Source organism: Phodopus roborovskii, unplaced genomic scaffold, assembly GCF_943737965.1.
Source record: "Phodopus roborovskii unplaced genomic scaffold, PHOROB, whole genome shotgun sequence".
NCBI lineage: Eukaryota > Metazoa > Chordata > Mammalia > Rodentia > Cricetidae > Phodopus > Phodopus roborovskii.
Window position 1 is genome coordinate 48,980,340 of NW_026126480.1, and position 138,519 is coordinate 49,118,858.

Genomic DNA, 138,519 nt, shown 5'->3' on the forward strand with positions numbered 1-138,519 from the left:
TGGGTGTGGAGAGGTTGTACTCCACATAGCAGTCACCTCGGCAAGGGTGGTCAGTCTATCCTCAAGCCTCTTTTCCCTATTTGTAAAGGGAGTGGGGTCCTGGAGCAGTGCGTCCTTTTGTCCCAGCTTAGAAGCTCGCAAGCGTCTCCGGCTAGGGCTCCACGCGGGTGGCTTGGGGAAGGAGAAGGAGGTCAGTCCTACCGCAAGGGAGCAAGGCTGGGGCTGGTTTGACTGGAGAAGGTTGACCACTGCAGGTGGTAGCGCAGCAACCTCCCCCCTCCCGCTCCCGTCTTCAGTTTGACGCAGGGTTGGTCCAGCTTTGATGTCGGTATCCCTGTGTACGCGAAGTGAGATCTGGGGGGCTAGTCAGGTTTACATTAGAAGGATTCTTCTCTTGGCAATGATAACAGGAGGCGCGGCGCCTGCGCGCTCCGCATAGCTTGGGTTCTCCTGGCTGCGATCCCGCCCCATCCAGCGCCACGCCCCCCTCCCCCCGCCCAACACCGCGAGAATGCGCACGCGCTCTCGCACCGCCCATCGCCGGGCGCGAGGCTCAGCGTGCGCGTCGGCGCGTGCGTCGTGCGTGCTCGCGCGCGCGGCCCAGCGAGCGGCGCTCGGGGGCCCGAGTCGGCTGTGGCTAGGCGGCTCCGCGCTCCAGGGCTCCTCGGCGTGACGGCCGCGCCCGCGCTGTTCCAGCCCGCCGCCGAGGCCGCTCCCGGGGCGCGAAGATGCCGGCCGTATCCAAGGGGGACGGGATGCGGGGCCTAGCGGTCTTCATCTCCGACATCCGCAACTGTGAGTACCAGGCGCCGGGCGGGCCTGAGCGGGGGCGCGGCTGGGGGTCCGCAGGTGCGGCCGGGGGCCTGGGGGTGCGGCCCGGACGGGGAGGGGTATGTGGTCGGGCGCGCGGGTCGGCGCAGGTCTGGGAAGGAGGGCTGCGGGGTGCAGATCGCGTGGTGGGGCGGGGGTCCCGCGCGGTCACTTAGGGTGCAGAGCGCGCGTCCTGGCTGCACATCTGGAGGGAGTTGGTTGCTTGCTGTGGGGGCCCAGACTGGGGCGGGGGTGGTGGTGTCCCTGGTACTGCACAGACGGTGGGGTGTGGAGTGGAGATTCAGGCCAGTGTGTGGGGCAGGGTCCTGGACGTGCTATCTGGCAGTGGGGGGTAGGAAGCAGAGTTGCCAGGCAGAGATCAGGGGGTGCGGACTCCTGGTAGAGTGGGTGCATGTATCGGCTTGGATGACTGGGGATTGCCTGTGGGTGTTCGGACTGAGGTGCGGGGTTTAGGTTTCTCTAGGGTAGCGATGGGTTTGTGGGGCGGGGTGGGGTGTCTGTGAGGTTTGTGGCACTGTCGAGGGGCTTCCGGCCCAAGACGCCCCTCCCCAGCATGATGTCATCTTGGTCTTTCTAGTAATGGAGCTTTTAACCCAGCCTTTTCCAAAACAGCGTGGATTTTCTCTTTGGGCGGGGATCGGGACACCGTACGTCTCGGACCTGATTCAGGCGGCTTGTTGGGCGATGATTAGATCTCACCCACTGCGATTAAAGTGACTCATTCCCCCAGGGAACCGGCAGCAGCCGGGTGTGGATGCTGGAAGCTGCTCCCGCTTCTCTGTTGAGCCGTTCTGTAGCCAATGTCCCCTGGGTTGGGAAAAAAAAAAATCGGCCTAAAGTGAAATGGGTCAGAAGGTTAAAGGTCAGGCAGGGCGGGTGCCCAGGACTTTGACTTACAGAAACTTCTGAGGGTTATCAGACATTCCCTTACTGAGGAGAAGAAAAGCCATTTTCCTGTCAGTTGGTTTTTTTTTTTTTTTTTTTTTTTTCCTGGTATCCAGCAAATAGCTGACTCCATGACTTTTGTTACTTTAGAGATTACTGTCCTGAGGAATTTTGCTCAGTGCTGTTGTCACACTTCATTTTATACTGTGTTCTATAAGACTGGGTGCAGGACCCCAGCTTGCCTGGTTCTGTAGAATTCTGGAAGAGTAGACTTCTGCTCTGCAAATATACAGGCATCCTTGGATTAGGGCTTACAAACATTGTAGACAATAACGTTCATAGTCATGATGCATTTTTCTTTTCTTAAAATTTTTGTAAAAAGCTACATTTACAGGTGTGTGTGTGTGTGTGTGTGTGTGTGTTTATCTATAAACCATGGTGCCTGTGTTGTGGTCAGAGGACAGTTTTCTGAGAAATCCCTTTTCCCCTTCGATCATGTGGGTCTTAGGAGTGGCAGAAAGTACCTTTACCCATGCCCCCATCTCCTCCCCAGCCCCATCCCTGTTTTTTGAAGATGGTTACACTGAGCAGGACATTAAAAGTGAAAGCCAGTTTCTTTTTCTTTTTTTGGTTTTTCAAGACAAGGTTTCTTTGTAGGTTTGGAGGCTGGCCTCGAACTCACAGTGATCTGTCCGCCTCTGCCTCCTGAGTGCTGGGGCTAACTAGTTACCATTTGTTAGACAGGCGTCCTGTGTTTCATTAGAGGTGGCACATGGTGAGAACTTGGTAAATAACTTATTGGCTGACTATAGATCAAGCTTTCCCTGCACAGCTGATCGTTGGGGGTGATTGGCATTTGTTGTGTGTGTGGGGGTATTGTTCTGTGTCTTGGACTATGTTCAGCAGCACTAGGTGCCTCAGTTGTAATAGTGGTAAATTGTTCCCCAAAGGTGTGGGAAATGTGTAACACCATCCCTAGAGGAACCATTGAAAGAGGGGGTACCTGGGCCTCTCTGGGAGCCAGGTCTCTGCGTGACCCAGCCATTCTCTCAGAAGTAACTTCCAAACTGTCAGGCCTCTTCTAAGGAGTAGTGTCCTCTGTTGTGATGTTTTTTCCAGTGGAGTCTATGTCCGGCTGTATAGGAAGCACCAAAGTAAGGGCCCTCTGTGCTGTGCTCTTCATTTCACCCCTTCCGTGCCCCTCAGTGTCTGGCACACAATATGTGCTCTGTGAGTGAGTCAGCTCCAAGCAAGACACAGAAGCTCTCACTAGGGAGCAGGGACCAGACCTAGTGCAAACTTAGTCCCTAGCCCTTGGGGGGGGGGTGTCACTGTCCTGAGTTTGTGTTTATTGTTTTCTCATGAAGAGAGGGAGTGGTGGCTCTGTGGAGAGGGGGTCCCAGGTCAGCCCCCAAAGTGCAGTGTGGGATCCTGGTTCCTCTGCCAGTCCCGTAGGTAGAAGCCACCAGCCAGTGAGCCTTGGTTCTCAAGACTTGCTTACAGGCTGAACTGTCATCAGAGTCTGTTCCACCTCTGTTTCAGCAGCATTTTTAACCTGATGTTTCTCTTTGGAGGCCTTGGTTGAACATTGAGAGGAAGGGAAAGGTCCATGGGAACAAAGGGATGTGAGCTGGGAGGTTCTGTATCTGTTTGCATTTGGGTTACTAGTTTACCCTCTTAGCATAGGCAGCCACCAACTTGCTATGTCCCATGTCACTTAAACTTGTAGCTTTGCAGCTCAGGTAACAGACAGATTTAGTCTCATAAAATTAACCTGCTCTTTCCTGATCTGCTTCAGCCAGGGCTGTGAATTCAGTAATGTGATTTCAGTGTGTCAGAGTCCTGTAAATTGCTTCTGTTTCTCTTGCCTTTATTTTTGTGTATGTGTGTGCCTGCCTGCTTGTTTGTTTATATGTATATCGTGTGCCTGCAGGTGCCAGAAGAGGCCAGAAGGTATTGGATTCCCTGGAATGGGAGTTACAGGTGGTTGTGATCCACCCATGTGATTGGTGGGTACTGGGAACTGAACCTGTGTCCTTTGCAAGAGCATCAAGTGTTCTTGACTGCTGGGCCATCTCAGCTTGTTTCTTTCTTCTTTAAATAATAACATACTATACATCTATATCTATATAGATATAGTATATGAATGTTTTGCCTGCATATCTGTCTGTATATATGCCACATGTGTGCCTGGTACCTGTGGAGGTCAGAAGAGAATGTCAGATCCTTTGGAACTGGAGTTATAGGCACATGTTAGCCGCCATGTGGGTTTAGGAATTGAACCTGTATCCTTAGCAAGAGAAGCCAGTATTCTCTCTTTCTCTTTCTCTCTCCCTCTCCCTCTATCTGTCTCTCTCTTTCTCATCTTTCTGTCTCTCTGTCTCTGTTTCTCTGTGTAGCCTTAGCTGCCCTGAACTCATAGGGATGTGCCTGTCTCTGCTTTGAGAGTTCTGGGATTCAATGCGAGTGCCACCATGGCTGGCATAGCCACTGTTATTAACTGCTGAGCCATTGCCATTTCTCTCTACTTTTTTTTCTTAAATTAAAAAAAATTATTTTTATTTCATGTGCATTGGTATTATTGCTTGCATGTATATCGGCATGAGGGTGTTGGATTCCTTGGAATGGGAGTTACAGACAGTTGTGAGCTGTCATGTGGGTGCTGGGGATTGAACCAGGGTCCTCTGGAAGAACAGCCAGTGCTCTTAACCTCTGAGCCATCTCCCCAGCCCCATTTTCTCTCTTTCTAAGTTGCCAGAAAAACTTTTGGAGTGGTAAGATAGCTGAGCTGGTAAGAGCACTAGCTGCCAAGCCTGAGGACGGAGCTGGAGCTCTACCCCGGGACCCACATGGTGGGAGAAGAGCTCTGCCGAGTCTGCTGTGGCACGTGGCCCACCAATAGTTAAAAGAGAAAATTTTAGTTTTTTTTAAAAGTCCAAGTTTTAAAATAAATTTTTCTTTCTCTCTTTTCATTTTGCAAGAAAAAGTTTCTTTGTGTAACTCTGGCTGCCCTGGAACTCACTCTGTAGACCAAGTTGGTCTCTAAGTCACAGAGATCTGCCTGCCTCTGCCTCCTAAGGGCTGGAATTAAAGGCATGTGCCCCCACTGCCCGACAATAATTTCTTATTTTGAAATAATTATAGATTCATAGGAAGTTGTCTTAGTTAGGGCTTCTATTGTGATAACGAAACACCATGATCAAAAAGCAAGTTGTGGAGAAAAGTACTTATTTGGCTTACATTTCAGCATTGCTGTTCATCACTGAAGGAAGTCAGGATAGGAACTCAAGCAGGGCAGGATCCTGGAAGCAGGAGCAGAGGCAATGGAGGGGTGCTGCTTTTACTGCCTTGCTTCTCATGGTTTGCTCAGCTCACCTTCTTATAGAACTCAGGACCACCAGCCCAGGGATGGGCTGAGCCCTCCCCGTTTGATCACTAAATGAGAAAATGCCTTACAGCTGGATATCATGGAGGCATTTCCTCAGCTGATGCTCCTTCCTCTCTGATGACTCTACTTTTGTCAAGTTGTCATACAGACCAGCCAGTACAGAAGTTGTGAAGAAATTGACAGGAAGGTCCTTGGCATCATTTACCCCACCTTTCCTGATGTGGACATCTTTTGTAAATAGGGCATTTTCAACATGGGAGAGCAGACAGTATAGATCACTGGGCTATTTAGGTTTCATTATTTTGATTATTTATTTATCTATTTGGTGCTGGGGATTAAACTGAGGGTCTTGAGTATTTCAGCTCCTAGATGTCAGTAGTTTTACCTGTACTCATGTGTATCTGAGTGTGTGTGTGTGTGTGTGTATGTGGTGCTGTGTGGCTTTAGTGTGAGTAGCTTTATGTGACTTCTACTTTTGTGAGAGACTATTCTGCTCTCTTACTATGAAGCTCCCTGGCATTAGCTCTTATAGCCACACCCACCGCCTCCCACCATGGCAACCACTAATCTGCTCACCAGCTCTGTAATTTTGTAATCTCAAGGATGTCACATAAATGGAATTGTACAGCATATGACCTTTGGAGGTTTTCACTCAGTATGGTCCTTGACACCCATATAGGCTGATGTGTTGATAGTGTTCCAAGGAAACCACAACCCTTCCCATATTGGGGGTTTAGAATTTTATGTGCTTTTCCACAAGTGATGTGTGTCCATGAAAGAGAACCATAGCATGTCTCCTCTTTCATTTTTGCAGTGCTGAGAGTGGAACCCAGGCCTCACTCATGTTAGGCTAGAGCACTGTCATTGAGCTACAACCCCAGACAGTGGAACTTGTCTTTGTGCACTGTTGTTCACATATCAACAATCCAATATGATCAGGAATACTAGTGATCCCCGACTAAGATGGTTTGGCCTGATGGAGGTTTTGTTCTTGTTAATATGCATGAAAGCAATGCCCAGTTCATGAAAAAGTGGTATTGAATTTGGATCTTTCCCTGGGCTGCTTGTATGATCCTTTCACAACGCCGAGCAGTGGCAGTGAGCGCAGTATCCCCTAAGACCCTGGTCACCAGTTTAGACAATGTGATTCTGCAGTGTGCTGTGCTGCTGAGCTTGAGGCTCTGGGTTAGTGTGTCCAGTGCCTTTTCTGCTGTACTATTTTCATCTTACTGTGGGTTTGCTGGGGCACAGCTTCATCACAAGTTGAAAAGCATCTTTCTGTTAATAGTGCTGAATGTAGCATATTCTGAGAATTGACGTAGAACAGGCAGGACTACAGCAGAAAGACAGTAAGTAGGTTCGTGTGAGTGTAGTCCTGTTGCCATGGGAGGGAAATTGCAAAAATTGCCATTTATCCCTGTGTGGGGCTGGAGCTGGGGCTTGGAGATAATGCAGATGTTTTTATCATGCTTGGATGCCTCATGGTTAATCACTGTAGGAGCTCAAGGGAAGGAAAACAGGAGGATGGCCAAGTGGTGTCTCTTAGGTTCCTAAGAGAAGAATGTAGTCTGCTGTGCTCAGCTGGCAGGGTCTGCTGTTGAGAATGCCCCTTTGAATTGTACTTTAGCATTAATAAAGTCCAAAACATTTATTTATTCATAGCATCTTAGTTATTAGCCATTAAGTTGGACACAGAGAAATGGAACATAACAATTCAAATTATGCTTAAGTTCTGTGTAAATATTAAATATGAAGTTGGTATTTGATTTTTCTGTGTAATGGTAAAGATAAATTAGTCCTAGTCTGTTGAATGTTTTTATTTATCTTTTTTTTTTGAGACAGAGTTTCCCTATATTTATTTAGTCTGACTTCTTTAGTTTTAATTGTGTTTGATGTGGTTTTGTGTACATGAGTGCAGGTGCCTGTGGGCATCAGATGCTCTAGAGCTGGAGTTGGAGGTGGTTGTGATGTGGGTGCTGGGGACGGAACTCAGGTCCTGTGTAAGAGCAACAAACTCTTAACTGCGGAGCCATCTCTCCAGCCCTTGTTTTACTTTTTAAAATATTTTTACTTTTGTGAGACAGGGTCTCATACTGTAGTCCAGACTAACCTGGAACTCACTGTGTGGTCCTCTTGTCTTAGGCCTTTGAGGACAGTGTGGCTATCATGCTTGGCATATTTATTAATTGGAAATAATTAACTTTAATCTGGAAATAAGGTCTTCCTAGGTATTCCAGACCGTCTCCGCAGTGCTGAGATTATAGTCATGTCTCACCATGCCTGACTTTTTGTTGAATTTTAAAAAGAACCTTCAAAAAGTCCATGCAGTTTACTTTGTCTTCTTTCTCAACTGTCCCATTGAAAGTGCTGACTTTTTGAGAAGAATGCTTGTCTTGCACATTTTCTTTTGCAATCTTCTGCATAATTCATATTCCTTACAAACCCATTTTGAAAACTTGTGACAGTATGAAGAGGGATGAGGAAGGAAGTCTTTGCTACAAGCAGGGCTTCTATGCTGCACGGTTGGTTGGGGCTTCCAGGAAATGCGGACATAATCTTCATAGCACTTTCCCTCCCTCCTCTTCTGAAGGGTGGTGTCACTGTTTTATGACCAGTTGTCTGTCCCATTGGTAGCACCCTCCCATGTCAGTACCTAACAGTACTCTTTGCTACCCCCACCCCCCTCAGTGTTTCCCAGGCTTGCCTTGAATTCACATGTACTCCAAGGTTAGCCTTTGGAGTGCTAGGATTGCAGGTGTGCGGCACCATGCTTGGTACCTCTTTCCTTTAGAGTGATGCTCTGCTGCTTTGGCAGCTGTTTGAAGCAGGGTTCTTAGAAAGGCTGTCTCTGTGGGATTAAATGGCATTTCCTTGGCTCTTAAAAAAAAAAAAAAATAAATGAGTCAGACTAGAAGAGCAGTTAAACATCTGCTGTAGAAAATGGTTATTTTTTAAAAAGTCAGTTTTACAGGCATTGGTGGTGCAGACCTTTAATCCCAGCACTTGGGAGGCAGAGGCAGGCAGGAACTCTGTGAGTTCGAGGCCAGCCTGGTCTACAGAGCTAGCTCCAGGACAGGTTCCAAAACAATACAGAGAAACCCTGTCTTGAAAAACCAAAAAAGCAAAACAAAACCAAAAACAAACAAATAAGCAAACAAAAAAAGGCAGTGTTCTTTTATGTGTATGAGTGTTTTGTTTGCATTCATGGTGCCTACAGAGGTCAGAAGGTGTTGAATTCCCTGCAACTGGAGTTCTGGATGGCTGTGTGTGACTTGTTGTGGGTGCTGGGAAACAAACCCTGGGCTATCACAAGAAAACAAGTGCTCTTAACTACTGAACCATCTTCCCCTCTCCGAAAATGGTATTTTGAAGATAGTGTACACTGGTGTGAAAAGAGTTGAAATATACAATGTGAACTACTGAGCAGAAGGGCCTAGCTCTGGTGGTTCTTACTTGTGACAGATTCTTGAGTATGAGGGCAACACCCTAGCTCAAACTTTAGGATTTATAAGGCTCCAAAAATAAAAGTGTTTTTGTTAATTTGTAGCAAATTTGTCAAAAGTGTTGGTTGGCCTAGATTGTCAGGATAGGTTAGAGGGTTTAAGTTGCTTGTGCCAAGACTGACAACCAGAGTTTGATCTATAGTATCCACATGATGGAAGGAAAGAACCAATTCCCTCAAGTTGTCCTCTGACTTCAGCACATGTATGATGGCACATGCACAAATAAATAAGTAAATGTAATTTAAAAAGAATGAAAAAACCAAAACCACTATGCTGAAGCTATGCATGGTAGTGTAAACCTTTAATTACAGAGGCAGGACTGCATTTGATGTCAGCCTGGGTTTCACAGTGAAATACCATCACAAAGAAGAAACCCTCCGAAATCAGAACACAAAACAAAACAACAGCAACAACAACAACAAAAAACCCCAGTGGACCAGCACTGCCATTGGGATGGACATGATGGGCCCTTGCCTGGGATGTCTCGGATCTGGAGGTGGAGTGGGATGGACACTTTTCTTGATGAACTTCTCTGATTGGAACTGGGTGGTCCTACAGGAGACAGAGATATAATAGAGATACATAAGGCATTTGAATGTTACAAATCAGCAATTCCAAGGTAACTTTGGAGGACTGTATACTTGGATGCGGTGTTGCCTAGCAAGCATTCTTTTCAGGTGGAAATGTGTGGTGTAGTCCCCATCTGACTGTAGGTTAATAAAATACTGGAATGTTCCCCTCTCACCCTCTCCCATGAGGTCAGCAGTGAATGGCATGTGGCCTGATACAAGGCCTGATATGGAAGCTATGGGAGGTACAAGGTTGGATGGCTTTTTTCAGCTTCTGTATGTAGAAGCTAAATAAAAATTTCCCCAGTCAGAAAGAAATGCAAGTTGAATGGCATTCACTTAAAACACAAATGAACAAGCTGGACATTCTACACTCCTGTAAACCCAGCACTGTCCAGGCTGAAGAGGGAGGAGCATCAATTTCAGACTGTTCTGGACTACAGGGAGAGACCCTGCTCAAAAACAGCAGCAACAAGAACAAATCCCAAACCAAACCAAAGAGCAAAACCCGATGGATGGTTTTTACTAAATTGTGTGCTGCCTTACACTCAGATTACAAAAATATAGAAAGGTTTTCTCTTTCTATACATTCCTGACTTCCATGTGGAGGCCAACAAGGCTGACATGTCCTGAAAACAGTGTCACATGTGTAGTTTTAGTTTGGGAGAGTTGCAGGGTGTCTAGGATTAACTGGGTGTTTCTGTGCTGAGATGGGGGCCACAACAATATTTCATAATTAGCCCTTGGGTGGATGTGGCATTGTTAGGGTAGGCTAAGATGCATAAAATGTATAGCTTGTGAGTATACAGCAGCTTCACTGGGAAACAGTGCCCTGTACACAGGACTGCTAAAGACCAAGAGAGTGTGGAACCTGAGGTCACAAAGTCAGTGCTGCCATAGCCCTCCAGGGAACTGGGTGGAGAAGGTTTTTAACTCCTGGCCACACTGGACTCTGCAGCCATGAATTCCTTCACCAACCTCACCCATTCCTCTTGAGTATTGTGGAGAAGGGTTAGGGGATTAGAGGTGGGAATGAGGTCAGAAGGACTTCTGTGGGTGGAGCACAGGGTACAAAGCTGGACTGGTGGTAGTGGGATTTCCAGAGGGGTGGGCAGGGGATGTTCCACATCTGCCTGGTGCCCAGTGGAAGAGGGGTGCTGCTGTGGAGGTCCCATTCTTTGTTGTCAGGTGCTGTAGTCATGCAGTTCATGTGGCCACCAAAGCTTTGGGCCAGTGGCTCTCTTCCTGCATTGTGTGTCATGTGGAAAAACCTGTAGCCAGTGTTTCTCGTGTCAGTCTGGTTCCTCTACCCTGTGCATGTCTGGAGCTTGCAACTTTAACCTTTGGGAATCTTGATGGCTTTGTATTAACCCCTCTCCCATTTACCTTCCTTGACACTGGCCCCAAGGTTGGATGTCTGTCCATTGGATAGCTGAAAGGCAGGGAGGCCACATTCACATGGTAATATTTTCTGATGAACTGTCTTTTGTTGGTGGCTAGGCAGGTGGGATAAAAAGCTCAGGAAGCCCCAGGGCCCAGGCTGCTGCTCTCTGGGCTCCCAGGTAGCTGCCTGAGGGCAGGCTATGCTTCCTTTGTGAAGTGGTGGAGAGCAAGTCTGTGTTTTAGCTGCAGTTTTAAAAAAGTACTAGATTGATGGTGAAATCTTTTAAAATATGAAAATATGAGTATTTTGGAATATTTCTGGTTTACAGGTTTTCATAGTTCGAAATATAGTTCAGTAGTGAGATATCCACTCTGCCCACACCTGTTACACTGACCATGCCCTTAGGGCCTGGAGACAGGTAGGGACGTGACCTGTGGTGTCTAGGTCTGGGATCCCAGACTCCAGCTCAATCCTGGTCGGAAAGAGAGAGCATGGGGGCATCCTTGGAGTGGGAACCTCCGGTGCTCATCTGTTTCTGGTGTAAGTGATTTCTCCCCAAATAGATATCAATCAGCCTATATTGTGTCCCAGAATCTTATTTCCCATTCAGTATAGTCCTGAGGCTGGGTGTGGTGGTTCATATCTTTAATCTGAGCACGTTTGAGCAGAGGCAGATAGATCTCTGTGAGTCTGAGGCCAGTCTAGTCTACACAGTTCCAGGACAGCTAGAGCTATGTAATAATAGACACATCTCAAATAACAACAACAAAACAAGCAAGCAAGGAAATACAGTTCTGAAGCTCAGCATTTGTAGTGCATGCCCATAACCATGGAACTTGGACAGCAGAGGCAGACAGGGGGTTCAGGCTACCCCTGGCTACATAGCAAATTTGAGGCTAGCTTTAGGTCACTTGAGAACCTTTCTGAAAACAAACCAAACCCCACAAAACAACAATAAAATCTGGTTTAGTAGCTTTCTTATTTTTAATTTTTGGTGGAGGTGGTCGTTGCTGGCCACAGTACCAGCAGATCAGAGCCTTGCTTTGAAGCCCATCGTGCCCGTAGACATTAGAAAGTCTTTGATCAGTTCTAAGCTTATTGGTACTGTGTGCTGTTGTGAGTCCATTTACAAGGAATCCTGAGTATGTTATCTCCTATAGCTTCCTCACCACCACCACCACCACCAACACACACACACACACACACACACACACACACACACACACACACACACACACACACACACACACACACAGTGGTGATGGCTACATGACTTAGGCTGGCTCCATTTCCTGGGTTCAGTCATTTTCTTGCCTCAGCCTCAGGAGTAGTTGGGAAGACAGGCATGCTCCACCCTGCTGGCTGCATTCAGTCAGTTCTCTGTGTTAAACTTTTGTTGCTGCGTTTAACTACACCCTGTGTTGTCTCTAGAGTAGCAAATCCCTTTCTCCTATGAAGTGAGAGTACAGCTGGAGAGAGCTGCAGGTAAATAACCCTGCCAGGGAGCACCAGGTTGTCCTTTTGCCCCTGAGGCAGGCTCAGCCTCTGAAACTGGCATTCGCCCTACACCCCCCAAGATCAGGTCTCACTAGGTAGCTCTGGGTGTCCTGGAACTCACTATGTAGACCAGGCTGGCCTGGGAGTCTCTGGGATTAAAGGCATGCATTGCCATGCCTGACTTTTGAAGCTGACATTCTTGTCATTGTTTTCCTTATGGTGGAGGGTGTGGATCCAGTTCTGTGAAGTGCTATTTCCTTGATATTCTCTGATAGGACATTTGCTGCAGACTTAATTTAAATATGCTGCTGCTGCTGCTTCTTTCCTTCTTCTCCTCCTTTTTCTTCTCCTCCTCCTCCTCAAAAACAAGCAGACATGCAGGTGTACACTTAGAATTGAAGCACTCTGGAGGCCAAGGTAAGAGGATACTGGGTTTGAGGTGAGATGTAGTAAGACTCACAAAAAAACCCCCATAGATCTGTGTGTTATATTCTTGTCCTTTGCTATACTTTTATTTTCTTTTAGCTTTGCTAGGAGTGGAAGACAGGGCTGTGGGATCCCTCTGCACATGCTCTGTCCTACTATATAGTAAATTATAAGTGATTTTTCTTTTAAACCAAGGTCTCACTGTGTTGCCTAGATTGGCCTTGATCCTTGATCCCTGTCTCAGCCTTCCTAGTGCTGCTGGGATTCCAGATACTACCACAGCTGACTTGTGTTGCTATGATCTTTTTTCCCCCCTTAAAGACAAGGTCTCACTGTGTAGACCAGGCTGGTCTTGAACTCAGAGATCCACCTGCTTCTGCCTCCTGAGTGCTTCTTTTGGTATGATTTTGGTGCAACCCATTCCTCGAAGGGTATACTGAGAGCATATATTTCAAATTCCCTTTATTTTTTTCTAGATTATGTGTATGCGTGGATACTAGAGCACATATTGGTCAGGGATTGTGACACACACCTTTAATACCAACACTAAATAAATATATAAAATAATTATTTTTGGATTTTGAGACAGGGTTTTTCTACATAGCCCTGGATGTTCTGGAACTTGCTATATAGATCAGGCTGGCTTCAAACTCTCAGATCTGCCTGCCTCTGCCTTCTGGGGGCTAGAATTAAAGGCATGTACCAGCACATCCATCTAAAATTAATTTTTTTTGACTCAGGTTGCACTATGTAGTTCTTACTGGCCTGGAACTCTTATGTAGACCAGGTTAGCCTACACAGAGTACTTGTTCCACTTCCTTAGTGCTTGTAGTAAAGACATGAGGCCTGTATCTGGCTTAGCTCTACTGTGATGCTATTCTGTGCTGTCACCTTCCATCCTGAGTGATACATCAGAAAGGCAGGCCCTTATTAGCTGTCTGGTCTCTTGGCTATGGATGCCCAACTTTTAAAATTGTTTGACATAAGTACTGAAGAGATTGATTAGTGGTTCTAACATTTACTGCTCTTCCTAGAACTCACACTTAGTGCACCACCATCACCTGGCTGATGTTAATGTTTCTTATCCTTGGGATTTGAGTTTTTTAGACCAGTGAGTTTATAGTTCTGAAGTCTGGAAGACAGATGAGATAATCTACTTAAACAGAGAAAAAGTTGATTTTTGTTTCACAGCTTTGGAGTTTTCAGTCCTTGAGTCTGTGGGCCTGTATCCTGGCAGGACTTCAGGGAAGGAACACATGGAGCAAAGTCACTTAAGTAAGCATCAGGAAGTGAAAGAGGTGGAAGCGGAGGATGGGCCCATAGTCCCTTAGGAGAATGAGCATCCAGGACTCAAAGAACTGTCCTGTGTCCCACATCTTACAGGTTGCTTCCACCCATGGCCTCCCAGTGCTAGAGGTGGCGTTCCTTCCCAAGCTGGGGAACAAGCCTTTAACACATTGGCTTTTGGGGGACATCCCAAATTTAAACAGTGGCTGTAGTTTTCATCAATTTTGAAAGGTGTCTGCACTCTCACCCCCACTTTGGTAGCCTGTAGGTCGGCCCCCAGTGAAGTTCCTCAGCCCTCACTGGTGGTCCTCTTTCAGTTTCTTCCACTGCTTAAGTCCCTGGCTGTCCTCCCAGCAGCTGATCTGCAGTGGTATTGCGGGCATGCTGGACCTCACATGTCTCACTTACCTCTCCTTACCTCTTTTGAATGCTTGTGCTGCCCCACCTGCTCCACCCTTCTCCGTTCACAGCTTCTGCCTATTAGCTGGCTTCTTGATCCTTTTAAGTTGCTTCTGTTATTTTGCCCACAGGGTGACATTTTCTTGGGATTTAGACATTGCGAGTCCCACCTTGGTTTTGAATCATCCTCTTGTCTATTAATACCCAGAGCTTTGTTCTGGCTGAAGCCCTGTCATTTGGGGACAGTTTGGTCTGGCAAGGATGGACTACAGTAGCCTTATTTATGCCTGGGGCTAATTTCACTCTTCTCTCTTTAAAAGTCTTGTAGGTCAGGCTGGCCTCCAACTTACTGTATACTTACTGTGTAGTGGATGCTGGACTTGAACTCATGACTTTCCTGCCTCCACTTACTGAGTACTGGAATTACAGGTACCAGCCACAATACCTGACTCTAATTCTCATTTTTAAGACAGGGTCCTTCTCCAGAAGCAGGCCACGTTGGGCTTCTTGAAGCTAAGTGGTTTCCTATTAACCAGTGCCTGTCAAGTCAAGGATCTTTTTACCGAGCCCCTTTTCTGCTCAGTTCAGTGAGACAACAGGCCTGGATCCCTTCTCCTTGGTAGGAGAGAGTTTAGCCCTGGTATCTGTGTATCTCTGGCTGTCCTGAACTCACTTTGTAGACCAACTTGGTCTCGACCTCAGAGATTTGCCTGCTTCTGCCTCCTGAGTGCTGTGATTAAAGGCCTGCACCACCACTGCCTGGCTCTCTGGAGTCTTTTAGAGCTTTAAGAGAAAGGATAAGTCTGGGCTCTGCTTATGGCCAATAGGGAGATATTTGTTCCAAAAGAGAGTGGAGTTTAGAGAAGAGGTCTGGGCTAGAGATATGGTTAAAGGTGGTATTTATAGATGGAGTGGAAGGCTCACTGGGTGAGGACATGAAGGTACAGGCCTAGGAGGAGAAATGGAATCATCATTTTGGCCACCTGGGTTTTGTATATTTCCCTATTCTGGTTGAGCAAGTGAGGCAGTTGCTGTGGCTACTGCTGCTGCTGCTGTTGCTGAGTGCATGCTACAGACTGCCATGCATACCCTCTTTTGAGGATATCCTAGATGTGTTGGGATGGAGAGGATCATAGGCAGATAAGGAAGGAGGTTAGGTCTGCTGGGATGGCTCAAGGAACAAAAATAGCTGGCTTAACCCTTCTAAGAGTTTTGCTGTAAGGAGCAATGTGGATGGGTGGTGACTGTGGAGGTAGTGGATGTGTTGGCTTCCTGTCACTTCATGACAGGTCCACTTAAAACCATAGCACATCCAAACATCACTGGGGCTTGGGAGATAGCTCACTTAGTATAGTGCTTGCCACATAATTGTGAAAGCCTTAGTTCAACCCCCAGCACACATTTAGAAAGCTGTATAGGGCTAGTAGTGGTGGCATAGGCCTTGAATCCCAGCACTGGAGAAGCAAGGGTAGACAAATCGAGGCCAGTTTAGTCTACATAACGAGTTCTAGGACAGCCAGGGCTACATAGGGAGACTGTGTCTCAACACTCCTCCCCAAGCAACCAACCAAAATATTGCATGTGGTACTGCCCTTTTTTGGTAAGGGCAAGGTGTCAATATGTAGATCAGGTTGGCCTCAAACTCACAAAAACCTGCCAACCTCTGCTTTCTTAGTCCTGGGATTAAAAGGCATGTATCACCATGCCTGGCTGCGGTACACTTTTAATACCAACACTGGGAAGGAGGAGATGGGGAATTTCTGGGGTTGGCTGACCAGCCAGTCTAACCTATTTGGTGAATTGTAGGTTTAGTGGCAAAATAAAACAAAGAAACAAACAAATCACAAAACAAAAATTAGAGTGGGCTTGGTGGTGGTGGCCCATGTCTTTAATCCCAGCACTCAGAGGCAGGAAGATCTTGGAGTTCAAGGCCAGCCTGATCTATAAGAGTTCAGGGTTCAAGGGCTATACAGAGAATCCTTGTCTCGAAAAGCCAAAACCAGCCAACCAGACCAAACCAAACCAAGGTATAGATAGTGCCTGAGGAATGATGCCTGAGGGTGATCGCTGGCTTCCATATACACACACGGGCAGGCTCATCCACATAGACATATGTGCACATATTCATACATGGAAGAGAAAGAAGGAATGAACCCTAGTCCCTGGCTCATAATTTACCTGAGTGGATCTCACAGATTGCTGTGGTATCTGAAAGGGATCTGGGTAACTTCTCTTTGTTACTTATAAGCTTTGTGCTGAGTGTGGCACCTGTGGAAGGGCTCAGGTCCCCTCCCTGGCTGGCTGCTAGTTTAGGGTTGGTACATTCAGTGGGGATGGTGGTTAAATGTGGTTACCATATGACTAGGAATTCCTTTGTGAGACATGTGTCTAAGTGCTAACAGAAGCCTGCATGTGAATATTCCTAGTGATGTTCTTTTTTTGAGACAGACAGGGTCTCACTGTGTAGCTTTGAGTGGCCCTATGGGATGTTAATTTATTAAATGTTTGTTTGTTTGGTTTGATTTGGTTTGGTTTTTCAAGACAGGGTTTCTCTGTTTTCAAGACAGCTCTGGCTGTCCTGGAACTTGCTCTGTAGCCAAGCTGGCCTCGAACTCACAGAATCTACCTCTGTTTCCTGAGTTCCTGAGTGCTGGGATTAAAAGTGTTAAAAGTGTACACCACCATTGCCTGGCAAGTTTTTTTTTTAAGATTTATTTATGTTTATCTTATGTATATGGGTGTTCTTGTTCTCTCTCTCTCTCTCTCTCTCTCTCTCTCTCTCTCTCTCTGTGTGTGTGTGTGTGTGTGTGTGTGTGTGTGTGTGTGTACCTCATATGTGCTGTGCCTGAGGAGGCCAGAAAAGGACATTGAATCTCCTGGAATTGGAGTTGCACAGACAGTTGTGAACCACACATGGGTGTTGTGAGTGTAACCTAAGTCCTCTGCAAGAATAAGTGCTCTTAACTGCTTAACAATCCCTCTAGCCTCATAAGGTTTTTTTTTTTAAATTAATTTTTCTTATTTTACATACCGATTCCAGTTCCCTTTCCCTCCCATCCTCCCATGGCCCCCAACCCCCCCATCCCATTCCCCACCCACTCCACAGGGAGGGTAGGGGCTTCCAGGAGGAATCATCAAAATCTGTCAAGTCATTTGGAGTAGGGTCTAGGCCCTCCCTCCTGCCTCTAGGTTAAGGGGGTATCCCTCCATGGGGAATGTTCTCCCAAAGTCCTTTTGCGCACCAGGAATATATCCTGGTTCCACTGTCAGAGATCCCATAGACTACCCAGGCCTTCTAACTGAGACCCACATTCAGGGGGTCTGGGTCAGTCCAATGCTGGTTTCCCAGCTACCAGTCTGGGGGGTCCATTAGCTCCCCCTTGTTCAGGTTAGCTGACTCTGTGTTTCTGTAGCCTGGTCTTGACCCCTTTGCTTATCGCTCCTCCTTTTCTACAACTGGTTTCCAGGAGTTCAGCTCAGTGTTTAGCTATGGGTGTCTGCTTCTGTTTCCATCAGCTACTAGATGAAAGCTCTAGGATGGCATATAAGTTAGTCATCAATCTCATTGTCAGGGAAGAACATTTAAGATAGCCTTTCTGCTCTTGCTCAGATTGTTAGTTGGGGTCATCCTTGTAGGTCTCTGGACATTTCTCTAGTGTCAGTTTTCTCTTCAAACCTATAATGGCTCCCTATATTATGGTATCTCTTTTCTTGCTTTAGTCTATCTGTCCCCCGACTCAATCTTCCTTCTCCTTCATGTTCTCCTCTTCTCCCTTCTCTTTCTGCTAACTCCCTCTCCACTTACTGACCCCCCATATGTTCAGGAGATCTTGTCCCTTTCCCCTTCTGTGGGGGACCTTGTATGAATCTCTTAGGTTCCTCTCTGTATCCTAGCTTTTCTGGCGGTGTGAATTATAAGCTGGTGATCCTTTGCTCTATGTCTAAAATCCATATGAGTGAGTATATACCATGTTCCTCTTTTTGTGACCCTCAAAATTTTATGTCTATGACTGATTAGCCTGCATGTATATATGTGCACCCTGTGCATGCTTGATGCCCATGGAAGTCAGAAGAGTGTGTCAGAAGATGGTGTTAGTTACCCTAGAGCTGGTGTTAACGAATGGTTGTGAACTTCCATGTATGTAAGTGTGGCAACTGAACTTAGGTCCTCTGCAAGAACAGTGCTATTACCACTGAATCATCTCCAGTTCCCAGGATGTTATTCTTGATAGCCTAAAAGTAGAAAGAACCCAGAAAGCCACTAGGTTACAAAATATGGAGCACAGTGGTGCGTCACTTAATAAAAACGAAGTGCTGTGCTGACTGCTACTTGACAGCAGACTTGGATCACACATCCTGTGCTTTCCCACTTAGATGAAGGACTGAGAAGAGGCAAGCACATTAAGAGCTGGTTGAAGTTGCCAGGGTTGGGGTAGGGGCTGGTGAATAACTGCTAATGGTTATGGGTTTCTTTTGGGGAGATAAAGAACAGATAGATCTGAGTGTGTTGGAAGCCAGTGACGTACGTTTTATGTGAGTGAATGGTGTGGTTTGTGAATCATATCCCAAAAATCTGCTGAAAAAGATGGGCCTGCTAGTGTGTCAAGGCCACATGGGTTTATCTTCTGGGGCTTACCAGCAGAATGATTTTTAATGCTCTGTGAATTAGTCCTTCCTTCCTTCCTTCCTTCCTTCCTTCCTTCCTTCCTTCCTTCCTTCCTTCCCTCCCTCCCTCCCTCCCTCCCTCCCTCCCTCCCTCCCTCCTGTTGGGTTTGTTGGTGTGGATTTTGATTAGAGACCCTCCCTCCCAAGTACATTAAGACAGACCACAGCGGCATAGCCATGTCAAGCCTGTGGCCACTCACCGTCTTCTGCCCATTATCTGAAGTTGAGTTCTTCAGAGCATTCTGATTGCTGGGAAGATCTGAGGTGGGGAAATCCAGCAGCCTGAGTCTTTCAGCTTGTGGATAGGTTGTGAGTGACTATCGTGGTGAAGACTTTCAGTGCTTATTAAGAGTCTTATCTTCATTAAGGTGGACAGTCTTGTCTTTGCATACATTTGACCAAAACTCTTCTCTTTAGATAGAGTTTTGTTGTACATGTCAAGGTTTTGATATTTCTCTTGTCTGTCTGTCTCTTTCTGTAAGGTTGTACTTCAATGTTCAGGCTGGCCACGAACTTGTGAACCTCCTGCTTTATCGTCTTGAATGCTAGGATTAGAGGTTTCTGCCAAAATGCCTAGCCTAGGCAGGTATTTTGTAATTCAGGCCATTCCCTATCAGTCCCATCAGGGATGAGTTTGGTCAGAGAAGAAATGATTAACTAGCCCGTTGCTGAGGCTGAGCTTTCTTCCAGGTGCTTAATTCCAGCCTGTCCCTGTTCTGTGCATTCTTTGAGACTCACTGAGGTAAATCACAGTTTGTTCCTGGCCAGTGTCTGTAGCTAGTCTGGGTCACTTATTAGCCAGTGGTGCTCCGAAGTTCATGCTGAAATTGCTGCTGCATTTCCAAGAGTCAAGGGGGCTAAGACCAGAATCCCACAGCTCAGACTGTCTGGCAGACTTGTTGACACAGGCCTGTTAGTTACTCAGGCTGGTGGTTACCTTTTCAAAATGGATTTCTAAACTCAAAATAGGTCAGTAACCCCTATCTTTGCCTATATCTAATTTTAATTAGACTGGCTTGGAACTCCCTGTGTAGACCTGGCTGACTCGAATGATCTCAAATTCACAGAGATCTACCTGCCTCTGCCTCTTGAATAATGGGATTGAAGGCATTTACCACCACATCTGGGCCCAAGCTCCAGGAGAGTGCTTTTTTGTTTTTTTGTTTTTTGTTTTTTTTTTTTTTTTTTCTTTCTTTTTCTCCCTAGATCTGTTCTTAGCAAGATGAGGCCCTTTGCCTAAGGGTTGGAAGTGTGACATGAATGAGGAGCCTGGGCCAGGTTCAGTGGCACACTGATAATATATGATGTAGGTGCTTCCTGCAAAACATCTGAACATACGAGGGCAGGTCTGCTAGTATTCCCTGCACTCTAAATCCTGTGTATCTCTTCATCTGGTGGGACTTATCTTGTGGCATTTCCAGAGTTCAGCAATTGGTGACCCCTGTGTTCAATTGAGTGAAAGTAACACCTGTGGAGGCAGTGTTTATGGCCTGTGTCACTCATGCTACCTAATGCTCACAGAAACATTGGGTTCTATGATGCTGTCTTCTGTATCAGACCAGGCCTGGAGCCATCACAGAACTGGGAAACATGAGCCTACCTTGGGCAGCAGTACCAGAGTCTGGTTGTACTTGCTCAGCTCATGGTTACTCCTTATGTGGGAGGTTTTGAACTGCTCTCTTCTCTTTATCCCCTGCTGCTCCTCAGTCTGCCATGCTGGGAGATAGTAGGCAAAGGGCTGTAGTCCAGGAAAAGGAGAGATGGCCTGAGGGCATCTGATCCAGAAGAAGGTGAGATGGCCTCAGTTTCTAGTGGAAGAGGCAGTGGCACTGCAGCCAGACAGGGATGCTTGACAACAGGAGTTCTCTAGGGGCTTATTTCTTTGAGCTGCCCCAGGAGAGTGTTGGTGGCAAGTCGAAGTTCTTTAAAGGAATAGGGTTATTCCTTGTTCTCCGGAAGACTCGTTTTCTATAGAGGAAGCCAAAGTCAGATGGATTGAAGACCCAGTCCTCATGTCTGTCGTGGAGAGTGCCTTGAGCAGACTCAGGTGACTGCCAGGATGATTGGGCTAGAATGGCCAGGCCAGGGTCCCATAGGGAAGAGACAGGGTAGGTTAGAAACATAGGAAAGGTCAGGTCTTCAGAAGCAAGCCTGAGATCTGTGGGTGTATATTCATCTCCACTTGGGGTACTCTGTTCTCTGTTTCAGGACCAACCACATTGAGCTAGGGCTGCCCTCTTTTCAGGGCAGTACTGCTTCTGTGTTGTGGGTAGGAACCGCTGTGTGGGGAGACTTAAGTTTTCAGAGTGATCACTCTCCTGTATCTAGGTGTTGCTACCCAGGGTGAAGGCTGAGCTACTGCTACCTTCTCTGTCCTGTTGTGTTCTGGTGGGAAGTGTGTGTGACAGTTGCACATTGTTTACATTGTCTGGACACAGTGTTTCTGTACTGAACTTCCCTTTGCATATCCTATATGCCCTCCCCTTGATCACTCACCCATCCTGTACATTTAGACTATCCCCCAAACACTTATGCCCACTCTTGCAATCCCCTCCCCCACAGCTCATGCTTTTTTGCACATCTTCACGTGACTCTGGATGTCTGAGGTTCATGGCCTACAAAGAATTTAGGGTTACGAGTCTTTTTCTGTTTCACCAGCCAGCTCCCAAATAATGATACAGAGAGACTTCTTATTGATTATGAAAGCTTGGTCTTAGTTTAGGCTTGTTTCTAACTAGCTCTTATAACTTAATCTGTTTCTATAGTATGTGTTGCCATGTGGCTCGTGGCTTTTACCTCTCCTTCTGTATGTCCTACTTCCTTTATTATAAGAAAACGAGAGCCAGGTGTGGTGGTTGATGCCAAGGTGTGGGGATTGCCATGAGTTCCAGGCTAGTTTAGGCTACCACGTTCTTTGTCAGACCCTGGGGGGGTGTCAGACCCCTGTCTGGGGGGGGGGTGGGAGAGGGAAAAAAAAATCAAACAAACCAGAATATGAAATACTTTAGAAGTTAAAGCTATTTTAGTTAATGTAAAACACAAAAAGGTTTAAACAAATCTTTTCATTTTTAAGATTTCTTATTCATGCCCTAAATTTTAATTCTCTAGAGTAACTGAAGCCTCCCACACCCCTTTCTTCACTATCCAGCAGGTAAACTGCTTCTGGTAAAAAGTAGGTTCACAAGTGGGCTGCACCATTCCCTTGCCCCTTTGACTTCAAACATCTCTTTGCTGAAATGAAACTCTACAACACTGTTTTCCTCTGTAAATATTGTCTGTGATGCAGTTCATAGCCACAGCCCCGAAAGGAGGAGCTGCCTTAATGTCCATTTCCTTAGCCATTCCACTCACAGATGCTCCGATGTCACCATAGGAACTGTGCAGCTACAGCCCAAGGTTTTTTTGTGGGCTCAGGTGACAGCTGTGTGTTCAAGAGCCTCTTTCCTAAGGCTGGGCCTCTTGTTGGGGATACCTTGCTATCTCTTGAGAGCAGGATGTGGCAGAGCCTCATGCTCAGAGGAGATGTGGAGATGAGGCTTATGCTAGATGCTAGGGTTAGGGTGGCCTGGCTTTTTATTCTTAGCTCTTTTTCGTTTTCTTTTTCTGTTTATACTGTTAGCCCAGGCTAGCCTCCAACTCCTCAGCCTCCTGAAAACTGGGATTATAAATTTGAACTACTCTACCTGGATATAGACAGGATGAATGAAAACTTCAGAAAGAAGCTTCTCCTTACCTTGCCCCTGGCAGTTTATGAAGCACCAGAGCTAAACATACGCTGGCTGTGTCCACCCTGTTGGAGCCTTTAGCTGCTCAGGCATGGCAGATGGGAGCCTGGGTCCTAAGTGCTGCTCTATCAGGGTCTGTGACAGTGAAATGAGGATGTTGGGCTGTAGGCCTTGCTGCCCTTTGCTCCAGCTTCATAGAATCCTGTTTGCCTTTCCTGAATCTAGAGCTAGCTAGGGTAGAGCTAGACTCAGACATGTTCTCAGCTCGGCCATAGTGAGCTCTGTTCATGGGCAAGTATGCACAGGAGATAAGTGATGCTCAGGCCTGTCTTTTTGGGAGGAGATAATCTGGGCAGCAGCAGTGTGAAGCTGGGACCCACAAGGTGTGATGTGGGAAAGTCAGTGTTGGGGTTCTGACAGCCTTGGGCCTGGGTCAGCCTGTGTTGAACCAGTCTTGTGTTTCAGATGGGTTGTTCCTTCTGGAAGAGCAACTGTTAAATCAGGACTAGCTTGAGAGGGTCCTTTATTTTTATCTTTTTCTTTTCTTTTCTTTCTTTCTTTTTTTTTTTTTTTTTTTTTTTTTTTTTGAGACAGGGTTTCCCTGTGCAGTCCTGGCTGTCCTGGAACTCAGATGCCTCCTAAAGGCATTTGCCACCACTTGTCTTTTATTTATATTTTTTGTTATAGCTTCATACATGAATGCAGTGTATCTTGATCATGTCCACCCTCTTCAACTCCAGCACTTCCATTCTCACTGTCACGGAGAGGGTCTTTTTCTTTAAAACTTTGATTGATTTATGTCTTGTGTACAGGTGTTCTGCCAGCGCCTGTGTCTGTGCGAAGGAGGGCTTCAGATTCCTGGCTGTGAAATGCTGTGTTAGTGCTGGGGATCTAACCTAGTCTTCTGGGAGAGCAGACTCTTAACTGCTGAGCCACCTCTCCAGTGGCCCCCCCCCCCATTTTAAGATTTATTTTTATTTTATTTGTATGAGTGTTTGCTGTATGTATGCTGTGTATATGCACCATGTGTGTACAATGTTCTTCTCTGCCAGAATAAGGTATCAGATCTCTTGGAGCTGGAGTTTGAGGAGCTGTGAACTGCATGACATAGATCAGTTCTAGAACTGAACTTGAGTCCTCTGCAACAGCAGCAAATGCTTGTGACCATCTCTCCGCCCTGAATCTGTTTTATTTTTTATTTAAGCCATTTTAATTTTATTTAAAAAGAACCCTAAAATTCAAATTTATTTTTAAGTTGTACATAAAAACCACAAAAATCTTACAAAATAATTGGACACCATGTGTGGTATGGTGTGTGCATTGTCTGTAATGTTTATGCATAAAACTTTTACATTTTCTTTTCTTTTTTCTTTTCATACATTATACAATGCATTTTTCTACCATATCTGCTCTCATTTCCCTCCTCCAATTTCGTCTGTATTCACCTCCAACATACTTCCCTCTGAATTTCATGTTGTCTTCTGGTTTTGTTTTTGTCTGGTAATGTTGCTCATGGGCCATTTACTGTAACCTGTCAGTGGTCACTCATACTCTCAGAGAAGAAGGCTTCTCCCTCTTTTAGCAGCTCTCAGTTGTTGAGGTGATTTTATTTATTTATTTTTGAGACATGATTTCACTAATAGCCCAGGCTGGCTGTACCTCTGCTTCCTGAGTGCTGGGGTTAAAAGTTTGCTCCACCATGCCTAACAAAGCTATTTTTGAAGTTTTAATTTTATTTATTAGTATTGCATGTGGAGGCTGTCAGTTCTCACCTTCCACTTTTACCTGGGGTTCTGCAGATTAGACTCAGATTGCCAGGGTTGTGCAGCAAGTGCCCTGCCCACTGTGCTTGCTGCCTTCTGATTCCTTTAAACTGTTTTCCTTGTTGTTTCAAAAGTGATTTAAACATGGAGACTTGTTTTTGCATACAGCCTTCTTTAAGCTATGTGGTAAGATGTGTGGCTTGGTTAATTCCCCTGAGCTCTTTGGACTGTGATTTATGTGCCAGTCTGGATAAAGTTAAAAGCCAGCATTTCTGAAGGATGGGTGATATCCAGCAACAGAAATTACATGTGGTAGAAGTTTGACTGTCACAAAATAGCTGTCCTTTTATTTCTTCTAACTGCATTTCCCGTTGTGGACAGACTTGCTAGATTTTACAGGTTTGTGAGTTTCATGAGAGAAGACAGTTCTCCTGTAGGTTTAACTGTGGGGTTAAGCTGTTCGTTCATCTGAGATCATGGAAGTCAGCTTCTATGAGCTATAGCTGATGGCTTACTGGAGAAGCCCTCAGCGGGTGTTGTGGGTGCTTTCCAGCCTCAGAACTGTGGCGCACAGGTAGAAAGAATTGAACTAGTGGTGTGGTGCACCTATTGTGAGGTCTAGATGGGGGTTCCCACCTTGCTGTGACTATGCTAGGCCAGTCAACTAGGTTCTTGTGCTCTGCTGCTGGCCTTGAACCAGTGTACTTCATTCCTTGGTCTTGCCTCCTGTCTTCAAGTTACAAGGCTGAATGGAGACCCCAGGGTTTTGTGGTTGTGTCCCATGTAGTTGGACATTTATGTGGCTCACACCTCTTCCCTACCCCTGCGCCACTGAAAACCATGATTCTCTGTGTGGATCCTAGCAGGAATGAGTGCTTCTTTGAGGCAATGAAACAATGTATTTATATTCTTTTTTCTAGGTAAAAGTAAAGAAGCCGAAATAAAGAGGATAAACAAGGAACTGGCAAATATTAGATCAAAATTTAAAGGTAAGTGCTACTCTTTTGTACAACACAGTAAGGGCCTTGTGAAGATTGTTAATCTTCCTTGTCAACCTGATGAGATCTGGATTCCATCTGTGCGTGATATCTAAGTTTGGTTCATTGAAGAAGGAAGACACCCTAAATGTATGTAGTACTATTCCATGGGGGTCCTGGACTGAATTAGAAAAAAGTGAGCTGACTACATTCATCCAAGCCTCAGGAGTGTTCCCAGTCAACCATAGTGATCCCTGCTTATAATCAGGTGTGTTCAGACCTGTCCGTGGGTTCTTATTTTGTTTTCTGACTGGATGCAGTATGAGCAGTCACCTCAAGTTCCTGCTTCTGACATCTTCATCATGATGGGCATACCCTTGAACTGTGAACCAAAATCAAGTCTCCCTTAAATTGCTTTTGTTAGGTATTTCTGTTGCAATTATCAGAAAAGCAATAAATACAGAAACAATCTTATAACATGTGTTTTGTTTTGTTACAAGATTTCTCTGTGTAGCTCTAGCTGCTTTGGAACTTGCTCTGTAGATCAGGCTGACCTCAAACTCACAGAGGTCCACCTGCCTCTGCCTCCTGAGTGTATCACCACTACCAGTAAATCCAGCCATTGAAGGATCCAGGCAGTGAGAACAGCTTGTTTGGAATTGGATAGTTAGCCCCTTCCTAGCTTTGGTGTTTTCCTAGGGGTTGGAAATAACACTGACCTGGTGTCTTGTGTAGAAAGTACTGCATGTGTCTGCCCAGCTGAAAAATTATTTTATCCTGTGTGTATGGGTGTTTTTCCTGCGTGTGTGTTTGTACGCCATGTGTATGTCTGATGCTCACAGAGGCAAGAAGATGGCATCAGATCCCCTGGCACTGAAGTTACAGATAGTTGTAAGCTGCCATGTGGATGCTGGGAATTGAACCTGGGTCCCCTGGAAGAGTACTCTTAACTACTGAGCCGTCTCTCCAGCCCCAAATGTTGATAATTTTGTCAATTTTAAAGCCATAAAGACTTTGGGGTCTGAGAGATATGTAGTTCTGGCTGTCCTAGAACTCACTGGCTATGTAGACTAGGCTGGCCTTAAACTCAACAGTTATCTGTCTGTCTGTCCCTCCCAAGTGCTGGGATTAAAGGTGTGTGCTACCACACCTTGCACTAATGCCTCACAGTAAAAAGTAAATAGACATAGATGAAACTAAACTTTGGTAACATACTCTGTAGCCCAGACTTCCAAAATATTGCTGCAACATGCTATTGGCAGCAAAAATTACCAAGGTGTGCTCTTTTTTTTTCATGTAACTCTTTGACTCCATTTGTGTTTCTTTCACATTTGGAGCCCATCTCCATTTGGACCCTCTGAATCTCAGGTGTCTGGCTGTGTGGGTGGCTCGTGCGGGGTGGCTTGTGTCACCTGAATACCACAGGAGACCAGTCCTGCCACTGGAAGTTAGCTGGGGAGCAGACAGTGTTCCAAGACCTCCTGGGAGCATCAGAGTGCCATGAAAAAAGAAACATTCCCAGGCCACCCAGGAGGTAGCTATGACTTGAAGTCAGAACAGTACTGTACATGCCTTTACCCTTACTACCCTGAGAAGGAGAGTACAGACAGAGCTGTTTTGGTGGCCATGACCATTGGTTGGAATGATCTTGTTTTCCTTGTAAGAAATAAGCTTTTGGTTGTCAGCTGGGGGGAAGGCTATAGCTGGCATCTGGTAGGCAGAGGCTAGAGGCTTTGGACACTCATAGGACATAGCTCCTTCCTACCAAGAAATACCTGGCTCAGAATGTCAGGATCCCCTGTGTAGAGAAATAAAAGCCAAAGCCTGGAGCCCAAGAGATTGGAGACCTTCTATATCAAACCAAAATCATCCTAGAGCTTTGGGAACTTGTCCCACTGGCTCTGTTGGTGTGGCATTGTGTACAGCCTCACACTTAGACCTGGGTTGAGGTCCCTTTGGTAGGAAAGTGTTATCTTCCGACCTCAAATGCAATTGGTTTAGATACACTCTTTAGTGTGTGCTCAGAGAGAACAAGGGTGCTCAGAGAAACAAGATCCTGTGAGCTGGAGCCCACAGAGGCCCAGGAGATGGAATCATGAGGACTTTTAAGTCAGCTTCATGTTACAATGAACTAGGTTTACAGCATTTTAAAGGTTTAAGAGACAAACTCAGTAGGAAACTTACAAAGTGTCAGAAGTGAGAATAGACTTTGAAATAAGACCAGTTGCAGAACTTAAATGAAGATACAGTGGTGGCTGTGGTGATGGGTAATTTAAGAGCACTTTGGTGTTCTGGAAGGCTAGTCAGATGTAAAATGTAGCTCAGAGGAAGAAGAGGTGGTGGGTGGATAGATGGTGGGAAACACAGACTAGAGTTGATGCCTGGAAGGTTGCTTGGTGTCTTGGAGGAACAAGGTGGTTGGGGTGGGCAGATCTGATGGATGGGCCTTAGAAAACCAAGAATCAGTGGAACGAAAAGAAAAGAAGAAAAAAAAAAAGTTTCCCCGAGTATGGTAGTATACAATGTGTGAGTTCAGACAGATGCTTTGAGCAGCCAAGGGCAGAGGGCCTGTCTCCACAGCAGCTGTGCAAAGCTGGCAGCTTTTTGAGCAGGAACAGCAGGGAGCAGGAAGAAGGATGCTAAGTCCAGACATTGAGGAAGTCCATTCTTGGCTCAAAGAAAAGAGAATTAAAAAACAACCACAGGGAGTGGGGAGGAAGAGGAAAGGGGGGTGGAGAGAGAGAGAGGGAGGGAGGGAGAGAAAGGACAAGAGCCAGTGCGAGCTGGCATATACAAACACTTGTAAAACTCAGGAGCCTGAGGCAGGTGTTATAGTGAGACCTTGTCTCAAAAAACAAAATAAGGGCTAAAGAGATGACTTGGTGGTTAAGAGTCTTGTTCTTTCAGAGGACCTGGGTTTAATTTGATTCCCAGCGCCCACAGGGTTGCTTACAACCATCTAATTCCAGTTTCAGAGGATCCAATATCCTCTTCTGGGATTGCATGCACATGATGAAGCATGTAGGCAAAATACCTGTACTCATGAAACAAAACAAGCCAAATTATAAGTCTAGGCATGGAGGCATAGGCAGGTGGATCTCTGTGAGTTTAAGGATAGCCTGGTCTACATGACAGCAAGTTCCAGGCCAGTCAGTAACACATAGTGAGACCCTGTCTCAAAAAACCAACTCTTTCAAAACAACAACAACAACAACAATAATAATAATAATAATAAACTTAAAAATATTTTAAAGACAAAGTGGAAGAGTTTCTTAACAGCAGGCTTCTCTGATAGAGGAACTTTTATAGATTCATGATTCCAGGTAGAAGGTCAGTTATACAGAAAGGAATGATAAAGCAGAGGATGCAGGGTAAATTTTAAATGGTGATTATGTGTGGTAATGCTGTCTTGTGGAGTTTAAAGTCTATGTAGAAATCAATTCCTTGATAGCAAGCAGATAAAACATGAGCAGTGAACATTGGAGCATTGAATCTGTTTATCTTTATGGCACTCTAAACTTACTGAATGATTAATGCTGAGTTCTACAAAAGGGTATTACTTTAATTAAGACTTAGAAGGACCAGGCTGCCCAGAAAGTGTGATGTCATGAAGGTTAACTTTGAACTTCTGATTCTCCTACCTCTACCACCCTAGTTCTGAGATTATAAGGTGTTTGCTACCACATCTGGTTTCTGTGGTAAATCAAGTGATGGGGATCAAACCCAGGTCTTCCTGCATGTTGGGCAAACATTCTATCAATGATCTGTGTTTCCAGCCCTTTTAGTTTACACTTGGCCACCTCAAAATAGTTTTAAAATTGAATTGGTTAGATAGACATACAATATTTAATTTTTTAATGAGACATTGTCTCATCTAGTCTAAAATAGCCTCAAACTTTGCTATGCAGCCAAGACTGGCCTTGAACTTTAGATCCTCTTACATTTTGCCAGGTACTGGAATTAGAGGTGTGTGCCACTATACCACAGGAAAATTGCTATAAGTTCAAGGCCATCCTGGGCTACATAGTGAGTTCCAGGTCAGCCTGGGGTATAGAATGAGGCTTCGTCTCATTCATTATTCCTCAAAAAGTTGCACATGTGAAGCCTTCACTAACAGGCAGAAAGAAATACCAAACCTGTATATTTGTTTGAAACCACATCTGTACATGAGCAAGCCAGGGATTCACAGCTGTAGAAGCCTGACAGTGAGTTATAGGAATTGTGAAATCAGTAAAGCATCATTATGCAAGTAAGTACTTCTTGTTGTAGCCTCCCACTGTTCAGAACTACAAATACTGTTCCCTATTGTAATCAAAAAAGGAGTGAGGAAATTTGAAGAGTTAGGATGGCCCAGAACCCAAAGAGATCCATCTGCCTCTGCCGTTCTGACTACTGTGATTATAGGTGAGCACCACCATGTCTGGCTGGGATTTTCTTTCCTCTCTCCCCACCCCGCCAAGATAAGGTTTCTCTGTGTAGTCCTAACTGTCCAGGAACTCGCTCTGTAGAACAGAAATCTGCCTGTCTCTGCCTCCCTGGGATTAAAGGCATGCACCACCATCTCCCAGCTAGTTTAAAAAGTGTCTTAATTTTTTTTTTAATTTTTATTTTATGTGCATTGGTGTGAAAGTGTCAGATCCCCTGGAACTGGAGTTACAGACAGTTGTGAGATGCCATTTGGGTGCTGAGAATTGAACCCAGGTCCTCCGGAAGAGCAGCCAGTGCTCTTAACCACTGAGTCATCTCTCCAGCTCCAAGGTTCTTAAATTTTTAAAATTTGTTTCTATTTTGTGTGTGTGCACGTATGGAGGTCAGGGACAGCTTTGGAAGGGAGTGTGTTCTCTTCACTTATCATGTGAGTCCTAGGAATGGAACTTAGGATATCAGGCATGGCAGCCTTTGCCCACTGAGCCATTTTACTGAGCTGGGCTTGGAATTTTCTTACATTAATAGTGAGGTACTTTAAAGATTACCATTTTAAACTGGGTGGTGGTGGTGGTGGTGGTGCACGCCTTTAATCCCAGCGTTTAGGAGGCAGAGGCAGAGGCAGAGGCAGATGGCTCTCTGTGAGTTCAAGGCCAGTCTGATCTGTGGAGAGAGTTTCAGGGCAGCTAGGGCTACACAGAGAAACCTTGTCTCGAAAAACAACAACAACCGAAAAGATTTTGTTTTCTAATATAGAGTATGAAGCATCTGGTAGGTGAAGATTGTCTCTTAGCAGTAATAATGGATGGGTATAGGCTTTGACCTTATGAGCTGCATATTCTAAGGCTATGATACATGTAAAAGTCTGTGATTAGAATGCAGCTTGTGCAGTGGTATTTATCCATGGGTTCAAGGTTACCACCACACACAGGATGTGGGTAGTTTGAGGATGGGGATTTGGTTCTATAGCTCACATAAAGTCTCGGATATGATTCTTTAACACCACATAAAATCACTCATGGTGGTGTTCAGCTATAACCCTAGCACTCAAAAAGTAAAGTCAGGAAGATCAGAATTTCAAGGTTATCCTCTGTTACATAGTGATTTTGAGACTCGTCTGAGTTTAAAAAAAAAAAAAGTTAGCAGTTTGTGTACCTGTGCATGCTCAGAGGTCAGAAGAGGGTGTTGAATCCTTCAGAGGTAGAGCTACCGGTGTTTTTGGAACACTCAGTTTGTTACATGGATGCTAGAATCTGAGTGCCATTCCTCATGAGTTCCCTGTAAGCACCCACCACAGCTGAACCATCTTTCCAGCCTGCTCATGGTAGGTTTAACAGAATTGGATGATTGCTCTATTTAATTGGGCATCAGAGCTACAATGTATTTAGTCTATTAAAGAAACAGACAGGATGACTTTGACTTTCACAAGCCTTCCCAGACTCTGGAGGTTTTCTGTTATTTTACCACACTAGATTGAAAAATTTCCTTAACTTTTATTTTTGGTTTTGCAGAAGAGTCTATGAATACATATTTTTTTCATTGCTTTGCTAGATTTTGACCAATTTCTTTTTAAATTTTGACCAATTTAAAAAGACATCCTCAGTGTCTTTTTAAAAAGTTTTAATTTTAACTGGGTGGTGGTGGTGCATGCCTTTAATTTCAGCATGCAGGAAGCAGAGGCAGGTGGTTCTCTGAGTTTGAGGCCAGCCTGGACTACAGAGTGAGTTACAGGACAGTCAGGGTGACACAGAGAAACCTGTCTTGAAAAACAAAATGAAGTTTTAAGTTTTATTATTTTAAATTATGTGTATACGTGTGTTTGTATGTGGGTATACACATATGTACAGGTACCTGCAGGGGCTTGAGGTACCGGATCATCTGGAGCTGGAGATATAGGTGGTGGTTGTGAACTGCCTGATGTGATGCTGGGAATGAACTTTGGTGCTGTGGGAGGGAGAGCAGTGCATGCTCTCTTAACCCCTTAGCCATCTTCCAGTCCCACCCTCAGTGTCTTTAGCTCAGTTTGCTCTCTCAGATCCTATACTGTGATAGAATAAATGGAAGCAAGGTTCATTTGTGTTTCATGTGCAAATCTCTCATTGATGTAAACTCTTCTGTTCACTGTGTGCTATAATGTCTGAGGACAGGCTGCCACAGTCAGTTATCTCCATCCACTATGTGGTACCCAGGGCTTGAGCTCAGGTCACCAGGCTTGCATTGGATGCTTTTACCTGATGACATTTGACTGTTCCCAGTCTTGCTATGTGCAGGCTGGCCTTGTACTTATATAGATGAGGCTGGCCTTGAATTTCTTGATCCTCCTGCTTCCACTCCTGAGTTCTGGGATAATAATCAGGTAGTCATGTGCTACCGTGCTCAGCTTCCTAATTTATAGTCTTTTGGGATATACCTTGAAACAGAATTTATTAGCTAGGTGGTGGAGGTGCACACCTTTAATCCCAGCACTTGGGAGGCAGAGGCAGACAGATCTCAGGGAGTTTGAGGCCAGCCTGGTCTATAGAGCAAGTTCCAGGACAGAGAAACCCCGTCTTGAAGAAAAATCCAAAGAAACAAAACAAAACAAAAAAGAAAGGAATGGAATTTATTAGTTTATTTTTGATAATGGGGTTAAAACCCAGATGAGCCACATCTGTAACCCAATAATTTTTTTATCCTTGTCTATCCATCTGTCCATTCATCTACTCATCCACTTATTTTTGGTTTCTCTGTGAAACAGTTCTGCCTGTCCTGGAAAGACCAGGCTGGCTTTGAACTCATAGAAATCCACCGCTTTTGCCTACTGAGGGCTGGGATTAAAGGCATATGCCACTGCAACCACCACCACACGGCTCTTTTAACATTTCGAATAATAACTTTATTATTGTTATTTTTGAGACAGTCTCACTGCGTAGTTCTGACTGGGCCAGAACCCACTATGTATACTAGGCTGGCTTCAACTTTGCAGAGATCTGTTTCTCTCTGCTTCCCTGCTACTACTCATGCCACATACACATAGCACTGACGATAGCAGTGAGCTAAGTAGAAGGTACAGCCAGCTAGATAGGGCCTCACAGTGTTTGAATTTGAAATTATATTCTGCTGCTAGAAAGGAAGAATGGTTTCCCGGGAGCTCCACGGGTCATTTTGAGTTGGTTTTCATCCAGTGTGTAGGTGTTTGTTCTGGACATTTCTGTGAGGCCAGCAGTGCTCTGACCTTTGTCACCCTGCACTGCTCAGCCCTTACCAAGCAGAAGGGCAGTGTTGCTGTGATGGTCTTGACCAGCCACATACCTTTAGCCCTACATACCTAATACTGACTCAATGTCACTGGAAGGCTCAGCCCAGTGGGAAGAGGATATGCCATAGCTCCTGCTTACTGCTACAGATGAAGTAAGCAGCAGTATTGATGGCTCTTGGCTCCATGTGGAGCTTTGTGGTATAGTAGGTCTCTGTTGAGCCTGCTTTGCTGTGATCAGGAGGGAGTTCAGCCATGCCACATGTTCCTGGACTGTGTATGTGTGTGTTTTTATGACTAGGTGATTTGCCCCATAATTGTTGTGAAATGGAAGATAATTTATAGTGAGTGTATCTACCTAAGGCAATAAGCCTGTTTAAAGGATTAGCTTGATGGCTTATGCAGGGCTTGCAGATCTATCCCTTCGGGGCTTTTGGGGCCAAGACAGGTTGAAAGAGGTCAAGGCACTAGCAGACCTTCTTGGGTACAGAGCACTAACTGCCAGTTAGTGTGGATCCTGGTGTGCACCTGATTACCATGTGAGATTGCTCCTCCTCCTGTGTCTGTGGCTGCATGTCTGGCTGGGCGACTGTGCCCTCTTTGAGGCCTTTACAGCAGTCTGTCTGTTAATTTGCTATAAAGTTTTCTGCCTTCCTCACCTTGTTCACCAGATAACCCTTTTCTTTACCATTTCTGTAGGTGACAAGGCTCTTGATGGCTACAGTAAAAAGAAGTATGTCTGCAAGTTGCTCTTCATCTTTCTCCTTGGTCATGACATTGACTTTGGACACATGGAAGCTGTGAATCTTCTGAGCTCAAACAGATACACAGAAAAGCAGATTGTGAGTATGTTGAGGGGCAAGGCCATGTGCCCTGTGTGCAGTTGGCAGACTCTCCTACCACTCTGTCCCATGTTGGGCACTAGCTATTTGTGCTTCTGGCCTGTGTTACTGCCTGGTGCTGGTACCTAGCAGCCATGTTCATTACAACTTAGTTCTTGGCTTTTTGGGAGCAGTGGTGCCAGGGATGGACTTTGATGGGGTGGCCTCCTTCCCCTGCAGTTCTCTGTTGGCTTAGACTGGTAGATTCTCTGTGCTCACACTCCATGTCTGCTGCCCACAGCCCTCATTGCCTTCTTTTCACAGGACCTTGGTAGTGAACACGGTGCCAACAGTGACTTTACTCCAGGCCTTTTGCATGACTGTGAAATAGATCTGTGCCCACAGGGGCAAGAAATAAAGCCACAGATGGTGCTGTCCCTTCCCTTTCCTCCTCTGCACCAGAATATGAGGGTCCCTGCTATGCAGGCTGCTAACAGTTGCTTAGGCTTGGTGTTTTAGCTCTGCATTCTTTTGTAGTAAGGTGGCTATTTGTGTTTCAATTAACAGCTTTCTTTTTTTGGTTAAAAATTTAACTTACAGAAATTTTAAAAAAGTAAGCCAAATGCCTTAACATTTTCGTTAAGAAAATAAGACTTCTGTGTTTTCAGGCTTCTCACCTTGTGACAGACAAGTGATATGAGACTGGGTTTGAACAGGTAGTGAGGTAACAATGGGGATAAACTTGAGAGAGGAGTGGACAGATATGCATATTTATTACTGACTGGTGCCAGGCTTGGTTCTTGCACTGACAGCCCCCTCCCATCCTGACCTGAGGATGATGTGGCTTCTGAACACAGATGTGTGAGCTACTGAGAAGGACATGAGGCTTGGGGAAGGACTGAGTGGTCTGGTTTCCTTGTGCCTCTGACTATGCACATATTTTAGTGGGAGTGCTGCATCAGGGCTGGATGGTAGCAAAAGTGTTGTTCACTTGTAGTACATTGTCCGAATGTGTACTATCTCCAGAGACAAGTCTCTGTGGCACCTACTGATGGTGCTTTAGGCTTTCTAGGCTTACTTATCTGGGCATTGTGTGTTAGGCATCTTGTCATAAGCTTTTTGTCCCTGCCTTCTGGGAATACAGGGCTACCTTTTCATCTCTGTATTGGTGAACTCGAACAGTGAACTGATCCGCTTGATTAACAATGCCATCAAGAACGACCTGGCCAGCCGCAACCCCACATTTATGGGCCTGGCCCTGCACTGCATTGCCAATGTGGGTAGTCGTGAGATGGCAGAGGCCTTCGCTGGAGAGATCCCCAAGATCCTCGTGGCAGGGTATGTATCTGGGTACTGTTGACAGCATTTTCTCCTAAACACACTCCACTATGTGCAGTGTGGGATGTCATGAAGCCCTAGTATAGAGCTGAGAGGCACTATCAGATTCTTTCCCTGAGATCACCATGACTTACAGCAGATCACTGAAGAAAGCCCTTCTTAGCTTGCCAGCCTAGAAAGGACTCTAGCTTTGTATGGACTACAGGGAGAAAGAAACAGAGTTGTTTGGCATAGCCCTGAGTCTGGTCCCTTCCCAGAAGCATTGGGGCAAAGGCCAAACCCTTGTATCTTGAGAATTCTGCATCATCTCTCCCCTCAGTTCACTTGGAGAGTTGTCAAATGGTGCCAAGGGGCTGCTCTGGAAGAGTTTGAAGCAGCTCTGGGCTGTTTTGGCTTCGGGATTGGCAGAGGCAAGGCTAGCTTCTGCCTGGTCATGTGCTTTATGCTGTTGCCTAGGCAATCCACAAACATAGTGGTTACATAGACAGGGTAGGATAGTTGTTAGTGAATTGATGAATAGAGTTTCAAGACCCCGGGCGCTGTGGTCACTGCCCTCTGCTCCCTATAAAGCTGAGTATATGTAGGGGGTCCCAGGGGTCAGAGCTAGCCTACAGTCTCTATTTAATCAGCTATCTGAGGGGAAATGGATGGGTCTGGCACTAAACAAATACTCAGAGCAGTTACCATTTTCATAGTGGAGGGCCTACATTTGTCATCTAGTAGGCAAAGGCCGAAGATGCTACTAAATATCCTATGTATGGCATAGAAACAAAGTGAAGAACAGCGAAGGCCTCTGTCGCTGTCGCTGTGCTGTGGTGTAGGAACTTTAAGCCAGCCTTGGCACCTCAACCCTGAGTAGTGTGAAGCTGAAGAGAATAGTCCTGTGGAAATGTAGCTGTAGACCACAAGAGATTGATGAAGACAAGCATTACAGAGCTGAGTGGCAGTGGGAACTCAAAGACTCATTACTGTAGAATGTAAGCAAAAATCATAGAAAACACCAGGGTACCTTAGGTAGGAGATCACAGTGAGGGTAGAGAAAGGAAGTTGGGCAGAATGCAAGTGTGAGCTGCTAGCAAGACCTCCCTGGCCTTCCTCCCTAGTAGTCATCATGGAGTCCTGTGGACAGGACACCTGCGTGTTGCCTGCGCTGCTCCATGAGGGCTTCTGGCCTGGATGTCTTGTTATGTTGCTGCCTTCTGGCATTGCCACAGAGCTGGTCCAATGGAGGAGGAAGTGCAGACTTCCTTCAATGAAAAACTCTGGAGAAACAGGCATGTTTCATGAATTACCCAAGAACACATGCAGAGTGACCACAAGGACCAATGCTGAGGAAAAGTTCTTTGCAGAAGACAGGTGGTGCCTCCCAGTTGGAGAAGGTTGGACTGTAGGGACAGTTCATAGGCACCCTGTAAGCAAGAGGTGGATCCCACTGAGCACTGGGTGATTCTGTGAATAGTGTTTATCCATTGTCATCTTTACAGGGTGCTGATTAGTGTGGCTCCTGGAGATGGGAGACCAGTGGATGTAGATGACATCATGATGGATTAGAATGTGCTGCTGAGGTGGGAGGAGGCATTGGTGCCCTAGGATATAGTAGAGGATCAGAGAGAACACCTTCAACAGGTGGGAGGTGCTCTGGGCTCAGTGGGTATATGAGGGTACTCTGTGTCCTTACCTCTGAGCTGGCAGGTGCTTGCTCCTTTTCTCTGAGCTTTCTGGGAACAAGGAGAGATGGTTTCCTGGTTCATCATCCTGGTTGATTGTGTAGAAACACATGGTTCTTGTTACATAGACCCTGCAGTTGCAGCCTATAGTGAGGGTACACGGCAGTGGCTTCCATGGGATTGATAGGAGGCCAGAGTGAGACATGGGTCTCTTCCCCCCATGGCATGAGTATCTAAAAGGACTTTCAGGCTAGGCTGCAGCTTAGTGGCAGGTATCTGGTTTCCATCCCCAGCACTACACATAAACCAACATTATTCAGAGAAGTAATTTTCTTCATTGGAGTAGTCCTGGGGGAGATTTAGAAGGTTTCCCTGTTGATTTTGTTTCATTTGGGAATAAAAAATCCAGTAACCAAGAGTTAGCTGAACTGGAGTCCATGGGCTCGGCTCTTCTCATCATAGCCACAGTTCCTACTTCAGTACTCCAGCTAGTTCTTACGGGGATTTCGGATGGCCTCCTCCAGTTAACTTGGTCATCCTGTTTTGTTTTTACTGCTCATTTGTTTGTTTTACTGTTTTGGGAACAGGGTCTCCAGTAAGTGGTTCTGTTGCCCTGGAACTTACAGAGATCCTTCTGCCTCTGCCTCCTGAGCTCTAGAATTAAAGACATGTCACTACACTTGCCTCTTCCCTACTTCTAGGCAGGGTCTGGTAGGGTGAAGGGGAGTCTCCAGAGCTCCTGTCTTCCACAGAGCAGAAAACAGTTGCCTCCCTGATTGGAGTCTGCAAACAACTATTGTTTCTGCCTCTGGGTGGCCTTGGAGAGAGTAGAGAGAAGACAGCTCTCCCTGATACCAGAGACTGCCTCAGGCCCTCATGCATGTGGCTGGTAGGCAGCAGCTGTGTGTAAGGTGTGTGTCAGGTGAGGAAGGGGTCATGACAGCTACATATAGATACTGATGTGGGGTTGCAGGCCTGGCCAGATCATGAATTTCCTTCCTCTTAAGACTTTCTTAGATTTGGGCATGGTGACATATACTTGTAATCTTTGCACTGGGAATCGTGAGTTGAGGTGAATGTAGGACACATGACTACACACTGCATCACACAACAGCAAAATCCAAAGCAGAAGAAAGAGACCACCACCCCTTCCTCACCAGAACAACTTGAGCCTGCTTCCTCAGTGTAGTGGGGAGCAGGGTACATTTTGTAGAAACCACTCTGGTGTTTCAGGTCTCCAATCTGTTCCTGCTATAATGAATTGGGGGAGGGAGGAAGTCCTATGGTTCAGAGAGGAACATCATAGACATGGCTGGCCTCCATAGTCCATCTTGTATTCAGTGTCCAGGAGGGGATGCGAGTTGAAGCCCTTAGAGGCCAAAGAGCAAACAGTGCAGGCTTTTGCCTGTGGGCTGGTGTCCTGCTTGAACCTTGTCCTTTAGAGTAACCTGTGTAGGGCTGGCATTTGAGCTGTGCAGGCCTTCTTGACCTGCACTGGTCTCCTGATTATTCTGTTGTGCTCTCTACTCAGCTCCATTCTCTGCTTGGCTTAGCTTCTGGTATCTTGAGAGGCCACCATTCTCCTGAGTGACTGATGTCTGTTTTCCAGAGATACCATGGATAGTGTGAAGCAGAGTGCAGCCCTGTGCTTGTTGCGTCTGTACAGGACATCACCTGACCTAGTTCCTATGGGTGACTGGACATCCCGAGTGGTACACCTCCTCAATGATCAGCACTTGGTAAGTGCATTCCATTCCACTCTTACCCACCCAGTCACCTTTTCAGAAGAATGTTGTAGAAGTGGCCCTTTGAGACTCTCAGAATGATGAAAGTGGTGCACTGTCTCCTCTGCAACTAGGTACACAGGCTGCCAGCATCTCTCTGCAGCAAGGCATTCCCCAGGGGTTCCATCGATGCAGAGTAATTCTCACTCAGCACCTATGTCCTCATAAGCTGCTTGTGTGGGGCTGTGATGGGTGTTCCACCTCTTGGCTAAGCTTCAATGTACAAGTCTTACTAAATTACCCATTTTATAGACAAGGACTGGAGGTCTGTGATGGTGACTATGGCTGCTCAGCTAGGTGGGAAACAGCTGTGGGTCATGGCCTCTGTTGCTTGCACTGCTGAGCAAGTGAGTCTGATGACCTGGTTGGGATCAGGCAAGTGTGATTTCTAGTTAATCAACCCCCCCCCCAAAAAAAAATCTGATGTGAAAGTTAAAGATTGTTACATCAACATGCAGAAGACAGTACATGGGGCTTGCATTGGCATTTTATCACTGTGAAATAGCAGCCATTCAAGCTGTCCCTGTGTTACGACTTCTTGTGCTTGTTAAGATAGGAGTTGGAGTAGATCTTGGAGTGCAGAGAAGCTCACCTGGAGGTGAGCAGTGCTGCCTTGTGAGGGGCCCTGAACACTGGTGCAGACAGTTTAGACCCTGCAAGTTTGAGTACCACCTGGGGGTCAGAAGATGTTGCTGGAGGGCATCAGCTGTGTCAGATAAATGGTAGTTCATCATCAACAGTCTTTGTAAATTGTAAATAGTGGGAATTTACCAGGTTTTTGGTTTTTTTTTTTTTTTTTTTGATTTTGATTTTTCAAGACAGGGTTTCTCTGTGTAACAACCCTAGCTATCCTGGAACTAGCTCTGTATATCAGGCTGATCTTGAACTCACAGAGATCCACCTGCCTCCCAAGTGCTGGAATTAAAGGCATGGGCCACCACTGCCCAGCTGTTTTTGTTTTTGTTTTTGTTTTTTTTTTTTTGAGGCACGGTTTCTCGTAGCCTTGGCTGTCCTGGCACTCTCTCAGACTGGCTTGGAACACACAGAGGAGATACGCCTGCCTCTGTCACCTGAGTGCTGGGATTAAAGGTGTGCACCACCACTGCTGGGCAGGAATTTCCCAGTTTTATAGCTGAGGAAACCGAGGCCCAGAAAAATTAAGATTCTCATAGCCATAATGTTCCAGACTTGAATCATGTTTTCAGAGGCTGTAAGAGTCAGGTGTCATGCAAATGTGCAGGGGAGACAGCTTTGAGGAGCAACTCAGCACCTTTTGTGCATAGTTTTGTTTGTCCTGCAGTCACCTTGTCGTGGCCATCAAGTCATTTCCAGGTAATAAGGCTGGGTTTTTGGTGCCAGGGTATTGCCTCTCTTTGGATACTGATTCTTTGACCCCAGTTTCTTGATTGCCTTTGGTTTTTCATACACACATTATTTTGCTAGCATCTTGGTTTGTGACAGAAACTCAGTTCAAAGTAAAGAAGGTCAGAACATCATATCCAGACCCTCAGGCCTTCCTCAGCTTTGTGGCATGCTGTCCTTTCAGCTGCTCCAAACCCACATCCTGCTTTGCCACTGTAGAAGGCTTGAGACACTGCTTTCCTAGCCTCAAGCTTAGGGACTCTATTAAGATGTCTGATGCCTCTTTACAGTGAACTTGGTGGCCTCTTCTGAGAACAGTGTATAATCCCAAGGTCGTGGTCTTCAGATGAAATCAGGAATGCATGAGGCCGTCAGTAGAGGGATACACTTGTGGGGAGGCAGGGGTCAGCCCTGATAAGGGTGATGATGTGGAGCAGATGACTTAGAACTATGAGGACTGAACTGCCATCTGGGGAAGGGATTTGGAGAGGGAGCAAAAGGCCAGGGGATACTTTGGGACCATGTGTTAGCATATGGCAGTGTGTTTCTTTGTTTTTAGCTTACTGTCAGACCACAGAAGAGCAAACCATGATGTGGAGAGAGACAGTCAGTGGCCAATAGTTAGGTATTTGCACATACTATATTTTCTTGTGAATTTGGCCTATTCCAAATGTTAGGAACTGGGCAGTGCCCGATAGAGTTTACTTTTATTTTGAACCAGCGTCTTACTTACTATATACTATGGGCTGGCCTTGAAGTAACATTTCTTCCTCTTCCTCTGAAGTACTGTGATTACAGATGTGCTATATTGCCAGGCTAGAGATTTCTTAACCAAAATCTTTCAAGAGATAATGTATTGGAAACAGCTATTTATTATCCTGGGACAGTGGTAGATCTAAGGCCTTGTGGGAAACTACCATGCTGCACTAGGGTTTCAGCAGTGGGGACTCTGCAAGGGTGCAGTTTCCAGCCCTGGGTCTGAGACCCATCAGGTGAAGACACAGCAGGATTGTGAAGATTCAAATAGTTGGAAGGTTCTGTCTCTCTGCAGTGGACAGAGTGACTTAAATTAAAGCAACTAGAGCAGATGGGGACAGAGGTACACAGGTGACAAACAGAATAAGACTCACAGGTTTCTAGTTGCAGCCTAGTACTGCTTCACCTGCAAGTACCTGGGCCAAGCTGGACTAGATTTCCAGTTTCCAGAGAGAAGGTGGACTCAGACGGAACCAGTATACCCTGCCTCAGTTTGCAAACCTCATGAGTTAGTTAGGGCAGGCCTGGGGCTCAGGGGCTGTGTACCATAGATTGTACTCTATATGTACTGTCACCTGTGGTGCCTGTGGGTCTCCTGATTGGAGTCTTTGTCTTTCAGGGTGTAGTAACTGCTGCAACTAGCCTCATCACCACACTGGCCCAGAAGAATCCTGAGGAGTTCAAGACCTCTGTCTCTCTAGCCGTCTCTCGACTGAGCAGAGTAAGTCCATGGTGGGGACAGACAGCAGGGCAGGTTTGATCTTCATTGCTAACTGAAGTATTAGTTCACATTTTAGACTGAAGGGTATCTGGCCCTCTTGGTCAATTTCAGAATAAAAATTGCCTCTGTCAGTCCTTGATCTTTCTCTGTTAGTTGAGAAGCACCCTGCCCTGTCCGGTGTGCACATTGATGGGCAGTTGCCAGTGCGAAACATTCTCCTGAAGGAGACTGAACCTGTTATGTTAGCTAGTAAACTCCCTACTACCTTCACTAGCTAGGCCTGGCTCTGGCTTTGTGTCTTGGATTTTGTCAGTGGATCTGTATGGCATGTTTTTGTTTGTTTGTTTGTTTGTTTGTTTGTATGTGTCTGTCTGGCAGCCTTGATTGTGAACCCCTCACTTTTGTTTGGAATGGCTGTTATTACTTTTCTGATCCTGCAGAGAAGTGGCTATTTGATGGACTGCAGTGTAGTCATCCCTGTTCTCTCAAGCCTTTTGTTACCTTCTGCTCGGAGACAGTCATTAGTGACTGACTGTGAGAAGCTCAGTGTGTTTCATGGTCTATGTGTGTGAAGTGTTGGAAGTAGTGGGGTGGCATTTCTCAAGCTGTAGGGGTGTTCAGTAGCTTCTCCAGTAGTTGCTGTGGTACCTACAGCAATTTGGCTGGTTCCTCTGCTTTGGTCTTGCCTGAGGGTGCTCATACTGACCTCTTGGACTTGTGTTTTGTTGTGATTGGGCCTGGGAGTCATTAAGGCTGGAAAGTTTTCATGTGGATTGGCAATGTTATCTGCATTTGGACTGGAACATACAGCTTGCCAACACTTATCCTTTGTTGTTCTTCAAAAGTAGTGGGTGTATATGGCATTCCCTAATATGTGTGTAGAAGTTGTTGTAACATGCTAGTGGGCTTTCTTGTTGCTTTGAGACAGGCTCTCGCTGTTTAGCTCAGACTGGCCTTGAACTGACAATTGGTCCTCCATGGCTAGGTATATTACCATGTCACTGTTTTGCAGAGTTCTCTGGTTAGAGACTTTTAAGTTGCTGAGCCTTCTCTGGTCAGCATGTTAAATCCTGTTTGTGAAGCTGACTGCTCTAAGGCCACGTCTAGAGGGCAAAGCTGGCACTGTAGAGATGTGAGGGACCCAATATCCTGGACCACACTGGAGAACCTGCTACTCTTCCAGCTCTACTTCCTTCTCTCCCCACATTGCTTTCTGGAACTTTGCCAGTCTGTGGTCTCACAAATCATCTGTGTACCTGGTTCCTACCCACAAAGTCCTATGGGGCACTTGTCTTTGCAAACAAGGTATCTCTGTAGTCTTTTGTAGCTCTTTAAATGTTAAGATTTTTAAAGATACAGTATCAATTTTAAAAGATTGTCTTTTTTTTTTTTTTTAAACCTTCTGGTTAACATTTTTATTGTAGTATTTCCTTTTAAAATTTACCCAAGACAAAAAAGAAAACAAAGACAGTGGCCCTGGAAGGAACACACAATTTGTTTTAGTTTACAGCACAGAGATCCTTTTCTTAAGGGGAATTGTGCTCTTGGTTTCAGCATGGCATCCACCTGCTACTGGCCTTAGTCCCGGGTCTTGAGGAAGCTCTCCCAGGACCCTGTTGCCACAGCCATGCCATCATCAGTCATCCCCCAAGTGCCTTATATTAGAACGACAGCTCTGTTCTATGTTTAAAATGCTATTCTCAGTGATTGCTTAAAATTTTTACTTTTTTTGTGTGTGTGTATGTGAGGTTCAGGGGATTGAATCGAGTATCTTATGTACCTAGGTCACCACCACTCCACTGCTAAGTCGTATCAATAGTTTAGTGAAACACAAAAATTAAAAGATCCAGAGACTGATATTGGGGTTCAAGCTTCAAGCTGAAGATCAGAGAAGGAAAGTAGTCAGCCAGTAGCTCTTACCTCTACCTCAGCTCAGACCAAAGGGGCGACCCTCAAGCTGCTCCTCAGATTCACTCAGACTGCTATGCTCTCCTCAATGTGGCTAGAGACTAATCCTGAGACTGTATACCTCTACCTTTTATACCTCTCAAATCCTGTGATTAAAGGTGTGAGTTCTGATTTACTCTCTGGTAGCTCAGGGTGGTCTTGGACTCAAAGATCCATCTGCCTTTCTCCTGAGTCCTGGGATTCTGACTGACTTCCATAGCTAACTAGTGTGGCTGGCTTTGCTTTCTATGCTCTTAGGCAAGCATTAGTAAATCATAAATAATATATTACCACAGTCTAGAATTTATACTTCTATTATATGATATTATGCAATTGATTAAAAATTATTTTGGGGGCCAGGTTTGGTGGCACCTGCCTTTAATCCCAGCACTTGGGAGGCAGAGGCAGGTGGATCTCTGTGAGTTTGAGGCTAGCCAGGGCTACAGAGTGAGAGTCTGTCTCAAAAATAAAATAAAAAATGTAGTGGGGTAGAGTAAACAAAATAAAAATTTTAGTGTTGTGTAATACACAAAAAATGTGCCATTCTGACTTTAAAATGTACAGTTTATTGGTGTTAAGTAGATCCATAAGCTATGTATATTGCTATAACTTTGTTTTTTTAATGTGTATTTATTTTCGTGCACAAATATGAGCATACATGTCATAGCGTGCATGTGGAGGTCAGAGGTTAGCTTATGGGTGTCAGTTCTCCCCTTCCACATGAGTCCCAGGGATCAAACTCAGGTCATTAGGTTTAACTGTAAGCACCTTTACTCCTTGAGCCATCTCAGTGGCCCTCTATTTCACTCTGTAAACTTGAAACTGTTCTCATTAAACACTGATACCCGACCTGTCCCTTGCCAGCCTTTGGTTCCTTCTACATAACTGTCTCTGGCTTTGACAATGCTTACTACTTATGAAAGTAGAATCACATAATATTGTTTCATTTAACATAATGCCTTTAGGGTCCACCTGTGTTGCTAAACTTCTCAGTATTTTCTTCCTTCCTAGGCCTGAATAATCTTTACTGATTAAGATTTGTGTGTGTACATGTACATGTATGTGCATACTGCTCACAGGAGATATAGAGACAGAGATATAGATAGAGGAGGGAGAGGGGAGGGAGATAAAGAGAGATATAGAGGTAGGTAGAGAGAAGGAGGAAGGGAAAGGGGGGGGGGAGAGAGAGAGAGGAGCTGGAGTTGCAGGCAGTTGTGAGCTGCCCAGCATGGGTCTTGGAAACTGAACTAAGGTCCTCTGGAATAGCAGTATGTCCTCTTAACCAATAACCATGTCTTCAGCTCTTCTGTCTCATAGGTATTTTACTAACTCCTCAGCCTTGGGCTGCTTGGATGCTGGACTACTTCAGTATTTTGACTGCTGTGGATAGTGCTGTTGTAAATGTGGCTCTGCAAATGTCCCCTATGTGCTGCTTTTTATTTTGGGAGTAGGATTGCTGGATTGTATGCTAATTTTAATTTTTTAAAGGAACTGACACACTGTTTGCTTGTCACCTCTACCATTTTACATCCTCATCAATGGTATAAAATGTATCTACATTCTCACCAATGTTTGTGTCTTTTAGTATTATGTGTGTGTGTGTGTATTATGACTCATGAGGAGACCAGAGGATAACTTTTAGGAGTTAGCTCTTCTATTTTTTTAGGTATGTCTGTTTGCATGTGGGTATGTACATGTGAGTGCAGAGACATCAGATCCCTTAAAGATGGAGTTATAGGTAGTTGTAAGCTGCCTGATGTGGGTACTGGTAACTGAACTTGGGCCTCTAGAAGAAACAGAGCCATCTCTCCTCCTTCTCTTTCTTCCTTTCTTCCTTCCTTCCTTTTCCTTCCTTCCTTCCTCCCTCCCTCCCTCCCTCCCTCCCTCCCTCCCTCCCTCCCTCCTTCCTTCCTTCCTTCCTTCCTTCCTTAATATTTTTCAAGACAGGGTTTCTCTTTGTAGCTTTGTGGATCAGGTTGGCCTTGAAATCACAGAGATCTACCTGTCTCTGTCTTCCAAGTGCTGGGATCAAAGGCGTGTGCCACCAACACCCGGTTCTTTCCTTCCATCTTTACATGGGTTCCAGGGATTGATCTCAGGTTGTCAGGCTTGTGAGACAAATGCTTTTACCCACTGAGCCATTTTGGTGCACCTTCCCAATTCCCCCTTTTTTGGGATAAGGTCTTGCTCTGTAGCTCAGGCTGGTCTTGCAGATCCTCTTCCCCCTCCTGAATGCTGGGATTATAGGTGTGTATCACCATGCTACTATGCTGGCTTGTTTTTTTTTTTTTGTCATTTCTTCACAGGTGTGGGGTGTGTCCTATGATCTTGATTTGCATTTTTCTAATGATGAAGTTGGGTGTCTTTTCATTGCTTATTGTCCATGTGTTCTTTTCATCTGCTGACGTTGCAAGTTTCAGGGTTTTCTCCCCACCCTGGGAGGCAGTGTTGGGACTGAACCTATGACCTTAATCTATGGCCTGAGTTTAGGCAGTTTTTCTATCACTGAGCTATGTCTCTAGCCTACTCTCTATTTTAGCTTTAGGGACCATATCTGAGGTATTCTCCATTTACTGTACTAATTCCTCTGAAAGTATTCACTTTTGATTTTCTTGGTCTTTTCTATTGTGTTTTCCTATTTTGCTCCCGTTTATGTCTTTGTTGTCTTATTTCTTCCTAAATATTCAAGAGTTTTCTTTGCCTTTCTGCTGTAAATAAATGCATTTAAAGCTTCAGATGTCACTCTGAGTGATATAGCTGGAAAATACATATTGGAAAACCAGATCATATTGGGCCTGTCTCTGCATTTCTTAGAGGGTGGTGTGGGGCTTGTTTTTGCCTGGCTTGGTTGCTTGCTATCTACTTCTTGCCCTGTTTAGTCCTTTCCTGACTCTCCATGAGGATGACCTTTCTAGAACCTGCTCACATGGCTAAAGGGTCACACAGGTGCACTTTTAGAGAGGGAGCAACTCTTTGAATGAGAGGTAACAAGCAGCCATGCATGGTGGTACAGGCCTTTAATTTCCAGTGAGTGGACCTTTGTGAGTTTGAGGCCAGCCTGGTCTACAAAGTAAGTTACAGGGCAGCCAGGATTGTTGCACGAGAAACCCTATCTTCAAAACAATAACAACAACAACAAGGTACAAGAGGTAGAGAGGACACAGAGCTGACTTTGGAAATGGCTGTTGTCACAGCTGGGCTGGGGGCCATATTGGATTAGGAGGTGGAGATTGTAAGTAGAGCAAGTGCTGTCTGGCTCAGCAAACTCACAGCATGGCTCAGGCTTGGGTGCTGTGGGATGTGGAGCAGAACATTAGCTTCTTTGGTTGTTGCTTCCCAGCCCACAAAGGAAAGAATGATTTCCTTCTTCAGGTGTCAGTGTTTGTACCTCAGGGAACCGGAGCCCTTGTGACAGCCTTTGGAGCTGTCCTCTGAAAGGGGTGCACCAACCCTTTCAGTATGAGCTGATGTGGCCATGCCAGCTTCTCTTCAAGGGGAGACAGGAAACAGTATTAAAAAAAAGCTAACACTGCAAACTATTATTCTCAGAAGGCACGGTCCAGGGAACCAATGTGACTCTTCTAAGGGTTCCCCAGGGAATCTCCTGAGGACAGAAGCTCTTACCCACTCACCTGTTTTACAGATTGTGACATCCGCATCAACAGATCTTCAGGATTATACTTACTATTTTGTCCCAGCTCCTTGGCTGTCAGTCAAACTTCTGAGACTGCTGCAATGCTACCCACCCCCAGGTAATGTTCCCTGCAGCCCTTCTAGGTGTTTCCTAAAGCACCTCCACCTCCAGATAACATTCACCATGTCCCCTTTCTTGATATTCCCTGCAGTCCCCTACTCCATAGACACAGTCTCAGTTCACCCCAGATTGTTCATGAGGAAGAATTTAATTCCTTAGTTGATCAAAATCTTGCTTACTAGATTTAAAAGTTTATTAGGTGCTTCAGAGAGAGCTCAAGATAGTGAAGTGTTGGCATGGAAGACAGAAAGACTTGAGTTTAATTTAAAGCACCACCATGAAAGCCAAGCTTAGTGGTACATGCTTATAATTCTAGTATCAGGGAGACAGACAGGAGGATCTAGTGTAAGCTGCTGGCAAAACTCATGTCCCAGTGAAAGACCATATCTCAAAAATGTGGATGGCTCCCGAGGAATGGAGCCTGAGGCTGACCCCTCCCACATGCAGATATAGCCACATACAACTACTTGAGGATCATAAAATTTACTGGGAGTCTGGGTTCTATTCTGTCCTCTTCCTCCTCCTCTTCTTTTTTGCAATAGGTTCTTCCCCCCCCCCCCCCCCCCAAGATAGGATTTCTTGCTGTCTTGGAACTGGCTTTGTAGACCAGGCTGGCTGGAACTCACAGAGATCCTTCTACCTCTGCCTCCTGAATGCTGGGATTAAAGGGGTATGTGTATGTGCTACTACCCCAGCTGCAATAGGTTCTTATTGAACCACCCAGACTGTACTGGAATTCACTGTAATTTTCCTGCCTCAGCCTTCTAAGTGCTGGGATAGCCACCTCCTACCACTTGGCTCCTACCACTCTGTGTGTGTCTGTATTATGGGTGCATGTGTCACAACATGCATGTGGAGGTCAGAGGACAACTTGTGGGAGTTGGTTCTCTCTTTCCACATGTAGTTCTGAGGTTTGAGCTCAGATCATTCGGCTTGATGACAAATGCCTTTATCCACTAAGCCATCTCACTGGCCATATTTTTGTTCTTATGTAACTTAGTCTGGTCTTGAGCTTACCATATACTCTTGACTCCTAATCCTCCTGCCTCTGCCTTCTAAGTGCTCTAATAAAGGTGTGTGCCACCATGGCTGGCTTTAGTTTTTACATATTGTCTTTTCCTTCTGCTTTGAAGGAAATTAAATAAAAAAATTTCTTTCTCTTTATGTTGTTGTATATTTCCACTATTTCTGTAGGTAATAACAGAAAAAAGTCTCCTTGCTCTCTGAAGCTTCTTAGATGCTTTGCCCATAATTCTTGGGTTTTATGACTAACATGCTCTTGTCTCAGTGGAAGTCCTTGGTGTCATCAGAATCAGAAGCAGGTGTGGCTACCACAGCTGCTACATCTCCACCCCATGTTTATGGACACTGGAACAGGGAGCTGTCCCATTCAATTTACAAATGTTCCCAATCATATCTGCAGCTGGGAATAACTGTCAAAGACCTCTATAGGACAGTGTAGGAGGCCTGTTGCCCAGGTATGGGTAAGGCTGGTAGGGTGATTGCCTAGAAGCCCAGCCAACAGTTTTGTCTTGCCCAGAAGACCCTGCGGTGCGTGGCCGTCTGACTGAGTGCTTGGAGACCATCCTGAACAAGGCCCAGGAACCACCCAAGTCTAAGAAGGTCCAACACTCAAATGCCAAGAATGCTGTGCTGTTTGAGGCCATCAGCCTTATCATCCATCATGACAGGTGAGCCACTCTTGGCAGCATGTCACTCTCAGAGATAGCAGGTGGAGGCTGGCACTTGGTGTCACTTGTTTGTGCAGATGCTGACAGATGACTTCCCCAATAGGCTTGGCCTGTGTCAGGTAAGACCACTGACTCTTTGAGCTTCTCTAGCTCATGTACCCTCTCTGGCCCCAGGACGTCCTCTCTGGCTGTGGCATCTTCCCCTAGAGCTGCTTGTGTGTCCTTGTCACCAAGAGGTTTCTCTGAAAGGAAGGAACATCCGTGTGATGTTAGCTTTGCTACTCAGGGAGGCACATTGCAGTATTCTGGGGTTTCCTGGGGCAATGATAGTAATGACTCCCAGCTCCTGTAGAGGGCCATGGCTGGGTCACAGGCAGTGGTTGTCATATGTAGCACAGGCCTGTTTCTGGTCTTAGGATTATCCTGGTGGTATGACCTTGTATATGCCTGTGGCACAGTGCTCTGGGTCTAGGCCAGAGGCATGAGGCTCAAGGGCAGGGCTGTAGAAAACAGTAACCCTAGTCTGCTTGGAACCAGCTATTTTTGCTACATAATTTAGTTGAATGTTACTGTGACAGAAACAGTCTGTCAAACTGGAGCAGGGTTGAGAATGAACTGTTAAAAACAAAACTTGCAGTGTGAGGGAGATCTTATTTGTCCTTAAGGAATTTATATAAGAAAGAATTGTGACGGTTTATTCTGAGTTCCCCATTAGCTCTCACCACTTACTGTCTGACCTATCCTGGTCCAATTTCCTGTATAGCTCTGCTTCATGCTGGCTGCTGTCCAAATCACTTTTCTGGACACAACTTGAAGAAAATAAAGCCCAAGCCTTGCTCTACCAGAGCTTTCTGGAGTCTACTCGGGAGTAGCAGAGATCCTGGAGACTCACTAGAAAGCCAGCCCTTCTTCACTGCAGCTCCTCCTCATTGTAGCCATCTTTACAGCAACCCTTGTTTGTGCCCCTTCCTCACTCCCACTTCTCACTGCACGTTTCCCTCTACTACCTCCTTACTGTGCCTCCTCCTCACCTCATCTCCTTACTGTGCCCTCTTTCTTTTTCTAGCCCCCAACCCTCCCTGACTATATTCCCCTCCTCACCATGTCCCCTGTGCCTTGCAGTGAACCAAACTTACTCGTCCGTGCCTGCAACCAGCTGGGCCAGTTCCTGCAGCACCGGGAGACAAACCTGCGATACCTAGCTCTGGAGAGCATGTGCACATTGGCCAGCTCTGAGTTCTCTCACGAGGCCGTAAAGACCCACATTGAGACTGTCATCAATGCCTTGAAGGTGTGTTCCCTGTTGGTAATGTGTGGATGCCAGAAGATTAGGAGGTGCCTCCTGAGTTCCTTCAAGCTGTTTGGTTTGGACCCTAGGGTGTTTGCTTGGCTCCTATCACTTGCTGACTTGTGGGGTAGATGAGAAAGTTATCTATCTTCCTGCAGGGAAGCCCTGGTATTCCCATGGACACAACACCCAGGAACAGAGTTCTAGCCAAGTGCATTTATCTGAATTTGTTTCCCTTGTGACAGTATTGTCCCATGGGATAAATTCATGTGACACCTGCCTACAATCCAAGATAGTTCAGCAAACTTAAGTAGTTTTCTTTGGTAGACATATGAAATATTTTGAACTTATCTCCAGGAAACAACCTTTTATAAAGCAAAATACTTTGTCAAGGATTTTAGATTTTTTTTTTTTTTTTTTTTTTAAGGATTAAACTTCCAGAATTTAAAGAGCCTAGCTGAGGTTACCTGTCCTCATACCTGCTTTTGAGTGTGTAAAACATTGCTGGTGTACTTCTGTGGCTCAGCACACAATGTCCACTGTACTTGCTTGTTAGGCTAGTTCATTAGGGAACTTTGGGTGCAGACCCTTCATTTTGGTAAGTCTTAAGCTGCAGTGAAGCAGGTCTAGCCCTGATCTCTATTTTTGTATAACTCAGTAGGCATTTGTTACCTGTCTTGAACATGAGATTGCATTCTTTCTAGTCCTGATTGGTGTCTGTTCTTGTTATTATCTGTGATCACAAAGACAGCTCTCATCTGAAGCTGCTCTAACCCTTGTTAGGTACCCGTGTCCTGCCTTGGTCCCTCTGCACTGTTCTCTACATCTGCAGGGGCCAGAGAGAGAGATAGTTATACCACCTTTCTCAAGCACTGAGTGTAGTAGGGTTTCTGGAATCTCTTTCCCATGCCACCTGGAGAGGGGCCCAAGGACATGCCTCGGAACCAGCTCCCCGGCAACACGGAAGCTGCTGGCCTGTGCCCACACAATGGAGAGGCCTTAGTGACCACCTGCTCATTAGGCCTGAGTGTAGTCCTCAGAAGAGCTAGTCAGGGAGGAGGGAGAGTGGACAGAGATAGAACTGGATTATCTTGATTGGACTAAGTATGAGGGGGAAGGCAATGAGTTGTGTGTGGGTTCCAAGTGGCCTAAGTTGTTGGGTCCCATATATTGATAGTAAGGCCTAGTAAGAGATTTGGAGATAGGGGAGCACCCCGCCTGATGGGTACAGTGCTGTAGGGTACCCCAAAACAGCTCTTATGGAATAAATAGATGCTAGCTCATGGACTCCCGTATAGCAGTGGATAGGCACTGTCCAACCTGTCCACCACTTTGTAGAAGTGGCTCTGACTCTGCCTTGTTTTCCTAGACTGAGCGAGACGTGAGTGTGCGGCAGCGGGCAGTGGACCTGCTCTACGCCATGTGTGACCGCAGCAATGCCCAGCAAATTGTGGCTGAAATGCTGAGTTACCTAGAGACGGCTGACTATTCCATCCGAGAGGAAATTGTGAGTCCTGCAGCCTGAGGGCTGCCCAAGCTGCTCCTTACTGTGGACATGAGTTCCAATGGATAATTCCTACATAGTTTTCAGTGCCTGGCAGGCTTGCATGAGTGTCTATGAGACACTAGATAAAGGATTCCTTGGCATCAGCTTCCTTGTCTCTCTGGCCTTCCAATGTAGATATTTGACAGTGCAGGGTGTAGTCATCTGTGCCAGGCAAGCATGAGCTGATTTGTGTGTGTGTGTGTGTGGGGGGGGCATTCTCAAAGCTATTAAGAAAAATAAAATTATGAAATTCACAGGTAAATGGATGGAGCTAGAAAAACCCCACTAACCGTTCATTAGTTGATGGACAAGTATCTCTAGTAGTAGAATATAGAGTCTCTTGGGTATATGCCCAAGAGTGCTATAGCTGATCTTGTTTTTTTTTTTTTTTTTTTTTTTTTTTTTTTTGAGGCATGCCTTCTTTATGTAGCCCTGACTATCCTGAAATTCTGTGTAAACCAGGCTGGCCTTGAACTCACGGAGATCCACCTGTGTGCCTCACAAGTGCTTGGATTGAAGGTTTTGCACCACTACACCTGGCTTGTATAGCTGGGTTTTGAGATATATCTATTCCCAGTTTCCTGAGGTTCTGAGGAACTGCCACACTGATTTCTTAGTGGCAATCTAAGTTTGCATTCCCACCAGCAAAGAATAAATGTTCCCCTTTTCCTGAATCCTTGCCAGGACAGCCTATCATTTGTTTGATTGATCTTGGACATTGTGACTTGGGTAAGATGAAATCTCACAGTATTTTCTGGATGGCTAAGGATATTGAGCATTTCAAAGCCATTTATGTTTCATCTCTTGAAAACTGTTTGTTTAGTTCTGTATCCCATTTTTAAATTGGGTTTTTTTTCTAATGTTCATTTTTCATTCTTTATGTTTTAGATACACTGTCAGATGTGTAATTGTTAAAGAGCTTTTCCCATTCTGTAGGTTGTGCTTTGCTGGAATGATGGTGTCCTTGCCATACAGAAGCTTTAAGCTTCATTAGGCTCCATTTATTAATTGTTGGTTTTAATGTCTATGCTGTCAGTGTGAAGAGACACCATGACCAAGGCAATTTTTGAAGTAAAAGCATTTGATTAGGTGCTTACCTACAGTTCAGAGAGTTAGCCCATGAACATCATGGTGGGGAGTATGGTGGCAGGTAGACAGGCATGGCTGCTGGGATAGTAACTTATATGGCTTGCAAGTTGCAGCCAGACTGGGCCTGGTATGGGCTTTTAAAACCTCACAGCCCACCCCCAGTGATACACCTCTTCCAACAAGGCCACACCCACTCCAAGGCTTTCCCAAATAGTTTCACTAACTGGAGACCATGCATAGGCTCATTCAAATCACCATACTTTAGAAGTTGTTATGGAGTCAGGGAGGTAAGATGATGCAGCGTTGGGGTGTGGCTGACCTCAGCAGGTTTACTTGAGTGTTAGCATCTTGTTCCCCCTTGTTAAACTGTTGTGTCCCCAAAGTTGACCAGCTCTCCTCACCTGAGTCAGCTGCTCTCCACTCTCTGGGCCTCTAAAGATCTGCTGAAAGTTTCCTGTCCACCCCAAGCTTTACGTGCTTCTGCAACCTGGCATAGACTGTGTGCCAGCCTATTCTTAAGTGTGTTCAGTAGCTTTGGTAGCATTTGCCTGAGGGCCCTGTATTCTCTGCAGGTGCTGAAGGTGGCCATCCTAGCTGAGAAGTATGCAGTGGACTACACTTGGTATGTGGACACTATCCTCAACCTCATCCGCATCGCAGGCGACTATGTGAGCGAAGAGGTGTGGTACCGTGTCATCCAGATTGTCATCAACCGTGATGATGTGCAGGGTTATGCTGCCAAGACTGTTTTTGAGGTATGGTGGGGAAGGGTGTGCATCCTCACTAGGTACAATGGTGTCTAAGCTTGAGGGGACAGAGATGGGCCTCAGATGTTGCTTCTCCCCCTTTCTTGGTCCTGGTTGTGGTCATGCCCTTCTTGAACTAATGCCCCCCATCAAGCTGCAGTTTCCTATCACCCTAATCTCCAAAACCATATTAGGGCTGATGGGGCTGTTGAGCGACCTATTATCTTTTGTGTATGAGGGACATCATATATCTGCTGTATCCCAGGAGTCTCTAGGGACAGTCACTGGTCTTGCTGCCGGGCTCTCTGCTGTTGGCATTTGTAGCCAGCGTAGGAAGGCAGGGTCTGCCAAGGCTTTGCGGGGAAGCTGTCACTGACTTCAAAATATAAGGAAGGGGTCAGCTATCTTTGCTGTGGCTTTACTTCGTGGCAGCTAGCTCTTCTGTGGCCTAGTTCCTGGTGTTTCCTGTTCCACAGGCATTACAGGCTCCAGCGTGTCATGAGAACTTGGTCAAAGTGGGCGGCTACATCTTGGGGGAGTTTGGAAACTTGATAGCTGGGGACCCACGATCCAGGTAAAAGATCCCAGGGAACCAGGGGTATGTACTGCACTGGACTGCCCTGTTCCCTACACTGCTTTGACATCCTGAGGGAGGAGGAAACCCTTACACTGGGAGCTGGCAGTGTGTCTTCCTTAAAGAGGCAAGGTTTAGCATAGGGTCCCCACTGCAGGTGCAGGCTGAGCACAAGGCAGCACATGGGACAGATGAGATAGTGTGACTCCACATCTGCTCTCTACCCCTCTCAAGCCCTCTGATCCAGTTCAACCTGCTCCACTCCAAGTTCCACTTGTGCAGCGTCCCCACCCGGGCGCTCCTGCTGTCCACCTACATCAAGTTCGTGAACCTCTTTCCAGAGGTAAAGGCTACAATTCAGGACGTGCTACGCAGTGACAGCCAACTGAAGAATGCAGATGTGGAGCTGCAACAGCGGGCTGTGGAGTACCTGCGGCTGAGTACTGTGGCCAGCACTGATATCCTGGTGCGGGCTTCTGGCAGGGCTGTTCGGGACTGGGGCCACTGGGCTGGTACTGGGTGCCAGGATGGCCACACCAACCTTTTGTCCTTCTATTAGGCGACTGTCCTGGAGGAAATGCCACCCTTTCCTGAGCGTGAGTCCTCCATCTTGGCCAAGCTGAAGAAGAAGAAGGGCCCGAGCACAGTGACTGACCTGGAGGAGAGCAAGCGTGAGCGAAGCATGGACGTGAATGGGGGCCCTGAACCCGTTCCAGCCAGCACTAGTGCTGCGGTGGGTCCCTGCCACTGTGTTCCTGGCGCCCATCAGGGCTTCATACCCCAGGGTTGGGAATGGCAGGGCTGGTGTCTGTGGGAAAGCTGTGGATAGGTACTAACTGTCCAGTGGAGTCCAGTGCTGGACATGTGTATTCCTGAGCCTAGGGTCTCCAGGGCAGCCTGTGAGACCAGGTTAATGGCTTCTTGGAACCAGCCAGCACCTATGGCTCTCTGTGGTGACTTAATTTTAGACCCAAGACTTAGAATGGCTTGCCTTTCCTTTCTTCTTGGAGGTTTCCTGTAGTGACTGAAGTAGAGCACACTTCCCCTTGATGTGGTACAATGAAAGTATTCCTGTGGATGTAAGAATGCAACATCTGATGCTCATTGGTGGGAAATGCCATTTGGACCACTTCATTACCGTCTTTCTTCATTCAACTAAAACAGGACTACAAGTGTGGTCTTGTGGTAGCCTTTGCTTGTGCTGCTGTAGATGTGTTTCATCAGATGCTGTGATAACCAGTTCTTTTCTAGTTCTTTTCTGGCCAGCCGCTCCCTGACCCTGTCCCCTTTGGGGCGGGGTGGGAGGGTGGGAGACCACCTGTGACAGGATATCTGTGTTGCTACTTTTGGTAGCCCTTTTGAAAGGGTTTTGTAGCCAAATGAAGGGGGCCAGGAGCTCACTCTGTCCCTAGCTTCCCTGTTTCCTTCTTTGTGCTGGCCAGCAGCAGCAATTAGGCTTATTCCTGGCCTGAGGCCTGGCAAGGCTGTCACTTATACCTGTGCCCCTTGCATGGCAAAGACTGAGTGTCTCATTTATTTGAAATAATTTTCATACACATACTCACATGCCTGCACATGAACTTATAAAAAGCACAGCATATCACACCTGTTTCAAAGGATAAATATTTTAGCTTCCCTGCTAATATATTTCTACACTCAGATTCTTTACTGGGGCACACTCGAAGGCCTGGCCCTACTTGAAGGAGTTCTTGTGGCTGGGATAGATGATGGCCACCTGTGTGCAGGGTGCATGCAGCCACCGAGCACCCACTCTGCACAAGATGTGCTATATTAGAATGGTTTCAGGATCTCGTTCCCTGATGTTTGCATTTGTAAATGACCAGTGGGATGTTCAAATGTCATTCATAGTGACTCCTGAATACAGGGTCTCATGTCTGTTGCACCCCACATGTGTAGATTGGCCTTAGGAGTTCTGTGGCCAGCCCACAGGTGTGTGAGTCAGGTGTGGTATGGCAAGGGCACCTTTGGGTAAGTCAGGTCTGGGGAATGAATGTGGGGTGACCAGCCCTTGTACTGTGTGATGTAGTAATGACTTTAAGGGCTCCTCTTCCTCCTCCTCTTTTTTTTTTTTTTTTCCCTTTTTTCCTCAAGACAGGGTTTCTCTGTGTAGCCCTGGCTGTCCTGGAACTCACTCTGTAGACCATGCTGTCCCTGAACTCAGAGATTTTCTGCCTTTGCCTCCCAAGTGCTAAGGTTAAGTGTATGTACCACCACTGCCCCAGCTTCAAGGGCTCTAATGCTTTTGCGTGAACTGAAAAGCAAGGGTTTTCTAAGAAGTTTATGTACTTATCTGCTTCCTTTCATAAAGGAACCAGATTTAATGCTGAAGGGAGAAGGCATCCTAGCAAGCTGCTTGCTTACCTTTGCATCTTTTTATTTTCTTTACGTTTTTTTTTAATCTTATAGGTTTGTTAATTAAATTTGTTCTTTGATAATTTCATACATGTGTATAATACAAATACATACTGATTACTCTCTTCCCACCCTTCTATCTCCCGTTTACCCCTTCTGTCCACTTTCCTTCCTGCATGTTCCTTTCTTTCATTCCTGTCAACAATCACTTGCAGATGAGGGACGGATGCAAAGGGCTCTGACCATTACTGATGAATTTCGGCTATTGATAGATTTCTGGGAAAGGTGGAGTCATTGTCTTCACTTTTGCATCCACTGCTGAGCCCACCAGGCTCCAATAAATAGCTCTAAAACCATGGTCATACTGATGGCCCTTGTTAAACTCAGTAGATAACACACCAAAACTTTTCTGTTGTTTGTCTGGAACCATGTCTTCATACTGTAGCCTGGAATTCACTGTGCAGCCCAAGCTGGCCTAGAACCCGCTGTGTAGCAGAGGATAACGTTGAACTCCCTATCCTGCTCCCACCATATGCAAACCTTACTCTTTTTGAACAGTTGAAAGTAACGTGCATGGACTTGTTTCTTAACCTGTACATTTCAACCTTTTTGATGGCAAAACTTTTCTTTAGAACTTTGTTGTTTTGTTCAAATAGCATTTGTGGGGGGAAATGCAGACGATTTTTCTAGTTGTGTGAAACTATGATGGTATTATGAGGTGAATTTCTTCATCTGGGCTCACGGGTAGGCTTACTTTGTAGGTGGCCAGCAGCCCTCTCTTCCTGGTCTGCAGTCTCTGGACTGCTCACTGTCCCCCCTCCTCCCACCACCCCATTACTTGACCTAGGAGTGGACACAGGGCTGTGTGGGTCTTAAGCATCCCAGTATCCATGCTGATATTCCCTTTTCTTATCTTCCAGTCTACACCTTCCCCGTCAGCAGACCTGCTGGGTCTGGGGGCTGTTCCCCCTGCTCCCACAGGGCCCCCTCCCTCCTCTGGCGGTGGGCTACTAGTGGACGTGTTCTCAGACTCAGCTTCTGCAGTTGCACCTCTTGCACCCGGCTCCGAAGACAACTTTGCCAGGTAGCCCAGTGTCTTGAGTACTGCCTGGGAGGTGTGGCGGGAGCTCTACCTACCTCATGGGTGATTTGTGCTTAGTCTCTAGCACCTAACGGGTGCTATTAGAGAGGGGCTGGCTTTCTTGCAGACAGAGAGTATGTGAATGGCTGTGCTTTACTTTGGAGTCGATGGTACCTTTACAATTTCGTTTCTTTAAGACATTTGATAAATACTCTGAGCCTTTTTCTTCTTCCCACTTATCCCCCAACTCCACCCCATGTCCCTTGTGGTTTCAGCCCGGTCAGTTTGTCTTCCTCTGGCATATACCCTTTTTAAGGAAATCCCCTTCAGCTCTGTGCATAACTAGCCACCTTTCACCACAGTCTCAAGTGCCTGCCTTACTCTTTCTCGCTGACTCCATAGGTGTCTTCCGCTTACATGCCCTTGTCTAGCTACTTTATCTGTTTTCTACTATGAAAGGTTTGGGATCACTTTCCTTCTTGTTGGCTGATTTTGCCAGCTCCCCCTGCTGTCCTTACCCCGCTTGTGTTCTGGTTCCTGGGTGATGTGAGGCTCCTCACTTGTAGCCTCCTGTGACAGTGGGTTTTATCTGGGGCAGATTAGAATGCATCATATGATATCCTTTGTTTCCTGCTTGGAGATGATACCAGGATTCTTGTGGTTTTAGAGTTTTCGTTTCCTTGTATTCATTTTGCACATGATCCTTCCTTCCTGTTAGGAAATGTGTGTTTGGAGTTCATGTTTGGTGCAGGCTCCTCTTTGGTCTGTGAACAGACCTCTGATGGCTTGAGAATTGCTGAACTTGTTGTTTGACAGCTGGGGAAAACCCAGCTCCCCAGACCCTTGTTGCAGAGGCAACATGGGGTCCAACATACACCTTAGTTTTGACAGGCTCTGTATCCAGAAGCGCCCTAGCCTTGCTTTGTTGTCATTGCTCCATGACAGGCATGGGCCCTGGGTCAACTATTCCCTGATGTCCTGAGAAAAGATGGGGGTGGGGAATGTGGGTGGTAGTTGTTTGCAGGTTTGAGTCTTTCTCTGTTGGTGTAAGCTTCTGGTATATGTTCTTCAACACCAGGAGGTCATACACCTTTATTTTTTTCTTATCCTGGCCTGCTGGCCTGATCCTTGAAGCCACCTCTTAAGGTTCTGGGACAGTTCTTCAGGACACTAGCCTTGCAGGGATTTGCCTGTCTTGGTTTTGATGTGGCCACACAGGGTAACCACATGATGTTTATTTGGTGCATCATGGAAGCCCCTGTTGCTTTGGGCAGTGCAGCGGGCTTAAGGGAGGTTACATCCCTCATAAGACTAACGTGACTGTTCACTTGCAAGGTCTCCTATGTTAAGAGCAGTTGAAGTGACCTTTTGGAAATAGCCAGCCATACATGGATAGCAAGGCTTCTTTATCATTTGGATGATAGATTGATACCCAGATCCAAGTGTGTGAGCCCAATATCATCTGCTCAGTCTCCTTGAGTAACATCCAAGTTGGGCCTGGGTAGGGTGCTGGCCAAGGGTGGTGGGCCCTATGCTAGTGTTTGGAGCCTCAAGTTAGGCTTGTGGCTCTGCTTCCCAGCTACATCCTACAAGGGAACAGTCACTCTCATATGCGTTGTTATATGTTCTCCAAAGTGTTGGGAAAATGCTTCCTTCCTTCCTTCCTTCCTTCCTTCCTTCCTTCCTTCCTTCCTTCCTTCCTTCCTTTCTTGTTTTTCAAGACAGGATTTCTCTGTGTAGCCTTGGCTGTCCTGGAACTGACTTTGTAGACCAGACTGGCCTCGAGCTCACAGAGATCCATCCACCTGCTCAGTTTCTTACACTGAATAGACAGCGAGTTATTTTGGGACATCTCCCTGTAGCCAGAGCTGGGTAGATAGTTGTTGGGTTGTGGCCTGGATGACTTGGAAGAGCTGGTAGCATTTGGGCCTTTGGTGTGTTCAGAGGGGACTCTTTCCATTGCTCGTGGGGCTAGCAGAGCCTCTCTGGCCTGAGTGTCCAGGCACAATGTGATGTCTTCACAGCAAGGAAACAGCTCTTACATATCCTAGAGTGATAACTGTGGGAAAGTTGGTGGAGTTGATTGATTATGATCTAGGGCAGAGGTTACTCACCTTGGTCCCTGAGTCTACTTAGGTGTGCTGCTACATGTCACTGTCTCAGTCACCCAAGGACCAACTGCACCCTCTGCATACCACCAATCCTACCTCCTCACCCCAGACCTACCTCCCTGGGTGACAGTCACAGGTGACACCATCTGTTTTTGAGTGGCACCTGAGGAAGCTTGCCACTAGACGCTGGCTCTGTCTGCAGTTCTATATAGATCATTAAAAGTAAGGTCCTTGAAGCTTCTCCACTTTATCTTTCCCTGTCGCCACAGACATATTTTAGCCCTTTCTAAAAAAATTCTTCTGCTCCTGTGGGTGACTCTGAGTAACCTTCACTATCCTTTCTCCTAGGTTTGTTTGCAAAAATAATGGTGTGTTGTTTGAAAACCAGCTACTTCAAATTGGACTTAAGTCTGAATTTCGGCAGAATTTAGGTATGTGTTTTACTTAATGAAAATATCTTTAGAAATTACTGGAAATAGCCATGCATGGTGACACACATCTGTAATCCCAGCATTTGGAGGCAGAGATAGAATTGTGTGTTTGAGGGCACTCTGGGCTAAATAGCATGTTTCAGGTACCCCAAGGTTACATAACAAGATCTCCTCCAACCAAACAAAAAATTTTAAAGGCTGGGGTAGTGTTTACATCTCTAGTCCTAGCACTTGGGAGACTGAGGCAGGGTGATTGTCATATGTTCCAGATCAGCGTCGACAATAGTATAAGATTTTTGTCTTTTAAAAAAAAAAATATATATATATACACACACACACACACACACACACACACACACATATACACACACATACATACAAACAAACAAAAAATCCAAAAGGAATTAGGGGAAATTATGTAATAAGAGATGTTTGTAATCTTTACCCTGAAAAGTAACATGGAGAATTGGATGGTGGAGATGGCTATGCATTACTAAGCCATGCACCTGACATGATTTAAGATATATGTACTTTACCACAATTAAAAAGAAAGGGAATTATTAGAGTGCTGAAGGGAAAACATTTTGCCCACCAAACTGTTTGGAGTTGCTACTAAGGGCTCGTGGTATATGAAAGGGAGTAGAAGTGTGGAAGTCTAAGAGCTGTGGAATGCTGGGGACCAGTAGTATTTCTCTGAGAGATGCTGGGCTGACATGAGTGCCCTCTGTGCCTGATTTGGCTAAGGTTTTGCCCCTTGTCAGGCTTATTTCACCAGGTTTGATTGAGGAGGGAAGCTACATTGCTCTTTTTTCTAGAACTTTGGGTGTTTGGTTTCCTTTTAGAACTCTAAGGTAGAGCTCTAAGGGTGTAAGTGTCAAAAGGATTTGGCCAGTTGGTATAGGGAGCATGTCCTGGTTGGTCATGTTTGAAGGACAGTCCTGGCTGTTGGTACCAGTGAGTGGGTTAGATGGTAGACACAAGTGGAAGATATGTGGGTGGGTCTCACTGTGGTCACCACAGGGCAGGCTGATCCTCAGAAGGCTCCCGGTGTTCCGTTTGTGCCACCGAACCTCCAAACCTGGTGTTGGTGGTTCTGGTTGTAGTTTGCAGAAGAGATGATAAACCCTATTCCCCCTAAAGTCTTGCCTTGCTATCTTTTTAAATTTGGCTTTAGTTTTGTGTTTGAAACAGGTTTTCATGTAGCCCAGGCTGTCCTTAAATGTACTATGTAACTGAGGCTAGCCTTGAACTCCTGATCTTTCTGCCTCTGTCTCTCAAATACTAGGATGACAGGTGAATGTTTCTGTGTCCATCTGCTGTGCTGCTTTTAAACTAGAAGTTTGGTCTGATGGCTTGTGTGTATAATTCTAGTATTGGGAGGCGAAGACTAGAGGATTCTCATGAGTTCAAGGCCAGCCAGGAATACATAGGGGGTTTTCTAGGCCAGAGTAAGTTGCATAGTGAGACCAAACAACTATTTGGTTAAACAAAAAGTTAGATAGCAACAGTTAATGAGCCAACAGCTCACAATAAATGCATTCAACTGAGAATTACAGGGGCCACTTTTTGACTGACTATTCATGATAAATGTGACAATAATGTATAAAATAAAACTATCTGTTTCTTCCTAGGCCGAATGTTCATATTTTATGGTAACAAGACCTCCACACAGTTCCTAAACTTCACTCCAACACTAATCTGTGCTGACGACCTTCAGGCTAATATCCTTGATTATCTCTAGGCTCTCGGATAGACAGACAATAATTGGGGTTAGACGAAGCTTTGGGGGGGGGGCTGCATTTTGTTCATATGGCAATGTTTTCCATGGCTCAGTAAAATCAGGGGCCTTTTCTTTGAGTTGAACCAATGGTGCATCAGATACCACCCACACAGCTAGCTCTTCCTTTCATCTGGTTATGTGAGTCACTCCTTTTGCTTGTTTTGCTCTCCTGTGGCCTTTACCCTGTGAAGTTCCCCCAAAAGGAGCTGTGGCCAAAGGAGAGTGATCCTGTGGTAACTAGCCAGTGTGGAACATCTTCTCATGCCTGCTGAGCTTATGTGTGCCTTGGCACATCCTTTGCTTAGGCAGAGGACGGCTCCATATGGCCACTGGGAATGGTCAGGAATGTTGGATGGCTTCAGTTGAGGAGCTGTGAGAGAGGGATAGCTGGGGTCTGCTAACAGTGTGCAGACCAGGGTCCACAATGGCCAGGCATTTATGCCTTGGGCTCAGCACATAGTATGTATAACAATGAGTGTCATCTTTGTAGTGTATCTGTGTTCATTTGGAGATGATATATTTAAATATAGAACCATTTGGAAACAAGTCAGAAACACTGCTGTGGTGTTTAGGGATGTGGTTCAGTGGTAGATTGTACATTTATGCAGCCTAAGCAAGAACCTGGTTCCATCTCCAGCATTCCCCTGATGTACACACAAGGACTGATGCATACAGAACTACTGTCTGTGTCTCCTTCCCCTGGGCTCCAAGGAGTCATGAGCTGTGGGCGTAGATTGCCATGCAGAATACAGAGGAAAGTGGAAGCTACCCAGTTTCTGCTATGGTTGCATGGATCCTGGATGCAAGGGTGTTACAGTGAGCCTAGAGACTCCTATTCAGATGTTTTAGTTCTCTGGCTTGCATAGGTGCAGTGCTACACTGATGTGTAAAGCTGTGCCTTTGAGTTAGCAGGCATGGCTTCTGCTGAGCACATAGTCGCAGAGCTCAGTTCTTCAGTGCCAAGGCCAGTGTGCAGCTATTGGACAACTTCCATGACTGTGGGTGGTCTGGGCCAGTGGGACATGTTGAATGGTGGAAGGGCAGATTGGCAATAGCTCTGGTTTATGATGTTGGCAGTGTGATATGTAGGGGCCTCTGCTGCATTCTGTTGTGGGCTGGTTGTGCTGGGCCCACTCTCCCTGCCTGCCTAGACTCCTTAATGCACTCACATCTGAACCTGCAGACCAAGCCCGTGGACCCAACTGTGGATGGGGGCGCACAGGTGCAACAGGTGGTCAACATTGAGTGTGTATCTGATTTCACAGAGGCACCTGTTCTCAACATCCAGTTCAGGTGAGGACTGTGTGCCTCCTGTGTCCTTTCCCAATCTGTGTGCTTCTCCTCAAGGAAGTTAATTGGTTACTGCTGTGCCACTGTGCATGCACAGTGCTGCCATAAGCTTCCAGAGTATAGGAGCAAGTGGAGAGGGAGCTGGCTTCTGTGACCATGGCATATGGTACTCATGGGGTTTGAGTTTCCTGTGTGGTCTGCAAGTTAGGCTATTTCTGACCCAGGTGATTTTGTGGTGAGAAGTGGAAGAGCCAGGCACTCTGTGCTGTCTGCTTAGGCTGGCTCAAAATGACATCTTGAAGGATAAGGATGGTAGTAGCTGGTTTGGAGCTAGACTTCTGGGTCATAGTATGTAGCCTTCTTTTTAGTCATTACAGTGGTTTCTTGTTGGGGAGCTACAGGCTAATTGATTTGATAGTCTACTTGGGCCTGTCCTGGGTCTTCATTTGCCAAAGGAGTAGAACTGAAAGGAATGGTCCTCTGACACTTGGCACAAAGCAGTGGCTTGGTCCTTTGCTCTCCAAGGGAGACATAGATTGTAACTGGAGGGTGTGGCTTAGCCCCTCCAGGAATGCAGTCTTTTGGCTATTATTGGGGTGGATGGCCACATAGCCTTTCTCTAAGCCTGAAGACTCACCAACTGGAACATTTTGGCCAGGCGTTTGTTCTCCATAACATGTTTCTATTGTTATAGGTATGGTGGTACCTTCCAGAATGTGTCTGTTAAGCTGCCCATCACGCTCAACAAATTTTTCCAGCCCACAGAAATGGCTTCTCAGGATTTCTTTCAACGTTGGAAGCAGTTGAGCAAGTGAGAGGGCTGTACTATGGGTGGAGGGGAGAATGGGGGACTGTCCCTGGACAGGATACTCTATGGGTCTCAGCATGGCTTTTAGTACTAACTTGTTGTTTTTCATAGTCCACAGCAAGAAGTGCAGAATATCTTCAAAGCAAAGCATCCAATGGATACAGAGATCACTAAAGCAAAGGTAAAGGGTTGTATGGCGATGTAGCTGAGGCAAGTGTTGTGACCAGTGTGTTCTGACCTACCTCTTCGTTCTGTGTAGATTATTGGATTTGGTTCTGCACTCCTTGAGGAAGTTGATCCAAACCCTGCAAATTTTGTGGGTGCTGGCATAATACATACCAAAACCACCCAGATTGGCTGTTTACTGCGCCTGGAACCAAATCTGCAAGCTCAGGTGAGGTCTCCATAATAGGAGAATGGATATGATCATATTGCTTTTTATTTCGGACAAGTTTCTAGAGATAATCAGATTCTAACTATTGTTGGTCATGGTAGCAGTGTAGACACTTAGATGGCTACTTGTTATCAGAGCACATAGATTTCCCTCTCCTCGCAGAAAGCCTGGCATGCCACCACATTGTCTATGTAGCAGCCTAGCCATGAGCTGTGTTTGTTTAGCTCTTCTAGTGAGGTCTTGTTCTGCCTCCCTCTGTGAATGTGGTATACATCACTGCTTGCTTTAGCAGTGTTCCTCTAGAGACTCTAGTCTGTGTATTCTATTGTGTATGGATACTTGTTTTCACAACACTTGGGCAGGTTGGGGAGTGTAGTGGTCAGCTCAAAGGGTGGTGCATAGTTAACTTGATGAGAAGCTCTCAAGCTGGTTGTGTATGGTGGTATGTGCCTGTAATCTCAGTACTCAGGAGGAAAACCAGTTCAAGACCAGCCTGGGCTACACAGTGAGACTGTGTCTCAAAATACAAAACAAAAGAGCAAAATAAAAAGTGGCTGACTTGCACCTCCCTTCCCCCCCCCCCCCCCCCGCGCTCTTCCCCTATTTGCTTTTATTAGACTTTTCTATTTTTACTAGTGAAACAGTGCTGCTTCAGGAGGGGCTGCTGTGAATGTCGGGGCCTAGGTCACAAAAGTACCTGCCTGCTAAGAACCTGGAGCTTAGTGCCAGCTCACCCTGCTGCTCTCTCTATTTCAGATGTACCGACTCACGCTACGTACCAGCAAAGACACCGTCTCTCAGAGACTATGTGAATTGCTGTCGGAACAGTTCTAATCCACGGGCCAGAAGATCAGGCTCCTTGTTTGTGCGTCTTCTTGTCTCTACCGTTTGTCTTTGTACCACACTGCAGATAAACACCCCTTGTCTGAAAACTGCCACTCAAGGCACCTTCAGTCCTACACCTACAGCCAGCCCCTTGGGTGTGGAGATAATGCAGGACACAGTTTGAGAAGGGCTGCAGCAGGCCTGCCCCATCAAAGAAGGGTGCCTGGGCCTGGAAAATCAAGGCAGCCCTGTAGTTCAACCTACAAATTAAAGGGAAATTACAAGTTTGAACGAAAGTGGAAATTTTGTTCAAATTTTATTAAAATGCCACTGACTCATTCTCAGAATCCAGACACAGCTCCATGTGCTTATAGGGTTAACACAGGTCTGTGTGGCCATGCCGGGTAGTGACACCATTGGCTTAGAGGTGTGTGACCTCATGGGCTGAACAGAGTCCATGTGGTTTTCTATAGCACTATTTGATAGTGCTGAAGTGCTTGTGTTTTATGACTGTTGGCAAACTCCATGCCTTGCTCATGGTAGGATCCTGTGCCTAGCATACCAGTGTTCTTGAAGGGACAGTTTAAAAATTTGACCACTTATATGAGACCTTAGGTTTGCAGCATGGTGGGTATAGAGGTTCCTATTGACATGGACATCACCCATCTTTTGTTTTTAATGAATGAATATACTGTCCCTGTGGGGACTTGAAGGTTAATGGGTTTGGAGGTAAAGTAATAATTCATAAGGTGTGCTTCTCTCCAGAGGGTCTTAGTTGGTACCCCAGTATTGCATTCTCACTTCTGTGAAGCCCTTGTTGGTTGGGTGGAAAAGGGAGGCCCTAAGTGTGGTAATGGAGTGAGAGGCTGGGGTGAGAATGCAGACCAGGCAGGTGCTGTGCTAAGGATGCACTGGACTTTCTAGCTTGAGCACTGGCAGCTCAATTGTTAGTTAACCTCTTGTGGACATTGGACTGTATGTGCAGCCCATCAGGGAAGTGCATAGACCATGTCAGGAGCCTTGGGACTCCAGGCTGGGACCCTGTACTCTGCCTTGAGATGATGCCCAGGATTGCTGTAGACTCAACCATACAGATTTATCTGTACTTAGACAAGCAGTGTTGATGCCCCTTGCTCACTAGAGCACTGTGTGGTCACATATGCATGAGGTTTTTTTTTTGTTGTTGTTGTTGTTTTTTGCATCAGCCTCAGGTTACCAACCTGCCATGGTGGATTTGAGGACAGTAGCAGGGTTCCTATCCCACTCAAGCTCCCCCCACTCTGTACAGCCCAGACAGTTAGTTTCCGAACCAACCAATACCGCTGTGCTGACCCTTGTGTTCCAGGAAGCCCTTGGGTGTTGTGATCCACACTTGCTATGGCACAGGCCTGTGTTGTAGGAGGATGATCTAGCTGTGGCCACAGTGAGCCTTTGGAGTTAACTTGCTCCAGTAGCTTGACAGTGTGCCTCTCCATTATGTACAATCCATGCACTACTGCAAGGACCATGTGGATAGCTCAACCTGTGTGGCTGTGGCTTATGTACCATGTGCTACCCAGTGATGGTGTCTAGATCAGTAGTGCCCCAGCACGTGGAAGCTGTTGGGGCACAAGCCCGCCCTTTGTGACTCCTGGGCCTCCATCAGTACAGTGTGCTTGTTCTCAGAGGAAAAAAATAAATTCTAGGACAGGAAACTGGAACAAGTGTGTGATCTTTGTGGGGAGTGTTCTGTACTGCCCTCAGTCCGTGCTCTTTGGAATTGAGTACAACTCAAGAATGAAGGACCCTGGAGTGCTAGCTACCTCTCAATTCAGGGTTACCTCAGAAAGTGATTGTCTTGGCTCTGTCTGTGTGGTGCTGGGTGTGTTGAGCCTAGCCTGGGTCCACACACTGCCAGAAATCTGGTGGCTACAGTTCCACTGAAGTCTGTACCTGGAAGATTCACTCTAACACACAGGACCCATGGGCTCAAGACTCCTCTCTTCTGCTCCAGTGTGGAGCTGCACATGAGAGATGGTCCTTGCTTGGGGAGCCTGGAAGGTAGTGGGCTTCACCACAAACATGTCAAAAATCCTGGGTGTGGGTGGCTCAAGACCATGGCTGTTGGTCATTCTGTCTGAGTCCCACCTGGTACATGGGCCTGGCAGTCCCAGGTCCTGGTAGCCTATCCTGTGCAAGTGTTTGTAATATCATGTCCAGGATTCTGGAAGACAGCAGCAACATGTACACACCAAGTTCTGCCTTGAAAAGAACCAGTTTATTTGAAATCTGCTTATTGTTGAGCAGGATGACCTCCTGCCCAGTGGGTGCCAATGCTTGTGCTCTGCCCTGCCTTTGGGGAGACCTCCTTTCCTTGTGGCTCTTTGATGCTTATCTTGCTGCCTGCCCCAATCCAGGGCTCATACCCCTACATCTTCCTCCTATGTCTCTCCAGGTACCTTGCCCAGTCTTCCCAGCACTCTCTGATCTCGTGGGTATTATAGTGGGAGGCTGGGAGGTGCTATACAGGTGGACAGGAAATTCCCAGGGCATCAAGGTTGAAGGGATGTCAGTAGTTCATTTCCACTGAAGGCATGTTTTGCTTGGTTAAGGTCTGCAGGAGGTAGGTGGTAGGAAACTTTGCATTATAGGTGTTGCTGTTTCTCTGTTGCCTCAGGATGAGCCATGTCCAAGGTCTCTTTGAGGCCGTGCCCATGGCCAGTAAGGGGATTGCTTGTTACAGTGTGGAGAAATGTCAGGAATGGCTTGTGGTGTGGTGTGGTATGGTATGGGTGTGTGGGTGTGTCTGTGTCTATAACCTCTTGTGCCTACGAAACCAGTTGCTGTTGTTTAGTTCTTGCATTGCAGGGAGCTACATGTACAGCTGCTGAACACTTGGAGGGTAAGTGTGAGCTGCTGGCCTGGTATATTGGGATCTGGGCAGGGCAGGGGGAATTGCTTCTCATAGGTGCTAAGGGGCTGGCAGCAACCACAGTGTGTCTCCAACTGCAAGGTGTCCGGATTGAACCTGCCAAGAAGCAGAGACCAGCAGGGTCAGGATTGGCCCCTCCCTCCAGGCCAGTCCCAGAGTACAGTGAACACTGTAGCTGATTTGTAGGCCAGGCCCTCTGGAGCAAGCACCTGCTCATGGGCAAGGAAAGTGTAGCCAGAGTGAACTGCTCTCAATGTTCTTAATACTGTGATCCTTTAACACAGTTGTAGCAACGCTCAACCATAAAATTATTTTCGATGTTACTTTATAATTAATTTTGCTACTGTTATTAATCATAGGTAAATAATTGAGTTTTCCAATGGTTTAAGGTGATTCTGTGAAAGGGTCCCAAGGGTTGTGACCCACAGGTTGTGAACCACTGGCATAGACCTCTATTGGTCAGAGTAGATACGGGAAACATTGAAAATCCATCTCCTGGGAGGGTTCTGATCCTGGCAGAGGGGAAGATATTTGCCAACAACTCACCTGACAGAGGAGGCACAGAAACCCTGGCAATGAGTTAGAGTCACATTTGCCACGCAGCCCTGGTAGGTAATCTGTCGCTCCTCTTCCTGCAAGCTGCAGGCTCCTGGAAATGGAGGCCCAAAAACAGGTGTCAGTCATTTTAGTCCCCACCTGGCTCTCTTTTGTGTACCTCCTTATCCATCCAGTATTCAAGGCTTTCTTAAAGAATCTGGCATTGAGCCAGCCAGGTCCAGGTAGATCTGAGGCAGTCACCTATAGTCCCCAGTAAAGGTGTCATAGGTCTGTTGGATATAGGACATGCTAAGGGCCAAAGGAGGGTGTTGAAGGAGAATGTCCATGTCCCTCACAAAAGAACATGCGGTAACTGAGAATAAGCAATGTGCCACCTGGGTTAAGGGTCACAGCAGAGAAAGCCTTTTGGTCTGGGCCTCTGGAAAGGTTTCAGAGGCTATGACATTCAGTGACAAATGGTGGTAGTGATGCCTCAGGAGGCAGGTAGCGCTGTTGATCATAGGAACTGCCAGTGTGGGCAGTGTAGTGGTGGACACCTGTAAAATCAGCACATAGGAGCATATGTAGGAAGTCCATGAGTTCAAGAAGAGCCCAGGTCAGATACTGCCCGTGTGGTACCTGGGTTAAAAAGTTAAAATTAGACTCCAGTGGTGGTGGCACATTCCTTTAATCCTAGCCCTTGGAAGTTAGAGACTGGTGAGTTCAAGGCCAGCCTGGTCTACAGAAGAATTCTAGAACAGCCAGAGAAACCCTATCTTTAAAAACAAAAACAAAAAAGCAGGTAAGATGGTTCAACAGGTAAAGGATCTTGCTGCCAGATCTAATGACCTTTTGGTCCCTAGTACTCACATGATGAGAGAACTGGCTCCTTCAAGTCTCCATACAACACACACACACACACACACACACACACACACACACACACAAAGAAAAAAGTTAAAAGTGATTTGTGGGTGGCAGATATGCTCCATGTAACTTCTCTTTCCTGTGCTCATTTATTTTTGCCCTGATTCTCCAAGAGGTTTGGGGAGGGTCGGGTGGCCTTCTGTTCCTCTCTACAACACTGTTTGCTCTCCTCACTTCCTAGGGCCATTTTCTCTGGAAACAGCCTGAACTTAGTGACAATCTGTACCCATAAGACAGGGACCAGTTGCTGACTCTCTGAGGACTTCCTGCATGAGGGATGCTTAGAAGATGTGTGGGGAGCCTGGCCCCAAGTTGGATGCCTTGAGAGGAACACTCAAATACAGTGTCCTTAGAGTGTAGGTTGAATTCATGTTCCTGTGAAGGCTGACACTGTTTAGGAATAATTGCCCTATTGGGAACCGTGGTCACAGTAGTGTAGGAGAGCCAGTAGAAACCCTGGACAGCAAGAAGTGTACATACTGGTTTCCAGGCCTTGCCTGGACTACGCACTGAGGTAGGTTGCATTCCTAAACCCAAGGGCCCAGTCAGGTCTCACTTGCTAGCATCCCAAGGGGCAGGTGTGTAGAACTGCTTAGAGGTGTTAGGACCTAGGGAGGCACATGGGCCACAAGTGAGTGAACCCTTGCAGGAAACAGGCCCAAAGAAGTCAAATGGTCCTGAAATGTATGGGGATCAAGTCCCTTATTCAGCCAGACTGGGTAAACCCAGAATAGTGTTCCTGAGAAGTGAAGAGAAAGAAACTTGTAGTTAGGTCAGGAAACACCCAAAACCAGCTCTAGGACCAAGCTTTCATGGAGGCACCAAGGGATAATTGGAGGAAAATACTGTATAGCAGAACCACACTCTGAAGAACTCTGGAGTAAACAGTTAAAAAGAAGCAGGCTAGGGGCCAAAGACCCAGCCAATGGCTTCACTTACCAGGATGGGTGGGTGGAGAGGAGATCAAGGAGTCTGGATTGGAGGGCGACACTGGGGTAGAAGGTGAGGAACTTCCAGTAGGAGTAGCAGGATGGCTCAGGAACACAGATGTAGGCAGTGGGCTGGTACCAGGAGGCTTAGTGGTGTGGTTGGTGTTTGGGGAACTTGGGAAGACTGTCATGCCCATGGTAGAAGACAGTATCCCTGATGTAGAGGCTTGGGTAGTAAGGGAGGTAGAAAGGGAAGTGGTGGACTTCGAGGATGATGAAGAAAAGGTAGGCACATGAGATGTAGTCTTGGAAGTGGATATAAGGCTGACACTGGAAGTTGGCATATTAGATGGAGTGGGAGTCATGTGGATGGTGGGTAGAGCAGAGGACAGAATGGATGAGGTAACAGATGGGAAAACAGATGAATTAATAAGAGTAGAGGCCGCAGTTCCAGACACGAAGGCTGCAACAGATGAAGGATGAGAGGATGATGTAGGTTTAGTAAAAAGTGGGGTATGGGATACTGAAGTGGGGGTAGGTATAAATTGCAGAGTAGAACCTAAAGAACTTGGTGCAGATGTGAGAGGCAATGTCATGGAGGAAGATGAAAGAGATGTTGAGGTATGAGGAACAGATGAAGTGATACCAGCGTTAGGTGGGAAGGCAGTAGGAGATGTTACAAAGGGGACATTAGTGACAGGAAGCAAAGTGGATGGGAAGCTTGGTGGGTGAGAAGAGACAGTTGGTACAGACGACAAGGAATGGGAAACAGTAGAGCTGTGGGACACTAAGGGTGGACTCCACAACAAGGGAGAAGTTCTTGATGTTGTGAACGGTGAAGAAACTGGGGTAAAGGCAGTCGTAGAAGTGATAGGTAGCGCTGTTTGGGAAGAAATAATAGGCTTCATAGGGGGAGACAAAAGAATGGTGGTCTGTGGCCTGGGCGTGGCAGCTGCTGATGCTGTGTGTTGGCTTGTGGGGCTGCCAAGTATCTCAGATGTTGCCACAGGGGAGGATGATAATGTTGGCAGTGGTGTGGTCAAAGAGGTCTGAGGGGCTGATGGTGTTGGGAAGGTGGCCGTGGTCTGCTGGGAGATTCCTGAAGGAATTGTGGTGTGTGGTAGGCTAGAGACAGCAGCCGTGGGTGCAGAGTGTGTAGTGTGTGGTGTAGTGGCGGGGCTAGGTGTGCCTGAGGTACTGTGCAGCACCGGGGTCCCAGTTACACCCAGAGTTGTCGTAGTGAAGAGAGCAGTGACCGGAACCGATGTTGATTGGTGTGGAGTCAACAGGGAAGTTTGTGAATTGTGGGAGGTAGAGGTCCTGCCCGTGGAGGATGAGCTGTGTGTTTGGGTGATGGCACTGGTTGTGTACATGACGGGTGTCGATGTTTGTGGAGGCCTTGTGGCTTCCAGTGTGGTTGGGAGAATGGTGCGTGGTGTGGTGGAGGTGGACGCTGCTGATGTCGTGTGTGGGCTGGTTTGGGTGCTAGGTGTCACTGAGCTTGGTGTCATAGAGGAGGTTGACGATAGTGGCATCTGTGTGGAGAGAGAGGTCTGTGGCCCTGATGGGGTAGGGAAGTTGGAGGTGGTCTGCATGGATGTTTCTGAAGGTAGACCTGGGGTGTGTGTTGTGCTAGAGACGGCAAGAGTGGTTGAAAGTTGGGTGGTGTGCGGAGTGTGTGGACTGCTAGGTGTGCCTGAGGTGGTGTGGACCACAGGGGTCCCGGTTACAGCCAGGGTGGACCGTGTTGCTAGGGTTGTTACCGGAAGTGATGCGGATGCATGGGAAGTCATGGAGGAAAATTCTGGAGGGTGGGACGTAGAAGTTCTGCCTGTGGAGAATGAGTGTTGAGGTTGTGTGGTGGCACTGGTTGTGTGAATGACGGCTGTTGGTGTGTGAGGCTTCCCTGTGGCCTCGCTTGTGGGTTGCAGAATGGTGGTCTGTGGCCTGGACGTGGCAGCTGCTGATGCTGTGTGTTGGCTTGTGGGGCTGCCAAGTATCTCAGATGTTGCCACAGGGGAGGATGATAATGTTGGCAGTGGTGTGGTCAAAGAGGTCTGAGGGGCTGATGGTGTTGGGAAGGTGGCCGTGGTCTGCTGGGAGATTCCTGAAGGAATTGTGGTGTGTGGTAGGCTAGAGACAGCAGCCGTGGGTGCAGAGTGTGTAGTGTGTGGTGTAGTGGCGGGGCTAGGTGTGCCTGAGGTACTGTGCAGCACCGGGGTCCCAGTTACACCCAGAGTTGTCGTAGTGAAGAGAGCAGTGACCGGAACCGATGTTGATTGGTGTGGAGTCAACAGGGAAGTTTGTGAATTGTGGGAGGTAGAGGTCCTGCCCGTGGAGGATGAGCTGTGTGTTTGGGTGATGGCACTGGTTGTGTACATGACGGGTGTCGATGTTTGTGGAGGCCTTGTGGCTTCCAGTGTGGTTGGGAGAATGGTGCGTGGTGTGGTGGAGGTGGACGCTGCTGATGTCGTGTGTGGGCTGGTTTGGGTGCTAGGTGTCACTGAGCTTGGTGTCACAGAGGAGGTTGATGATAGTGGCATCTGTGTGGAGAGAGAGGTCTGTGGCCCTGATGGGGTAGGGAAGTTGGAGGTGGTCTGCATGGATGTTTCTGAAGGTAGACCTGGGGTGTGTGTTGTGCTAGAGACGGCAAGAGTGGTTGAAAGTTGGGTGGTGTGCGGAGTGTGTGGACTGCTAGGTGTGCCTGAGGTGGTGTGGACCACAGGGGTCCCGGTTACAGCCAGGGTGGACCGTGTTGCTAGGGTTGTTACCGGAAGTGATGCGGATGCATGGGAAGTCATGGAGGAAAATTCTGGAGGGTGGGACGTAGAAGTTCTGCCTGTGGAGAATGAGTGTTGAGGTTGTGTGGTGGCACTGGTTGTGTGAATGACGGCTGTTGGTGTGTGAGGCTTCCCTGTGGCCTCGCTTGTGGGTTGCAGAATGGTGGTCTGTGGCCTGGACGTGGCAGCTGCTGATGCTGTGTGTTGGCTTGTGGGGCTGCCAAGTATCTCAGATGTTGCCACAGGGGAGGATGATAATGTTGGCAGTGGTGTGGTCAAAGAGGTCTGAGGGGCTGATGGTGTTGGGAAGGTGGCCGTGGTCTGCTGGGAGATTCCTGAAGGAATTGTGGTGTGTGGTAGGCTAGAGACAGCAGCCGTGGGTGCAGAGTGTGTAGTGTGTGGCGTAGTGGCGGGGCTAGGTGTGCCTGAGGTACTGTGCAGCACCGGGGTCCCAGTTACACCCAGAGTTGTCGTAGTGAAGAGAGCAGTGACCGGAACCGATGTTGATTGGTGTGGAGTCAACAGGGAAGTTTGTGAATTGTGGGAGGTAGAGGTCCTGCCCGTGGAGGATGAGCTGTGTGTTTGGGTGATGGCACTGGTTGTGTACATGACGGGTGTCGATGTTTGTGGAGGCCTTGTGGCTTCCAGTGTGGTTGGGAGAATGGTGCGTGGTGTGGTGGAGGTGGACGCTGCTGATGTCGTGTGTGGGCTGGTTTGGGTGCTAGGTGTCACTGAGCTTGGTGTCACAGAGGAGGTTGACGATAGTGGCATCTGTGTGGAGAGAGAGGTCTGTGGCCCTGATGGGGTAGGGAAGTTGGAGGTGGTCTGCATGGATGTTTCTGAAGGTAGACCTGGGGTGTGTGTTGTGCTAGAGACGGCAAGAGTGGTTGAAAGTTGGGTGGTGTGCGGAGTGTGTGGACTGCTAGGTGTGCCTGAGGTGGTGTGGACCACAGGGGTCCCGGTTACAGCCAGGGTGGACCCTGTTGCTAGGGTTGTTACCGGAAGTGATGCGGATGCATGGGAAGTCATGGAGGAAATTTCTGGAGGGTGGGACGTAGAAGTTCTGCCTGTGGAGAATGAGTGTTGAGGTTGTGTGGTGGCACTGGTTGTGTGAATGACGGCTGTTGGTGTGTGAGGCTTCCCTGTGGCCTCGCTTGTGGGTTGCAGAATGGTGGTCTGTGGCCTGGACGTGGCAGCTGCTGATGCTGTGTGTTGGCTTGTGGGGCTGCCAAGTATCTCAGATGTTGCCACAGGGGAGGATGATAATGTTGGCAGTGGTGTGGTCAAAGAGGTCTGAGGGGCTGATGGTGTTGGGAAGGTGGCCGTGGTCTGCTGGGAGATTCCTGAAGGAATTGTGGTGTGTGGTAGGCTAGAGACAGCAGCCGTGGGTGCAGAGTGTGTAGTGTGTGGTGTAGTGGCGGGGCTAGGTGTGCCTGAGGTACTGTGCAGCACCGGGGTCCCAGTTACACCCAGAGTTGTCGTAGTGAAGAGAGCAGTGACCGGAACCGATGTTGATTGGTGTGGAGTCAACAGGGAAGTTTGTGAATTGTGGGAGGTAGAGGTCCTGCCCGTGGAGGATGAGCTGTGTGTTTGGGTGATGGCACTGGTTGTGTACATGACGGGTGTCGATGTTTGTGGAGGCCTTGTGGCTTCCAGTGTGGTTGGGAGAATGGTGCGTGGTGTGGTGGAGGTGGACGCTGCTGATGTCGTGTGTGGGCTGGTTTGGGTGCTAGGTGTCACTGAGCTTGGTGTCACAGAGGAGGTTGACGATAGTGGCATCTGTGTGGAGAGAGAGGTCTGTGGCCCTGATGGGGTAGGGAAGTTGGAGGTGGTCTGCATGGATGTTTCTGAAGGTAGACCTGGGGTGTGTGTTGTGCTAGAGACGGCAAGAGTGGTTGAAAGTTGGGTGGTGTGCGGAGTGTGTGGACTGCTAGGTGTGCCTGAGGTGGTGTGGACCACAGGGGTCCCGGTTACAGCCAGGGTGGACCGTGTTGCTAGGGTTGTTACCGGAACTGATGCGGATGCATGGGAAGTCATGGAGGAAATTTCTGGAGGGTGGGACGTAGAAGTTCTGCCTGTGGAGAATGAGTGTTGAGGTTGTGTGGTGGCACTGGTTGTGTGAATGACGGCTGTTGGTGTGTGAGGCTTCCCTGTGGCCTCGCTTGTGGGTTGCAGAATGGTGGTCTGTGGCCTGGACGTGGCAGCTGCTGATGCTGTGTGTTGGCTTGTGGGGCTGCCAAGTATCTCAGATGTTGCCACAGGGGAGGATGATAATGTTGGCAGTGGTGTGGTCAAAGAGGTCTGAGGGGCTGATGGTGTTGGGAAGGTGGCCGTGGTCTGCTGGGAGATTCCTGAAGGAATTGTGGTGTGTGGTAGGCTAGAGACAGCAGCCGTGGGTGCAGAGTGTGTAGTGTGTGGTGTAGTGGCGGGGCTAGGTGTGCCTGAGGTACTGTGCAGCACCGGGGTCCCAGTTACACCCAGAGTTGTCGTAGTGAAGAGAGCAGTGACCGGAACCGATGTTGATTGGTGTGGAGTCAACAGGGAAGTTTGTGAATTGTGGGAGGTAGAGGTCCTGCCCGTGGAGGATGAGCTGTGTGTTTGGGTGATGGCACTGGTTGTGTACATGACGGGTGTCGATGTTTGTGGAGGCCTTGTGGCTTCCAGTGTGGTTGGGAGAATGGTGCGTGGTGTGGTGGAGGTGGACGCTGCTGATGTCGTGTGTGGGCTGGTTTGGGTGCTAGGTGTCACTGAGCTTGGTGTCACAGAGGAGGTTGACGATAGTGGCATCTGTGTGGAGAGAGAGGTCTGTGGCCCTGATGGGGTAGGGAAGTTGGAGGTGGTCTGCATGGATGTTTCTGAAGGTAGACCTGGGGTGTGTGTTGTGCTAGAGACGGCAAGAGTGGTTGAAAGTTGGGTGGTGTGCGGAGTGTGTGGACTGCTAGGTGTGCCTGAGGTGGTGTGGACCACAGGGGTCCCGGTTACAGCCAGGGTGGACCGTGTTGCTAGGGTTGTTACCGGAACTGATGCGGATGCATGGGAAGTCATGGAGGATATTTCTGGAGGGTGGGACGTAGAAGTTCTGCCTGTGGAGAATGAGTGTTGAGGTTGTGTGGTGGCACTGGTTGTGTGAATGACGGCTGTTGGTGTGTGAGGCTTCCCTGTGGCCTCGCTTGTGGTTTGCAGAATGGTTGTCTGTGGCCTGGACGTGGCAGCTGCTGATGCTGTGTGTTGGCTTGTGGGGCTGCCAAGTATCTCAGATGTTGCCACAGGGGAGGATGATAATGTTGGCAGTGGTGTGGTCAAAGAGGTCTGAGGGGCTGATGGTGTTGGGAAGGTGGCCGTGGTCTGCTGGGAGATTCCTGAAGGAATTGTGGTGTGTGGTAGGCTAGAGACAGCAGCCGTGGGTGCAGAGTGTGTAGTGTGTGGCGTAGTGGCGGGGCTAGGTGTGCCTGAGGTACTGTGCAGCACCGGGGTCCCAGTTACACCCAGAGTTGTCGTAGTGAAGAGAGCAGTGACCGGAACCGATGTTGATTGGTGTGGAGTCAACAGGGAAGTTTGTGAATTGTGGGAGGTAGAGGTCCTGCCCGTGGAGGATGAGCTGTGTGTTTGGGTGATGGCACTGGTTGTGTACATGACGGGTGTCGATGTTTGTGGAGGCCTTGTGGCTTCCAGTGTGGTTGGGAGAATGGTGCGTGGTGTGGTGGAGGTGGACGCTGCTGATGTCGTGTGTGGGCTGGTTTGGGTGCTAGGTGTCACTGAGCTTGGTGTCACAGAGGAGGTTGACGATAGTGGCATCTGTGTGGAGAGAGAGGTCTGTGGCCCTGATGGGGTAGGGAAGTTGGAGGTGGTCTGCATGGATGTTTCTGAAGGTAGACCTGGGGTGTGTGTTGTGCTAGAGACGGCAAGAGTGGTTGAAAGTTGGGTGGTGTGCGGAGTGTGTGGACTGCTAGGTGTGCCTGAGGTGGTGTGGACCACAGGGGTCCCGGTTACAGCCAGGGTGGACCGTGTTGCTAGGGTTGTTACCGGAAGTGATGCGGATGCATGGGAAGTCATGGAGGAAATTTCTGGAGGGTGGGACGTAGAAGTTCTGCCTGTGGAGAATGAGTGTTGAGGTTGTGTGGTGGCACTGGTTGTGTGAATGACGGCTGTTGGTGTGTGAGGCTTCCCTGTGGCCTCGCTTGTGGGTTGCAGAATGGTGGTCTGTGGCCTGGACGTGGCAGCTGCTGATGCTGTGTGTTGGCTTGTGGGGCTGCCAAGTATCTCAGATGTTGCCACAGGGGAGGATGATAATGTTGGCAGTGGTGTGGTCAAAGAGGTCTGAGGGGCTGATGGTGTTGGGAAGGTGGCCGTGGTCTGCTGGGAGATTCCTGAAGGAATTGTGGTGTGTGGTAGGCTAGAGACAGCAGCCGTGGGTGCAGAGTGTGTAGTGTGTGGTGTAGTGGCGGGGCTAGGTGTGCCTGAGGTACTGTGCAGCACCGGGGTCCCAGTTACACCCAGAGTTGTCGTAGTGAAGAGAGCAGTGACCGGAACCGATGTTGATTGGTGTGGAGTCAACAGGGAAGTTTGTGAATTGTGGGAGGTAGAGGTCCTGCCCGTGGAGGATGAGCTGTGTGTTTGGGTGATGGCACTGGTTGTGTACATGACGGGTGTCGATGTTTGTGGAGGCCTTGTGGCTTCCAGTGTGGTTGGGAGAATGGTGCGTGGTGTGGTGGAGGTGGACGCTGCTGATGTCGTGTGTGGGCTGGTTTGGGTGCTAGGTGTCACTGAGCTTGGTGTCACAGAGGAGGTTGATGATAGTGGCATCTGTGTGGAGAGAGAGGTCTGTGGCCCTGATGGGGTAGGGAAGTTGGAGGTGGTCTGCATGGATGTTTCTGAAGGTAGACCTGGGGTGTGTGTTGTGCTAGAGACGGCAAGAGTGGTTGAAAGTTGGGTGGTGTGCGGAGTGTGTGGACTGCTAGGTGTGCCTGAGGTGGTGTGGACCACAGGGGTCCCGGTTACAGCCAGGGTGGACCGTGTTGCTAGGGTTGTTACCGGAAGTGATGCGGATGCATGGGAAGTCATGGAGGAAAATTCTGGAGGGTGGGACGTAGAAGTTCTGCCTGTGGAGAATGAGTGTTGAGGTTGTGTGGTGGCACTGGTTGTGTGAATGACGGCTGTTGGTGTGTGAGGCTTCCCTGTGGCCTCGCTTGTGGGTTGCAGAATGGTGGTCTGTGGCCTGGACGTGGCAGCTGCTGATGCTGTGTGTTGGCTTGTGGGGCTGCCAAGTATCTCAGATGTTGCCACAGGGGAGGATGATAATGTTGGCAGTGGTGTGGTCAAAGAGGTCTGAGGGGCTGATGGTGTTGGGAAGGTGGCCGTGGTCTGCTGGGAGATTCCTGAAGGAATTGTGGTGTGTGGTAGGCTAGAGACAGCAGCCGTGGGTGCAGAGTGTGTAGTGTGTGGCGTAGTGGCGGGGCTAGGTGTGCCTGAGGTACTGTGCAGCACCGGGGTCCCAGTTACACCCAGAGTTGTCGTAGTGAAGAGAGCAGTGACCGGAACCGATGTTGATTGGTGTGGAGTCAACAGGGAAGTTTGTGAATTGTGGGAGGTAGAGGTCCTGCCCGTGGAGGATGAGCTGTGTGTTTGGGTGATGGCACTGGTTGTGTACATGACGGGTGTCGATGTTTGTGGAGGCCTTGTGGCTTCCAGTGTGGTTGGGAGAATGGTGCGTGGTGTGGTGGAGGTGGACGCTGCTGATGTCGTGTGTGGGCTGGTTTGGGTGCTAGGTGTCACTGAGCTTGGTGTCACAGAGGAGGTTGACGATAGTGGCATCTGTGTGGAGAGAGAGGTCTGTGGCCCTGATGGGGTAGGGAAGTTGGAGGTGGTCTGCATGGATGTTTCTGAAGGTAGACCTGGGGTGTGTGTTGTGCTAGAGACGGCAAGAGTGGTTGAAAGTTGGGTGGTGTGCGGAGTGTGTGGACTGCTAGGTGTGCCTGAGGTGGTGTGGACCACAGGGGTCCCGGTTACAGCCAGGGTGGACCGTGTTGCTAGGGTTGTTACCGGAACTGATGCGGATGCATGGGAAGTCATGGAGGATATTTCTGGAGGGTGGGACGTAGAAGTTCTGCCTGTGGAGAATGAGTGTTGAGGTTGTGTGGTGGCACTGGTTGTGTGAATGACGGCTGTTGGTGTGTGAGGCTTCCCTGTGGCCTCGCTTGTGGTTTGCAGAATGGTTGTCTGTGGCCTGGACGTGGCAGCTGCTGATGCTGTGTGTTGGCTTGTGGGGCTGCCAAGTATCTCAGATGTTGCCACAGGGGAGGATGATAATGTTGGCAGTGGTGTGGTCAAAGAGGTCTGAGGGGCTGATGGTGTTGGGAAGGTGGCCGTGGTCTGCTGGGAGATTCCTGAAGGAATTGTGGTGTGTGGTAGGCTAGAGACAGCAGCCGTGGGTGCAGAGTGTGTAGTGTGTGGCGTAGTGGCGGGGCTAGGTGTGCCTGAGGTACTGTGCAGCACCGGGGTCCCAGTTACACCCAGAGTTGTCGTAGTGAAGAGAGCAGTGACCGGAACCGATGTTGATTGGTGTGGAGTCAACAGGGAAGTTTGTGAATTGTGGGAGGTAGAGGTCCTGCCCGTGGAGGATGAGCTGTGTGTTTGGGTGATGGCACTGGTTGTGTACATGACGGGTGTCGATGTTTGTGGAGGCCTTGTGGCTTCCAGTGTGGTTGGGAGAATGGTGCGTGGTGTGGTGGAGGTGGACGCTGCTGATGTCGTGTGTGGGCTGGTTTGGGTGCTAGGTGTCACTGAGCTTGGTGTCACAGAGGAGGTTGACGATAGTGGCATCTGTGTGGAGAGAGAGGTCTGTGGCCCTGATGGGGTAGGGAAGTTGGAGGTGGTCTGCATGGATGTTTCTGAAGGTAGACCTGGGGTGTGTGTTGTGCTAGAGACGGCAAGAGTGGTTGAAAGTTGGGTGGTGTGCGGAGTGTGTGGACTGCTAGGTGTGCCTGAGGTGGTGTGGACCACAGGGGTCCCGGTTACAGCCAGGGTGGACCGTGTTGCTAGGGTTGTTACCGGAAGTGATGCGGATGCATGGGAAGTCATGGAGGAAATTTCTGGAGGGTGGGACGTAGAAGTTCTGCCTGTGGAGAATGAGTGTTGAGGTTGTGTGGTGGCACTGGTTGTGTGAATGACGGCTGTTGGTGTGTGAGGCTTCCCTGTGGCCTCGCTTGTGGGTTGCAGAATGGTGGTCTGTGGCCTGGACGTGGCAGCTGCTGATGCTGTGTGTTGGCTTGTGGGGCTGCCAAGTATCTCAGATGTTGCCACAGGGGAGGATGATAATGTTGGCAGTGGTGTGGTCAAAGAGGTCTGAGGGGCTGATGGTGTTGGGAAGGTGGCCGTGGTCTGCTGGGAGATTCCTGAAGGAATTGTGGTGTGTGGTAGGCTAGAGACAGCAGCCGTGGGTGCAGAGTGTGTAGTGTGTGGTGTAGTGGCGGGGCTAGGTGTGCCTGAGGTACTGTGCAGCACCGGGGTCCCAGTTACACCCAGAGTTGTCGTAGTGAAGAGAGCAGTGACCGGAACCGATGTTGATTGGTGTGGAGTCAACAGGGAAGTTTGTGAATTGTGGGAGGTAGAGGTCCTGCCCGTGGAGGATGAGCTGTGTGTTTGGGTGATGGCACTGGTTGTGTACATGACGGGTGTCGATGTTTGTGGAGGCCTTGTGGCTTCCAGTGTGGTTGGGAGAATGGTGCGTGGTGTGGTGGAGGTGGACGCTGCTGATGTCGTGTGTGGGCTGGTTTGGGTGCTAGGTGTCACTGAGCTTGGTGTCACAGAGGAGGTTGATGATAGTGGCATCTGTGTGGAGAGAGAGGTCTGTGGCCCTGATGGGGTAGGGAAGTTGGAGGTGGTCTGCATGGATGTTTCTGAAGGTAGACCTGGGGTGTGTGTTGTGCTAGAGACGGCAAGAGTGGTTGAAAGTTGGGTGGTGTGCGGAGTGTGTGGACTGCTAGGTGTGCCTGAGGTGGTGTGGACCACAGGGGTCCCGGTTACAGCCAGGGTGGACCGTGTTGCTAGGGTTGTTACCGGAAGTGATGCGGATGCATGGGAAGTCATGGAGGAAAATTCTGGAGGGTGGGACGTAGAAGTTCTGCCTGTGGAGAATGAGTGTTGAGGTTGTGTGGTGGCACTGGTTGTGTGAATGACGGCTGTTGGTGTGTGAGGCTTCCCTGTGGCCTCGCTTGTGGGTTGCAGAATGGTGGTCTGTGGCCTGGACGTGGCAGCTGCTGATGCTGTGTGTTGGCTTGTGGGGCTGCCAAGTATCTCAGATGTTGCCACAGGGGAGGATGATAATGTTGGCAGTGGTGTGGTCAAAGAGGTCTGAGGGGCTGATGGTGTTGGGAAGGTGGCCGTGGTCTGCTGGGAGATTCCTGAAGGAATTGTGGTGTGTGGTAGGCTAGAGACAGCAGCCGTGGGTGCAGAGTGTGTAGTGTGTGGCGTAGTGGCGGGGCTAGGTGTGCCTGAGGTACTGTGCAGCACCGGGGTCCCAGTTACACCCAGAGTTGTCGTAGTGAAGAGAGCAGTGACCGGAACCGATGTTGATTGGTGTGGAGTCAACAGGGAAGTTTGTGAATTGTGGGAGGTAGAGGTCCTGCCCGTGGAGGATGAGCTGTGTGTTTGGGTGATGGCACTGGTTGTGTACATGACGGGTGTCGATGTTTGTGGAGGCCTTGTGGCTTCCAGTGTGGTTGGGAGAATGGTGCGTGGTGTGGTGGAGGTGGACGCTGCTGATGTCGTGTGTGGGCTGGTTTGGGTGCTAGGTGTCACTGAGCTTGGTGTCACAGAGGAGGTTGACGATAGTGGCATCTGTGTGGAGAGAGAGGTCTGTGGCCCTGATGGGGTAGGGAAGTTGGAGGTGGTCTGCATGGATGTTTCTGAAGGTAGACCTGGGGTGTGTGTTGTGCTAGAGACGGCAAGAGTGGTTGAAAGTTGGGTGGTGTGCGGAGTGTGTGGACTGCTAGGTGTGCCTGAGGTGGTGTGGACCACAGGGGTCCCGGTTACAGCCAGGGTGGACCCTGTTGCTAGGGTTGTTACCGGAACTGATGCGGATGCATGGGAAGTCATGGAGGAAATTTCTGGAGGGTGGGACGTAGAAGTTCTGCCTGTGGAGAATGAGTGTTGAGGTTGTGTGGTGGCACTGGTTGTGTGAATGACGGCTGTTGGTGTGTGAGGCTTCCCTGTGGCCTCGCTTGTGGGTTGCAGAATGGTGGTCTGTGGCCTGGACGTGGCAGCTGCTGATGCTGTGTGTTGGCTTGTGGGGCTGCCAAGTATCTCAGATGTTGCCACAGGGGAGGATGATAATGTTGGCAGTGGTGTGGTCAAAGAGGTCTGAGGGGCTGATGGTGTTGGGAAGGTGGCCGTGGTCTGCTGGGAGATTCCTGAAGGAATTGTGGTGTGTGGTAGGCTAGAGACAGCAGCCGTGGGTGCAGAGTGTGTAGTGTGTGGTGTAGTGGCGGGGCTAGGTGTGCCTGAGGTACTGTGCAGCACCGGGGTCCCAGTTACACCCAGAGTTGTCGTAGTGAAGAGAGCAGTGACCGGAACCGATGTTGATTGGTGTGGAGTCAACAGGGAAGTTTGTGAATTGTGGGAGGTAGAGGTCCTGCCCGTGGAGGATGAGCTGTGTGTTTGGGTGATGGCACTGGTTGTGTACATGACGGGTGTCAATGTTTGTGGAGGCCTTGTGGCTTCCAGTGTGGTTGGGAGAATGGTGCGTGGTGTGGTGGAGGTGGACGCTGCTGATGTCGTGTGTGGGCTGGTTTGGGTGCTAGGTGTCACTGAGCTTGGTGTCACAGAGGAGGTTGACGATAGTGGCATCTGTGTGGAGAGAGAGGTCTGTGGCCCTGATGGGGTAGGGAAGTTGGAGGTGGTCTGCATGGATGTTTCTGAAGGTAGACCTGGGGTGTGTGTTGTGCTAGAGACGGCAAGAGTGGTTGAAAGTTGGGTGGTGTGCGGAGTGTGTGGACTGCTAGGTGTGCCTGAGGTGGTGTGGACCACAGGGGTCCCGGTTACAGCCAGGGTGGACCGTGTTGCTAGGGTTGTTACCGGAACTGATGCGGATGCATGGGAAGTCATGGAGGATATTTCTGGAGGGTGGGACGTAGAAGTTCTGCCTGTGGAGAATGAGTGTTGAGGTTGTGTGGTGGCACTGGTTGTGTGAATGACGGCTGTTGGTGTGTGAGGCTTCCCTGTGGCCTCGCTTGTGGGTTGCAGAATGGTGGTCTGTGGCCTGGACGTGGCAGCTGCTGATGCTGTGTGTTGGCTTGTGGGGCTGCCAAGTATCTCAGATGTTGCCACAGGGGAGGATGATAATGTTGGCAGTGGTGTGGTCAAAGAGGTCTGAGGGGCTGATGGTGTTGGGAAGGTGGCCGTGGTCTGCTGGGAGATTCCTGAAGGAATTGTGGTGTGTGGTAGGCTAGAGACAGCAGCCGTGGGTGCAGAGTGTGTAGTGTGTGGTGTAGTGGCGGGGCTAGGTGTGCCTGAGGTACTGTGCAGCACCGGGGTCCCAGTTACACCCAGAGTTGTCGTAGTGAAGAGAGCAGTGACCGGAACCGATGTTGATTGGTGTGGAGTCAACAGGGAAGTTTGTGAATTGTGGGAGGTAGAGGTCCTGCCCGTGGAGGATGAGCTGTGTGTTTGGGTGATGGCACTGGTTGTGTACATGACGGGTGTCAATGTTTGTGGAGGCCTTGTGGCTTCCAGTGTGGTTGGGAGAATGGTGCGTGGTGTGAAGGAGGTGGACGCTGCTGATGTCGTGTGTGGGCTGGTTTGGGTGCTAGGTGTCACTGAGCTTGGTGTCACAGAGGAGGTTGACGATAGTGGCATCTGTGTGGAGAGAGAGGTCTGTGGCCCTGATGGGGTAGGGAAGTTGGAGGTGGTCTGCATGGATGTTTCTGAAGGTAGACCTGGGGTGTGTGTTGTGCTAGAGACGGCAAGAGTGGTTGAAAGTTGGGTGGTGTGCGGAGTGTGTGGACTGCTAGGTGTGCCTGAGGTGGTGTGGACCACAGGGTTCCCGGTTACAGCCAGGGTGGACCGTGTTGCTAGGGTTGTTACCGGAACTGATGCGGATGCATGGGAAGTCATGGAGGAAATTTCTGGAGGGTGGGACGTAGAAGTTCTGCCTGTGGAGAATGAGTGTTGAGGTTGTGTGGTGGCACTGGTTGTGTGAATGACGGCTGTTGGTGTGTGAGGCTTCCCTGTGGCCTCGCTTGTGGGTTGCAGAATGGTGGTCTGTGGCCTGGACGTGGCAGCTGCTGATGCTGTGTGTTGGCTTGTGGGGCTGCCAAGTATCTCAGATGTTGCCACAGGGGAGGATGATAATGTTGGCAGTGGTGTGGTCAAAGAGGTCTGAGGGGCTGATGGTGTTGGGAAGGTGGCCGTGGTCTGCTGGGAGATTCCTGAAGGAATTGTGGTGTGTGGTAGGCTAGAGACAGCAGCCGTGGGTGCAGAGTGTGTAGTGTGTGGTGTAGTGGCGGGGCTAGGTGTGCCTGAGGTACTGTGCAGCACCGGGGTCCCAGTTACACCCAGAGTTGTCGTAGTGAAGAGAGCAGTGACCGGAACCGATGTTGATTGGTGTGGAGTCAACAGGGAAGTTTGTGAATTGTGGGAGGTAGAGGTCCTGCCCGTGGAGGATGAGCTGTGTGTTTGGGTGATGGCACTGGTTGTGTACATGACGGGTGTCGATGTTTGTGGAGGCCTTGTGGCTTCCAGTGTGGTTGGGAGAATGGTGCGTGGTGTGGTGGAGGTGGACTCTGCTGATGTCGTGTGTGGGCTGGTTTGGGTGCTAAGTGTCACTGAGCTTGGTGTCACAGAGAAGGTTGACGATAGTGGCATCTGTGTGGAGAGAGAGGTCTGTGGCCCTGATGTTGTTGGGAAGTTGGAGGTGGTCTGCATGGATGTTTCTGAAGGTAGACCTGGGGTATGTGTTGTGCTAAAGACGGCAAGAGTTGGTGAAAGTTGCGTGGTATGGGGAGTGTGTGGACTGGTAGGTGTGCCTGAGGTGGTGTGGACCACAGGGGTCCCAGTTACAGCCAGGGTGGACCGTGTTGCTAGGGTTGTTATAGGAACTGGTATGGTCGGTTCGGAAATCATGGAGGAAGTTTCTGGAAGTTGGGTTGTAGACATTGTGCCTGTGGAGAATAATGTTTGGATGTTCTCTCTGCTGTCCAACAATGCTAGGTTAGCTGATTTTCCATACTTACCGAGGAATTAGGATTTTTGGTGAATATTTAGTGAATTTGTATATCCCGTCAGTACTTACCCTCCCTTCCCCCTGTGTATGTGCCTGATTTTTCCATGTCCTATGCTCCCGCTGGGGCTGGAAGTCATTTGTATCTCTTTCCTGCTGTTGTTTGTCTCTTCATAGACATTTACTCTCTCACCTCCTTAGCATGTTACAACCTCTCTGAACTGATTTTACTATACTGAGGTTCACCGTTGAACATTTGCCTATGTTCCCTGGTTCCTATGTGTTTTCACTCACCTTGGCTGGTAGATATCTCTGGCTTTTCTGAAGTTAACGTTGTCACAGTGGTACTCTTTGTGAACTGAGCTGTTGTATTTGTGGATGGGCTCTGGGATGATGATGTAGGCTTGGTTGTAGCTTGTGTCACTGGAAGCCTTGTTGGTGTTGACTTGGGTATGGATGTAGGAGGCAAAGCTGAAGTCAGTGTGGTAGCCATGGTAGTTTGAGGGTATTCTGTAGAGGAAATTCGTGGTAATACATCTTTTCCCACCTGTATTTTTTACCTGCATGTTTTTGTCCTATTTTCTTGGCTCCTTCCTGCTTATTTTTATCTCTTCATAGTTTGATGAACACCAGTCCTTTCCTTTTCCTAGCCTGCAAATCCATCTGGCTGGAGTCAGCTCACCTCAAGGGCAGTGACCAGAGGTTCTCACGGGCCACTGATCATCGCTCTGCCCACAGTTCAGCGCTTTGCACTGATATTTCTGCTTGGTGTGCCCAGCAGTGTGTGGGATTGCTGCTGTGTGTGAGTAGGGCAGGCTTCAGTATGGAGGCCCAGTAGATCCCATATCTATTCTAGTGGTAGTTTCATACAGTTTTGAGTGGCCACACTTAGTAACCATCTAGCTTGCGTTATAAGGTAGTTTTCAGAAAAATCTCCAGCCTGTCTTTCATGCCAAGGGAATTTTGTGCTGAGACACTGCCTTCAGGTTTATCTCAGTGTGAAGACAATAGGTGAATCCCCCCATACTGCATCCCCTCCTTTTTACCTCCTGAGGAAACCGTGGATTTCTTGGGGGTGGACCAATCTGTTACTTCCTCAGTGGAAGATGGAGCTGAAGGTGGTGGGGTCAGAAGACCTGGCAAGTAGGAGGGGCCCACAGGTGTAGCTGCAGAGCTGGAACTGTGGAACTCAGTGCTGGTGGGGGTTGTTGCGGTAGGTCGTGAACCTGTTGGGACATATGTGTTCTCATGAATGGGCAGTATCTGGCTCTGGTTCCTATTTGGGAAGAGACTGATTTGCTGGCTGAAGGTACAGGGTGGCTTATGGACCTGTGAAGGGAACATGGACTCCTGGTAGCCTTACCTGTTGAGACCCTGCTTCCTGCTCAATCATACATCAAGTGAGTCAAGTGGCCAAGGCCAGTGGTTGGCCAGGAGCTAAGATGTGTATGCTGTTTCCCTTCTGACTTGGGACTGCAAGGTATATTACCCACCCTCCCAGGACCCAGCAGGTAGGGTGGAGAGGGGAGGGGAGGGGAGGGCTGTCTCCTGGAGCTGGGGTGAGCCCTAGGCAGGAAGCCTTCAACCTGTGCTACCAGATAGTAAGCAATCACCTGTGGTGGCTGGTGGTAGTGTGGTAGTAGGTGGTGCTGCAAGAAAAGGAAGTCATCAGGAATTGCTGCTTGACTGTCCCATTGCTCCCTTGACTGTCCCGCTCATCTCCTGCCTCCTTTCCTCCCTCCCTTGTCAGCCTGACAGGCAGAGTAGGGGACCAGCCAGGTGCCATGGCAGGGCAATGTAGAGCTGGGTTCACAGGAAGATTCCCATTATCTACCTGGCTGGCTTGGGGCACTCTGCCCTAAGATTGTGGCTAAGCAGTGTCTGGGATAAGGAATAGAGCAGAAGCCAAGGGGACCAGTCCAGGACTTTTGTTTCTGCTGTGTACTATGACACTATTCAAGCCTGTGTGTCAGTGTCCTGAGGGAAAGGATCTAGGAAGGAGCTCCTGGGACTGGGCAGACTTGATGCACATTTTAACTACACAAGGGCTGTAATATCTGGAGGTAGGGACCCCTGCTAGACTTACCACAGGGTACACAGGTCCCTGCTTTGTGGTCGAAGTATTCATTCTGGGAGCAGTTGTAGCAGCCTGGGGCAGAAAAGGGTCAGGCTCAGCACTGGTTTTCACACCCACTCGCCCTGCTTGTCTCCTGGCCATTACTGTTCTGTGCTCCCTTCTCAACTCGGCTGCTACCACCTCCTTCCTCCCATTTCACACCAGCTTCTGAGGTCACCTGCTGGACTCTAGAACCCCTTTGTGTCCTTTCTTTAGCTCTTAGTGCTTGTGTTTTTGATTTTGAGACATGTCACTATTTAGCTCTGGCTGACCTGAAACTCACTATATAGCCCAGAATGGCTTTGAACTTATGGAAATCTGCCTGCCTCTGCCTCCTGAGTTATGGGGCTAAAATTGTGCACCTCCATGACTGGCCTGATTGCTTTTTTTTTTTTTTTTTTTTTTTTTTTTTTTTTTGATGTCTTTGTCCCCACTCCTGCCCCCTCTTGTCTTCTACTCTGCCAGAGACTCTAGAGCAGCAGCAATCCATCTCTTTGTGCTGTTCCTATGACACCTGTCTTAATTTCCACTGTGGTAGGTGTCTCATCTGACAACTTTTTAATTCCTTAGTTTGGTTTGTAAGGATCTTTCCCAGACCAGAGAGCAGGGCTAGTTTGTGTGCCTATAGGTCTGTAGTCAAGAACAAGGCCTAGAATTCAGGACACATTTGCTGAGTGTGTGAGTGAGTGAATGTGTGAGTGGATGAATGAGTCCTGGTAGGGGTAGATGTGTGCTGAGTAATGGGTGGGTGAATGAGTGCGTGAGGGTGGACTGTGTGTGAACGAATGAATGAACAAAAGCCTCTTGCATGACATGTGCATCCCTGTGCCCGATACCTTCAATGTTGGTGTCCTGGAAGCTCCCCAAGCTGCCAGGGCAGAGACAGGGCTGGTAGTGCCACGTGCAGTTGGCCTCCCGAGCATACTGGTATTCATTCTCACCCACCAGTGTGTGGATGTTGTAGAAGTCACAGTAGACAGCTGAGAGGAAGGAGTGTGTTAGCTGGCATCAAGGCCTAAGTGCCAGTATGAAGAGCTTGGATGCTTTTGAAGGCTGTCTCCTTTTGGTGGGTCTGGGAAGGGGGAGCCTGGAGAACAGCTGGTGACCCAGGATTGCCCTGCAGGGGTACAGCCTGGTGCCTGCCTGGAGAGAGGCTTCTGAGGTAGGCCTCTGGGCGGAGCAGATTTGGGCATGGGATGAGACACTCACGGCAGAAGTCTGGGGCCCTCCAGTCCACACACACGCCCTTGTCCAGGCAGGCTTTGGCATAAGCAGCCACTGCATCGCACAGACACTCGCAGTCTCCGCCCATGTCACACCCGCAGGTATCACGCACGCAGGCCTCATAGTAGGGCAGGTGGTATACCTATGGAGTGGAGGGTCTCATGTTGGCATTTGGCTTGCACTGTTGCCAAGGTGGAGTTAGACTTTGATGCTGTGGGGTATAGATATTGCTGGCACTCAGAGAGCATCTTAAAGTGTAAGCTGCAGCTATCAGTGGCTACCACCTTCTAGATGTGCATGCTTTTGTTGCTGCTCAGTCAACCCTGCCCGGGGTGCCTGTTAGAGACAACACCTATTGGGGCCGGGGTTTGGCAACCCAAGGCTTACATACCTGATCCTCTTAGGGTCTTTACTCCCTTCTTCAGCCCTCCTGAACACCCCAGATGGACCGTGGCTTTAGGGCCTTTGTACTGCCTGGGGGTTGCCCCCTGTCATTCTTATTGAGCACCAAGAATCAGGGCTGTACTAAAAACTCGTGAGTTCAGAAAAGCTTACCCCTGGCCCTTGCTGGGTCCCTTATGACTGAATACTTCTTCTCTGGGCTATGCGTTACAGAACAGCCAGCTGTTTGCCTGAGGTGACACTTTCTCATTGTTTCATCTGCTATGGTCCCCTAGTAGGCAGAGGTCTGGGCACTGCTAACCATCTCTAGCTTGTGGATGGGTGGATGGCCCTGGCCTCAAGTGATACCTCCAGTCCACTTGAGGCCCATGGTAGGAAGTCTCCATCTTGGAGGACAGGACCTACCTTGCTGTGGCAGGCGGCAAAGGTCTGGCTGTTGATAATGTTGCATTTGCGCTCAGCCCAGGAGCGCCGGAAGGTATTTAGGCTACAGGGATCCACCACATAACTCGCATCCCCACACAGTGGACTTTCTTTCCATGAATTCACAAACTCCAGTTCACTGGATGCCACATATTTGCTGCGTGTCTCAAAGTCATCCTTCATGTTTCCATTGGAGTTGCCACACAAGCCACAGAGGGCATCCTGTGGGAGCAAATTGCTGGGAAGCCATGTAGGTTTCATGGTGGACCCCTCGCCCTGAGACCAGATGGGACCATGGTTCACTGGCAAGCATGTGGTGAGTACCTGGGTAGCACGGCTGATCTTGATAGAGACACTCATGTGCTTGTTCCACACAAGTGTCAGGTTAAGCCTTCCAGGGATGCCTACGTCCAGAACGAGATTCAGGGGGCTGGGCTTCACCTGAAGGTGTACCAGGGGTTCTTCTCCGCTGACTGTGTAGTTTCTGTCCGCCATTGTGATGGAAAGCCCCTATGTGGAGAGGGCTGTCACTACTTGCTTTCTTTTCCTGCCCATCCCAGTACCTAAGCTGTCTGATTTGAGTGTTTGGGAGTTAGAGATGTAAAATTCAACATAATAAATTTCCAGTTTTTATGAGGATCAGGAGTTCAAAGCCAGCCTAAACAGCATGATAAACTTGAGGCTAGGCTAGAGTACATGAGACCTTGTCTCAAAACAATAAGAACAATGAAAGATGTGTAGGAGTATCAGCTTGGACCCAGTCTGGACAGAAGGTTCTGGACATGTGGAAGCAGATTCAGCTTCCTGGAGAACAGCTTTTTCTCCCCCAAATGCTGTATATCCCTGGGAATCTGGTGGAGACCATATGGCTACTAGTTATGAGTGTGCTGCTACCTAGTTGGTCACCACCACTTCCTGTCATACAAATGAGGAAAGATGGTGGGAGGACTATGCAGTAAGGTAGAGGCAGGGAGACCTGGGAACTGATGATCAGACCCCACCCAGTGGGGCCCAGCCACTTACACCCAGGGAGATTTTGATGGCTCGGGAGCAGGTGACCCCTGACTTCCCACAGATGACATTCTCTGTCAGGATCTTGAAGGTAGGCTGAGAGCTATTCACACCACAGTCATCCTGCAAGAAAGGGTGTTGAGGAGAAGCCCTCATGGTCCCCCCGCTGGCTCCTTGCAGCCTTTGGCACTGGATGCAATAGTTACCGTGGCCAGAGTATACTCGCAGTTGCCATCAAACACAAAGCGCTGTCCATCAAAAGTTACGATGTGGCCTTCGCCATAGAGGACACAGGTAGATGGGCATTGTGCACTAAGCTGGCAGGTCCACCTTCCTTGTGAGCAAGTGCTGGGGAGATGGGAGGGGAGGGGTGGGTAGAGGCAGTCCTTCCACACCAGGAGGTGGGCCAGAGATCTGGGCCATGACCCTAGGATACCCCACCTCTGGGAGCCCCACCTTGGGGTCCAACTTACTTTTGGGAGTCCTGGCCTGCCCAGATGGCCCTCAGGATCTGGGCATTCAGGGTAAGGATGACCTACCAGGTCTTACAGTCAGTGTGGAGCTCAGAACCACCACGATAGGACGTCCCTGCAAAGTCACATGGGCATTCCTCTGCAGGCACACACTGCCCGTTGCTGTTTTCATAGAGCCCCTTAGGACACGTACAGCCTGGCTCGCATCTGGTGGGTACCTGGTGAGGAGACAGGGTTCTTAGCTTCTCAGCAGTGTGCTTCCCCAGCTCCAGCTTCCTGAGACTCCCTATGTGTTTCTGTATAGCCTTCTCTGTCTGTCTCTGTCTCTGTCTCTCTCTCTCTCTCTCTCTCTCTCTCTCTCTGTGTGTGTGTGTATCAGACTGGGCTGCCACATATACAGGGACAGGTGGCCATAGCTCACAAGCTGGGAGCCAGTCCATGTCCTCACAGAATTATATAGACAAGCACCCAGTCCTCCAGCTACCTAGCTGCCAGTCAGCACTAGCTATTGAGACAAACACATGGCTGGAGGGGCATTGTGGGTGCAATGTGGCCCTGCCCTGCCCTGGGCTCCTGCAGATTTGTGGAAATCCTCACTGCTTACACAAGCAATTCCTGTGGCCAGCATCTGACATGTAGGTGCACATGCAGCCCCGAACTTGTCCTCTGACGACTGGCTGCAGGACTGGAAGGTCTTGGGCTCTGGGCAGGATGCTGCAGGGGGAAGGAAGACAGGTCAAGTGGACTGGGGGACACCAGGTGGTGTAGGGGCCTGCTGGACAGGGTCTCATAGCCAGCTCCTAGTAGACACTTACCCAAGAACATCTCTGCCTGCCGTGGGCAGCTCAGGCGGCCATTGATGCAGTAACTATAAGAAAGGGGCAGGGGCACATGAGCTTACAGGTATGCAGGGCCCCTCCCTCATCAGGCATTGCCCAGTCCTGCCCTCCATACCATATGACCCCATTGATCATGGTTGACTGATCAGCCTGGACGAACTTGTTGCTGTCCAGAAGACAGGGGCACTGGGCCTTGTGCACACATTCTGCCTTGTGGTTCAAGTAGGTGCCTTCAGGACAGTTGCAGCCATCCACTGGCACAGCACTTGTGTGACACTCTGTCTCACGGTCCGACAGAGACAGGCAGGTGCGGTCACAGGCCTTGCTGTTGTAGCTGAATGTGCGGTTGCCAGTGCAAGACACAGCTGTGGGGAACTAGGGGTCAGGTTCTCAGGACAGGAAGCTCTATAGAGAGGGTCTGGAGCTTGGGGATGTGAAGACTAGCAGGCAGAGAAAATGACTGAGCAGAAGGCCCTAGAATTCCTCAAGATGACCACAGACAGGGGCTCTGTTGGGGTCCAGGCTCCTGTTCCTCTTATGCCCACAGCCCTGCCCCTTATGATGCCTCCACACCCTCTCACCACAGCCAGGACTCACTGCAATTGTCCACACTGTTCCTCCAGCCCAAGAGCAGGATGCCTCGGGAGGAGCAGGCATGGGCATAGGCCCCCAGTGCAGAACAGATGTGAGGGAAGGTCTCCTCATAGTTGCAGGCCTGGTACACACACCTCTGTGGGGAGGGCAGGGCCCAGATGTCAAGGATTGCATCTACTGCCACCACTGCCCCTTATCTCCTTCTCAAATACCCATTGGACCCACCTTGTAGAATGGCTGGGGGTTCACCACAGTGTGGCACTTCTCAAACACACTGCCCTTCCTCAGCAGCATGGAGCAGTGGGTCTCTGCGCACACCTCTGGGGACAACAGGTGCAGTTGTGAGTGTTCTGTTCCCTTCCCATCCCAACAGACTTAGGTGGCTGAGGGTGGGGGTGCAGGAGACTCACTATTGAGCTGGCTCATAGAGCAGGGGTCAGTCTCACGCTCTAGGGCAGCTGGGCAGTTCCCTGCACGCCAGGAGTCCACGAAGAGTGAGGCAGTGCCTTCGTCAATGCCCATGCTGGTTGTGAATTCATCCGTTGTGTCTCCATTGAAATTGCCGCAGAGCCCTGAAGGGGCCGGGATGTGAGAGCAACTGAGTCTTGGCCTTCCCATTCAGTTCCTCCATATCCCCTAAAGCTCTCTTCTCTCCAGCTGTGCCCTTCTGATTAATCATCACTGTCCTCATGAGACTGGGGCGTTCCCTGAATGTGGAGAGCCAGTATAAGGCACTCCTGGGTCTCTGCTGCATCTAGCGGCAGCAGATGAGATGGTCATGCTGGACTCTGGGAGTGGCCCACAGGACAGTGGCTCACCTCTGGTCTTGCCTTTGAACTGGGGCCCGACTGTGATGTACACCTGGAAGACAGGCTGCAGCTGGACCACAAGTTCCAGTCCAAAAGTGGTAGCCATCTGGAGGTGGGTGGAGGTCTGCCTGAAGATGGTGATGTTGCCTGCAAGATTTCAGGGCTAAGCAGGCTGTCCCTGCTGCCAGGCCCCAGAGGCACAGCAACACAGAATTCTCAGTGCTGGCCCCAGAAGGACTTACGTGTCTTGTATGGCAGCAGCTTGATGTCCCCATTGTTGGTGATCACTTCATCCTCTGAGATTACAATTTTGTCCTGGAGGGACAGTGGAGTATGAGTAGAGAGTAAGAGAAGCAGAAGCCAGATGCTGGGTCTGCATGTGGTTGGCCACAGCATGTGCCTGATTGAGGGTAGATAGTCTTACCTTCTTGGACATGTAGATGACAGACACTAGGGAGGTCTCTGAGTGTGAGTAACCTGACTTTTCATACACAGCCATGAGGGTGCCTTCGTTGGGAAGCTGTGGGCTCTGGAGAGGTGAGTGAGTGGGTCAGGCATGGACAGACTGTCCCCTTCCCCCCAGCCCTAGGGCTCCTCCTACCTGGAGAAGAGTGTAGGTGCAGGTGCCGTGGAAGCGGTAGGGTCTGGCATCGAATGTGGTGACAAAGGAGCCACCTTCTAGGGAGCAGTGGCCAGGACATGGCTGCTCTGTGCACGTCCAACGGCCCATGGTACACTGGCTGCAGGTGAGCATTGGGGTAGTCCCCAGTGGATTGTGAATCCCAAGGTAAATAATACCTGTTCTCAGGTTCCATACCAGCAGAACTTCTTGTCCTCTACACTTACCAGGTTCGGCAGGCTGTCCTTGTGATCTCCCCAGGGCCATAGACCACACCATTGAGCATACAGGGGCACTGGCTGATTGGCACACAGGAGTGGTTTCTGGATACATCATCAAGTAGTGTACCTAAGGGCATGAGCTCAGGTTGGATGGATGTTCTTTAGGCAGCCTATCACTGTGGGGACTCCTCCCTAGCTGGCTGTTGAGTCAGTCCCAGGCTCTGCCCCTCCTTCATCCCTGCCAGCCCCAGGAAGTTGCCTTGGATGACTCAAAGCCCACCTCTCCTTAGTACTCTTAGACCCCTCTTCCCCGCTGCTCACTCTGCATGGAGTCCTGGGTTGACTGGAAGTTTTGGGGTGGGTAGATAAGACCTGGACCTGGGACTCATACAGAATGTCTAGGCGAGAGGGGTATAGCTCAGTGGTAGAATATTTCACTGCAGAATGTCTAGGCCAAGCTGGGTCAGAGTGTGAGTGAGTTTTGGGGAAAGTGGGTGCTGGTATATGTCCTCACCGTGGGGGCAGAAGCAGCCGAAGGTGCAGAAGCTGGAGCAGCTGTGCTGCGGATTGGAGCATGTCTTGACGCAGACTTCACCACACTCCTGGTATACCTGGTTGGCCTGGCACTGGCTCACAGCTGCAGGCAGCAAGCATAGGGTCTGGTAAGAAGATCCTGCCCATCTTCCTGAGTTCCTGCTTCATTTTCGCTTAGCTCCTCCCCCACCCAAAGCTGCTTTCCCTTTCACCCTGCCCAGGACTCACGGCAGAGTCCAGGGGTCCTCCAGTTGCGAACAGGCCTGCCTGCCATGCTGCATCGTCGGGAATACTCAGACAGTGTGGCGCAGCTGCAATTTTGCTGGCCTGGCTGGGCACACTCAGCCATGTCTGCCTGGCAGCTCAGCACCAGTGGCTCCTTAGGCACGTCACACCCAGGGGACACCAGGGTCAGTAGCTGGTTGCAGATCTGGGCCTGAATAAAGGGCCACTCAAAGTCACATGGATTAAGCCATACTTGTACCATGCATACCCAGGGCCTGGGGGGCTAGAAGTGGGGGTAGCACTGGCCCCAGGAAGCCCTCTCCCCTGTGTCAGCCACTACTGTCCCTGAGTTCTGGGCCACCTCACATACATATTTGGTCTTCAGAGTGGTGGGGCTGGGGATGGCTTCATGGGCACAGATCTCATTGGGGTCATCTAGCTTCTGGAGTGTGGCATACTTGTGAGGTTCCAGAAGTTTGCCTGGAGGCATAGGACAGAGATCAATCAGCATGTGGGACAGACTACAGAGGGGCCTGGCGCTTGGCCACCGAACTCCAAGCCAGCTTACCATCCTCACTTAGAAATTCATTGTCCGTCTTCCCGTCAAAGTTCCCACACAGTCCACACAGCTTGCCCATGTACTTCTTCTCTACCAGGACCTGCAGGGTGGCACTGCTGGTCCCCGTGGGGAATGCATAAGGGGTTCCCCACCCAGGCTGGAGAGCCCTTGGATTCTTGCTTCAGGGTTCCATGTGTCCCCACCTTCTCTCCCTGCCCTCTCTGGGGTGTGGGGTTCCTTTCCTGGCTGGATGCTCCTCCTTTTCAAATGGGGAAACTAAGCAGCTATCTAAGCTCAGGTTCCCTTGGGTTGCTGGCCAGCAGTCAGTGCTGTTGTGCCAGTCTGGGCTCCTGGGACTCACTCTGAGGAGGGCCCTTTCTGAACACTGTTTGTCAGCTCATGGCTCTCACCAGAAGATGGGCATCTGGACCCCATATGACAACTAACTCCAGCTCCAATTGCTTGGCCACCAGTCTCACGCTCCGGCCATATGGCGTGATCTGGAGGCCGTTGCTGGTGTAGGGCAGGCTAACAATCCTGTGGGTAAGACAAGTCAGCAGCTGTCCCTTCCGCCTCTGACCCTGGCTGCCCTGCCCCATAGCTTACCCAATGTCCCTGACAGAGATGACTGCCTTTCTCACAGTGACCACAGAGGCCCCTAGTTCCATGATGATCCGGGAAATGTTCCCATCCCTATCTCTCCGCAACTGGATGCTAAAGGTGGGCAAGGCATCCCCGCATGTGGCCGTAAATACATAATTGCACATCCCTTTGAAATCATACTCATGGCGGTCGAAGGTGGAAAAGTGGCCATCTCCCCACGTAGAGCACCAGCCCTTTTCTGGGGCTGCAAAGAAAATGAAACACTCCCAGTGCTGTGTCCAGTGACCAAGCAGGGTGTGTCTGGGGCAGCCTGGCCCAGAAGCTTGGACCCTGGAGAGCCCACCATAGCCCCAACCCCACATGCCCACCCATCTCTGGCCCAGGCTCTGTCTTCTGTCTAGGCCTTACAAGATTGCAGGCTATCCTCAGGGTTGGAATCTGTGGCATCTCCAGTCCAGGCACCTGAAATGCAGGAAGCTACAACTCAGCGTCCCACCCAGGGACAAGCACAGAGGTCACAGTGCTCTAGATGAGAGCTCTTGGCTGGAGCCGGAGCTGTGGTTTTCATTGCTGGGTCCTTCTTGTGGAAACCCCAAACCACAGCACCACAAGGCCTGCATGCTGTATATGGGTGTGGTCAAGCAAGCATGTGCGTGTGTGTGTGTGTGTGTGTGTGTGTGTGTGTGTGTGTATGTGTGTGTGCGTGTGCGTGTGTTGAGGTGTGGCCTCCTTCCTGCACACTGGGGCCATTGGGCCTTTAATACTGTTGTCAACAGCGATGTGGTTGCTGATGCCTCTCACCTGTCCGTGGAGAGTCCTTCAGCTTCCAGGGACCTAGGCTGGTAAAGGAGGTGGTGTCCAGACCTGTATGGACAGGACCCATGGTTAGTGTTGTGACGGTTACCTCAACTTATTCACCCCATTGTCATGCCTGATGGGTTTGTCTACTTCTACCTGTGCAGCAGCCCTGAAACAGCACAAGCTGTCTGCAGTATGCTTAACTGAGTAGGAAGCAGGCTCTAAGAGAGGACAAAGAGTAGATTCCAGACCAAGCCCCGGCATCTCAGCTCATTTTCCTGCAGCTATAACATCTCTCCTGCTTCCATTGCCTCTTTCGTTTGTTTGTTCATTTGTTCATTCATTCATTCATCCATCCATCCATCCATATATTAGACCTTTGGCTTAGCTTGGCTGTGTGAAGCCCCCGCCTCATGCCTATCACCATGAGGTGCTGCAGGCCCACAGCACAGGGCTTTTGTTCCCACAAGGTCCCAGGAAGGTGGCACCCACTCAGATAGCACACACATGCTGCAGAAGTGACCTGGAATGCTGAGCACATGAAGCGAGGAAGAGACGTCAGCTGCTACTGTGCATTCTGGAATGGGAAGGCATTCTGAAATGGGAGGGCATTCTGGAATGGTGTGTTCTCTACTCTGGGGCATGCTGGAGGGACACATTGTCCTGTGGAGGCCAGCAGGGAGTGGAGTAGAACTATCAGGATATCCTTGGGGAGCAAGGGCCATGCCAGGATGGGGGTATCTTGATCATTGATGTCTGCTAGGGTCACTCCCCCCTCACTCGGTTGAGGCAAGCTCAGCCAACACAGAATCTAAATGTAGGGATGGACTCTGAGGAGACCTGCTGTGCACAGGGCTCATCTCCATGAAGCTCTTGGTAAGGATATAAGGGGGTAGGCCTGGGGTATGCTGAGAGCTAGCAACTTAGGAGAGTACAGAGGGCTGAGACAGATTTTGGCTGTCTCCTGTGCCAGGCCACACCCAGTTGTGCCCCTGATCTGGCTGCCCAGTCTCCCTGTGGGTCTATTCTATTAACTACCCAGAAACTACCTACTCCCCAATCTGGGGTCCTGCACTTGGTTTTCTTCCTTTTTTCCTCCTTGGCAGCCTCTCAGACAGCTGTAGTAGGCCCTTGAACTGTGGTAATCATTGCCAAATAGCATCAGTTATGGTGACTTCCAGACAGGGCCAAGCAGCCACAAAATGGCTGTGTAAGGGAGGGCTCCTCTGGGACTCCCATGGGATGTAATGTCCTGGCCCCTCTGCTAGTGCCTTACTGGACAGACTTTCCACTCTGCTGACCAGCTGGACCACACAATGCATCCTCTGGGATGCAGTTCTCCTGGATTCTACTCTGAGCTCTCCTGAGTTTGGGATGTTTGTTTCTAGTTGGGGAGCACAGATGCTCACATACACACCTTGATCAAAGAACAGTCATCCTGTATTGAGGAAGAGCATCCTCCTGAACCAAGTATGGAGCAGTGAGGAGGGAAGGGGATGCTTGCTTAGCCAGCCAGATCAGCCAAGAATCAATGTCACCATTAGTGTGGTGACACATGTCACAGCCTCACGTCATCCCATGAGCTTTGCGCAAGGTGCTCTCTTCCTGACTGCTGCCAGTCACTTACACAGTATGTGCACCTCTAAGTGACACCCAGGGCAGAGATGGATCAGCTGAGGGCTTTGTGTGGCTTGTGCCAATGTGCAAGAACTACCATGGCATTTCTGAGTGTTCCTTGGGACTTAGGGTCTAGCTCATGAGTCCTCTCTGGCAATGCAGTGAGGATCTGGCAGGAACAGGGGTGGGACTTTCACTGAGCCCCAGCCTGATGTGTGGCCACCCATCACTCTTCCCACCCCCCTCAGGATCCAGCAGGCAATGGGAATGGGAGATCTAAAGGAATGTCTAGGAAAGTCAGTAATACTGTCCAATGATTCTTAAGCGTGTGGAGAGTGGTCCAGGTTCCCTGAGCAACACCCTCAGTAGTTCAAATTTCTCTATCTTCCAGACAGGGTGGGGACACTGGGGGCTATCCCACTCTATGAAGTGTAAGTAGCACACGCTCAGATCCTGGCCCTTCTTGGTCCCATACTTGGGCCTGGCCCCAATGCCTCACTATTCTGTCTATTGTGCTCCTACGGGGCTCCTGTCCCATGTCTGTGGATCCCTCCTCTGAGTTTCCCCTCTGCCTGGCCCCAGCCTGAGTCTGGCCGTACTGGTTTTCTTCAAGCTGGCCTCTAGCTGGAGGCCCTTTTGAAGGTGTTCAGGAGACCCCTTCTGCCGGGACCGTCTATCTGCACCTGTGTTAACTCTTTTTTCATAGGGTTTCCTTCAGCTTGTTTGGTGGCCTCACCTGTTCTGGGTTAATCCCACTGCCTCAGGTGTCTCCTTCCCAGCTTCTGTAGCCTCCGGTCCCATCTGGCCTGCCGACCTCATACTCTCCTCCCTCTGCCCTCCCTCTAGGCTACACAGAGGTGATACTCAAACACTGATGTCAGAGCAGCTCTGTCCCTTCAGCCTCCCAACTCGGCAGCACTCCTGAGCCTCTCCCATCAGCCCCTCCTGTGGCTTGTTCCCCTATCCCTGGCTGTGGGCCCAAGGGATGTGGTTCCTGTCAGCGACCCCTCCTCTTCCTGACAGGAATGCTGGGTAAGGGGCAAGACAGGGTCCCAGGTGACCTGGCAGGACCTAGACCTATAGGTGTTTATGGTGTTCAGAGCCACCTTTGGTATGGACGGCTGGCCCTAGTTACTGGGGAGGGCCATTGTTGGAGGGAGAAGCAGACCAGCCTGGTGGGAGGGACATCGCATTATTTCAAGTCTAAGACCCACCTAGAACCTTTGTTTGCCCCCAGGGCTGGGTGCATTCTGAGGTTGAGCTCTATATGGCTTACCCCCAAGGGAAGGTTCCTGACAGCTGTGATTGGCATATAGAGCTATGGGCTAGGGTAGCACAAGATGTCACCCCACATATACAGAAGGAGAAGTTGAGACCTGGAGCCCAACATACAGTTATGTTAGTGAGTGAGGTCAGCAGTGATGGAGCCCAGATTCTGTCTGGGACCTTTGGCTTCAGCACCAAAGGAACAACTCTGTTAGGGTGACTCATGCCCCTGCCCCTACATACCTCAAAGACCTCTCAGCCAGAGCCAAGGAGGAGGGGGAGGGGGAGGGGGAGGAGCGCCAGGTCTGCCCTGTTGCTAGCCACTGTGTTCTGCTGTTACCAAGACTATGCAAGAGGGAGCCCCATTCCCCATTGCAAGTGAGCATGTTCCATTCCTGGCCACCACACCCAGCTCACAGGAGGTAAACGGGTTTGAGTAGTATGTTGGGACCCTTCTGCCTCCTATATTCATCAGTGTCTGCATGGCAAGAGTCAATGAGGCGAGACGGCCTGAGGACTTTGCCATGTGCAGGGACCTGTGGAGGGCATTGTGTAAACCCCCGGGCATAGCCTGGCAGATGCCCACTCACCAGCATTGATTAGCGATCCTCTGAAGAACAGCAGCAGCAGCAGCAGCTGCTGAACCCTGAGCATGGTGGCACTCCTGGAGCAGAGAGGAGCCACCAGCCCTGGTCTTCTACTGCTGGGCGCTTAGGCAGTCTTGCTGCTGCCTCTGCTGCGACTTGAGTGTCTAGCTCTCCGAAGCATATATAGGGGTGGTGTGCCCTTCCCCTGCCGCACCCACATGTGCCCCATACTCCAGGCCTGTGATCACCACCGCCTGCCGGGCCCAGCGGTGGCCAAACAGGATATGGGGTTCCGCTTTATCAGGACTCAGACTTCTTTGGAAAATTCTGCAGTGGCTGAGGCCCCATTATCTTTCTACTCCCAGTGGGGGGCCTGACACATGCATTCTCAGGGCCCACAAACACCTCCTGCATCTGGCTGTCCTAGGGGCCATGGTGGGTCCTGTCACAGCCCATCCTAATTGTCAGGTCACTGTGGACACCATCAGTCACACACCTGGGTGCCTGGGATAGGGCTGGTCCAGGTGAATAATAGAGGCTGGGCCTCTTCCTGACACTGCCAGGTAATCCAGCCTCCACCACAGTGGAGTACCCCACCAGAGATACTCATTTTCTGGATCTACCCCATATATTGTGTGTTTTCCTACCAGGAGAAAGATCATCTGGGGAGGGGTCCTGTACTGGGGAGATCCCTGGTACTGTTTGCTGTGCTCTGTGCTCTTGTTCTGTGGGCCAAAGCTATTTGGAAGATGGGCTCCTGGGAATGAATATGAGAGACAGGGGCTAAAGGTGGGGTGCATGCCATCTTCTTAAGGGGCTAATTCTAGGGTTAGGGCAAAGATCAGGCAGAGGGTCAGAATCAGGATTAAGGTTGGGGTGAGGAAAGGCCAGGGCCTTTCTTTAGACTGTCTCAACCAGGATATGAGGTGGGATCCAACAAACCACTGAGTCTGTCCAGTCCCACTGGGAGCCGGGGATGAGGCACAGGAATCTCCTGGTGGTGGTTTTGGTCACTCTAGTGAGTGCTGAGTTGTGGCACTTACACCCCTGAAGGAATTCAGTACCAGCCCTTAGCTGTGTCCATTACAGGCTTGGTATTGGCTCTAGCCCTACCTGAGTCTAGGTCCCCAAATGAGCCTGTATTTCATAGCCAGGCTCAGCCAAGCCCCATAGCCTGGACCCAGATTGTCTGCCCTCATCCCCCATCTCTACATTGGGAAATCTCAGATTCTGTTCTCACTTGGCTCAGCAAATCCAGCAGATCCTGTAACAAAGCAGTGGATGTTGTTTTCTGTAAATTAATCTTAGCTTTAAGGGGATGTTTTAGGTTTTGGGTGTGGCACTATAATACAATGTGTGTCTAGCATATTTGAGGTCCTAGGTTTGACCTTAAGCAACCCCAAAGAACCAACAACCCCCCACCAAACCAGAGAGAGAACATCTTTACAGAAACTCTGTGAGTTCAGTCTTGGTGGGTAGAGTGGTCATTTAATGCTGTGTGTGCTTTTGGGTGGCCTATTATTACTCTTACTTATTCTTCCTTCCTTCCTCCCTCCTTTTTTTTAATTTAATATCTTTATTTATCTTGTTTAGTGTGTGTGTGTGTGTGTGTGTGTGTGTGTGTGTTCACTTGTGTTCATAGTTTGTGTATGTGCCCCATGTGCATGTGGGTGCCTGCAGAGACCAGAAGAGGGTTGGAACCTGAGTGCATTACAGGCAGAGTACTGTAAACTAAACCTGGATTATTGATAAAAGCAACAGGTACTCTTTTTTTTTAATGAAAAGGTTTGTTTATTTTTATTTTATGTGTATGAGTGTTTTGCCTGCATGTATGTCTCTGCACCATGTATGTTACTGGTACCTGCAGAGGCCAGAAGAGCGCATCAGTTTTTCTGGGACTGGAGCTATACATGGTTGTGGGCTGCCATTGGGTGCTAGGAATTGAACCCTGTTCCTCTGGAAGAGCGACAGGTACTCTTAACCACTGGGATGACAGTTCAGTAATGGCAACAAGTTCTCTTAATGACTGAGCTGTCTCTCCAGCCTCTCAGTGATTTCTCTCCTTTTTAGTTTTCATATTTTGATTTATGTGTGTGTGGTGTTTGTGTGTATGTGGGTACAGGTCCCAGCAGAGACTAGAGAAGTCAGAGTTGGAGCTGGAGTTTAAGTTACAGGCAGTGTTGAGGCATGTCTCCAGTCCTCCTAGTGGTTTCTTAGCATTCAACAGCACCCATTCAGGTGAGAAAGTGAGGAACACAGTGACGTTTTCACCCAAAGTGACATGACTGGAACTTGTTTAGCTCTGACTGCAGACTTGCAGCTGGACTTGGGCAGATGAAGAGGGACACAGGGTGGACCCAGACACAGGGAGCCACGTAGAAGGGGCTTATGACCCTGTGTGGCTAGGAGGCCTATGTCTGCTTGGCTGGCTGGATGTGCTTGTTTAACAATCCACAGGGGCGTGTGCATGTGCGCACGTATGAGTGGCTCAGAGCTGTACCTTCCAGGATCTTCTGGGCTGTTTTGGGCTGCATGCACCTGTGGCAAGAAGGCAGCACTAGGGAGCGGCATTGCCCTTTCCCGGGTCAATGACTCCATCCTGGTGAGGAGGGGCCACTGGAGGGCATCAGGGCCCACCTTCTACAATACACTTACTTGATTGGCAGGAAATCACGGCTCAATAGTGTTTTTGTCCTTTGACTTGGGAGAGCGAATGCACTGAGTAAACAGCTCTGACAGCTGAGATAGTTCTGACGGGGAGATAAGTGTGTGCACTATTGTTCCCTCAGCAATCACAGTGATAAGCCCCAGATCCCTCAGGTGGGCCAGGAAAGCGGAACCTACAGCTGGACAAGTGCACGATTGTCCTCTCTCACGTTCAGCTCAGACCCTTGCCCTCCACGTCCATCAGTGTGGCCAAGCCTTGGACAGTGGCCTCCCAGAGCCTAGGCTTGGCCGTGAAGTGTGGTCCAAGCCAGCTCTGGTCCTAGAGCAGTGGTTCTTAATCTTCCTGATTCTGTGACCCTTTAATACAGTTCCTCATGTTGTGGTGACCCCAAATCACAACATTATTTCCACTGCTACTTCATACGGTTATAAATTGTAATGTAAGTATTTGTGTTTTCTAATGGTCTTAAGGGCCTCCTTGAAAGGGCCGTTCAACCCCCTAAGGGGTTGTGACCCACAAATTGAGAACCACTGTTCTTGAGAGAGGTGGCCCAAGGTCATGCACAGCTAAAAGCAAGCCTCGGTGTGGGCTTTTGTCCATAGCAGGGGCTTCCAACATTCTTCATTATGCTTGGATCCTCCCTCCTGCCACAGGTGAGGAATCCCAAATCCTGGGTTTGCTTTGTCTCTTTCAGATGTATAGGAGTTAACATATTGGTCAGCCCATCCAACCATCTGTCCCTGACTTCTGGGTCCATCTGGGTTAGGTGTGACATTCTCTGGGAGAAGAGCCGATGTTTTCTAATCCCTTTGGCTTGACAGCCATACACCATCAGATGAAAAGGCTTTAGGGAGAGTTTGTGAAAGATGTCCACACCAGAAGTAGGGATTCTTCCCTGTGGCTGAGGCAGGCTCTAGAAGGGTGAGCCAGGACTGATCAACATGGAGTCTGGATGGAGGATGTAGCTCGGAATTCCCAAGGACTGGGTGTAAACTGTGGGGTCATGGGTCTGATGTCTCTTGAAGGTTGAGGGTGGGCTGTCTGTACCTTGGTGGTCAGTGAGCTGCAGAGCCGACTCATGGGCACCTGTTGGGGGAGGGTGAGAACTGGTACTGGTGACCCTGGACACAAGTGGCTGAGAGGCTTCAAACCTTGGAGCAAGAGCCATGCCTGCCATGCCTTGTGTGTAGTAGGTGTCAGTCAGCTTTGGACTCTGACTCAGTGAGCTTAATTAGCTGTCCAAGAAAGGGCTGTGCCCTCCTCTCCCTCTGTCCCCAAGTATCAGTGGTATCACCCTCTAATTCTCATATGCCCTGGCCTCCCGGTTGCCTTGAGAGCACACAGGAGATCAAGTATTCCTGGCCCACTTGCATCCCTTGCCCTAGAATCCTGCGGGTTGGTACCCCTACCTGGACCCATGCTATGCTATTCTTCTACTACAGCTACAGAATGTCCAAGATCCTATTAACTCCTGCGCTCTGGCCCCCTACTCTAGCCAACACTTGTTTCTTTGGCTCTTGTAGAATTCACCCTGAGCTGCTGGAGTCAATTCTGATGAAAGTGACAATGAAGCCAGCAAATCTTGTGTTATGGCCACAGCTAGTGGGTGTGTGTTCCCTGCATAGCCCCGTCAGTGACTGTTCCTCAGTTTCTACCTAGCAGAGTGCCTAGATCTCACCACTTGCTTTGGCTCTGACTCTTGACCTGGGATTTGGTTGTGATCAACCCCTCCCTCTGGATATGGGCCCTGGCCTCAGGCCTTGGCAGAGAAGTGACTACTTAAGGTAGGTCCCGCCTGGGTGGAGTGGAACTATTTTCTGAAATGGGCAGAGAGCTCACTACCATGCTCTTGTCTGGCTGGGGCCCTTTAGTCCTTTGTGTTCATGGATGCCTTGTTTTGGTGCCTAATAAAGGGACTGCAGATAATAGGGGTGACATCAGAAAGGGGTGCTAGGTGGGTCCGGACTCCTGGGGAGCCGATATGTCTTAGCCTGGGGTGAGGGTGGCTGCGGCTGGCTCGCACCTTCTTCTTTCCTTTTCAGATCTGCTCTCATGTAGCCCAGACTGGTGTTGACTTGCTATGTGGCTAAGGATGACCTGAACTTCTGCTCCCCCAGGGGCTGAGATGACTAGTGTGAACCACCAGACTTGATTTGTGAGGCACTGAGGATCAAATTCAGGGCTTTGTATATGTTGATGAGCTACACTCCCAGTCTGAGATGCCCACCTTTTGACAGGCAGGCTTCTGGCTCAGCTGTCCCTTGGGTCAGGGGAGACATTGCACCTCCGAGTCCCATGCTTCCTCATACCCTTCGTTCTACATGCAGGGGGGGAGGGGAGCCCTGGGTCTTACTGTCCATCAGATAGAAGCCCACGATGTTACCTTCCCCATTGCTTAGATGCCTCAGCAAGCCTTCCCGGACACTGATCCTGAAGTCGTGCTCACAGCAGGTATTCCAAAAATCACACAGGCACCCCCAAATACTGGGAAGATTTCAGGATCCTGACAGCTGGGCTACACCCAACCCTGGCTAATGTAACACGGTTCCAGCTTCCAGGCCACAAGTAAGGCTGCCCTCAGCCTGGCAAGCAGGAAGCAGCACAGCATTGCCAGAGAGCCCCGCCCAAGCTGCTCTGCCCCCTACAGTGCTGATCAGCGGATGTTGAGGGAAAAACAGATAGGGTTGGCCTGGACACAGGGCTCAACCCCCTGGGCTGCCCCAGGTGGCATTGTGGACCAACACCTGTCAGGTTGTGGTTTCCTGGGCTGCCTTCTGCCCTGTAAGCACCTGTAGCAATATAGCTCTGGGAGCTACAGAGGGGGATTTTGGGAAGTTCGGGAAGGTCCTAGGCTTTGTGCATGACTTTGGAAGCTAGAGGTCAGATGTTGAGCTGGAGGGTCACAAGACCATTCCTACCAGACATCTTTAGTTTCTATCACAGATGGATAATGCTGGGGATCCATCAGAGCCCTAGAAACACAAGTCAGATACCCATCGACAGTAGGTGGATTTCAAAGCAGGGTAATAACAGCCAAAGTTACAGGAGGCTACCATACCAATTAAGGCAGAACCACGACTATGGATGGAGGCCAGGCCTGGCCAGCAGCAGGTACTCAAGAGTGTCCTGGACCTAGAGTCAGCTGGGAGAAATGGGTAACCTGAACCTAAGAGCTGATGGTGGTGAAGGGGCTTTGAACTAGCCATGGGAGTAAGCAGGGCAATGTGTGCTTACATGGGGTCTGGGTAAGGTGTCTCAGTGGAGTTTGAGAACAATGTGTTGGCTCTGCTAGTACTGTGGTAACAGACATGCACAGAGGCCATAGCCCTGAGGCCACAGATCCTGCAGGAATTTCTAGAAAGTTGTGGTTTCTCCCCCGAGAAGCATGGCAGCCATAGTCAAAACAGTGCAATCCTCAGGAACGCAAAGACCATCCTAAGCAGTGGGAAGGGGAAGGTGGCTGTGGCATGGGCAGGCAGCTGGCGAGAGGGAAGGTCTGGGCACAAAAGGCCTGTAGCATTGGCCATGGTTGTTTGTAGATTCAGGAGGGTTGAGTTAAGCAGAGGCTATGGAAACAGGTGGACTTCTGGGGTCCTGGGTATTGGATTCTAGCCTCTCCCGCCAGAGTCAGATTGAGCAAGGCTGAAAATGGCCTTAGAAATGAAATGCCTAGGGCTGGGAGCGTAGCTCAGTGGCACTGTGCTTGTCTAGTGTGTGTGAAGTTATGGGCTCAGGTCTCAGCACCAAGGGAAAAAAATAAACGTAATGTCCAGGAGCAGCAAAATGGCTCAGCAGGTAAAATTGCTTGTGCAAGCCTCATCGCCTGAGTCTGGATGCTGCAATGCATGGTAGAAGGAGAGTCCAGACTCCCAAAAGATGTATTTGGACCTTGCTTGCCTTCCTATTGAATAATAATAAATAAAAATATAAATATAAAACAAAGAAAGTAAATGTAATGTCCATGTGTCTGTGTCCCAACTCACCTTTGGAGCCTGGCGCATACTCACCTCCGTTATTGGTTATTCCTTGGCTTGTTTCCAGCTTGCGCTAACCTCAAGTGGGCTGTTGGGAGCCTGTGGGTAGAGGCTCACTCAGGTGCTCACTCTTTCCTTTCCTTTTTTTCTTTAAATTTGAAACAAGGTTGTTTTCCATGTCAATTCCAGTTCCCTCACCCTCCCATCCTCCCCTATCACCCTCACCAAACCCCAGCCCATTCCCTTTCTGCTCCCCAGGGAGGGTGAGGCCTTCCATGGGGAGTCTTCAAAGTCTGTCATTTCGTTTGAGGCAGGGCCTAGGTCCTCCCCCATGTGTCTAGGCTGAGAGAGTATCCCTCTATGTGGGATGGGCTCCCAAAGTCCATTCGTATACTCGGAATAAATACCGATCCACTACTGGAGGCCTCATAGACTGCCCAGTCTGCCTAACTAACACCCACATTCAAGGGTTCTGGGTCAGTCCTATGTTGGTTTCCCAGCTATCAGACTAGGGTGCATGAGCTCCCCCTTATTCAGCTCAGCAGTTCCTGTGGGTTTCTCCAGCCTGGTCTTGACCCCTTTGCTCATCACTCCTCCCTCTCTGCAGCTGGATGCCAGGAGTTGGGCTAGTGTTTAGCTGTGGGTGTCTGCTTCTGCTTCCACATAATCAACTTTTTTATGGACACATAGTTGGTGTCTTTGGACTGTGTCCCACGGGGGCATGAGAGACTTCTAGACCCTTCACATCTCCCTAGGTATGTGGTCAGTGATGCCATGTGACAGACCACGGTGCCCACTATGGGCAGAAGGGCAGCTTTCAGTGGGCTTCCCCTATCTACTATTTTCTCATTATTTTCTTTCCTCCTTCCTCCTTTCTCCCTTCTTCCCTCTTTCCCTCCCTCCCTCCTTCCCTCCCTCCTTCCTTTCTTTGTTTCTTCCTTCCTTCCCCTCTTTTTTAAATTTTCATTTTACATTCCAATCACAATGCTCCCTCCTACTCCCTCATACCCTCAGCCCACCCACCCCCCATCCACTCCTCCCAAATGGAACCCATTTCTTCAACGAAGTACTTCAAATCCCTGGATTCTCTTCAGACTGTGTTATCTGTTTAACAATGATTCACTTGGAAGTGAATGCACACACACACACACACACACACACACACACGCACGCACGCACGCACGCACATGCGCATGTGAGCTGGAAATTGAACTCAAGCTTCATGCATGCAAGGCAAGCACTCTACTGCCTGAACTATGTCCCCAATCCTTCAAGTCCTTTGTTATCTGCAAGCTTATCAAGGTTATGGGCACTCATATCTTTCACAGAGCAGTCGCTCTTCAGTTTGGTAGAATCTGATTTGCCAGTGTTTCTTTAACATAATGCTTCCGTTATTGGAGCTAAGAAGTCTTTGGAGGTCACACACCTTTGGCAGTCTTTTCATTATTAAATAGCCTTTGTTCATGGTGACATCTTTGCTCAAAAACCTGCTTTGTCTGATGTCAATATTGGCATGTCTTCTTCTAGAAGAAAGAGAAGCACTGTTAAAGCAGTGGATTTGAGGCAGGGTCTCAAGTAACCTAGGTGGGGCAGGAGCTGGTTGAGTCTGGGATAACCTTGAACACTGACCCCTCCATCAGCATGGCAGATCCTTTTCTAACTTTTAAATTATGTATGTATGTATGTATGTATGTATGTATGTATATATGTATGTATGGCAGGGTCTTGCTATATAGCCTAGTCCAGCCTCGAACTTCCCATCTTAGCCTCCATAGCACTGGGATTCCAGACATGTATCACCATGGTTGGTTGCTATAGTGAGTTTAAATGCCCTATAGGATAATTTTGCCTTTTGATTCAGTCTGGCAAGCCATGCATGTTTGACTGGTATGCTATTGATGTGGCTAGGGCAAAGTCTGCCACCTGCTGTTCATTTCCTATCCCTTCCAGCCTTCCACTGTGGTACTGAGAAGAAACAGGAATGTGAGATGAGGGCTGGAGTACAGGCAGGTACCTGTTCTCATTTCTGTAATGTGTTTTTTTTTTTTTTTTTTTTTTTGAGACATGGTTTCTCCATGTATCCATGTCTATCCTGGAACTCACTCTGTAGATCAGATTGGCTTCAAACTCAGAGATCTGCCTATCTCTGCCTCTGGAGTTCTGGGATTACAGGTGGGGTTTCATAGCTCAAGGTAGCCCCAGACTTGCTGTGTAGTCAAACCTCTGGGCTATCTCTTAGGTGCTTAGGGGCTGGGATTACAGATGTGTACCACTGCATCTAACTTATCATTCTTTGTTATTATGACTATTTTTAGTTATTGCCTAAAGTTTAGTCCCTAAACCTTAGGGATCTAGCACCTGTCTCACACTACAGACTATCTTCCAGAGATACCCTAACAGCTCACAATAGAGTTTAAGCTCTGACAGGGTGTTTCCTTTCCTTTCACCCATATTTTGCATCATTTTGTTATACATTTTTCTGTAGCTGTTATTGACCTATTTTTTTAGGTTATTTTTTTTCTTTTGTTTAGTCTTTAATCTTTCAGAATGGAAGATGTAGCTCAAAGGTCAGAGTGCTTTCTAGGCCCCCACATGATAGCTCATAACTCCAGTTTCAGGGGATACAACACCTTCACAGAGACATACATCAGGCAAAACACAAATGTGCATAAAATAAAAGTAAATGATTCTGCAAAAGAATAAAAGAAAAAGAAAAGTGACAGGGAGCTGGAGAGATGGCTCAGTGGTTAAGAGCACTGGCTGCTTTTCCAGAGGACCTAGTTTTAGCTCCCAGCACCCATGTGAAGTTTACAGCAATCCGTACTTTAATTCTAGGGGATCCAATGCCCCCTTCCAACCTCTGAAGGGGCTAGGCATACACATGGTACATATACATACATGCAGGTGAAATATATATAAAAATAAATCTAAAAAAAAATGACAGGGTCTGGAGAGACAGCTTGGTGATTAAGAGCACCTATTGCTCTGGCAGAGGATTGGAGTTTAGTTCCTATCATCCACATCAGGTGGCTCACAATTGTTTGTGACTGACTCCAGCTCTAGGAGATGCAACATCTTCTTCTAACCTCTAAGAGTATCTGAACTCAGGAATATATTCACATACACAGACACACATACACATACATAATTAAAAATAGGTCAGATGTAGTAATGCATACCTTAAATCCCAGCACTCGGGAGGAGAGGCAGGAAGATCTCTGTGAGTTTGAGATCAGCCTGGTCTACATAGCAAGTTCTAGGCCAACCGAGACTACATAGTGAGACTCTGTTTTACAAAACCAAAATTAAATAAATAAATAAAATCTTTTTTAAAAAAAAAGTGACAAATAGAAGGGTTAGGGTTCTGGCTCAGTGGCAGAACATTTACCTAGCATGCCTGAGGCTCAAGAAAGAAAGAAAAAATAACGAAGGGGACTTTTTACCTATTTTCATACAGGAACTTGTTTAGGTGCTTCAGGCCCTTGGGTGGTCCTGCTTCCTTTCCTTATGCCTAAAGGTCTTTGCTTCACACTCCAATGATATTCAGAGCCATAGCAGTATGTACCAAAAATATCTGTACTGCCTCTGAGGATTTTTCATGGCCATTCAGGAAGGACATGGAGCAGCTAAGGCCTTGGGGCTCATCCTGTGTGTCCTGTGCCTCCATTGGCTGATGTAGACCCCGCTGTCTTGGTGCTTGTGTGGGATCACCTAGAACTTGGGTCTGAGGGTCAGAAAGACCAAAGTAGGATGAGTAAGAGCAGATGACCTCTGACCTCCGTGGTTCCTGAGAATGTGAAGCTACACATCTGGTTTCCAGAGGAGTTATGAATGAGGGGGACTGTGAGGGTTAGATTTCTTTCTTTTTTTCTTTTTCTTTTTTTTTTCCCAACTTGACACAAGTTATGGTCAGCAGGGAAGAAGAAACCTTAACAAAGAAAATACCTCCATCAGATTGGCCTGTGTGATGATTGATGTGAGAAAGTCTAGCCCATTGTGGGTGGTCATACCACTGGCAGGTGATCCTGGGATATATAAGGAACAAGTTGAGCTCATGTGCCAGGGTTAGATCCTGGTCCTATTGCTAGGGGACCCTCAGTTCAAGCTTCACTACCGTCTCCACATACAGAGGAGTCTCCATGGAGTCTCCCCAGCTGTGGGTCTAGAGTTCATGAGTTTCCACAAGGTTGGGCCAACTGTCTCTGTAGATTTCTCCATCATGATCTTGATCTACCTTGCTCATATAGTCCCTCCTCCCTCTTTTAGACTGGATTTCCAGAGCTCAGCCTGGTGCTTGATTGTGGATTTCTGTAACTAGTTCCATCAATTCCTGGATGAAGGCTCTATGATAATAGTTGGGGTATCCAACTATTATCCAGTCTGATTATAGGGGTAAGAGAGGAGGTAGACTAGGAATCTTAGCTGGGGTCATTCTTGTAGAACCTTGGGAATTATCCTAGCACCAGGTTTCTCCCTAACCTCATAGTGGCTCTCTCTATTAAGATATCTCTTTCATTGCTCTTCTACTCTGTCCCTCCCCCATCCTGTTCTTGCATGTTCTCATCTCCCTTCCCCTCCCTCTTATGCCCATCCCCACTCCCTGTTTACACAGGAGATCTCATCTAATTTCCCTTCTCTGGGCAATCCATGTGTCTGTCCCTCTTAAGTTCTCCTTGTTACCTAGCTTCTCTGGAGCTGTGGATTGTGGTCTGGTTATCCTTTGTTTTACATCTAATATCCACTTATGAGTGAATACATACCATGTTTGTCTTTCTGAGTCTTGGTCACCTCACTCAGATGGTTTTTTCCTAGTTCCATCCATTTGCCTGCAAATTTCATGATGTCATTTTTTCTTACAGCTGAGTAATACTCCATTACGTACTCCAAATGTACCACATTATCTTTATTCAATCTTCAGTTGAGGGGTATCTATGAATATCGTTGAGCAAGTGTCCTTGTGGTATGATTGAGCATCCTTTGGGTATATGTCCAAGAGTGGTATTGTTGGGTCTTAAGGTAAGTTGATTCCCAGTTTTCTGAGAATCTGCCATACTGATTTCCAAAGTTGGCTGTACAAGTTTGTACTCCCACCAGCAGTGGTGGAGTGTTTCCCTTACATCTTCTTCAACCTAACCTGTCCTCAGTATTTTTGATCTTAGCCATTCTGGCAAGTGTAAGACAGTGTCTCAGAGTCATTTTGATTTGCATTTCCCTGATGATTAAGGATGTTTGTTGAGCAATTACTTCAATGTTTTTAGGTCATTTGAGAGTCTTCTGGTGAGAATTTTCTGTTTAGCTCTGTACCCATTTTTTAACTTGGATTAATTTTATATTTTGATGTATGATTTCTTGAATTCTTCATATATTTTGGAAATCAGTCCTCTGTTTGATGTGGGGTTGGTGAAGATCTTTTCCCATTCTGTAGGCTGTCATTTTGTTTTATCGATAGTGTCCTTTATCTTACAGAAGTTTTTTTCAGTTTCAGGAGGTCCCATTCATTAATTGTTCCTCTCAATGTCTGTGCTACTGGTGTCATATTTAGGGAGTGGTCTCCTGTGCCAATACATTCAGGGCTACTTCCCACTTTCTCTTCTATTAGTTTCAGTGTAACTGATTTATGTTGAGGTTCTTGATCCACTTAGACTTGAGTTTTGTGCATGGCGATGAACTAGTTTGTTGGAGCCCATTCCCTATGGTGGGATGCCATGTTCAGCCTTAATGCATGGGAGAGGGCCTTGGTCCTGCCCTAACTTAATGTGCCAGACTTTGTTGACCCTTCATGGGAGCCCTTACCTGTTTGGAGGAGTGGACGGGGGTGGGGGGATGAGTGGGAGGTGAGGAGGGCAGGAAGAAGGGTGGGAGGGAGAACTGAGGTTGGAATGTAAAATAGAACTTAAAAAAATAAATTATAAAAAAAGAAACCAGCTGAGTAAACCAAGGAGAGCAAACCGGTCAACATGTTTCTCCACGGCCTCTGCTTCAGCTCCTGTCTCCAGGTTCTTGCACTGAGCTCCTGCCCTGGCTCTCCTGATGATGACGTGCAATTTCTAAGCCAAAACAAACCCTTTTCTCCTCAGCTTGCTTTCGGACATTGTGTTTATCACAGTAGTAGACAACAAACTAGGACAGGATCAGTTCCTGGGGGGTCTGTTGTACATTTTCCCACTGCAAGAGGACCTCAGAGAGGACAGTAGTGACAGTTGCGGTCATTTCCATGGTTTTGAGAACATGCACCCATATACTTATGCACCTTATCCATGCTCATGGGCCACATGGACTCCTCCCTTAGTGGACACACACCCATGCACATGCATATACATTTATGTTTCCTCTGGTTATCAAGTTGTGTTATGGCTTAAATATAAAGTGTCTTCCTACAAGGCTCACAGAGCCATTTGGAAGGTACCGAAAAACTCTAGAAAATAGGGCATGTCTGGAGGAAGCATGGGTGCTGGAGGGAGCGGGGGGGGGGGCTGGAGGGAGCAGGGGGGCTGGAGGGAGGGGGGCTGGAGGGAGCGGGGGGCCTGGAGGGAGGGCGGGGGCTGGAGGGAGCGGGGGGGGGGCTGGAGGGAGGGGGGCTGGAGGGAGCGGGGGGCTGGAGGGAGCGGGGGGGCTGGAGGGAGCAGAGGGGGCTGGAGGGAGCGGGGGGGCTGGAGGGAGCGGGGGGGGGCTGGAGGGAGCGGGGGGGGCTGGAGGGAGCGGGGGGCTGGAGGGAGCGGGGGGGGGCTGGAGGGAGCAGGGGGCTGGAGGGAGCAGGGGGGCTGGAGGGAGCAGGGGGCCTGGAGGGCGCATGGGGGCTGGAGGGAGCGGGGGGGGGGTCTGGAGGGAACAGGGGGGGGATCTGGAGGGAGCGGGGGTCTGGAGGGAGCGGGGGTCTGGAGGGAGGGGGGGGGGCTGGAGGGAGCGGGGGGGGCTGGAGGGAGCAGGGGGCTGGAGGGAGCAGGGGGCTGGAGGGAGCAGGGGGCTGGAGGGAGCGGGGGGGGCTGGAGGGAGCGGGGGAGGCTGGAGGGAGCGGGGGGGGGCTGGAGGGAGCGGAGGGGGGCTGGAGGGCGCGGGGGGGGCTGGAGGGAGCGGGGGGGCTGGAGGGAGCGGGGGGGGGCTGGAGGGAGCGGGGGCTGGAGGGAGCGGGGGGGGGCTGGAGGGAGCGGGGGGGGCTGGAGGGAGCGGGGGGGCTGGAGGGAGCGGGGGGCTGGAGGGAGGGGGGTCTGGAGGGAGCGGGGGGGCTGGAGGGAGCGGGGGGCTGGAGGGAGGGGGGTCTGGAGGGAGGGGGGTCTGGAGGGAGCGGGGGTCTGGAGGGAGGGGGGCTGGAGGGAGCGGGGGGCTGGAGGGAGGGGGGGGCTGGAGGGAGGGGGGTCTGGAGGGAGCGGGGGTCTGGAGGGAGCGGGGGCTGGAGGGAGGGGGCTGGAGGGAGCGGGGGGCTGGAGGGAGCGGGGGGCTGGAGGGAGCGGGGGGGGCTGGAGGGAGGGGGGGGGGGGCTGGAGGGAGGGGGGTCTGGAGGGAGGGGGGGGTCTGGAGGGAGCGGGGGGCTGGAGGGAGGGGGGGCTGGAGGGAGGGGGGGGGGCTGGAGGGAGGGGGGGCTGGAGGGAGGGGGGGGGCTGGAGGGAGGGGGGGGGCTGGAGGGAGCGGGGGTCTGGAGGGAGCGGGGGGCTGGAGGGAGGGGGGGGCTGGAGGGAGCGGGGGGGGGGATCTGGAGGGAGCGGGGGGGGGCTGGAGGGAGCCGGGGGCTGGAGGGAGGGGGGTCTGGAGGGAGGGGGGCTGGAGGAGGCTCAGGAGGCCACCTTTGGAGGTTATACCTGGTTTTTGGTTTCTTAATTTCTCTGTTTCCCAGTTTCCGTGAGGGTTAGAACTTTGTCCATCACACAGTGCTGCCTCCATGACATGTGACATGGCTGTGGCCTAAGCCCTCCTAAGCCATGAGCCCAAACACATTTTTCTTCCTGCAAATTGCTCATCTTACTTTGTCACCGTAATTGAAAAAACAGCAACAATGACAACAAATTAAGCCAAGGCATCATGTATTTAAACTGGATAGCACAGCTCTTAACCCATGTAGCTCTATGAATTTGTGTATGTCCACACATCTGTCTCCCTGGCCTGTCCAGCTATGTCCAGCCAGTCCCACACTTCAGATTTCGATTATCCTAACTAGTTTGGCCTTTTCTAGAATGTACCATTATGGACCCTGGTGTATCCAGAGGTGACTGAGACCCATAAGACAGAATTTCTCCCTTGGTCAGCACTTGTGGCCCAGCCCTCCTCTGAGACATTGTGTGGGCATCAGGTGCCACCTGCTGGCTTGGGTAGAAACAGTGGATTCAGAGAGGAAAACCTGAATTAGGCAGGGAAGAAATGGGCGTCAGAGTTTGTGAAGCCGTGGTCCCCATAACCTGGCTCTGCCTGCCTCCTTAGAGCTAGGCAGGATCATGTCCTGGATCTTCTGGAGTCTCCATAGGAGAGAGGAGTCCAGTCAACCTGACTCAGGTCAATTCCAGAAGAGGCCATTCCCTAGCCCCTTGACTTGGGAAGCTCTGGTAGGAAGCTGGTGTACAGTTCCTGCCCTTCTCTGCTTTAGGTCTGGCCAAGGCAGTTGGTCACTCACACCCTGGAGACTGAAGGTAGGGACAGGACTTCCTTAGCATCTTTGGGGCTTCACAAGACATGGTTGTTGCTACCCACACTCCAACACAGTCTCCACCCAAGTCTGTTTGCTCCCTTCCCGTGTTATCTTCCTGCTCAGACCAGATCACAGCCCTTTTGTTCAAAGTATCAACTGTGCCCACAGGTCCCACATTAGCCATTTGCCCACTCCACGAGGGGTATAGAAACACTGCCATACTCCTGCTGGACCCTCAGGCCTACAGCAGGGGCATTAAGGCTTCTGAGACGCTGGGGAACCTACCAGGTATGCAGATTCCCAGGTGCCCCATGCAAAGTTGGGGACTCGGGACTCAGCCTACTTTCCTAATGGTGCATCTAGGGGTATCAGAGTGGCAGGTGAGGTGCCCTGGGCAGGTTACTTCTGCCCTCACCCTAGGCCAGCACTCTGGGCAAGCTTTCTTGAGCTAGGTTGATCACAGCATGCTGAAGGTAAGAGATCCTTGAAAGGCCCTGTTGGCTCTAAGCCACAAGGAGTGTCTGCTCCCCTCCCTGGCCAGTCACAGAGGCCATGTGGGTAGTGGTGAGTGTAAAAACTGCAGCTGACATGTGGCATGGAGGAAGTGGCTTTCCCAGGTACCCTTACCTGGGCAGAGAGATGGGCTCAGCAGTAATGTCTTAATGGTGCTTCCAGTGCCTATTGCCTATTGGATGTCACCTGGGCAGGGCCAGGAGAGGCTATATAGACATCTAGTACCTGCTCTTGCTGTGTGTTCAGGATAGCTGGTCTCCATTGGTGACCCTGTAGTTCCCAGTGAAGAGAGTGGACAGCTGGGTGCAGCCAGTAGTGTCTGTTCAGGGAGGACCCACTACCCTTCAGGGCTGGGAGATAACAGGCAGATTTCTTTGAAGGTGGTATGGGACAGCCCTGCAGGTAGGATGGATATCCAGTTGCCCAGCTCTCACTCTGTACCTCTCATGGTCTTGTGTCCTACACCCGCAGTGTCTGAGCATTCAGCATCTCCCCAGACTCCTCAGCCCAAGTCCTTACTCTTATAGACCAGTCCAACTCCTGGCCTTAAAAACACATCCTGTACAAACTTCTTGACCCCAACACTGTAGTACTCAAGTTTACCCTGTACCCCAGGCCCTGGCCATTGATCCACAACCTTGTCTTTACTTCCCTGCCTAAAGTCCCCTGCAAGCCAGGTGTGGTGGTGCACACTTTTAATCCTAGTGCTTGGGATTAAAGGCATGTGGATCTCTGTGAGGTAGAGGCCAGCCTGGTCTACAGAGTGAGTTCCAGGACAGCAAGAACTATGTAATAGAGAGACCCTGTCTCAAAAAAAAAAGTCTCTTGGAAATCCCCAAACTCACCCTCCCATACCTGTATCCTGTATGCTGGAGACAGGATAGCAGACTACAGCCATCAGTGGGTCACATTCCCTTTAGCTACTTTCATCATTTCTGGTATGATACCTTGTCCAGAAGACACCCAGGCAGCCTGGGATGGGAGGGACATGTGTTAGGGGGTTGATTCATAGTCCCACTCTCTTCTACATTGCCCAGCTCTTAGGTCTGCTGAGAAATAAATTCCCTTTCTTGCCAGTCCTCCTAGCTCCCAAGTCCTGGTGCCACATGCCCTGTGGTTCCTGGAAGATGCCAGTAAGAGGAAGGGTGGTGGTGCTGGACCTGTGCCTGCAACAGGACCTGGCCATAAACCTGGGTGGAGTGAAGCCCTGGTGTGGAGAGCTGACCCTCCTGGTGGACTTTCCTCCCGGCCTAGCCTGCAGCTGTTGGCCTTGTTTGTTCCGTGAAGGAGCTGGTGGTGTTGCATGCCAGTCCTCAAGCTCCTGCATAAACCTGGGGGCTGCACCTGCTTTTCTCCCTCTAGAAGTAGGTACCAGCCTGGAGAGGCTGCCAGTGACTGGCAGGAAGGCTGAAGTCCCTATGGGACAGAGATCAAAGAGGCGGTTCACTGAGGTGGGACCAGGGGCTGGTGGCTCTTCTTAGGCATGTCTCTCCTGTGGCTGGCTTAGCTTGGATGAAGTACAGGGTAGCCACCAGGGCCACTCTTCCTGGCTTCAGTTTTAAAGGGGGACCAGTGTGGGGAAAGTAAAGTGTTCCCCCGCCCCCGCTTCTTCCTGGTTACAACTGGACTGAGTCTCCAGTGGACCATGTGAAGACAAATGATGGGCTTTGTGGCTGCAATAAATTCATGCTTTCTAGAGAAAATCTGGATTCCACACCAGGCTTTGAAGACTTTTCTAAGGAGAGAAATGATGATTCCTTAGAACAGGAAAGAACTGTGAGCCTTCCATATGCAGATGGTGTTAACATTTGGAAAATCATGGGATCTCTTCCAGGTTGAGAGCTGTTCATGGGGTTCCTTGATGACCAAGGAGGTGTTTAAGGTGGCCTTTCCCACAGCAGATCTGGATGAAGTGGTCTCTTTGTCATGCTTCCCCCAAGGCCATGTGTTCTGGAGATGAGCCCAACTGCGTGGGTGGAAACTGGCCTTGGAGATGTAAAATCCCCAAACAGAACAAGAGGAGTCATATTAGCCTCTTAGTCCCTCAACATTCTTGTCTTGGAAAATAAAGTTATTTATTTTTCATGAGAGTGTTAGGTGTGTTGGTGTGAAATATGCTTGTTATTAGTTGACACGGATGATACATCTTACACTTTTCTGTTTCAATGTCCAGTAGGTAAAATATCAAGATCTTTCCAAGGTTCCCCAAAGACCAGTAATCTGTACATGTGAGCTGGGGCCCTGAGGTAGAGGAGAATGTAAGCTGCATCCTCTTACTCCATCTTAAGGATGGTAAGGCCACTGGCCACCTTATGGCACTTATGTGACAGAACTGCCATTCTTCTGGAAGCTTCCTCCATGGATCTCAGGAGATGGCTGGCCACTTAGCATTTTATATATTTATGTATTATTTTAAATGGTTTTTCTCTCTTTCAAAATTTTACTTTGGAGCCTAGAGAGAAGGCTCAATGTTTAAGAGCATATACTGTTCTTACAGAGGAGCCAAGTTAGTTCCCAGTATCCACATTGGGTGGATCACAATAGCCCGTACATAACTTCTAGCTCTGGGGGATATGATGTCCTCTTCTGGCCAGTGAAGTATCTACACACATATGTGCATACCTACACTCCGACATACACATACATAAAATACTTTAATACTAAAATTTTAGTTTTTGGCAGGCGTGGTGACTTATACCTATAGTCTCAGCAGGGAAACTGAGGCATAAGGACTGTGAGCAAGAGGACAACAGGGATACATAGTTTGACCCTGTCTTAAAACATTTCTTTTTGTTCATCACTGTGAAGTGCACATCTCTGTAGCTAGAATTTTTGTTGTCCCTCCAGGTCCTGCTGCCCTCAGCCCCAAATAAACATGCAAAAACTGTTGGCCAATGATAAGGGCTTCTTATTAGCTATCCCTGTCTTAATTATTAACCCATTTCTATAAATCTATGTATTTCCACATGGTCTTGGCTTACCGGAGAATGCCATGATGACCTGTTCCTCTCTTGGCAGCTACATGGCATCTGTTTGTGGTGCCTCTCTGCCTACCTTTCCCAGAATTCTCCTTGTCTCCTATCTTCCTGCCTCTATTGGCCAGTGTTTTATTCATCAACCAATAGGAGAAATATATATATGGGATTTCCCCTATCACACCTCGGTGGCAAGAAGCACACTCACAATGTCACATAGCTACCTCCACCATCTTCCAGAGCATTCCACTTTCCCAGGCCGAAACTCATTTCCTATCAAACACTGACACCAGTCACTGTTACTCCATCCGTCTCTCTCTCTCTCTCTCTCTCTCTCTCTCTCTCTCTCTCTCTCTCTCTCTCTCTTCTTGGGTATCATTGTAGCTCAAGCTGGCCTGGAACTCATTATGTAGCCCAGGTTTGCCTCAGACTCCCAGCCATCTTTTCTAACCCTCCCCAATGACTGGTGTTACAGAGTGTGACCTGTGGACTTCTAGCTTGGAGTTTACCCTTGGAGGGTCCCTGGGGTTTGACTTACATGCCTTGGACCTCAAAGGGGGGTTGCAGGTGAGGCCTCCATTGCTATCTCAACTGGAGGCCTGCACCTCAGATTCTGAATCCACTTGTCAACCATTTTATCCCTGTAGAGACATGTCCCTGGATGTCATCTTTTCCGAGGCACGGGGACCTGCTTTTTTGTCCTTAGAAGGTACTCGAAGCCTGCTATGAGCTCTCCAGGGTTCAGGGGTTCTATGGCCCCTGTGTCTCTGAATCCCTGGCATTCTGACAGGATGCAGGGTGAGGTCTCAGAATTTCACTTCAATTTCAGTTTCATACTGGATCCAGGGCCCAGGAAGCAGGACTTCCGGATCCAGTGCCTTTGGGCTGGCCAGGATGTGGCATTCATGCCAGGCCTTCAAGCAGGCATTTACCATCTTTATGGCCTTCTTCCTTTATTGTACTATTTAATTTTATTAAGTAGGACCAAGGTGTGAGATTCAGGAGTTTATGGATGGACTTTCCCATCTTCCTTTGCGAGTGATGCCTATGGTGCTCTGTCCCCAGCTGTGATGCTTGGGGTTGTTAACCCATAGAATGGGAGTAAATAGAGATGCAAGACATGGCTCTGTGCTACATAGAAAGCTATGGATACTCACTGTAGGAGCTGGGCAATGCAGAGCACAGGAGGAAGAAGGAAGTTGTCTTCTCTGCTAATTTAGGGATTTCTCTGCACCCTGATTCTCTTTATTTGTAGCATTGTTTTCTGAATCAGGAAACTGAATGCATCGGAGCAATGTGTGGAGCCCAGGAAGGTGTTAAGGAGGGTGCTGCATCTTGCCATCCTGCACTGAGGTCTCAAGCCAGCTACTTGGAGTCCCCTCTGGTGGATATTGCTCTGATCTAGTGAGATTGGGTTCTAGTGCTGCTGCAGACCAACTGGGTATGTGGCTTTATCTGGGAAGCACAGTTGTCTTGTGTAGTGGCTGATGGTGGGCACACCTGCCCTGGTGGCAGAGATGACTTGTGTTTGTGAATCTTTTCTCCACTAGCACAGAAGCCACGCTGATAATTGCCTTAGATTGCTTTATAGCCTTTCCATCCTAACGGCAAATGCACTGGGAACATGATTTTAATGGCTCTGGAATATTTCATGACACAGCTGCATGGCCCTTCATTCATCCAGGACCTTTGGCTGGACAGCTGGGCAGCGGCGTATTGGAAAGGCTTCAGGCCACTTCTGGTTGCTTACTTCCTAGAGTGACATCCTTAGAGAGACATTGGGTACACCCCCACTCCACAGTGCTGGCATTCTTCACTGCCATGTGCCAGAGACCATGCTTCCTTCTACCCCAAGGGAACACTCAAGGAACACTCTCCTTTAAAGTCATTGCACCTAGGCATGGTGACACATGCCTCTGAGCCTAGAGCTTGGGAATTTGAATCAGGAGAATTGTCATGAGTTTGAGACCATCCTGGGCCATATAGTGAGTTAAAGCTAGCCTAAGCTACAGGGTAGGATACCCCATCTTAAAAAAACAAAGACAAAACAAAACACTGCAACTTGAGGGACAAACTCGGGGTCTTACTTATACTTTGTGTTTTCTTGATCTAATCTTGTGAATTCGGTGATGTGCTTTGATTTTTGTCAGTGCCGCTGGCCATTATAAGAGCTAGGGAGGCTGTGTATGCATTGTCTCCTCTCAGGGCGCACTACAGAAAGGGGTGACATCAGGGGTGGACTGCTGCAGTATGAACCTACACTGAGCTCCATAGAATGCCTTGTTTCCTGGGCTACAACAGTGTGAGGTGTCTAGAGCCAGGCCTGGTGGCCTCAAGAGCTCCGACTACACACAGCTATCCTAGAGTGTTGGGGGAAGACCTGAGAAAAACTAGCAGTATTTTCAGTGGCATCCTGGGCTCTTTCTTTGAGAGCCCCCCCCCCCCCCAGCTAACTCTGTGAGAAACAATAACCTTCACTTCACAATAAGAGTCCTGGGGACTCAGAGAGTGAGAGTGGAACATTTTATTTTTCTGCTTTGTAGAGTTGCGCATCAGCTTACAGCTTAGAGGAAAGGCAAAAAATGGCTGGCACACTGGGGCTCGCACAAACCAGAAGTTTTAAAATTCCTATCGCACTTCTCAGCATCCTGAATCCCTCACTGGCTGAGTTCTTCAGTGAGGCACAGTCTTCCTAGTGTCTAGTGTTGCTCCCCTCTCCAGATCTCCACTCTGTTGATTCAGGACACAAAGCCTTATCTAGTATATGTCCTGGGGTTCAAGATTCCCTCCTTTATGATCCATGGACTCAGTCCCATAGTAGACTGCCTGTGACTTTTCTTTATCCTCTCCTCTCCTCTGCAATCTTCCCCTCCCCTCCCCTCTCCTTCTATCTCCACCCTTCCCTCCCCTTTCTTTTTTGAGAGGGTCTGACTATATAGCTCTGGCTGACCTGGAAATCACTACATAGACAGGCTGGCTTTGATATCCACCAGCCTCCGAACTATGTGATTAAAGGCCTGTGCCACCACGCCCAGCTGCCTATGACTTTTCATCCCTAGAATGTCTAGACAGTCAGGCTCCAGCTGCAGGCAGGGAGGCTAGGGTCCTAGTGCCTCCTGCTTATCTGTGCTCTGGTGAGCTTGGTGCATCTCACACTGAAAGTGGACTGTAGATTCCTTTCTTACAATCTGCAGCCATGGTGCCAGTCTACTGATAGCATTGCTCTCTGCATCTCTCATCTGAGATGCCTGAGCCAATGGGAGTTGGGGGTGGATATGATACAAATACATTGTTTATATGTATGAAATAAAAGATATTCTACTTAAAAGGAAACTCTGCCCAAAGTGTCTCTTACTGCTTGGGGCTAGCAGCCCATTTGGTCTAGTTCTGGGCCTAGCTGAATTCCTCCAGCATTCTTTCTGCTGTTTGGTGCAGCCCCCAGGTTCCCCTGGGTAGCTGGAGGTGAGGCTTCACACCATAGCCCACACAGAGGCTTTACATGCTCCATGTAAATTCAGCAGCAGCCTTGGCTTCTATTTCCACATTGCCAGCACCATTGCCTGGGCGAATGAGTGTCCCTCTAGGAAGCAAGTGGTCCTTGCTGCAGTCAGTGGGCAGCAACACTCCGTGAGCAGGTGGAAAGGGGGCTGTTGTGACTCCAGCCCTTGGCCCCAGAACTGTGTATCAACCGTGGAGATAGCTCAGTTTGACCTGAGATACCCAATGCACTTTGTGGGGCAGCTCCTCAGCATTTTAGGGCTCCCATCAGACCCATAGCTATTCTTTAGAGGGTCACTCTCCTATGATCAAATCAGCTGCTCCAGGGCAAAGGGTCTGGTGGCAGGAGGGTGGTTACTTGCAGACTAAGCCCTTCCTACACTCTGCTTGTGAGAAGAAGTCTTTGGGAGAAGCTATATTGGGCAGATGGTGAATATGATGCTGTTGGATCCATATGCACAGTTCTATACAGCTCTATGGGCAGGAGAAGCAACCTCATGTCCAGGATGCTGATGGGAACCTGTCACTAGCTCTCCATGAGGCAGAGGACCAGGTGGCTGGCTGCCTTCTGGGAAGCCTGGTGCCGTCTTCCAGATCATCAGGGTTACTGCCCTGCAGGGTCTCCATGCTGCCAGGTTAGCCTAGTTCTTAGGCCCTGTGCGGCAAGGACACTAGGTGACCAGGTGTGCTGAGAAGCTTTCCCAAGGGGTCCTCTGTCCCACCAAACCATGGGCTTCCTGAACATCCCCGCCTCTTTTGTCCCCTCCTGTCCTCACCCTCCTCTTTCATGACTGTGACACCCACAGAAAGCGCTAACCATGTGTGTGGACACTGTCCCTTCATCTGAATTTGTTGTATGTTTGCTCATGATTGAAACTGGAGTTGTGCGCCAGGGAGGTGGCTCAGAAGGCGTAGGTACTCACTGCCAAGCCTGATGGCCTGAGAGTGGTCCTCAGAAACTATATAGTAGGAGAGAGTGGATTCCCAACAAGCTGTCCTCTGACCTCTACACACCTACAGTGGCATACACCCATACCTCAGCAAATAAAATAAAAAAGTAAAACTTAAAAAAGAAGTCGTAGTTGTGCAGCTTTCTACAAGCTTGCATGGGAGCCATGTGCTCACCTCAGTGTCCTGTGTTATATAGTGTATGATATGGCATTGTCATTCCATTGCTGGGATATTAGCCTTGATCCCTTGGCAAGGTGGCACCTGCCAGGATTCTCCATAGCAAAGCCATTATTTACTTATTTTTTTGTGTGTGCAAATGTGGGTGCTGTGCATACATGTTCATAGGGATGTGTGCATGTGTATGTTGATCCATGTGCTATGTGTACATGTGGAGGCCAAGGGTCTTCCTCAATCACCATCTTATTTTTTATTTTCTTTCTTTCTTTTTTTTTGTGACAGGGTTTCACTATGTGGCTCTGGCTGTCCTGGAACTAGCTCTGTAGACCAGACTGGCCTTGTACTCATAGAGATCTGCCTGCCTCTGCCTCTTGAGTGCTGGGATTCAAGGCGTGTGCCATCACCACCCAGTCTCTGTTTTAGTTTTAAAGATTCAATTTGGTTTTTATATTTTCTTTTTGAGACAGTCTCCCTATATATAATTCCTGGCTGTGCTAGCACTTGCTCTGTAGACCAGGCTGGCCTTGTACTCACAGAAATCCTTTTGCTTCTGCTTCCTTAATGCTGGAATTAAAGGTGTGTTCCACCATACCTGCCTGGCTTCTTTTTGTTATGTTTAATAATGTGTATATGTGTCTGTCTGTAGGTAGGTATGTGCACATGAGTGCAGGAGCTTAAAGCAAGAATTAGATGACCATGATTTGGGTGCTGGGAACTGAACCTGGGTCCTCTGTAAGAGCAGTATGAGCTCTTAACTACTGAGCCATCTCTCCAGCCCTGCCATCCTATTTTTTTTGAGGCATGGTATCTCACTGAACTTGGAACTCACTGATTGGATAGGCTGGCTGGCCAGTGAGTTCCAGGGACCCACCTATCTTTTCTTCCCCCAGCTGAAGATACATGTTCATGACCTTGTGAGTCTTTTATGTGGATTCTGGGTCCCTAGGCTTATCCAGCAGGCACTTAAGCTATGGAGCTACCTTTCTAGCCCCCATAAACCACTATTCTGCTATTTTTAAAATTTTTTTTCTTATTTTACATATCGATCCCAGTTCCCTCTCCCTCCCATCCTCCCATGTCTCCCACCCCCCTTCCCATCCCATTCCCCACCCCCTCCATGGGAAAGGTGATGCCTTCCAGGAGGGATCATCAAAATCTGTCAAGTCATTTAGAGTAGGGCCTAGGCCCTCCCTTGTTTCTCTAGGTTAAGGGAGTATCCCTCCATGGGGAATGTGCCCCCAAAGTCCTTTGGTGCACCAGGGATACATCCTGGTTCCACTGTCAGAAGTCCCTTAGGCTGCCCAGGCCTTCTGAGACCCATGTTCAGGGGGTCTGGGTCAATCCAATGCTGGTCTCCCAGCTATCAATCTAGGGGTCCATGAGCGCCCCCTTGTTCAGGTCAGCTGTCTCTGTGAGTTTCTGTAGCCTGGTCTTGACCCCTTTTCTCATCACTCTTCCCTCTCTGCAACTGGATCCTAGGAGTTCGGCTCAGTGCTTAGCTGTGGGTGTCTGCTTCTGTTTCCATCAGCTACTAGAAGAGGGCTCTATGGTGGTAGATAAGTTAATTATCAATCTCATTATCAGGGAAGGGCATGTAAGGTAGCCTCTCCACTGTTGCTCAGATTGTTAGTTGGGGTCATCCTTATAGGTTATTCTGCTGTTTTGTAATCAATTACTTAATGACTACTTCGGGGAAGATGTCTACATTCATATGAATAACTGTTTTATTATTTTTTTTTTTATATGCATTGGTATTTTGCCATGGGCGTCAGGTCCCCTGGAACTGGAGTTACAGATAATTGTGAACTGCCATGTGGGTGCTAAGAATTGAACCCAGGTCCTCTGGAAAAGCAGTCAGAGCTCTTAACCACTGAATCATCTCTCTAGCCCTTCTTTTCTTCTTTTCTTTTTGTTTTTAGAGACAGGGTTTCTCTGTGTCATAGCTCTGAGTGTCCTGGAACTCACTTTATAGACTAGGCTGGTCCCAGACTCACATAGATCCACTTGCTTCTGCCTCTCAATATTCCCGTGAATAACTCTTTCCCTTCAAACAATGATGCACTGCTTTTAGAATCTTGCAGTAGTTGTCACCAAGAGTGATTGTTATTGTCAACACCAGTGATGAGTTTCTAGTCCCTTCATTTTCCTGCATGGATTAATTGGAATTCTTATATAAAATGCACCATTTCTTTTCTCAGTTGTTTGTATAATTATTTATATTAGCATGGATTTATATGTATTTATTTTATCCTTTGGATTTACTTTTTTTTTTTTTCTGGCTCAAATGGTAGCTTTGGCCATTGGGAGCCTCTTCACCTTGGACACATCCCATCCTATTTTGAATATGTCTTCAATTTTCTGGCACCATGAAATGCTCCAGAGTTATTGTTTCCTTTCCCAGAGACACAACTGCTTCTCCAAAGAGCTCTGGTTCTTCTCCCAGTCTGGTTCCAAGATATGGCTAGAATCTACAAAACACCTGTGTGTGTGTGTATGTGTGTGTGTGTATGTATGTGTGTGTGGGTATGTACATAGCACACACACACTTCTATCACCTGCCCATCTATTTTTAAATATTTACTGCTAAATGTTTGAAATCATCGTTTTCAGATAACTTTGTTATGCAGTGATAGCTGGCTGATGTCCATGGCTAGGACATGTTCAGCCTCCCTGCTACATGGCATCCTGGAAGGCAGTGTTAAGTGGTGGGAAGCCAGGAGGAATTTCATTTCACAGTTCCTCTGGATATGAAAGGAAGCTTCTTTGAAACTGCCCAGATCGGTTCTGCTAAACCGCATAGGGCCCCTAAATCCCAGTAGCCCTGCTGCTTTCATTTTGCCTTCCAGGACCTGGGAGTAGAAGCAGCTTCCTTCCTTCTGCTCATCCTGCCAGGTCCCTCAGTGCCTGTTATGTCCTTTCAGCACTTGGGGAGTCATTTTACTCATTGCATCCCTTTGGTGAGGTTTTCTTTCCCTGACTGGAAAACACTGGACCTTGGATGGGTTCTCAGGGTTGGGCCAAGGTACCAATGTTGGACAGGCCAAAGAACCAATGAGGAGAGAGAAACTCTGATGGGAGATGTCATTCTGTAAATATATTTCTCTTATTTGTTAAGGAATAAAACACTGTTGGCCAATAGGAAAGCAAGATAGGCGGGACTAGGAGACAAGGAGAGCGGAAGTAGTAGGGAGGAGTCAGCATGTAGAGACTGGAGAGAACAGAGGTCCGGGCCCACTCTCCGGTAAGATGAGACCACATGGAAATACTTAGATTAATAGAAATGGATTAATAATTAAGACAGAGCTAGCCGATAAGAAACTAGTAACTGGCCAACAGAATTATATCAAATACAGAGTCTCTGTGTGTTATTTGGGGCAGGCATGGCAGTGTACAAAACTCAGTGTGTGAATACATTTGTGTGCCATGTGTTGACCCATGGGATGCAGTGAAACAGCAATTAGAGGAGGTCTACAGCACTAACTGTGGCATTAGAACAGTAGGAGGTCTCCAGCCAGCAGCCTTCTACCTTAAAAATAGGAAAGGAAAACAATATCAAGTTACTCCAAAGTAGCAGAAAAGGGTAAATCTTTAATAACCTGACAAAACAAAACAGAAAAGTCTGTGAAACCCAAATCAAGTTCCTCAAATAGATTAACATAACTGATAAGCCTCTAGCCATAATACTAGGAGAAGGGAGAAGACAAAGGGATAATGACATCACTACACACTACACATCACTACAGTCACTGAAGGACACTAAGGGAGTAACAGGACAATGGATTTAGCAGTTAAGATGGAACAGGAGAGTTCTGGGAAGACACAATGAATCAAAGAATAAAGCTAGATTCCAAAGGAATTGAGTTGTGATTAAAAGCAAAGCAAAATAAAACAACAAAAACCTCTTTCATAAGGAGAATGCTGGGCTCAGATGGTGTCATTGGTAAATTCTACTGAATATTTGGGAAAGAAATCAAACAAAAAATCAAAAACTTGAAAAGGAAGGACCTTTTCAGTTCTTTTTCTGAGGCCAGTATTACCCCAAATAGCACACAAACGCGTTATAAAAAGAAAAAATGCGCCAGGCAGGGGCGGCACACTCAGGAGGCAGACCTCCCATTTGAGGCCAGCCTGATCTACAGAGTGAGTTCCAGGACAACCAGGGCTGCACAGAGAAAACAAACAACAGAAGGAGGAGGAGAGGAAGAAGAAATGGAGCTGGGTGAGCGATGACTCTAAGATAATGAATGCTCTGTGCTCTTGCAGAGGGCCAGAGTTCTGTTCCTAGTACCCACACAAGACAGCTCACAACTGCCTGTAACTCCAGTTCCAGGGGATCCGACACCCTCTTCTGGCCTTTGTGAGTACTAAAAGTACACAATGCACATAGAGAAAAAGGACACACACACACACACACACACACACACACACACACACACGTAAATGAAATATAAAAGAATTAGAGAAAATGGGACCAATATCCCCTCATGGGCACAAAGGCAAAAAATGTTGACAAATTAAATTCAACACTGTTACATGAAGGGGAGGGTGAGAGCAGTTTATGCACAGCACAGGTATGAAATAGTCTAAAAGCAAGTTCAATTAATAAAATACACTAAAAATGTAATCATATATAGTTTATTCAGGAAGCAGAATGGCTTAATGCTTGCAACCAGTGTGGTTCAACATAGACAGGCCAAGACCTACATAACCATCTAAAGGCAGAAAGGAACTCTTGAAGAAGCCCAACACACCTTCCTGGTAAAAAAACACATGAGCTAAAAATAGAAGAGAACTTCCTTATTCGGGTAAAAGTTATCAGCAAGGCCAGAGCTGCTGTCACGTTAGAAGACCTTGTGATTTCCCTGAAATCAGGGGGCAAGGACGGGATATCAGCTTTCCTCACTTCTCACCACACTGTGCAGGAAGTCACAGCCAGTGCATGCATGGAGGAAAATACATACAAATAACTGATTGGAAAATATTCAAAGACATCACTATTCACAGATGATATGATTATCCATCTTGTACAACAGAAGTTTGGAAAAAGCCACTATAATGAATAGGTGATGTCACCATGGCTGTGGGAATCCTAAGACCAACACACAAACACTGATTCTTGAAGATGGGCAAAGAATTTGAATAGACGTTTCCACAATGCACTGTCTGACAAGTGTGTGAAGGGTCCATGGACAAGAAGTGCAGGAAATAGTCTCAGTACCATTTGTCACCAGAAAAATACATGAACCACAGTGAGGGCGGGGACATGAGTAAGGTGCTTGCTGTGCAAGCTCAAGAATCTGCACTTGGATCCCCAGCAGCCAGATAAAAGCCAGATGTGGTGGCTCTGGCACTGGGATAACAGACTGTGGAAGATACCGCCAGCTCATTGTCCAACCAGCCTAGCTGAAATGGTGAGCTCCAGATTCAGTGAGAGACTGTTTCACAAAATTATTTGGAGAATGATAAAGACACTTGATGTTGACCTACTGCCTCTGTATGTGCATATACGTGTGTGTATACCTGCACACATGTACACACATGCAATTGCCATACACAAACACACTTTAAAAAGAACTATAATGAACCCCATTCATTGAGATGCCCACTATCGCGGTTAAATAAGGATCAGGATAAACAAATAGGCCGAATAGATGTTTATTCAGGGAGAAATAACTTACAACCTAGACAGATGAACACCAGGAAATTCAACCCGATCCTCTCCTGTCCGAGTCACGCCAGCAAGAGAGCTTTTCCTGGCTCTTCCCACCCACTTCCTTCCACAGGTCACTTCCGCCCATCGCTCCACCCCCAATGGGCGTGGTCAGTGCCACAGAAGGACTATCTCACTACAATTCCCCTTTTAGTCTAAAGATTTAGGCTTAATACAAAACTATATACAAAACAGTGAATAACAAGTGTGCTCTAAGAAAAGGAAAATCGAGAACAAAATGACCTACATATCTAGTCCTAGGGTGAAGGCATAATGGAGTTTACAATAGAGTTGTCCTAAGCTGGAAAACGTAAGTCTAGTACCTAATATATCTAACGAGGAAGAGAGAATAATAGTTGTGATAGTTTAATCTTCAACCTCATCAAGACCTGAGAAGGAAAATAATGATACTGGAGTAGACAGGAAGTGCAGATGGACAACTTCCAAAAGGTGCAGCAAGGACAGAAACAGCAAGCCACCTGAACAGTCACCCTAGGTCTCACAGCGACGTTGGTACACCCAGTTTTGGCTAAGGCCAAGAGAACTTGACAGACCACAACAACAGCAGGGAGGTAGAATGGCTGTCTTACCCTGACTTGGCAAGGTCAAGCAGTCTTCTATATTTGTCTCCTGCAAGCACATAGGACTGCATGTCCAAATCAGTGGTCAAGGTGGGGGCAGTTCTTTGCCCAACAGGCCGTTAGCTGAGGCGAGATTGAACTCCAGCATGAGCAACAACAGTGTCCAACATATTTTCGGGAAAGTGCACGGTGCTGTCAGGAGCAACAGTGTCTCATGTCAATGGAGTACTAATATTAAAACATTTAAATGCCGTGTTCTGCATGTCTATGAAGTGATTGAAGATTAAGCATCTATATCTGACTAATCTCATAGGTACAGGAAATATGAGTGAAGATAATCTGTAATACTCAGGAACTTAGCTAAAAAGACTGATTAAAACTTCCCTGAGTAAAGCAGGAACAAATACTTAAACAATATAACTATTTACATATACATACATGTAAATCCCTAAAATAGAGGTAGAGTATAAGTGTCAAGACAAGAGGTAGAACTATAAAGGGCAGCATGATAAATATCCCAAATTGTATCAATATACAAAATGTCTTGAATACAAGAAAAGTATACATACATAGAATATGGTAAAAAATAATGTGCATAAAATATTGTAAGTGGAAAGATTTAACACAATATAACAAAATATAAACTTAATTTTACATAGCTTACCACAGCCCACCATAAAACAAAAAAAGAAAATCAGGGGCTGGGACGATAGCTCAGTGGTTAAGGGCACTTGCTGCTCTTGCTGAAGGCCCAGCACCCTCATAGTGGCTCACAACCACATATGTCTCCAGTGACAGGGAATCTGACACCCTTTTCCAGCCTCTGTCATATATACAGAGAGACGCTTAGGTGCACACAAGCATGCAAGCAAGCAAAATCACGGAAAAACATCAAGTGTTGGAGAGGATGTTAAGAAATTGAAACTTCCAGGCAGTGGTGGCACACACCTTTAGTACCAGCACTTGGAAGCAGAGGCAGGTGGATCTTGGAGTTTGAGGCCAGCCCAGTCTACAAATTGAGTTCCAGGACAGCCAAGGCAAACAAATAAACAAAAAAATAGGAAGAGAGAAAAGAAAACAAATTGAAACTGTTTTGTACTTTGGTGAGAGTGTAAAATGACAAGAGTATGGTGGCCCTTCAAACAGTAAAGCATAGAATCCCTATATAATACAGAAATTCTATTGTTTGGTTAGAGATAGAAGGTTCCAAAGCAAAGTCTTGAGCTATTTGTATTTGGTGAGCCACCAACACCAGCTTCTATTTTTAGTTTTAAAACGATCTTACTTTACACACCAATCCCAGTTGCCTCTCCCTCCTGTCCTTCCACTCATCCCACATTCTCCCCACCCCACCTACCATCCACTCCTCAGAGGGCGAGACCTCCCATGAGGAATCAATAAAGACTGTCTCATCACTTGAGGCAGGACCAAGGCCCTCCTCACTGCATCTAGACTGAGCAAGGTATCTCTCCATAGGGAATGGGCTCCAAAACGCCAGTTTATGCACTAGAGATAAATATTGGTTCTCTTGGTAGTGGCCCCACAAACTGCCCAGGCCACCCAACTGCCACCCACATTCAGAGGGCCTTGTTTGGTCTTATGCAGGTTCCCTAGAGCTGTCAGTCCAGAGTCAGTGAGCTCCCATTTGCTCAGATCAGCTGTTTCTGTGAGTTTCTCCATCGTGGTCTTGATTCCTTTGCTCATATTATCACTCCTCACTCTCTGACTGGACTCCAGGAGTTCAGCCTAGTGTTTAGCTGTGGATCTCTGTATCTGTTTCCATCCGTAATTGGATGGAGGTTCTATGATGACAATTAAGGTAGTCATCAATCTGATTACAGGGAAAGGGTAGTTAAGGCACCCTCTCCACTATTGCTTAGATTCTTAGCTGGGCTCATCCTTGTGGATTCCTGGGAATTTCCCTAGTGCCAGATTTCCTGATAACCACACATTTTCTCTCTCTATCAAGATGTCTCTTTCCTTGCTCTACGTCTCTGTCCTTCCCCCAACTTACCTTACTGATCACTCATGTTCTCCTCCACCCTCCCCTTCTCACTTCCCCCTTTTTATGAGACAGAGTTTTGTTGAGGAATATTCCTTTACAGTGTGTGAAGATGTTTGACCATGATTGGTTTAATAAAGAGCTGAATGTACAATAGCTAGGCTGGAAGAGGTTAGGCTGGACTTCTGGGGACAGCGAAGACTTGGAGAGGAAGAAAGGTAAAGTCACCAGCCAGACACAGGGGAAGCAGAATGGGCAGCACAGAGTAACAGTAACTGAACCACGTGAAAGAACTTAGATTTAAAAATATGGGTTATTTTAGGCTATAGGAGCTAGTTAGAAACAAGCCTAAGCTAAGGCCGAGCTTTCATAATTAATCATAAGTCTCCAAGTTGTGATTTGTGAGCTGGAGGCCCAAAGAAAATAGCCTTGTCCTGGAATCACTATGGAGACCTGGAATCACACAGCGATCTGCCTGCCTCTGGCTCCTGAGTGCTGTGATTAAAAGCATGCACCACCACCTCCTGGCAAGACATTTTACTTTTATTTATGTGTATGCCTGTGTCTGTTAGGATGGGCATATATGTGAGTGCTCACAGAGACCAAAAGAGAGCGTACCAACCCCTAGAGAGGGATTTATGGGTGATTGTGAGTCACCTGCTGTGGGTGCTGGGAACCCAACTCAGATTCTCTCCCAAAACAGCTCATACTCTTACTGCTGAGTCATTTCTCCAGAGTAGAATTTAGTTTTTTTTCAAGTTAAAAAAGAGTTCCCAAGTGAGTGGTGGTGACAGCCACATACATGGTGAGGATATTCAATACCACTGAGCTGTCTATTTAAAAAAAGCTAAGATGGGAAATATTATGTTACATGCTTTCTATGTCAATAAAAATTGACTGTCTCTATATATTAGCACCAAGCAATTTGATGCAGAAATAAAAAATACCCATCACAAAATTATGACCAATATGAAATACTGGGATCAATATGTAAAATAAGACAAAATCATAAAGAAAAGTTTTAAAGAGTCAAAATAAAACCAAAGAATTATGAGACTAGTGGCAATAGAATAGCCCAGTATTTTGGTTTTGCTCTGTCCCATATCAGGTAGCTCTTCTGATAGGAGACAGAGATTTTGGATTTTCCTTTAACAAGCATGATTAGGTTTAGAGGAGAGAGCCACAAGATAACTCTAAAGCCAACTTTAATTTTTAATTGAATTGGGACTATAAAAAGATCATCTGCATTATATGTCTGCAGAAAACAGCAGAAACAAACATTTGGGAAGATTTATGACATTTTATCCTGTTGGAAATGTGATACACCAATAGGCCAATTTGCTCTTTTTCTTGAGAAATTTTCTTGGGGTGATTCATTCTTTTTCCTCAGATGTCTCATTTGTCCAGTAGTCTTCAGATTCTTTAGCCGGATGCCTTCATTCTCCTGGGAGACAAAAAAAAAAAAAAAAAAAAAACAAAAAACAAAAAAACAAAACCTGCCCCATCCCTAACTTTTGGAGGGTTTTCCTTTTGCAAAGTTATATATGATCAAATGAAACATATTTGTTAGTTTTATAAGTTAGTTTTATAAGTTAGATTGAATGGTCACAGTGTTTGATGAACTATCACATCTAATCAAGAGGTCTCTCTTGTTTGAATCTAATCTTTATAATATTTGATTTATGGTTCTCCTGAAATTTTTGTTTTATCTTCTAAAGCTGTTCTATCACCCAGAACAGTATTTTTATTATTTTTTATTTTTTTACAATTATTTTTTATTTTTTACATGGGCATGATCATGTTCTTTACTTGTTCTGGGGAGGAGTTTTCCTCATGGTGGCAGGGAATGATTGAACCAAATTTGACATGGGGGCCTATGAGAGGCTCTCCCAAGGCATTTCCTAGTGGCAAAGGGTTACCTTGCTGTCCCTCGTTGATCTTCACTCATTGGTCCAATGTTGGCCTTTTCTGTACCTTCTGCTCACCCCAGAAGCCAGGGGCTTTCTGTTTGGATTATTTCGAGGAAAAACATTATTTCTTGGAATGCCATTTCAAGGAATGCTCTGCTTATAATCCCTTTTTAGGTGACCTTGTTTACCACAATTAAAACACTTGGCAATTTGATTTTTCTTTAAGCCTCAGGAAATCACCTCTCCTATCCAGGTACCATTATGGTCATGAGATTCAATATTGACTGTATCTCAGATATATTTCTGTATGGGTGCTGATCCTGCCTTTAAAGGCCTAATTACATTTTTACATTATGAGTTAGCATTTTCCAAAGTCAAAGATTCAATTATTATTTGTCTAGTTTCTGGATTTGGTATCATTCTATTTTAAGCTCAAGTCAATCTTTGTAAAAAAAAAATTCAGTGAAGATTTTTTGTTTTTGTTTTTGTTTTTTTTTTGAGATAGAGTTTCTCTATGTAGCTTTTGGAACTTGTCCTGGAACTCGATCTGTAGACCAAGCTGGCCTCAAACTCAGAGATCCACCTGCCTCTACCTCCTGAGTGCTGGGATTAAAGGTATGCCACAACTACCCAGTCAGTGAAGGTTTCTTTTGAGCTCTATAAAACTTTAGTAAATGATTTAGTTCTCTTTCCAACTTCTTCAACTCTGCCCCAAGCATTCAAAGCTGCTGCATGACCTAGAGCCAAGGTGTGGTCATCATATATAGACACTGTCTTTGTACATTAACACAATCACCATCTCCAAGAAGTTGGTCTTAGGAGATTTCTATACGTCTTGCCCTTCTGATTGTTCGTTGTCCTAGCCTCATCTCTCCACCAGGTTCTCCACTGCAATTGAGGACCAGGTTCCAATACTGCCGTAACCAAGTCTTCCCAGTCTTGTGGAACAATTCTGTTAATAGTTGACCATGAATTTACATCTACCCCACGAAAGGTGAATCTAACATTTCCACAGAAACTTAGTCATATCTTCCATAGACTTGGGGATGCAGTTGGTCTTGTATGATGACTGGATAAATTAATGTTTTTTTAAATACTCTTCTGCTGTTTCTCTCTAATTTTATAATATAATGGTGAGGTTGATTCTCCTTTAAATTCCTCTGTTTTAGTCTGAATATCTCTATTATCTGCTTTAGTAAGTTTTTCTAAGGCTTGTAACTTATCAGTAAAAATTGTAGTATTTTCTTTAGCAACCTTTTCTAAGGCCTGAATCTTGGCACTCATATCAACTAACTAAAAAAGAATCACCAAACTGATAGCGTTTATAATTGACATTACATAAATCCCAGCTAAGTTAGCTATTCACTCGTTTAACTGTTCCATTTTTAAACCATCCATTGTGGAATCATACAGAGACCTAATTCCCTCCAATGTAATAGTGTTCCCCATTTTTTCTTTTTTAATGTGGGGGAAAACCTCTCCCTTTTTTATAAACTAGTTCCCCCCTTTAAGAATTCCAAGTTGTCTCACCAAATCTGTTGACGACGACAGTAAGATATAAGTCTGGCTGTTGCTGCATAGCTTGTCTGGGCAAAGAACACAGGCGGTGCACAGCCTAGCTGAGGACAGCTGCCACTGATCGAGTGTCAGCAGCCTGAGAAGGGCATTGAGGGAAAGCCCACAACATACAATGAAAAGGAGCCAAGGAGCCAGCCATCTGAATGGTGGACACCCGGAAATGTGTCAAAACAGGAAGTGAAAGCGGCGGTGGCGAGGGGCTAACTCCAGCGGTGTTTGGAGCCCAGGCGCTTGTAGAGTTTGTGGCTTGTGGAGATTGCTGTAGAGAGGATGCAACAGGAAAATTCCAGACTTGCTTGGGGGGAAAAAAAGGAAAAGCTAGGGGTGCAGTAACTCCGGTGGGTGCAGCTCCTGTGCAACTCTGACTGGTGCCGTTGGCTGCAAAGCCAAGGGCAAGCAGCTATATGGTGAATTCATGCCCCAAAAGTTGGACGCCAAATTAAGTGTTAATCTAATGAATCTTTATCAATAAAAAATATGTGGTAAAAACCAGGAAGATCAGAGAACTGGGAGCAGCCACCAGTTGCTTCTTCCATCTGTTCCTCCATCCAAAAAGGGCCAAGATCCTCTCTTTTTCTATCTCCTCTTTCTACAGTCCTCCAAAACTCTATGGTTAGCTAGTGGTTAGCTCTGCCCTCTGACTCCAAGCAATCAAAATATCAGAACACAATCAAAATATCATACAACAGGTACCTATGTTGTGAGAGTGACCCATGAGAACTATGTTGTGAGAGTGACCCATGAGAACTACATACAGATTGCTATTCCTGAGACACCCATAACAGAAATGGTCACACAGTATGACCAGGGTGGTGTGGATGGTAGGCTCTATTGAGGGGAGAAGGGAGGAATTTCCCCAGAATGACTGAACCCCTGAAAGGTAATGACCTGCCTGACATATGGGGTGGAGGGGAGCAGTGCCCTCCAGTAACCTGCCCTGTATATGTCTGCCCAATGGAGCCTACTGGCTTGACCAGGCCCTCTATTGTTTCCTCTCTCAGCCTTCACATCCGGCGGCGCTGAGCTGACTTCCTTTCAGGGAACTCATGTAAGGGATGTGTGGCCAGGCATGTCTGTTCCCAGTGTTCTCAGCCCTTTGAAGGTGAGGTTGGGGGACTCATTTGCTGTGTTGGAGCTTGTCTTTCTCATGTTTTGGAGGAGGGCCCACAGAGATGGCTGTGTGACAGATACAGATACTTGGGTGTCTGGGCCTAGGCCCAGGACCTACTGCTTTGTTCCCGTGTGGCTGGGGCTGGGGTCTCCTTTAGGAATCCAGAAGGGCTGAGAACTGTGTCTTCTTGGGAGTACCCCCCTGTCTTCTGACCATAGTGAGACACAAGCTATCCAATTCAGGTAAGGCTGGGACTTGGTAGCTTGGTGTTGGATGCTTGGCCAGGATGCAGGGGCAGGGGCAATGGTCAATATTGGTGTTAAGCCAGCCTTGTCTCATATGCCCAGTTAGGCTCTGTTATAGCATCTGAGACACAAGGTCCTCAGTAATTTTGTTTCGGTTTCTGGAGCAAGTGTTAGTAATCAAATTGACTATAGAGCATCATGGGGAATAGCCAGAGACCATACATTTGGCTGACATAGTAAAGGTCAATGAGGTCACATTGAGGTCAAAATGGGGTAGGGAGGAGAGAGGAGCTGTCTGGAGTAGGGAGCTCATAAAGCTGTGGTATGGATGGGTGTATGGCTACCTCCCAGTCTGAGTGAGGAGGGGTTGTACAAGATGCATCAGCCAGGGTTCTCCAGGGAAACTGAAGCAGCAGAGGGTGTGTAAGCACACGCAGGGAATGTGCAAGCACACATCTATAGACAAATGTTACTTTAAGGAATTGGCTCATGAAATGATGGGACTGTCTTAGTTTAGGATTTCTATTGCTTCAACAAAATGCCATAACCCAAAAGCAAGTTGGGGAGGAAAGGGTTTATTTGGCTTACTCTTCAGCATTGCTGTTCATCACTGAAGGAAGTCAGCACAGGAACTCAAACAGGGCAGGATCCTGGAGGCAGGAGCTGAGGCAGAGGCCATGGAGGGGATGCTGCTTACTGGCTTGCTTCCCCTGGCTTGCTCTACCTGCTTTCTTATAGAACCCAGGACCACCATCCCAGGAATGGTGCACCCACCATGGACTGGGCCCTCCCCCCATTGATCAATAATTGAGAAAATGCCTTGTAGCTGGATCTCATGGAGGCATTTCCTCAACTGAGGCTCCTTCTTCTCTGGTGACTCTAGCTTGTGTCACGTTTCAGACTTCAGGTTTGAAACCTGCAGGGAAGTCTGCAAAGCAAATGATAGACTCCTCTCCGCCTTGTGGACCTCAGTCTCTTTTTGCAAGATCTCACTACCTGTTCTAGGGAGGATCATCTGCTCACACGTGAACACTACCTTCATGGCAGCATCAAGACTATAGAGTCTGGGTACTGAGACTCAGCCAAGATGATAGACAACAGAAACGGTGGCAGGAGGGCCACTGAGAATGGGGGTGGGGCTCGGGTGATCCCCATCAGGGGTGGACTCCCTCTTCTCTCTTCCCTCATCTTGTCCTTTCTTCTGTCTTTTTCTCCCTTCTCCTCCTATAGTCTCTCCTCCCCTCCCATCCAGCTTCCGGATGAGTCAGTGTGTGGACAGAGTGGAACATTCATGTTAGGAGCTGTGACGTCTTTGCTGCCTCCTCCCTGCAGTCAAGGCTGTAAATTCTGTGTAATCCCCAGGAACAGTGTCTTGTCCAGGTAAACACTGCAGGGTGTGGGGCCAGTGGAAGAAGGCCCAGGGTGTCTGGGATCCTGTCCACTGTTGGTTTCAGTTCTAGTCTAACTTAAGGACTGGGGAGGCAGCCTGCTGTCCAGCAGGGTTCACCTGTGACTGGGTGAGGCAGCCATTCTTACCTTGGTCACCATATCCTTGTGGCGGACAATGGCACTGCCCACTAGCTTCCTCAAAGTATTGATGTCTCCTCTCTTTCACTGTAGTCTTTCATGCCCTGAGGAAAAGCTGCAAGGAGGTGGGG

At 48.2% G+C, this 138,519-nt stretch overlaps 2 protein-coding genes across 3 annotated transcripts; one reads left to right on the forward strand and one right to left on the reverse strand.

Annotated features, from left to right (window-relative positions):
• The first annotated feature begins 569 nt into the window (after window positions 1–569).
• Window positions 570–65,483, forward strand: Ap2a2 (adaptor related protein complex 2 subunit alpha 2). Of its 2 annotated transcripts, none has more exons than XM_051193395.1 (22): window positions 570–795; window positions 25,243–25,311; window positions 33,659–33,801; window positions 34,925–35,118; window positions 38,395–38,524; window positions 41,307–41,408; window positions 46,999–47,107; window positions 48,650–48,800; window positions 49,923–50,091; window positions 51,458–51,595; window positions 53,296–53,478; window positions 53,946–54,043; window positions 54,278–54,509; window positions 54,603–54,776; window positions 57,337–57,500; window positions 59,957–60,039; window positions 61,671–61,760; window positions 62,989–63,112; window positions 63,804–63,920; window positions 64,029–64,098; window positions 64,177–64,311; window positions 65,068–65,483. In XM_051193395.1, exons 1-22 carry the CDS (start codon window positions 729–731, stop codon window positions 65,143–65,145), a joined length of 2,820 nt encoding a protein of 939 aa, XP_051049352.1. In that variant the 5' UTR covers window positions 570–728; the 3' UTR covers window positions 65,146–65,483. The 2 variants fall into 2 exon arrangements, with proteins under 2 accessions (XP_051049352.1, XP_051049353.1); XM_051193396.1 differs by having other exon boundaries at window positions 48,653–48,800.
• A 2,482-nt stretch (window positions 65,484–67,965) lies between these two features.
• Muc6 (mucin 6, oligomeric mucus/gel-forming) lies at window positions 67,966–100,421 on the reverse strand. The gene is made up of 48 exons (XM_051192134.1): window positions 100,358–100,421; window positions 96,495–96,548; window positions 96,090–96,330; window positions 95,894–96,020; window positions 95,493–95,583; window positions 95,295–95,404; window positions 94,928–95,135; window positions 94,680–94,802; window positions 94,172–94,292; window positions 93,927–94,065; window positions 93,750–93,854; window positions 93,568–93,640; window positions 93,335–93,472; window positions 92,927–93,088; window positions 92,742–92,836; window positions 92,520–92,652; window positions 92,038–92,287; window positions 91,899–91,951; window positions 91,688–91,797; window positions 91,150–91,301; window positions 90,817–90,958; window positions 90,623–90,733; window positions 89,924–90,109; window positions 89,582–89,821; window positions 88,760–88,916; window positions 88,387–88,530; window positions 87,521–87,583; window positions 87,048–87,083; window positions 86,481–86,660; window positions 85,729–85,944; window positions 84,466–84,643; window positions 84,233–84,367; window positions 83,225–83,359; window positions 82,217–82,351; window positions 81,209–81,343; window positions 80,201–80,335; window positions 79,193–79,327; window positions 78,185–78,319; window positions 77,177–77,311; window positions 76,169–76,303; window positions 75,161–75,295; window positions 74,153–74,287; window positions 73,145–73,279; window positions 72,137–72,271; window positions 71,194–71,320; window positions 70,451–70,572; window positions 68,594–68,696; window positions 67,966–68,143 (listed from the first exon to the last, which is right to left on the reverse strand). The coding sequence occupies exons 1-48, from the start codon at window positions 100,419–100,421 to the stop codon at window positions 68,087–68,089; spliced, it is 6,366 nt and encodes a 2,121-aa protein (XP_051048091.1). The 3' UTR covers window positions 67,966–68,086.
• Window positions 100,422–138,519: the final 38,098 nt, after the last annotated feature.

Bases quoted from the DNA above. Each gene is read 5' to 3' on its own strand.
- Ap2a2 (XM_051193395.1), top strand. From the start codon at position 729: ATGCCGGCCGTATCCAAGGGGGACGGGATGCGGGGCCTAGCGGTCTTC. The intron at 35,119-38,394 runs GTATGTATCTGG...TCTGTTTTCCAG, and splicing joins CCCAAGATCCTCGTGGCAGG to AGATACCATGGATAGTGTGA. The intron at 47,108-48,649 runs GTAATGTTCCCT...TGTCTTGCCCAG, and splicing joins GCAATGCTACCCACCCCCAG to AAGACCCTGCGGTGCGTGGC.
- Muc6 (XM_051192134.1), bottom strand. From the start codon at position 100,421: ATGCTCAGGGTTCAGCAGCTGCTGCTGCTGCTGCTGTTCTTCAGAGGA. The intron at 96,549-100,357 runs GTGAGTGGGCAT...CCTGCATTTCAG, and splicing joins AGGATCGCTAATCAATGCTG to GTGCCTGGACTGGAGATGCC. The intron at 93,089-93,334 runs GTGAGCCACTGT...CGGCCCCTTCAG, and splicing joins GTTCAAAGGCAAGACCAGAG to GGCTCTGCGGCAATTTCAAT.